Source organism: Diorhabda sublineata, chromosome 1, assembly GCF_026230105.1.
Source record: "Diorhabda sublineata isolate icDioSubl1.1 chromosome 1, icDioSubl1.1, whole genome shotgun sequence".
Lineage (NCBI taxonomy): Eukaryota > Metazoa > Arthropoda > Insecta > Coleoptera > Chrysomelidae > Diorhabda > Diorhabda sublineata.
This window is the reverse complement of record NC_079474.1, coordinates 38,535,835-38,639,379: the sequence shown is the minus strand read 5'-3', so window position 1 is coordinate 38,639,379 and position 103,545 is coordinate 38,535,835. Positions and strand designations below refer to the sequence as shown.

At 31.4% G+C, this 103,545-nt stretch overlaps 2 protein-coding genes across 2 annotated transcripts; one reads left to right on the top strand and one right to left on the bottom strand.

The window, feature by feature from the left end:
• The first annotated feature begins 4,582 nt into the window (after nucleotides 1–4,582).
• LOC130444899 (CD151 antigen) lies at nucleotides 4,583–20,263 on the top strand. The gene is made up of 6 exons (XM_056780261.1): nucleotides 4,583–4,818; nucleotides 11,831–11,915; nucleotides 12,152–12,343; nucleotides 14,605–14,774; nucleotides 15,708–15,930; nucleotides 17,258–20,263. The coding sequence occupies exons 2-6, from the start codon at nucleotides 11,838–11,840 to the stop codon at nucleotides 17,303–17,305; spliced, it is 711 nt and encodes a 236-aa protein (XP_056636239.1). The 5' UTR covers nucleotides 4,583–4,818; nucleotides 11,831–11,837; the 3' UTR covers nucleotides 17,306–20,263.
• Nucleotides 20,264–22,170: 1,907 nt separating this feature from the next.
• Nucleotides 22,171–80,710, bottom strand: LOC130442671 (FMRFamide-related peptides). Its single transcript, XM_056776990.1, has 3 exons — nucleotides 80,608–80,710; nucleotides 36,984–37,343; nucleotides 22,171–26,295 (listed from the first exon to the last, which is right to left on the bottom strand). The coding sequence occupies exons 2-3, from the start codon at nucleotides 37,333–37,335 to the stop codon at nucleotides 26,012–26,014; spliced, it is 636 nt and encodes a 211-aa protein (XP_056632968.1). The 5' UTR covers nucleotides 37,336–37,343; nucleotides 80,608–80,710; the 3' UTR covers nucleotides 22,171–26,011.
• Between the last annotated feature and the right edge of the window lie 22,835 nt (nucleotides 80,711–103,545).

Below are 103,545 nucleotides of genomic sequence, written 5' to 3'. Positions count from 1 at the left end.
TACCGTTATTTTATAATTTCCGTCTTTGCTAACCTCCTTATAGGTGAAGTATGATTCACTATGTCTTGGGAAGCTTGTATCCCAAACTTTATTAGTTCTCTGAACCATTGCTAACATTTTCCATTTCTAAAGAGTGTTGTTAGAACAACTATGTTGTTTATATGTTCGGGCTCTTCAATTTTTTCTTGGTCTTGTAAGAATTTACAGAAGAAGCTTCTAGTTTATCAATGAATTATAAGATATTAGCTGTAGTGAACGTGGCAATTTTCAGCTTTCTGTGCTTTTGGTCTTATCAAGATATGTTTCAACTCTTGTGTACTTTCTTTCCCACGATTCTTTGTATCTGATATTTCACCTGACTATTGCTTATGCTACTTTAAATAGACAGTATATAGATTTCTCCGGGTTATAATATATGTGCTCTATGTTTCTGCAATATTTCGGTAGATTGAAATGCTCTGGTCCAGGTTTGATGGGGAATCCCTTGCCTTCAGCAGATAATAGTCACTACAATATCTTGCGCCAACATTGTACGATATAAATGCAGTATTTTGCATCAATATTACGTAGTCTATCATAGATTTAAAATTCCTTGTATTGTTTAAGTAAATTTGTGGAACAAGAGGTTCCATTCATTCTAGTACGTTTTATATGCATAAGTTAAATATTGAAAAACAAAATGCGTTCATCAAATACTATGGACCTCGACCTAAACGAACTTAACAATTCTTTCGTGACGTTAGTAAGAATATTCGCCCTAAAATATTTCCGTGATGCTCTTTCTCTTCTTGTTCCTTATAAAAGAATAACTGACAGTCTCTTCCTTAGACCTGTAAATAGTTATTTTTTTTAAGTTTCCAGAAGTGATTATTAACGTTTTATGTTGTCCAATCAACAAATTTTCTGAAAAGGAGCTTTTTCCTAGATGATTCCCACTCGCACAAGGGTAGAGAGAAAAATAACACTAGTAACTATCGTCCCATTGCATTATTAGCAATCTTATCAAAGATAATGGGAAGAATAATGAAAAACCATCTGTTGCTTTTTCTTTGTAAACATAAAATTTGGTTTTCTACCTAATATATGCACTAATAACGCTATGTTTTCTGTTCTTAATGAAGTGTATACCTCATTTAATATTCAATTTTAAACGACTTCGGTTTTTTGTGATTTCGCTAAGACCTTCGATTGTGGTCCTCATGAAATTATGATTAACAAACTAGAGTATTATGGTATCCGAGGTGTTCCTTTAAAATGGTTTGTATCTTACCTTGAATGTAGAAAACAACTGGTACAAGTTCATGATGAAGTTTTGAGTAATTTACCAGTTGACAGCGATGTACCTCAGGGTTCAAATTAGGTCCAATAATTTTTTTGATATTCATGAATGATGTCATAGACGAATTATTGGCCAAAAATTTCATTACTAATATGTCCTGGTCTCTGGTCTCTGCTTAAACCCTGAGAAAACTTTAGTTTTATCCTACAAAGAAGTTTTACAGCCACTAAGACCCAACAATAACTCAATACGATCCTCAAATTCGATTAAGTTTCTAGGTCTACATATTGACGGTACCCTTCATTGGTATTTACTTATACCGAGAGACCGAGGCAAAAAAATTATTTTTTGCGTGTTTTGCCATTGAATCTGTATCTAAGCAGCTCGTTTCTCGTACTGCTTTAACTACTTACTACTCGTTAATCGAATCGCATCTTCGCTATTGTTTGCCTTTCTGGGTGCTTTGTAGTTTCCACTTCTTCGAATCTATCTTCAAATTACCAAAAAAAAGCTATTCGTTACATTTATGTTTTAAATACTAGAACGCAATGCGAATTCTATTTTGAAAAATACAAAATTTTAACTCTCCCTGCTCTTTTCATTTTAGAATCATTGATAGCTACCCTACTAGATAAAAACATTTGGACATTTACTTAACAATAACCACTTCTAGTCTGGTAACAAATTACTTCATCTTCGGTGCTAAGAAATTATTTAATCAGCTTCCTTCAGAATTAAAAATGACAAATTTATTTAATAAGTTCCCGAAATTGACAAAGGCGTTTCTGATTGAAAGACATTATTCTTTGGCAGAATTCAACAATCTACCAGAGGTTGGCATGATTCAATTTAGTATGAAGTAAATCATTCATTTTCCTCTTCCTCTCTCCCCCTCTTCCTCTCTCTCTCTCTTTCCATATCTTTCTCTTTCTATCTCTCTCTCTCTCTCTCTCTCTCTCTCTCTCTCTGTCTATTCTGCGTCTGTTGCCATAATTTTTCCAAAACTGGGTTTTGGACCAACTCTGCCATTTAAGTCTCCCCCTCTTATTATTTCACTGGATTTGCCTAATGACTTATTTCTTGGTGAAGGTTTTCATTGATTCGAGAGTCGTCGTTCACCGCACATACCCCAATTTTGGTACTTTTCACTCCGTTTGGTATTAAATTGTCAACAGTTTTCGAATTCTTTGCCATTCTCTTCGGTTTTCGATTCTACTACTAAGTACTTGCATTCACAGTTTTTCCAATATAACATAACTTTTTCTGAATATTTATATCCCAAGTTCCAAATCTTCATTGAAAACATGACTGAAATGTACATTTGTATTAATTCTCAAAGCATGTATACTTCTGAATATTTCATACATGCTGTAGAATTATATTTACTGTTGTACATGGATAGTTATTTCCCATCTCTAACAGAAGCAGGTGAACCGTCTTCCACAAGAGACTAAGTTATGATGGAAGGGAGTGTTCACACTTAACCATGCACTCGCGTTCCACTCATACATTGTTGTCAGCTATTCAAATATTTCTTATACATTGAAAATATGATATTGAAATAATAGTCAACAACCTAAGAAAGGGAAACATTGAAAATCTTTTAATCTTTTTTAATACTGGTTATATTTTATCACAAAGTTAATTACGAGTATTACACATTTACGTTATGATAAGATTGGATTGGTAGTGTAAATATTAGAACACAAAATTGAACGCATCGATGTCTTGAACATTCAGTTATCTTGTCATCTTATGATGAATAGATGTTTTAGAAGATGAAAGAGCAAACATATATTATGGAATATAAAGTGATATTTTCAATCAAAATGGTTATTAAATCATTTTCAATTTGTAGCCGTGTATAAAATTGATAAAAATTTTAAAATATTGAAAAGTGACAAGTTTCATAAATCGAGAGACCTAATTTTAGTCCCTTTTGGTTTGGAGAATGAATAAATTGTAGAGACGCAAAATTTGTAACGATATATAATATCAGATAACATATATATAAATTTAATTAAAGATTAATCTCAATACCTTTCCAATATTCACAAGTTATTCCTGAAGAATATTAGAGGCAGTGGAATGAGTTTGATTGGATAATTCTCTGTCTTTAAAGAGCCTATTAGATGCAAATTAGAACTACGAGAAGAAGATCAAACAAAAAACAGAGAATCAATATACATGTACCTTGGAATTTATATAACCAGTTATGGAGACGTAGAAGATAAGGTAAAAAGTAGCTAGATTGAATAAGGTCGCGGGACGTCTTCAGAACATAGTATGGCCGACCAAACACCTAAGGCAAGAAACAAAGGCACGAAAATATAAAGCGACAACTACCTATATAACAGAAACAACACCAGATATATCAGTAACGGAACAACTCTTGGAGACCACAGAAATGAAAATCCCATGCAGATCTCGGGAAAAACACTAATAGACTGAGAAAGAAGTGAAGACGATTATGTGACATAGATAACATTAACAAATGGGTATCATAGCGTAAAAACACTGGAACCAATATATAAGTGGAATGACAGGCTATAGCTAGGGTCGACCAAGAAAGACATGAAGTGACAATCTAGAGCCAGGATGAGGAAAGATATCGAAGAATGAACAAGCGTTCGACCTATTATGGAAGAAAGAAAGTTTAAAAGTATATAGGTATCGTTTTTATTGAATAAGTATGAAAATAATATTTAGTAACCCTGTTCAAGAAACTTTTCATTGTTACTCCTTAGCCCCCAATCTCTAGTTACTTATCTACATCATAATATTATCGTTCATACTACAAATAAAATTTTTTTGTAGTTGGGTTTTAATAAGGTTTTTCCTTTGACTCTGCCTATGGTCATTGTTCATATTAAATTCGACTTTTGGAGACAAATTTAAGTGGATTTTTTGAGCCAACTGGGATACTACTTTGACAACAATAATCATAATACTAAAAGCCTTCATCTGAGAATCTGATACAAAGTATTTGGCGAAATTCCAGTAGCTACAAGAATTAGTAGCACCACACACACTAGTTACATGATTTCAACTCTAAACCAGAATTATACGATCATTCTGGTAGTATACGCTCGATTTTAGAAAGCGCAATAAATATAATTTAATACCAAAAAAGCAAATACATATTCACTTAATCTATGAACTTATTATTTATAATTGTTTAAATTAAGACATTTATGCCAAAGTTTCCTGTATTGCTTTTATTGTTCTCATCGTTTTCTTGCGAACGATGGTCAGTTGATGATTTATTATAGAAGAAATCCAACTCCAACCATGGGCAACACCGTACTAACTCGTTCCCACGAAATGTATTAAAGAGAAGTAATAATTCGTAGTAGGAGAACACGCAATATTTTCATATCATTTAAGGTTTGTAGATCATTCCCGAAAAGTGCGAACGTGGGTTACCTCATTGGCGAATGCTGTAATAGAAATTTCTTTATATTTGATCGAATAAGTGAATTCCAGTTATACAACTTGTTCTGAAGTAATTGACTCGCGTGGATTGAACATAGACAAAGGTAGTGTAGAGACTTGTTTTGTTTTAAGTAGGTCGAGGTTTTTACGAGAATGAAAGAAAAATTCGATAGTTTTTATTATTGATATGAATAATAAACACTTTTAAGTATACAATTTGAAATATTTTATCACCATAAAATTGGTACTGTTGAAGAATGTTCAGTTTCCCGCCAATATGGAAAAAACAATTCACCTGTTTGATGCTGCTTTGTTATCGTGTATGATACAAACTTTCAGATCGTTGTTGATAAATTACTGTCAGTAGTAAACTGTTACATACAGTATCATTTATTTTTCTTCTAATTTAAAAAGGGAAAATTAAAATTTGATATCACATATTTCCTCGTAGAATCAACTAATGTTATTTTATAACTAATAATAATAAGTTTTGTTGATAATCTAGAGATAATGAAACTAATATTACTTATGATTTATTAGTATTCAATATTTTAACATAACATTTAAGTTCTTCGTCGTTTATATGGTCAGAATATATGTATTTGCATTTATCTTAGGTCTCAAATTACATTCAACATTGGATATTTACTTTACCTATTTTTCTTCTTATTTACATCATTCGGAATAAGCTATTAACTATACAATCTTGAAGTTGCTTCCATTACTTAGCTCTATCTCTTTATTACTTTTTTGTTCTATTCAATATATTCAGTTAAGATTCAAGAACAGCATTGCGATTTATATCCATCCTTCCTACAACTGCAGTTAGTAGCACTAACTCCTGATATAGTTTATATGAGGCTGAGATTGATTAATTTGATAATTATTGTTTGGAGGCATTAGTGACTATTTTCTAGTATCTATTTCCTCATATTCTGAGCCTAGTTTCATATAGTCTAGTGGCATGAGAAAAAAGATCAGATGATGATGTGGCATGGATAGGTTTCTCAGTGTAATTCCCATCGAATAAATGGTCTATGATCAATAATATCTTCTTATTATTTTTGTAACTCATAATACAACTGAAAACTGGATATCTGCTTTAGTTAATTCACATATTTTCATAGCTTTACATCTATTTAAATAATGGAGTATATTAGTATATTCACGAGTGTATCATGGAGGTTATTATTCACGGGGTGAATTTTATAAATCACCGAGTAGCATACTATACTTCATCCACGACTAATAAATATTTTGTTGAAGCCTTTATTATATACTTTTCTTGACTTTCCGACAGTAAATTCGATAAGGCGAATTCAGCAGCTTCTCTGATTTCTAGTGGTACTGAAGAAAAGTCACTCTCATTTTCTATAACCGTTTTTATTTTGATTTTTTATCATAATTTAACACAAAATATCAAAACACTGATAAATCTAAGCATACACTAATGTTTGAGTTCAAATATTGTTACTAAAGGTAACTTATTCATAAATTAATCCAGAAACCACGATACATTGAGAAACACATGCTCATGTTAATGCTACGTGCCTTTAAACTGGAGGGCCCAGATTCGAATCTGGTCTAATAAAATCAACTTTATATATATATATATATATATATATATATATATATATATATATATATATATATATATATATATATATATATAACTAAATTTGAAGTGTTTTTAAATGATCAAATTATAAAAATCGATTTTTTGTAACAAAATCATATAATATAGCTAAAACAAGGAATCATCTGACAGTAGTGATAAACGGAATTCATTAATCACTGCTGTGAATAATGGGTATTATTAAGGTCGAGTAAGCAGATGTATACAACAGTCGTTGTATATGTACCCCCAAGTATCCGACTTAAAACAATTCAAAAAAATCTCAAGACACAGTTTGAGAGATTTAAAAAGAAACACAGTCATAAGGCACGAAAGGGAGACGAAAGGAATCATTAAATTGAGAAGTAAACAGAGAAACGCATGGATTTAGCACATGAACAAGATAGCAGTAGTCTATAGGATTGGTATACCGCAGACATAAATAGGTATGCAAAGGGGTGTAAGGAATCATAGACCGTACATAGCAGTTCAAATATTCCCAATAAGGGAAAGAAAATCAAATTCGCGAAAATCTATTAGTGTAAACAACTCGTACAGAATTTGATTCATCTGTATCTGATAGTTTCTCTAAAGGAGAGCACATCGAAACTTATCTCTTATTGATTAAAACTGCTCTATTCTATTAATAAGATCGATTGATTCATAATTTGTTCTTTTCTTTCAAATGTCTTATCATTTGACCGTGGTTGGAGTTGACAAATTTTCACCGTACTATTTGATTGTTATGATAGTTGCTAGGTAATTTGCAATAACATTATAACGTGGATAGCGATGACCTAATCCACTATTCAAGCATAAGGAATCGATTTTTTTTATAATATATTGCCGGCTATAGCGCACAAAAGAGTTAAAAGAACCCTCAATATATTCATATTTTCAACATTGATATTATCTGAGTAATACAAGTATGGTAGTAAATGTAAAACTTGCTGATTATCAATTCTTTATTGGAATTTAATTTTGTTCCTGTTGTTGTTGAATCTTCATTTCAAATCTTTAACTTGAAAGTTTTCTTGTATGAAACTTCTAATTATTTAAATTTATTTTTGAACGATTGGGATTAGTCTTTCATAAATCTGATATCAGCAAGTTAGTTGCACGGCAGACAAATTGTAACTCATGGTTCTCTCGTTGATTTCATTGGATAATTCTATTTGTGATAACTGCCCAACAAAAACTAATGTTTATATGTTAGCAGGAATTTTGTTATGTTAGTCGTTTTATATGCAAATGATAAATCATTTTGACTGTAGACCCATGCTTAATGCAGTAGGACTCAAAGACATTGCATGAAACTTTCAAATTAATAAATTACTCTCACAATTTTTCTGAAACTATTGAGCAGATATCCCTCTATATGCTATGTAAGTGACATAAAAATATTTTAGTAAGATTACAATGTAATTTCTCTCATTACATTGCGGACTCGATTGAACAATTATGGTCTTGCCATTACCATTTCATTTTGTTTTGTATTTTCGTTGATTTATTATATGAAAGTTTGAGATATAATACAAGAAATATTAAAGTTCAACACGTTTTTGTTTACGAATTGGCAAAATGGAACTATGATAAAAATGCTTCAAGTACAACAACGAACACTGAAAACTTGTGAATTTAGTGTCACAAATATGAAACGACGTTCCAAAAGAGAATGGGAAGTTATAGTTGATGTCAGAGTACCTTTTATTTCCTTGGAAAAGCAGATTTTCTCTGAAACATTACAAACCAAGTGGAATGAAAATCGGCAGCGTGTTTAATAATCTTAAGAGAACTAAAGATTTTGGAATTTTGGAATACATCAACTACAATATCAAAAATTGTTAAGAAATTAATATGGTTAGAAAATATAGGACAACAGAAGGGTTTCGAAATAAAACTGGGATTAATAGTAGAGAAGGCGAAAAACATCCCTGGAAAGACAAAAGCTCCCATTTTTTTAATCATAAACATTTAGAGCAGTAAAAGACAAGCATAAAGTCTCTGCATCTGATTTAGATGCGAAAAACCATTATTCAATTAATAGCAAAAATAGATTACAAAAGCTTTAAATTTCGTGTCTTCAGCTTGGTTGTCTAAAAAATTGTTTATATACATTTTTTTATTTCATACGAAAGCAAATTAGAAGTTCTCATACACACCTCGAAATAAAACTGGGATTAATAGTAGAGGAGACGAAAAACGTTCCCGGCAAGACAAAAGCTCCCATATTGTGGAAATCCAAACAAATTCACATTAAACAATCGAGTAGCTAATAAACACCCTTAACTTACCCAATAACATTTGCGGTAGATTGGAAATATAAATAGAGCAATTCATCCCTCATAAGCATGAAAACCGATCCATCACATGCATCATATTGCATAGACGGCACGATACAGAACCGTTTTGTGATCGCGTTTTGATTAGAGAAGAAAAGAGGGTCCATTATAATAATTCGTAACGGAAAACTTATTTGAATGAATCGTTCCGAAGTACTGGGATTACGAATTCACATTCCAAAAAATTTTTTTTAGTGTTTAGTGCAGAATTGTACTGAAAATTAGACATACTCGTAATGAAGATCTTTATAGTGAATAATTGGATCAAGTAAAACCAACATTAATCGTAAAGTATCGGGAGTTTGTCAAAGAGAGAGGCGTTAATCAGCAATACGACAATTTAAGAAAGCAATGTACAAAACGAACCTTTAAAAAATTATTGAATTGGGGTTGAAGGTACGCATCAACCATCATACTCGCCCTTTTCCTCATTCTCATAGTTTCATTTTTCCTGATTGCTATATCATTTTCTTGCAAAATTTGGGAAACGTCCAACATGTCATCTCGAGATAATAGATTTTTATAGATTTTTCATTGCAAATTAGCACAATATTTGACAAAATAATTTTGATAAGGAAGGTAATTACATTATTAATTAAAAATAAATTTATAAAAAATTCATACGTTTGATTTAGTTTAAGAACGCGGCATTGCTCCCGGTTTTCCTTTGTTAATGTGTGAATTTATTGATAAAAAACTGGGACAGCACAATATAGGAGAAGAAACTCGAGAAAAAGCAGCATATTTAAAGATAGCTCTAAGAACAAACATTTCAGTAGTTGAAATACCTTCCGTGCAAACACGTTCCAACATAGTAGCTAATTAATCTCACTTGTATACAATAGAACATCAGAGACTTACTCCTTATAACTTTTGATAATGTAATGTTATTTTATATTCATTTTGTAAGTTGTGATTAGATTGATACAAAAAATTATTGGAAATTTTTTTTATATTTTCTATTTAGATTCAACGAACCGATTAACTCATTAAATGAAATGTGACATTTCTAGAATTTACGTAAAATTCCATAGGTGTGGCGCATAAAACTGGGTCACAATCATAATATATATAGTTATAATTTTTTTTATCTCAAAGGTGTCCCCATGTTTTGATTTGGTTATTGTAAGAATGAACTTGATCTATAATAAAAGATTATTTCTTGTTTTCAACCCATTATCATCAAGAACATTTGTGTAAATCCGCAATAATAAATTATAGACTTTATTACCAAGGCCCTCTTTTTCATATCTCTGCCTTGACAAGATAAATTATATTAGATTGAATACAAAAAAAAAATTAATTAAAAATATGATATTTCTTATGGATAATACCAATTTTTTTCATAGAAATTTAACAGACTGCAACGATATATCAATACTTTTTCAAAATTCGTGTTCAAAAAAGTAGGAGAATTTAATTGGTAACACAATATTATATAATGCTTCTAATTTTAGAAAACTATTCAACACTGAAACTGAATTTTTTACAAAATTTAAGGGACTAACCGAAAACCAACCAGCTAACCAACCGAAAGTTTTTCATGAACGAATAATTCAAAACTGTTAGCCAGTATTTTATATCGCCGTTTGGGTACTAAAACAAATACATATTAAATTATTGAAAGTAATTGAGGAAGCTGGCTCAATAATTTGTTATGAACTCGAGATTTCTTAAATATCCATTGATGGGATTCAGTTTCGATAAAGTTGACGTCTACTTCAAAAAAAAGCGCTGCTAAGGTCTGTGGAAGATATTGCGAATACAACAGTCTGCCATAATCCGGATATGATTAATTAGAAACAGAATGGACGATCTAGATGGTCAGGCTAAAGCTGTATGTCGGGATGATCTTAACTAAACATATGGTGTGGCATTGTATTAATGAAAAATAAGCTTCTGCATAGTATGAACGTAACGTCGAGCTACTATGTTACCTTTTAAACCAACTTATGGTTATCTACTACTAGATCTAATAGTAAACCATCATCAATACCCATATCGTGGTGACCAAGACGTTTCCTATCAAATTTTAACTTTCTCTACGTCACTTTGCTTTCTCAACCTTCTTCTACCATAATGCATCCCGAGACATAACTGAAATTCGTCACTCAATTACATTGATAGTCCTATTCAACTTACCTCAAACAAAGCAGACTATTACCCAGCTGTAAGTGGTATCTTTCATTATGAACGGTAGACAGGAAGATCAAAACATATTTGATAATATATAGTACGCATAACAATCAACTCTCTTAGTCTTCTTAACGCTGCAATATACTGAGTAAAAATATGTGGCTTAACTTTATGTGACCCAACAACCCGATCACTCTCAAAGTAACTGATGTTAAACACCTGGCAAATTCAAGCTCCTAAATATTTTCCTTGATCCAAAAACAAAATTAAACAACATTCCTCATGCTAATAATCACTAAACCATCTTTGGAGGCACTGCAAAAAAATGTTTGGAAAACATTTAAGGCTGTTTACCTTTTTTTCCAACATATGTAAAACTGAAGATAGCTGGTCTTTGATCTTATTAAACTGTGAAGAGCCACATATAACATCTTCAAATGAGAAGTTGGGCGGTTAATTAATTAACAGTTTGTGCACTACAGCTTTCTCCGCTTCTAAGAGGAGATGACTTCTACAACTAATACATCCATCATTCTTCTGCAGATGTTCTCATTGAGTTTTAAATTTTTTATTTAAAACTTAATTGTGCTCCACCATTGACTGCTATGCTATGCTTGTACAGGGAAATTATAAATTTCCAGGAGCTACTGTATTGAAAAAGATAAAAAAATAGCGTCAACAAATCATTCTGTAAATTTTTGTGAATGAATAAAACAATTTATTTGTGGGAAAACCCATTGCTGTGATAGGATACCCTCAATTCAATTACCATAGTATTACCATACTATTTCATTACATAGATAACTCATTAAATATATAATTATTATTCTACCATTCATATGAATCATCCATTTTATGACGCAAGTACATATTATTTATGATTTACATCAATATAAAAGTTGAGAAATTGGTGCAAATTGAAGCAAATTGTAGAAAAAACAATATATTGTTTTATAGATCACTTTTATGAAAAAAAAATTATTCGTCAATATGAAATTTGATAAGGAAATCGAATTGTTTCAGATACAAAATGGGTTGGGGAACAAAAATGGATGGCTGTGGAAATTTTATAAAGTACAGTTTATTCATTGTAAACTTCATTATATTTGTGAGTATATTCATTTTTCAAGTACCTTTTAGATATTTCATCAAAATGTGGAGGATTTTCATATATGAAAATAATGTTTCTTATAATTTCATATTTCCGTCAGTTTTTCATCCAATTAAAACTACAATTGAAGAATTTTATTCATTGAAATATAGGCAAAGGTCTACGATTTAAAATATTAGTTTCCATCTCTTAATTATTATCCACTATTTTAAACAATACATTAATGTTTGCAGTTGGGAGGGATTGTAGTAGTTTCCATTGGAATTTGGACGATTGTTGATAAATCTTTCGCCAATGAACTTCTTGGAACGAATCTATATGCTGGAGCGGCCTATATATTACTGGCTACTGGAATATTAGTCACATTCATATCATGTCTTGGTTGCGTGGGATCAGTGAAGGAAGTTCGATGTATGCTAGTCATAGTAAGTGATAAAAATTTCATGAATGTAATAAATGATAACAATGCTATTAATATATCTTTTTCCGATATTTCAGAACAGGATACAACAATCATAATATAGTATTTAATTCAGCTATCTATCTTTTTATAATTATTTTGAAACAGGATCACAAAAAGGTGTAAATTTCTATTAAGGCATTAACAAAAAGGGTTTCTGGAAGAAATATATTGTGTCCGAATATATACAAAGAAACATATGCAAACAAAATAATTTCCGTTATAAATCTATTAAACCCATATGTACGCGGATGATACATTGTTCATATAGAATTTCCTTGAACATAAACATTAAGAGCAGTTAGAGACAAGCATAAAGTCTCTTCATCTGATTTAGATGCGAAAAACCATTATTCAATGAATGGCAAAAATAGGTTACAAAAGCTTCAAATCTCGTGTCTTCAGCTTGGTTGTCTAAAAAATTGTTTATGTACATTTATAATTTCATTGGGTAAGCAAAGTAGAAATTCTTATAAACACCCTGGAAAGAAGCGCAGTTTAACAATACGTGGAATGGACTTTACCACTCAGTTTTGCATCTCCAGCTTCAAGCGTCTCGCGTTATGCCCACCGTTTTGAGATGCTTTGCCGTGGTCAGTAATCAACCCGATGATTAGCGTCAACTATCTCTTTCGAAATGGATGGGTATGACTTCCAGTACCTTGGAGGACCACTAAAAAAGAATTAGATTGTTAGATGCTGGTGATTTCCATCCTTCTGTTTAGAAAGGTGTCTCCAGCTCTTTTGTTCATTAAAATTTTAATGAAACTATCAGGCAAAAAAATTAGAGAGATATTACAGTATTTGTACCCATAATATCGTTACGATAGGCATTACGTTAATGAGAATTTCACTGTCCATTAATTTGACGGTTAATGAAGACGTATATAAATCCGAATAAATAAGCAAAAGAAAGTTTGAGTATATATTCATAAAGATTTAAAAAATTATTTAGTACGCAATCTTTTTTCTGAAACTTATAGCAAGTAGGAAGTCAATGAAACTTTTATCAATCATAGAAACCCATAACGATTTCTGCTTACATAAAACGACTGTTTCCCGGAACTTCCAATACGACTTCTTTTTAAAAACGCTATTTCTATTTGAGAAACTACCACAAATTTGAATACAAAAACGAATACTCTTTTAAAACATCATGTCGTGCAACTTCAAATAATAAACGTAGCAAAAGTTTATTTTCCAAAAATAGTCCTCACTCAAAATCGATATTATTCAAAGAAGAAAAATATGCAAAGAGCTTGTTATGAAATGTGTGGTATTAGTAGTAACTAAAAACTGTTTAATTTCAAAACTACTTTTAGAGACTCGCAAATTCAATTATATTTCGTCGGCTTTTGCTGAATTCTGGAATTGAATATTACTCAAAAGGATACAAATTTTCACATATTCCCTGGATTTCGTCTCTATTTATTTTTTCTACGAAGAAAATATTCTCAAAAACAAGAAGTTCTGCCTCAACCTCTTAAGTTCAACAGCTCTAAATATGTACTGTGAAAAACAATTCTGATTATAATTGTTGAAAAATAATTATTTGACACAAATGTGTCTTTTTAAAAGTATATCAACGCTTACTTACGAGCTCTTTAATTCAATTAGGAGAAAGGGCCAAATTTGAGTAAGCTGTTTGCAGAAAAATCAGTGACCCTTCAAGTCGTTCACACCAATTTGAGTAATTGTTTGAGCAATTGATTATAAGTTCACTATTATTAAAGACGTAACTAAAAATGTAAGTTTTCTCTTTCAAATACTCATATTATTATAATATGTTTGAAATCGATATAAATCCTCAATATAATTTGTGGCAAATTCTGAAAGTGTGCCTGGAATTGCATGAAGAATACTTGATAAATGGATGATGTTATTGAATCATTTTGTAATGTAGTTTTTTGATATTATACCCATAATTAAAGACAAGAGGTTCGCCAATCGAAGACCATACTATATTGTTTACATAATTTCCACAGATTTATGTAATTTATTTACGTGAATACTATCAGTATATAAATTATATTTACACCCACAATCACTCCTTTTAAACAATATTTTAACTTCGAGTGTGAGTCATTCATTTGATAAGAAGTCTCATAAAAATATACGCTTATTAGTTTCGTATTAATCTCACGAAGGGATTCCATAAAACATCAACAACAAATATGATCCATTACCTATTAAGATATCTAATTAAATATGCTTCTAAAATTTCAGTACTTCATCATTCTTTTCTTGATTTTCGTCACAATGCTTGTCGGAGGAATATTAGGTTATGTCTTCCGTGGTAAAATAGATAATACAATAAGAATTGGAATGGAGAGCTCACTAAGAGATTATGGAAACAATAAAGCTGTAACAGATGCATGGGATCAAACCCAGATTCAGTAAGTATCTAAATCCAATTTGGATCTATTAGATCTATTTCACACTGATACATTCTTTCACAAAATTACAAATATATCACAGCTATAACAAGCAAATCTCAATATATTCCTCAATTTGTTTTCAAGTATTATAACCTCAAGGTCTCCTTCTGGATGAGATGAACAAGCTACTAGCTTTAGAACGAAAGAAAAATGGAGAATGCTTTTGAAATGAACAAATTTATTAAAAAAAATCTCCGAATACGATAAGAACAATAAAAAAAGTTTCAGTAATAATAGATTTATTGAAAAGCAATTAAATTCGTTTTGATTGAGTAATACATAGCATATAAATGCAAATCAACTTACAAATATACTTCATATAAGAACTGGAACTTATCTGAGTTGATGGTTGCAGCCCAACTGTGGTTAAATTGTGGAGTTGCCGCTGTTTATGATAAAGTGGTGTAACTATTGTTGGCTTGGTTTTGGTACTTTGAAAAATAAAAAAACAGAGATTTGGTTGGAAACTACTAAGGAGGAACAGAGTAGGTAGAAAAGATCGGGATAAGAAGCTTAGGCACTAAAATATGAAAATACGAATTTACACGGGAATGAGTTAACAAAATTTGCTTTAAGTGATGAGATTGGAAAAATTACTGAGGACTATGAAGAAGCAATTTTGTTAGCATTACATTTTGTATGTATGTAACTCCACAATAATTAATTGAAGAAATAGAAAAAATATTTAAGGGCAAACGTAGCAGGCCGATTGGCATTCTAAATAGTTTTTTTATTTGCAAGAGATGGTGTCGAGGAACAGATAAGCATTCAAGCTTTTTGTTTAATTCAAAACCGTGAAATTAGTGAACTTCCAAATTATCTACTTTGAATTTTTTTGTTTCTTATTTTTCATATTCGAAGATACTCATTAATCATTTTCTTTGAGTCTAGATTGAAATGTTGTGGAGTTTATGGTTACCAAGATTGGCAAAATAACATACCCAGATCTTGTTGTAAAATGACAGCTAATGGCATAGCAGTTCCATGTAACAGTGTTGAAGGAAATAATGAATTCACAATTAATCAAGACGGATGCCTAGGGGTTACCAAAAATTTTGTCAAAGCGCACGCTGTTGTCATAGGTACTGCTGGAATTGCAGTTTCATGTCTTATGGTAAGTGCTACACTCGTTTTAACATATGTTTTGATGCAAATTTCTGCTTACAATGTTGAGTTATTTTAATTGGATACCAACTGGTTTGCTTCCATTCTCTCTGTTTCATTATTTTCTCAATGCAGAGATTGGTTTAGGAAGCAAAAACGAGTCGACTAAACAGAGTAAAAGGTCTTATATGAGAATATATTATCTAACTTATGACTGATAGACAATACATAATAGAACTGTTAACTACACCAGTACCCAACAGTCCCGACGGTTATATTCATATATCATATTCTAAACTTAATGAATGTAACGTTTTTGATGTGAAAAAAAGAGAAGAGAATTCTATTCCAATTTGATAATCAAAATTTCCAAGAAGGAGCAAAAAAATAACCATAAAGGTATTTTGTAACAATCACAGAAGCGAGGAATACTACATTTGGAAAAAAAGCTTAGCAATACATTATAATATTACAGTATTCCATTGATGTTTATTTAAAATGTAACTATATACCAACTCAATGTCTCAATTTATACCATCCTCTGTATTTCCGCCTTTAGAAAAGAGTTCCTCCAAATCACATTCTCCCATTTAGACAGTAGCTAAGACATCTAAAACCGATTGTTTATAATGAAGTTTTTGACTACGGGTAGAAAGCTTATGGCAGGCGTTTTTTGAAATGCTTATTCATTTAGAAGTACTAAAAAGAAAGATTTTTGGAAACTTAGTTAAACCACCTTCATTCAATAAGTCGTGTGACTACCTAAGAAAAACACTTTTTTGCCAAAAATCAATTTTATTCATCAATGTAATGTCGTTCAAGAGCAATACAATTATTCCAACACTTCTCTAAATTTTCGATGTCGTGCTTGAAGAAGGATTTGTCTTTTGCCTGAAAAATAGCTTCAGTTTCAGTAACTGCTGATTTGCAGTAGCAAATCTAATTTTTGGAAAATAAAAAAAGTAGCGTTACTTCAACGGTTGTCACTTTTTTCCAACTAATCGAAATGTCATGAAATTTTGCACATAGTCTTTTGAAAGCTGGTACTTCATAAACGTCATATAGATTTGACAATTACAGCGCCATCTGTGTTTCAATCACACGGCTTATTGAGTGATGTTATAAGATATTGCTCAATCCTATTTTCCATTTGGGGATTAATATATTGTTCCTGATCCCACTGGAGAATTTGTCTGATTTATATATTGAAATTGAACCTGAAATATATAGGGTGGTATATAAAAATTGACACCTTCTACTATTAAAGCGTGGTCTACGATGTTTTTCAAGCAAAGTAATATTTTAAAAGGTGATTAATGAGTCTATTGAATTTTCAGATTTTGGGCATGGTGTTCTCGTGTTACCTTTTCAAATCATTGGAATAAACCGCGATTGCCATCGTCAAATAAGTGAAGTTATAAGGAATGAATTATTGAATCCATTTATATGTGATCATTTTGTTCTGTACTTAATTGTGGTAATCAAGAATAATTAATTTCTTCCATTAGAATATTCATCGAGTTATTTGAATCAAATTATGTAGGTAACTGCTTAATGATACACTGTTTTATCAGAAAATTGACAAATGCATATATACTTTGTTAAAAACGATCAGCTCTCGAAGTACTGTATTCAAATATCTTATCTTCAAAAAGTAAAACAATAAAATTATCAAGAAGACAACAACTTATCAAGATTTTTATCAAATTTTCACATAAATTAATGCACGCGATAACTTCAATCCAGGAAAATATTAATACAAAATAGTAGATTGAATAACTGAATAATGTACCTGAGTTGGATCATTCAAATACCTTATATAGAAACATCTCTTTGAAAAACAGACTGCCACTCCCTCTCAGATACAAATATCCTTCGATGAATTGGTGTAAAAATATTCCAAGTTCAGTAAAGGCAAAAAATCTGCCCTGCGTCTACCTAACAAATGTAGTATTTACACTGGAGTAGCATTTGCTACACTCCATGCTCTAAAAATGTGCAGAACAGTGAATGAAAAAAAATCCCTAATCGTCTCTGATTCATCAAGCACACTAAAAGATTTTATAACTTTATACCCATCACACCCGATCCATCAACTCAAAATGGAACTTTATGCCTTATAACATAAAAACATTTTGTTTCTATGGCCATCGTCACACACGGGAGTAAAAGGAAAAGAAGAAGTAGACTCTTGAACACATCAATATCCTCTAACAAAAAAAACGGCGTCTTTATGTTAAACATACCAAACCAGATTCACAGAAGACGCTACAAGCTAAGAAAAAATTTGAAATCAATTCTCTCTTCATCCGGAAACGAAGTGCTATGTTAATTAGAGACACAAATTTGATATCTAAAATCTAATGTCTCATTATTATAAATTATAGTACTATGTTGTGAATGTCTCCCATGCTAATAACTCTTAGTAGTTGATGCGGGGTTATGTATGTTTAAATAAACATATATTTCTACAGCAAAATTCTGTTCTCCTTGTACACGATAAGTTCATAAATTAAATATACTAAATTTCAAGAAATAGTGAACATAATATTCTATTATGCAAAAACATTTAAATTTTTATACGAGAAGATTACGCTCAATTAGTATGTTTATAATAAAACATACACTGTAAATATGTGTATTTTCCTATTCGCATTTATCTGAATACTTAGATTCTACAACTCGGAAAATATAAATTTCTATTTTCAATTGATTCCTATGCCGTTTATGAATGAGAGCGTTAGCACTCTTATCCTTTTCAGAATGTATTTATTTTTTTTTTTGGAAATATAAGAGACACCTATCGTTTATTTGCTATTGAAATGAAACAACTATCGACCCTTGTTCCCAATTAAAGCAGATAATAAGAGTTTAAAAACAGAAACCTACCTAAAATAATATAGAAAACATTTTCAATCCAATTCATTTTAATTATCATAATATTGAAACTTATAGAATTCAGTATTATATTTCAACTAAAAAAAATGGTAATTGTTTCCATTCAATTATAACAGAAATTATTTCCTTCTCTTTAATCAAATTAATTTTAACATTATGAGTACCATCTTGTATAAATAAACAAATATGATTATTAAGATCTAAAAAGGTGTGCTCGTAATAAAAATAATTACAATGATTTATATACTTTAAGATTAACAAATAGTTGGTATTATTAATATTCTAGAGAGCTCAACTTGCAGAGATCCGCAATGCATTTTGAACAACAGGTAACTGTGGAAGCACTGAGACATACCATGAAAATGTCAACTTTGATAATATGGATTACAAAACAATTCATACAATGTTTATTAACCTATATTCATATCCAATTGTTGAAGGATTGAAAGAAATATTAATAGTATCCAACATACATATGTTTACTGAGCAAAAAACTTCGTACACTTCCTATAGAATCAAGTTTCATAAAATTTTGATATTCTTGACTAATCCATTCCTCTGGTAGAATCATTTGAAAATTGCAAATGTATAATACTCGCTAAAGCTAGTAAACAGTATCAATACACAATTCCTAAACATCTAATTACTTACTTGCAGTCACGGAAATCTTGCTTCGGTTTTGATTGATATTCGTCCTGTATAGAAGCTTCATCGCTAGTGCTTCTGCTCAAATTATTCTCCCAAATTCTTGAATAAGATCCACAATATAGTTTTAGAAACTTCGAAGCACCCATACAGCAGCTTCCGATTAAGCTTCGAGCCGTTTCAAATTTAAAATACATATTTTGTATGTTTAGCCAATCGAAGATAATTTTTCATAAGAATTGACTCTCAGTGTGTTCTGTATTGTGTTTGTCGATAAACCAGTGAATAAATTTGTGTTTCAAGCCATGACAATGAAGACTATTTATTTAAAACAAACACCACAATTCTTCATTTGAAATATTGCACCACAAAGTAGTTTAAAATTTAATTCGTACATCAATGGACTTTACAGGGAAAAATATTCGTTAAATTTTAGATGAAATATACGATGCATATTTTTCACTAGTCTTAGACACCACCACTATTCAATGTTTATAGAATATACTAACATGCATTTATAGATACTTGGACTAGCACATATTATAATAAAAAATATTTTTCAGCATATATGAATATTATCAATACTAAAGTACAAAATATATTTATAAGAAGACAATTGTTCATTCTTTTTATTTTTAGACTATTTAGAGTTTCTAATATTTTTAAAGATCAGTATAGATGTTGCTGTTTTCAGATATTTGTAACTGAAGGTGAATTTATGTATGTTCAACGAAATATTGAAGCAGATCTCTTTGTAAAAGTATATATAATAAATGTTTATCACTTGTGCAGAGGCTAGACATTTTTTTTGCTTTCTGACTCCTTAAAACCTTCATCAACAGCAACCTAAAACTCAAAATCCCCATGTCCAAACGATATCCGATATCCTTACAATGCTTCTCTTTGTTTATAAATTCAAAAACGAAGTCCACATTAAATAATTTTATTCTATCCAAACGGTATTTCCAGTTTTTATTTGCTACTCTCTTCGCATACCTCCAGATATCATTAAAAGTGGTTTATCAAATCACAACAATTAGTCACTCTATATCTTTGACTATAATCAAGCTTCTGTGTCCACTATAGTATACTTCGGACTTCGGGTATATTAGCCTATCGCGATTATTCTTTTCAAAAGCAAATTAATTAGTTCAGTTACCTTGTCATCTTCAAAATAACGAACATTTACGTAGTATCTAAACGTGTTCTTGTTATTTCTAATTTTTACTTACACCTCACCAGGCCACCAAACTATGCAGCGCTTGTAGCGTTAAGCAGGACATAAGAATACACAGTTAGAAATTCGTAAGGAATTATTTGCTACGAAAAACCAACACATCGGTCCATTTTACGTAAAACAAAAGGTACTCAAATCATTGCAAATTTCGAAATCCAACTTATACAACTTCTTTTTTTGGTTGTACTAAAATGTGAGACGAGAACATAACTTTCAAAAGTAGTGCTTCTTGACGTGTCCGTGGAACTATAGAAATAATAATGATCATAGAATAAATAGATCCAAGAAACTTGTCAAAAAGTGAACAAAGATGAATTAATATCACATTTTGGACCAAAATAGAGAAACAGTTATGAAGAGTTAATAATTTAGCTGTTGAGAGAATTTATTCATAGGCAAAGCAATGAGTTCCTATGTCACAAACTGAAGCTGGAAAAAGAGTCTCTTTGAACATACATATCTACGTTTCTGTATCATAATAAAGTTTTGGTAGGAGATTTTTTACCGGGCTAGATATCTGCAAAGACATTTTTAGTTCTTTTGAAAATTACAGATCCAAAGAGCATTTATATCTTAGTAAAATTAGGAAGAACCTTTTTACTAGCTTCCTCGCAGGACACTGCAGCTTAAGGAATCACAGGAGATTAGTTCTAAAAGAAATCTATTTCAATAACAAAAGTCAGAGATGATGTGGAAAAAAAAACCTGTTTGAACCCAATTCAGATACTGTACCTCATATGAACTCTGGATTGTTATCTCTAATCTATATCTCTAACTGTTGAGAGGTCAAAATTCAGAGAAGTGTTTCTTATCCTCAAAAAAATTTTGATTGTTATGTCTGGGAAGAAGCTACAACAGAATTTGATTATCCAATGGCGAAACTCGATAGCTTTTTCAATTAATCAACAAATCTATGAAGAATGAAAGCCATACCAAACCAACAATTGGCAAACTTCAAATATTTATAGTTTATATGTTAAAACATGGCTTCTATCAATTTCACGAGAATATATCTCATCAAGTTTCTATCAAATTCCGTTCAAACTATCACTGTCAATATATTTTATCATTATTTAACAAGGAAGTGACAAGATCAGTTAATATCTTGTTTCAAACCATTTCAATTTTAATTATTAGCGTTTTGTCCGTCCGTCCGTCTGTCCTGTATAATTATAGATGTGCCGAAACGAAAGAAATTTTGGGCATTATTAAGAAAAAATTTAATGAAATCAACCAAAATATGATCCCATTTGCCAAAAGACATCAAATGACATGAATTGACATCAATAGACGTCAATTGGCTTCAATGGACGTCAAATTATTGGAAACTTCCTTTTATAAATTAAGATTTTTGTTAGTATTTACTGACGGTAAAAAATGCGCTATAGTCTCGAGCGCCGAGAGTGCGACGACTTTTTACTTGTTTCTATTGTAAGGATAAATGGTTTGGTAATCAAATAACAAAATATATTTGTAAATATAATGCCTTTTTATTTTTCTAAGAGAGGTTGAATATTTACAACGAATAAATTCAAATACAGAAAATATTACATCAATAATAATTTTCACATTATACAATTGTCCAGCCACAATTGAATATGTGTAGTACTCGAGTAAATATTAATAGACCTAAACCAATATAAAATAATATCACATAAATTATTCAACATTGATTTTATAGAGATGTACACAATATACCATACAAGACAAATCTTCGAAAAACGTATAAGTGAAAATGAAATTGGTATGAGTTATCAGTTCATGGAATATGAATTTTTATTTCAGCTTATTTGTAAGGCATAAAAGTAAGGATTCGCGCTTCACATCAAAACGATATTCCTAGTATTATTCGACAAAATGCAGATGGACTACGCATAGTTATGAATACACAAGGAAAGAAAGCATCTAACTATAATATCGATATTTGTTTCCGTCGAAATTAACAATAAAGGTTAGTGTCCAGGAAAAACAGTATGTTAATATGTTTTTTAATTCTAATGTAATTATCGTGTTTTCGTCGTTTTGAAAATACCTGTATTAGATTTTCCCTTGGATTACTACACTCTCAAAAAGATCAGATTCTTCCATTTTGTTGAAATGGATTAAGTAAGATAAATCTTTCCAAAGCAAAATCTTTTTGGAATATATAGGTGTATTGTTCCTTTTTGGAATATTTCCATATTTTTTATCGCTGTTGTAATATGACTCGAATTTTGTTATGAAAAGGGAGAAAACTTGAGGTCATAGGTTCACTCATACTTTTTAGGGCAGATAGAGAATTCGTAAGTCTTAAATTTTCATTGGGTCTAGATGAAATCTTAAAAGAGAGAATACGATACTCCATTTGGGCAACTTTCCGTAGAACAAAAGTTATCTCAAATTATATTGAATTTAGAAATCTAGATTCTGTCAATGGTGATTTTGAAATTTGACAATTGACGAAAGAAACTATAAGAATAATGATGATCCAATGAACTTGTTGAAAACTGGATAAAGATAGAGAAACAGTATAGAGTATCAATGCATTAACTGTTGAGAGAACTTACTCCTTAGTCAGACAACTATCAATCTACTGAGCTCCTATTTCAGCAACTGATCTGGAGATATGAAAGAAAATTTGTAAAATGAAAAAAAAATTAAGAGACACTGATGTATATTTCCGAACATACAATAATCGGGAATATAGAATCAAATTCAATTCCAATATATGATTTGGAAACGCTGGTTTGCAACATTTGGATATTGTGGATACCAAAAATACTTGTCCCATTCGTAAATGACCAAAATAGGATTTGATATTATGTTTAACGATGTTGGAACTTATTTTGGAGTTAACCAGAACAAACGATTTTCCAGACAACGGTCTGGTATTCAGTCTAAAACGAGTTCAATATGTTTATACATGTAATCTCAATTGTTGTTCAAAATTGATTCGTGATGGAGAATCAATTAGTAGTGGAACTTATGGAACTGTATCAAAAGGAATCTGCTCCATAAAACTCCTTATGAAAAGTTCTAACCATCACATATTTTTGTCAGTTAATTTAAAATCAGCCCCAATATTCCGCATACGTCTGTTTTACTAATAAATCCTCGATTGTGAAATTTGTTTGAATTGTTCTTCTGAGGAAGAAATTCACACGTTCTTAGATTCTAATGTGCATCTAGAATTATTTTCACTTAAATTATAGAACTTCCTTAGTCTAATATAGGACTAATGTAAACTCAAGAGAACAATACTTGGAGTTCTTCTTCAGGAAATATATTTCTTTAGCACAATTTGTTCGGGTACCTGGAGTAAATGATTTCTTCTCTCTATTTGTGTATGGTAGTAGACACTAAGTCTGAAGTTGTGAATCATACTTATCGTATTTTTTACCGTATGTAGAAAAGAATATTCGCTGCTTATTATACTATATTTGTGTTCACCGTTGCTAAATGTAAGCAAGCACCGAATATATATTAAATGATAAAAATGTTCGATACTTGAGGTAGTCCCAGTGAGATGTGTCGTGATTAGATTAGGGAATTATTGTGTCTAATGTGTAGAATTAATTTTTTAAATTTTTAATATCAAATCATTTCAATGAATATTTAATGTCATAACTCTTCAAATTCTGTCCTATATATTACGGTCATAATCGTTATGCTACCTATACATTTTTAATGTCTCATTACATTCCAAGGTAGTGAATATCACAATTTAATCTAATAGCATATGAGCAGATCCCTTGAGATTCGTTAATTTTACAAAGCCTCATTATAAAATATTATAGACAAATAGGAACTTCATATCTCATTTGATAATTTTCAATTGCTGCTATTAAGAAAATTAAACTGAGAGACTTTCTATAATTTATGTTCTATAGGGACAAGAAGTAATAAACTCGGTAAACTGAGGACATTTCCCTAACGTACTACAGCAGAATAAAATTATGCCTTAAAAGATTTGCCCTGTATTTGGAAATATTTGTTTCAAATAAAAGACAGTTCCGTATAAATATTCAATTATAGCATCAACCTATATAATAGAAGATGGAACATACAAAAGTTTACCCCAAGATCATTGAAAAACTACAGAGAAGTCTTATTTCGAGAATTTTCATTTGTAAATCAGTTGTACTAAAATAATTGACGACGTTTTGTTTTAGGAGAAAAGTGGTTCAATTATTTATTTTCCAATAACCTTGAGTATTTTGAAAATAAATACATTTATTATGATTTTTACTGATGTTACTTCAATCGATCAATCTTATCTTGATTTCAATGATTTTGTTGAAAAACATTGGAACTAAACAAATATTTATAAAATAAATGGAAATTATTTCAACTTAAGACTCAGGACCATACCTTTCGAGTTATGTACAAGATACAATTAGTATCTAGAGATTTCTATAGGGAAAGGGAGGCTTTAGCTATATTACATACAGTTTACTTTGAAATCAATTGTAATATTCTTGTAGTAATATTATTAGAGTATTTGTAGAAGGTTGCTCTTGTAAGATAGAAACTATTTTACTTCATGGATGAGCTATAGACATAAAAAAGAAAAAAACTCCAATCTTAATGAGTTGAGTCAACAAAAGCTATGTGAAAGATAAGAAGTGACAAGGAATTGATACGAGAAGTAGGTACAAATCACAATTTTTAGAACATTACTGAAAAATTACAACCAATATAGAGAAAAATTGAAATTTAATGGGATAGATGCTAGATAAAAAAAGTACTTGGTGGAAATTGTCAAGAAAAGAAATAACTTTCCCAAAATCACTCTCATTCATTGTTACATCTTCTGGAATCATAAAATCTGGAAAACTACAATAACATTATATGCGTTATGGATCTGTATCTATTGTATAAACGATTGAACTATTTGCTCAATACATTAATAACAGCATCGAAATAAAACTTTCAAGTCGATGGAATTTACTAAATGATATTTATCAATAGTGACGGTTCTTCTGATTTTTATCGAGAATCCCTAAAGATTTGCTAACATTATCTGATCAAGTCAAATGATAAATAAACAATTTCCTACAATTTCCTTAGAATACACTACTCATTACATTATGGCACTGTTATTTCCATAATTTTGAGCTATGGAGTATTTTTTGTTATGAAGTAACTACTGTCTGATCCCAAATCATCAAGATACATTGATTAGAATCAGGAAGATATTGGAGTAAATTCAGTAAATGATCAAATAACAAGTTATATACCTTTTTGATTTTAGATTAGCCAAAACATTTTTATAGAGTATCTATAAGGTTTAGGTCTTTTTTACGAGAAAATATTCAGCCTTGTGATTCCGTTATGCGACATTATCGTAAGGGTTCCTTCCTCCTTCTCTACTGGCTAGAAGTCTGGCCAACAAAACACCGAGTTGTTGGTTTGTGTTAAAAATTGGAGGCAGACTCTCTATAGATTCATACTTCCTTCCGTAGCGCAAGAAAGATGGACTTTTTCCAAATCTGAGGAAGATATCTCTACGCCATTTAGGATTCTCGTTACCAGGTTTTTCAGAATTCTCTTCTTGTCGAGAAGATACGGAACGTTTATAACGAATAGGTTCACCATGATTTTGAAAAGCACGACCTATAAGATATAAAATATTAGTTTTCAAATTTTTTAAAAGAATTTTATAATATGTTCAATCAGAAGAGACCTAAAATCAAGAAAATTTTATAACAAAAATCTATAGATATACATACAATCAAGAGAATATTTATTATTTTGAATTTCGATTTAAAAGGATCTTCAAAATTCATAACCTTCATATTAACACAACTGTATTTTATAATCCCGCATAGTTTATTTCTGAAGATTACCACATAATGACAAAATAATAGAGAAAATACGAGGGTGGTCCAAATATAAACCGGAATTTTTCAATAAACGAAAAATTTAGTGTTATAAAAGTGGCTGCACTGGATGTTCACTTTTTAGTGTACTTACAGCCATCAGCGATAAGAACGTACCAGTATCTGTTGCGCAACGTATCATTATTCGTTTTTTGATCAAAGATAATGTGAAATCCGCGAAAGTTTATCAAAATTTATTTAAGCAATTTGGAGATGAGTTCCTCTTTAAGACTTTGGTTTCCGAAAAAGCCGAGAAGTGCTGGCAAACCTGCCACATAAGCGGCGCCCCAGAACAAGTATTACCGATGACAACGTCCACACTGTAAAAAAAATTCATCAAGATCAAGGCAGTACTGTACGCAATATAGCTGAAGAATTGGGCATCAGCGTAGGTAGTATTTAGCAAATAGCTCATGAACAGTTCGGTTACCGCAAAATTTCAGCCAGACTTCTGAATGTTCAGCAGAAATTCACACGTGGATTTGCACCCGCTATGAATAGGAAAGAGAAAATTAATTGCACCGAATAATCACCATAGACAAGACTGGGAGGAGTAATAACGGTTGAATTTCTCACTGAACAACGACTTGTGAACGCGCAGTATTATAGTACCTAGCCTCATAAAAACACGGTGAAACCTGGCTACAGATCAAAACGACGCGATATTCCAATCGGTAGTGCGATAGTGCGAAAGTCAAGCCAGACCGCATACAGCTTGGTTTACGATGGAAACTTAAAACGAATTGGGCTAGAAAGCACTATAATACCGTCCTTATAGTCCTGATTTGTCGTCATGTAACTATTATTTATTTGTCCAATGAAAGAGGCACTTGGCAGATTGTGATTTGAAAGCAATTCGAAGGTAGAATCCTTCGTGCACAAATGGTTGCATGCCAAGGCATCTGAGAGCTTCCGGTGAGGTGCCAAAAGTGAGTATAGTGTGATGGAGACTATTTAGAGACACTGTAGAAAATTTTCATTTCTCTAGCTCAATAGTAAAACTTTTGATAGCAAAATTCAGGTTAATATTTGAACAACCCTTTTCAGTTTGTCTGCTCCCAACATGAATTGTAACGACTAAATATAATAAAATGGAACAGATAAAGGTTGCTTTGTACTTCTGTACCAGCCATCTGGCCAAAAGGGAAGACTCTATTATTGTTATTCATATGAGTAATGTCGATTAGATAATTTTAACATTATAGTTGATACCTAATTATTGTTTTATGTACCGAAAAAGATTCACCCCAAAGAAGATAAATTATTATGTACACATCAAGAAATGAAACGGGTATTATATTTTCATTTATATATAAGCGTTTTGGTAGTGGGATTGTGGCACAATTAAGCACCAAAGTGTACTAACTTTAATATATTCCCAAATTTCGAATACCTATGTATTCATCGTCACGGATTAAATTAATAAAGAGTTTCGATGTTTAAATTTTGTTGTTTCTTTTGAAAATCATCAAATATCTTCATTCAAATTGACCCTTGATAGAAATAATTCAGCTTAATAATTTTTTTTATTTCTCACAAGAGTCTTCTCATCTATCTGAGGGACATATTGTATATGCAGCAAACACAAAAAAAATAATAGACTTATATAATTCAATTTCAATATTCAGTTTATTCCTTCAAACTCCACTGTTAGTTTTATATATAAACAAAATAGTAAAAAAAATTAGAATTTTTTACAGTATTTTCTCGTGACTATTAAAATTTATTAATCAAGTTCTTTCTCTGTAGTTTTGTGTGTAAATTGTATTTATTATATAACCGTTAATAAATTATAATATTTAACTTATGGGAACGGCCTGTGGCTCGAGCTGCAAACTACATCTGCTACATTTACATTACCGATCATTACTATTAATACTTAATAAATATTTTACTAATATTAGCTTTGTGATTGAGGGTAATACGAATGAAATGTATCCCGAGAGGAAAGAATTTGAGAAAAATCAACACTGCTTCATAATACCCTATACATCGTAAGACAAACAACAGAATCTTTCGCAATCCATTCAAGCGGAAGTATAAATATTTGGTTAAACATCGTTCTCCCAAGCATTCCGTTATATTTTCCAGGACTCACCGTAAATTAGATATATTTCCTTTAAGGTGACATTATATTTTACTGATGATGAGAAGTGTTCTCTGTGTGTATTCTAACATCAATTCTAATTAATTAAAACCCTACTTCAAATGATGTGGAAGTTACTTATTGTATTATCCTAAAGAAAATCTGAAATAATTGCTTACTATTACTATAATATTGTGATTTTCGTATTATTCACTTAAACAATTTGTAATTAAAAAATGGGGTCAATTTATACACACGATATATCTACTATGAATACTTACACACTTATTTGAAATGAAACTCATATCATCGTACCTAATTTTCGATTAGTTTACTACCATTATTGTGAGATCACAGCTCAATTTGTGGAAAACCTATAATACCTAGCAATCTATTTGTTTACAGTTTGATACCACGACATAACAAAAAACGTACTTCGGATATCGAAATATTTCGATGAAATGTTATATCCGACATCGGATATTTTTGTCCATCATTCTTATAAGTCTTTTTTCACTGCTTATGCCGCTCTTTTCGTAGTACATATTCTGTAAATTCTCCAACATTCCATTTGCTTCTTTTATCTATATTTTTTTATCTTTTGTTTTATTTTTGCCTGTTTGTAGTTCAATGAATTGGCCAGACTGAATTATACTTAATTCTTCTATACCCCGTTTTGAAACTAGGAGGACCATTTTAGGAAACCACAATCACACTACTAGAAATCACTGAAAAAGTTACTAGATTGGAAGCTACGACATAAAATACTAGTCATAATAAAATTATACAATCTAAAAATAATGAACCATAAACTAAAAATAATTAACCTCTTAGACACATAGTTATAACCTAATAGACACAGACTTAAAGAGCGATTTCCTATTAATGGAAACGGAAGAAAAATACAACCAATTGTGAAATTAAATCCATAAAAAATTTCAGTGTCGATAACTACATTTGTGAAAATTTAGAGAAGGTTAATAACAAATGTACAAATGCACAGAAGTCTTAGAAAGTTTTGTATATATTGGTAAAACAAATTTCAAAGCAACAATAAGATCTGAGTCCTTTCTGATAAAATATGAATAATTCAGAATGGAGGAACCACAATAGTTGAAAATTGCATTATTTAGAAAGCATAGGATGTTTGTTTTTCGAAAATTGAGCTGTATGAGAAATGAAGATCAATTGAATAAAAAATTGATTGAGAGAAGGAATATAAGACATTGTTTAATTGCAACTACAAGAACTTATTTTATTTAAAAATACAACAAAAATTTGTTTGCTCTAGAAATAAATCATTCATAGATTTGTTATTTGGATTGGTTAAAAGCAAGATTAGGGACATATATAGAACAAAAAAATTCCAAATGGTATGAAAAATGGCTCAGTTTTCAATAGAAAACCTATTATAGTTAATACTCAATTCGGAAGCAGAACTTAGAAATCAGATGTGGCATCTGAATAATTCAATCATTGACCGACATAATTTTTTTATTAAACAATAATAAATAACATTCCAAAGTATATCGGAATTATTGATTATGTTATTTTCTATTATTTGTCAACTTAAGTAACACTAAATAAATTTATATAGTTATAAATAATTATTCATCGAAAATCTGCCTCACAGACATCACTACAGAAAGAAACGATTGTTAGTCCTATCTAACTTGAACATTTCATCTTCTTCTTTTATGACTTGTGCAACACAATTTTGTCACTGGATATTTGTTACATTTTGCAAGGCTTCCATTCTAAGGTCATTCACATCTTTTAGCTTAAAAGTAGTATTTTTCGTTGCCGCTTCATTTTTTACTTAAGCCCAAATCAATGCTATAGGATTCGATTCACAATACGATGGCAGCTTCACTACAATTTTATTATTTTCTTGTATTATTTTATCGGTAACATACGAATTGTCGGTTTTGCAGGTTTTCTGTGATTTCCCCGTAACCTGGTGAGCCGGTTCGACAGCCAAATGGCTGAATAATACAGCCCCAGATGTGCCCGCCCCCCCCCTCCATTCAGATTAAATTTTCCAAAAAAAAATTCTCAAACCGAGAAGGGCCGTTTTTACTTACTAGAGTCCTCTTTTCGATCACTTCTGACCAATAGTCAGAACCCCATACAAACTTCACAACTGCAGAGCTGCAGAGGAACAACTTCTATATCAGGGCCAACTCCAGCAAACATTCCTCCTGTACAAAATTTCCCTTATCTACCAAAAAATGTTTCCAACGAATCTCTTCCTTTCTGGCAATATACGAATTAAACTTTATGCTAATTTAAAATATATATGCTCAAATTGCAATGTATGTATGTAAGATGTTTGACCATCACAATTACACCACATCTGGCATTTTTTTTTAGTTTCCAAACACCAATCCAACCATATCCTATTTATAATCTCCAGTTTATTTTTACTTTCAAACATCAGAAAGGCAACTTCAATTTTAAATCCATACTCAGATCCCGTATGAAGGATTATGGATTTTGCAAACCAGTGCAAACTAAACTTTAAAAAAGCATCTATTCTGTATTATCTGAATCCGTTTTCAAATGTGTCCTGACAAAAACTGTTTTCATATTTTAATAACATTAACAACAACGCAAAGAAGAACAAAATAAACAGTATTCATTTACAATTTATACAATTGTTAAAAGTGGTTTGTGAAACCAGCAGCGATTTGATCAAACAGGAATCTACAGAATTGCCAACTTAAATTCAAATCGATCCTTCTAGTTTAAAAACAAGGTATAGATACAAACGTACGCTTCTTACATATAAATAAAATAACTAATATACTACAGATGGGACCATAAAATGTTGTTTCAGTTGAGAATCCTTCCGAGTTTAGAACTCATATCGCTTTAGCAAATTTCCACCTACTAGGATATTCTATTTAATGTGATAAACATAATCCTCTTAAAAACCCTTTTAATAGTGTATTTAGAAAGGAACAAACATAGGTACAGTGTATTCTTATTATTATAGTTTATTACTCAAACAAATCACTCGATTTATCATCGAGGCTAATTCTTTGACAAAAAAATCTATATATTCAAGTCTGATATGTACATAGTGTCATGTAGGTTTTTACATTTATAACGAAATGTTTGAACAAGCTATATCTGAAGTCGTGGCAGTAAATCGTTAAAAAATATCAGTATCAAAATTGCTAAGGCGTGAATTTTGTACAAAACTTCAGTCTCGATGAAACAAGCAAATCTTCATTGCATGTAAGAATTCAACTGAACTCATGAGAATTGTTTTATTTGTCATGTTCTGTTTGTTTCTGAATGTAACTTGCAGGAGTTTTCACGTTGTAAGAGTGTGCTTGTGATGGCTAGCTAATCGATTTCCGCTACCATCGATATTGACAGTAATTGTTGCGATATGGAATTTTTTTCTATAAGCTACAGAATACCGTGTTTCTGATATAAATTCAAGAAAGTAGTTATGGACATAAGTGTAAATACACTTATCTGTAAGTTTTATTGACGAAGTTAACATAGTGACACGAGATTCACGATTATTTTCGATTAGTGATCTTTCTACAGTTTCAGATATTTTAAAATCTTCTATGGGAAAAATTGTGACCTCCAAAATATAATATTGAAAAGTGAAGCTATAATATGAGTAACTACTGATATAAGAACTAATATTACTGAAGATCAAATTAGAGACCTGTACGACAATCCTGAAATCAAAGAACAGTCTAAGCAATGCCTACACAGGTTGATACAAAACGATATTGGGGACCTACTCGAGCTATCTAACGGTAAAATTCTTCGTAGAGCATGTGAAAGCTGATCTTTTGCTATGATAATTGCATTAATCTTGATAAAGAACAATTTTATTGTGAAAATATTTTGTTAACGAATTTATCTTATTATCTCAATACATCTTCTCATCCATGACATATCATAACTTAAAAAAAGTCATCGTATATTGTGAATTCTCTCATTTCGGTCATTTAAGGGGCAGATACATTAACTTGTTACTATTTCTGTAATTATTTGGCTGGGAACGTATCCACAATCTAATGAATAATGAAGTATAAATTAATTGAGACAAATTCACTGGTTGTGAATCCGTGAGAGAGAAAACATTAAAACTGTTTTATTCATGTGGTATTAAATTAGTTGTTACATGGAAGAATTATTATCTAATGAAATCTTATCATCATTTTCGGATATAAAAATCATTTTGTTAGAACAGGTTTCAAAAATTTACTGGGGCTAACAATTTTAATGAGAAACATATTCACCAGCTTCTCTGAAAAGATACATGCATTAGTCAAGATGCTCTTACATAGCGGATATGCGTCAACTGTTAGGAGCAGACCTCGGGGGAATAATTTATAGACCAGTCAGGTTTTTCCATTTATTCTTTCTCTATATCTAATTCACACTTTATAGTAGAGTATGAGACCCACGGTTGTTGAAAAATTTCGAATGAATGACTCCAGTTTGCATGCATAAAAATTTTTTTATTACAACTAGCTTGGAGCTTGAAATATTTTGAACATTTCACTCAAGGTTCATCAGTATGTAGGAATTAATACTCATAATTTCAAAAATTCGTGCATGATTCCAGTACCAAGTACCTAGCCCAAAGAAGAAAACACAAAACTTTTAGAAAAAAATATATGTGTCCGTTCAACGTAATCCTTTTAGCTTCATACACTTTTTCCAGAGATGTTCAATAAGTTCGATTCCCTTTTTATAATGAGAATCGTCAAGCTACTGAAACTAGCCATTAACTGCCTACAACACCTCTTCATTGTTGGAAAATCTTTGACCACCGAGCCATTTCTCCCAGTCTTTACCTTATTTGGAACCGGTTTTCCCCTTTTCAGTCCGTCCATTGTTTTTAATGTTCTTTTGTTTCGAGTGAGGAGTGATGGACCCACGTTTCATCTATGTTTGTGAAACGGCGCAAATATTCGTCTTTATTTATGTGAAACATTGCCAAACAATTGATGGAAATATCTTCACGACGCTGTTTTTGTCCCATTGTGAACAAACGCGGCACCTATCCTGCACATAGCTTTCCCAAATTCCAGTTAATATGCACACTTTCAGTCGACGATCATCCAGTACCTTTTTGTGGACTTTTTTCCAACATTTCTGGAGTCGTCACTTCATTCGGTCTTCGCCTCGTTTAAACACTGCTACCTAATATTTTACTGTTGATAACGAAGGAGCAGTCTCATCAAGAGTAGATTCTAGTTTAGCTTTTATAATGGTTGCGCTGATGCCTTTCAAATAAAAGTATTGTATCGCATAACGATAACCAGCTTTTTCCATGTTTACAAATTCATTGCAAACGTTCACTATCGATAGCTGCTAATCAAATATTAAATAACTTGGCGTCTTCAAAGCTGAAACATGTGCTGTATAAATGGTGTACTTTCTAATACAATAGTATTTTTCAACTACCGCCATATCAAGGTCAGGCCAGGACCATCCTTGCAGATGCTGAATTTATTTGCTCAAAAACCGAAATAGCCATAGAGCTTAATAAGAGGGTCAATATATTTCTATTGCAAATAAGTGACGTCTTCAAACTTTAAAGGTATGATGTATAGTTTTAATACTTTTCAATACAGGGCTATTTTTCTCCATCGCCATCTCTGAATCAGGCCAGGTACTTCTGGGACCATTCTCGTACAGTCATATCTCTTCCAAAGTATATCTCCGCGAGGAAGAAGTCTTAATCTATAGCTGGATGGACCAACGAAGAATGGAAACATGGAAATCTATTTTACAAAAAGTATGATTGGAAACTTGATGGAATTATTTTCTTCCATCCAACGAAAGATGAAGATATGGATGTCTTCAGAGAATTATTTGTTCTCTACAGGTTATTTGTGTTATTCATCTCTATATCATTATTTTACAATTGTTTCATTACCACTTCTATCATTGTGATGATATATTTTCAAATTTGATTACGTGATCATTTAACTAGACTATTGCATCATTTTTCAACACTATTAAATATTAATAAGTTCTACTACCCACTTTGGCGATGTAGAGTTGCATCTTGAATTAAACTAGAAGAATTTTAACTTTAAAATGAGGCAACGAATGAGAGAACTACCGTCTCAAAATACTAGAAAATTTAAATTTAAATGATAGATCTAGATTCAAATATCATTTTACGGTAGTTCATACCTCTAACAAAGAACAATTAATAAATTTCAAATTTGTAATTTTGGCTGAAAATAGGTATCGAAGCTTCGTGGCCTTATTAACTTAAATGACGAAAAGCAATCAAAAACTGCAATAACTAGTTATATCATCGAAAAAGTTCACCAAATGGTACTGGATGAACGACGAATTGAGGTAAAAGAGGATATTTGCATATGAAAAGAACTTATTTGGTATATTACCTCTGAAACTAAAAAACAGTGAAGACAGTTGCAGAGGGTAAATCTACGTTTGTTTTTCTTTTGGGGAAAGTCTTGGAATTTTGATCATCGACTGTATTCTAAAAGGTGAAGCAAAAACAGAAAACTATTAATTATCATTGTTTGATAAGATGAAGGGAGAAATCATAAAAAAGCGACTGCATTTAAAAAATATGTGATTTTTCATCAGGACAACGCACACTTTGGTGTTCTCCATGGCTCAAAATCACAAATTGCACTATTAATTGGTTAACCCGCCATTTTCACCAGAGCCCCCGGTGACTGTTTTCTTGTTTCCTAACCTTAAACTTGCAGGAGTGAGATTCTCATCGCAGGAAAAAGTGTATAAACTAGAGACTACGTATGTTGAAAAATATATATCCCATTAGGTTGGAAACTTTTCAGCCGCATTTATACTAGTAGATCCGAACAGAACTTCAAGTTGAAAATTAACTTTACCTTGTATTAACTGCATAGAACGTATATGGTATGATACCAAATATAGTATCATACGCGAAAAAGTTTTCAATATTTTTTAAGGATTATGATATTCACCTTTTCTGTAATAAATTCTAGAATTATATTTGCTCAATTTACTCAATCTTTATCGACTTTTGTTTAACCTATTAAAGCTCAAATTATTTTTTTCGAAAAAATTGTTGCTTATACATATATTTATTCCTAATGCCTCCCCAAATACGAAATATTATTGCAAGGTCAGGAGCCGTAAGAGCTGTTCTCATTTGAGGACGCTGAGCTAATGTAATGTGTGTTGTTTTACAAATGACTATTTTTGAAACTTTTATTCATACATTTATTATTTGCAAATTATTATCTTGAATTCAAATAGCTATGATAATTTGTATTATAATACTTTGCAAAACGTGTTATATACAAAGTTATGTTACATTTTCAGCAATTATCTCGTTAGGAAGTGTATGATAGCCTGAGAAAATAATTTCGTCAATTGAAACGCAGTAGTGCCACAAATATCATCGATAAATATATGCTCAAATATGTCAAGCGGACTTGAATCTTTCGAGTCTTCACTTGCTGTAAACAATAATTCGTTGCATGTGCGATTTTCTGAGCAGTAAACTTAAGATTTATTTTTATCCAATTTATACCTATTTTCTGTCATTTTTATTCGGCTTCTCGTACGCTCACTTGGGTATTTAGATATCAAGCGGTGATTTTAGAGTCATCATTTTCCTCTTATCCATCTATATTGTTATCATTTTCAATGGACCATGCAATATCTGACACAATCCGTAAAGATAATTCTTCGTCGTTAAAGTTTTCTCCGTCTGTCAATTCATCTACCTCAGGTAAAGCAATTATATTCGCCTCAATTTCTTCAGAAAACAAATAATCATTAGTTTTCTCTAAGGTTTTGAAAGATCTTGGCCACTTCTTCGACATTTTTGAATACGTAAACATCGAAAAAAAAAATATTAACAATATTCCAATGCCGTTTCAAATGTTTCAAGCCAAATTGATAGTATATCTGACATACATACTTATTTGAGGTCGCTAAGTTCACGTAAGAATTTTGACAATAATATACGAATAATTTTCACCTAAAACCGTTGTTGCCGTAACAGCTTACCTTGTATTTGGATAGCTTTATTAAATGTAATTGCACGTGTCAGAGAAAAACATCAAATCAAAAATGTTTTAATCATAACCTATCACAAAGAAATGGAAACAGACTTTGTTATTTGTAAAATGTAAAGTAAAATCCAAACTGGTAAAAATCTTATTGTCCTCAAACGAGGACGCTGGATGCTAAAGAGTTAATTTAAGTCATAGCAATATTAAGTTCTATAAATTCCCTGTATACGTTTTATCTTATCCGATACTCTAATTGCGTTTCGTGGGCTCAATATTATACAAATTATCATTTTCACTTACCTATTCTCATAAAATGAGCTCTATTTCTCCTGAGTTTGTTCGAATCTCTTCCAAGTCTCATGAAATAACTGCCGTTTGATCTTCCGTATCTTATATGTTCACTTCCTGATCTTTTTATCGGAACATCTAAATCGTTGTAGTCGTCATATAAGAATTCTTTGTTTCTTGAATCGCCTAAATTCCGACCAAATCTCATGAAGTGATTGTCTTTTTTTTCAATATCAGAATCGTCAGGATCTAGAAATTCGTCTGAATAGATGTTGATATTTTCCGAAGTTTCTGGATAACTATCTTCTAGATTCGCGATTGAAGATTGAACTAATATAAAAACGAATAATGAATGAGAAATCATGATGCTACCTGAAAAATAAGAACAAAATAATTAGGTTTTGTTGTTGTGTTATCCAATGTTAACTATTGGATGGATAAGAGAGACGTGATAATGTAGATAATGACACAAACGTCTTCAGCTTCTGGATTATATCCAAGAAGAATTATTTTTTCTAATATTTAAGACGGTTATTATTTTATGGGATTCTTTATAGATTCTATAAAACATGTAATATTATTTGAGTTAGTTCAAGTGATTTATTCAGCGCCTTAATATTGGTTTTGAGAGAAAAACATTTCGAAGATATAACCGCTTGTTGTTATTTCAAAGGTAGATTTACTCAAAAAAGATTGTTTTATACCACGGATTGCTACTTCAACTAACTGTTTAATACTACTACATTTTTTGAAATCAAGAGAATGGTATAAAGTATTGAAAAAACAATATTACTTTTTTTTTCATTTCACACCATTATTTTCACGTCGTCTACTCACTCTCAAATTTTTTGTATCAAGGAACACTTTGTATATTCAAAATTTTCATTAATGTATAAATCGTGGAAATAATTTCGAAATAAACGACGTTCTCTAATAATGTTTTCTTACTTCTGCATTTGTATTGTCCACATGTGTCGGTTGCCCTTCACGCTTTCCATGCGTTTCACTTCTATATTAATTATTGTGACACGATCATCACTTTCACTAACAGAAAGTATTTTCTCAAATTCTCACTTCAATTCGCTTTTTCTTCACTTAAATTTTCATTATACCTCTTCCTGTTATCAATTTTCGAGCTTCATATCTGAAACTAGTAGCTTGTATTCCTATTCCATTAATAAATTGTATGGCATCCACCAGATTGCGTTTGAGAAATTCCTTTTGCTCTACCCAGTAACCTCGTAAGTGATAATCACTGAAATTTTGTGATTGTTTGTATTCAGCAGGTGGTTGGTGGATAGGTATACATTGCCTCTCCTAGCCCATCCAACCCACAGAATCTCTTGAAGTATCTTATCTAAAACCTAATAGTGCAAAAGTGCTCTGGCTAATTCATTCTTCCTAAAACTCTTATAGTGGTTATACTCTCAGTAAAATAACCATAGCAGTTCACCACCATATAATAAATTATTGAGAGAGGTAAGAACCCAACCTTCTCAAACTTAGTTCCAGGAATTTACTCGTATATAAGTCTTGAGCTACAGATTTTATTTTGTTAGATGAAAATAAGAAGCACAATTCTACTAAAACTGAACAAACCATTCTTAGTCCCCCAGAAAATGACAGGAAGGATTCTCAATATTGATCTTTACATTTAGTTAATAGTCTTATTCCACAATATAGAATCAGTTTTCTAAACATGTTCACTTTTAGAACAGTGATTGCCAACGTCCCTAATTCTACTGGTTCATCATATTTTTTACTTTTCACTTTGATTAACTAGAAAAGTATGTCAACTATAATTTATTATGTTGTATGAACAGTTATAATTGAAAACCGTCTGTCGTTTTATTGAAAAACAATAAAAAATACATCAATAATTTACTATAGGCTCATATGTTCTGTACAATTGGAAAGAAACTACGATTTTCAACAACCATCTCCTGGTCCTTGTATAAGACAAATGGCTGATATTCATTTTGTATTCCATAACGAGGAACAATTTATTACAATTACTATAAAAAAACTCCTCGGAATTCACTGATTTAGATCTATATATTTCATAATTTCAAATTTTTTCTGTTAAGAGCTTTGTCTTGTCGAATTGTCTTTATTTTTCCAGACAAAGTTCAGTAATGTGATAAATGGTATGTCCACTAAACAACAAGTTTGATCGTGAAATATTTCGGATTTATTATTGTATCTTCAACTTTTTTAAGTCTCTATCTAAATGAATATGAGACAAATATGTGTTTTTTATAAATAATACAGATTCAATACAAAGTGTTCTGTCATCTTTCTACGACTTATATCACATTTTCTAAATAGTGCAGTTATAAAATTGTATTCTTTAGTCGACTTCATTGATAATATGATTCAGTTGAATTGTTTGCTAGATTTTGGATTTCGTCGGCTCCACGATGATTCTTATTTGTTTTGTCAACTCAAATTAAGTCCCAACTAAGTAATTACCAACTACTCATTTTAACTGATTTTTTATTTATTCAACACGTGAATATTCATATTTTTTCGTTCACTATTCAGTCCTCAAGCCACAAAAAGCAATTTATTATCAACTTTACAATAAAACAATATATAAATTTATGTTCATATATTATCTTGTGATCTGTACATAGTATTTGCTATTCTTAAAGGTTTTAGTGCAAATAAGTTCCTATAAACAATGCATAACTCAAATTATACGCCTGCCAACATCCTTAAAATTCGTTTTTTTCAGATATACTATCCTTCAAATATATTTCCTGTGGCATTCTTATATATACCATGGCTCTTCATCGTAGTCCTACCTACTCCAACTTCGGACGACAATTTTCAGAGTTGACAACCTCAAATATTTTGCAATAATCCAGGAGATGTTCTCTCCAGCAAGTTGTGCAATATAGCGGTCTTGTCTGTAGTGTTTATTTTATGTGCCTAAAGAATAAATTCATTCATTCATTCATTTTCTTTGGCTGATACTATTTGACCTTCGCCTCCAATCTTTCACATGAAGATGACTTGATCTGTTTATACTTCGAGAGCAGTTTTTTTACTGTCACAAACTATGACGTTCCAAATTCACAACATTTACATCAATCTACAAGTGAAATAGAAACCTTTAGACCACGATTGTTTTCTCAAAATGTATTTAACGTTTAAATTCAAGGCAAAATTACAAGGAAATAAATTATTGCTAAATAATTCCACTATTACAAAATGTGAACAGAAGAAAATGGGGTTCTTTTCGTGAAAATTGATAATTTTGAAAATATTCTACAATTCTAGTTAATTCTAGACATGGGTTTAAGTGTTGAAAATTTGTTTTCTAAAATAATTGACTAGTTTTTCATTAATATCAACTTCTAATTCGACAAACATTTCAAAAAATATGAAAATATTCGATTTATTCAGAATTTCTCACTGAACAAGCAAAGTGGATACACAAAATAGCAGATATGTCAAAGATAAGGCCCGTGAGACGCATTCATAACGCCATCTCTTAACAACCAGCGGAAATACCCCATTATTTTTATTGAGAAAAATATAATCTTCCACGTCCCGTGAGTCTAGACTAAAACCTTCCTTATCGATGTCAAACGACTGCGTCGGCACGAAGTGAGTCAATTGAGTCGAGTAAACGAAGCGATATGGTTGGGGTAAGGTTTAATTGTATTGCGAAGTAGTAATTGTGAAGAGCAGTGATTGTGAAGGTATTCTGCATTTGTTCGTGTCGTGAGATATCCATGATTGTTGTGTCATAGAATGGAAAGGTGTTTGATTTGCACTCAATCAGTTGCTGTTTGTAAGGAGTTTAACTTAAGAAAACATCATGATATTAATTATAAATCAAAATCGATTTTTACCCTTAAAAAATAAAATCTAAGATTCAAAGTCAACAATCGATGTTTACTGAAGCTAATACTGTGAATGAACATGCCCTGATCATTGCATTAGAAATAGCGAAGAGATCAAAACCTTTCACTAATGGTGGGTTTATTAAAGACTGTTTGTTGAAAGTTGCCGACTCTTCATTTCCATTTTAAAATTCAATAATTGAAAATATTTCTCTATCTAGAAACACTGTTGCTTCAAGAATAAAATGATTTCCAATAGAATTTGGCTCTCCAACTGAAGTATAAAATTAAGGAACTCATAAACTTTTTACTGGGCTTTGACTGATACTGCTACTAAGAATAAAGCTCAACTTGCTGTTTTTATACGAGGTATTAACAGTAAATGAAATAACTGAAAAACGATTGAAGTGGCTACAAACATTCGGCTGTTATAACTAAGTTGAAACAAAAAACATCAGGGAATATTTCAACTTCTGCAAAATCTGATTACGGAACTCAACAATCGTTTTGGAGACTTCCACAAAATGTATAAAATGGAAATCCTAGTTTTCAACAATACATTCAATTTTTAAGCTACACATTGAATTGTAATTGGAGTTAACAGGTATTCAATTGGAGAGTAGTTTGAAAAAACAAACAAAGAGGTTAACGCTCTTACATTTTATACACAATATTCAAGACTTTGGATAACTACCCGGAATTAAAAAAACCATGCAGCACACATTCTGTGCATATTTGGTATCAGATATTATCCGTCATGAAAATAAATAAGAACAAACATCGCACAAGACGAGTTTGCCAAAAACTTAAGAAGTCAAAATAATTACCCTCTTTCATAACTTTGATATGATTTTTAAAAACCATATATTATATACTATATAATTGAATTAATCAACTGTTATAATAATTCAGAGCATTTTTTATTTGAATCTGACCCGCCTACACATTGTAAAATTAATATATAGGCCCTCGGCAAAACTGAGTTTGGCACCCCTGCTCTAGAGAATCATTAATTTTGCTAAATAAGTATATTACAGAAGCATTCTTAAATAGAGTTGAGATCATACTACATAATAATTTAAATACAACAAAACAATTCCTCAAAGCATAGGACAATTAAGCAGAATTTTCAAAATAAAGATATAGGGAAAAATTTGAGTGTCATATGTCTTTGGAAAATGATTGTCCTCTGACAAAAAATTGCCACAAGAAAGTGTTCTTCTGTGTTTAAATTTGACATGTACATTACGATTATTTCTTCAAAACCATTATGAATATCAATTATGTATTGAATAGAAGAGAAGATCAAAAGTTTTAATGAAAAGTTGATTTTTGAGAATATAATCATTATATTTGTCTTCCTCCTTCTGAAGATTTAATAAAAAATATACTTCATGATTACGATTCATATTGTTATATAATATCATCCATAATTAACAAATAACTCAGATTCTTCTTAGCGTTTATTTTATTTTAATGTATACAATAGTCACAACAATCCAATTAATGTCTAATTCATCCGTCTTAATCTCCTTCCATAACAACTGCATCAAAAAGTTTATATTCACTTTGTTTTCTTTAACTTATATTTTAATTCGTTTTCAAAACATATCACCATTTCTTAATTCCAGTATAACTTTATTTCCTCAAGAATATTATTTATACCTGAAGTATCAACTTCAAATATCCCATTTAACTTTTAAAATAATATTTTCTATCTAAGGAAGTAGTCCATTTTGAATGGAATTTAGTTACTATTATTCATTTGTGTTTATGCTGCTGGCTTGCTATTTATTTAAATAATTCATCATTGAAATAATATTGCTGAACTTGTACTCCTAAATATATACTTATATCGCAAAATTTTAGACGTAATAAAAGAAAAAAATATCATCAGATATAGCAAAATACATTTTTTAACTGTCAAGGTGACGAAAAAATAATACATTTAGAAATTCATCACTTTGAACTATCTAATTAATTCAAAGAAAATAACATCTACATTGCATATATTTGACATATTTTAGTGAAATTTCCTGAAATAATCAGCTTAATTTTCTTTGAAAGAGAAATTGTAATGAAATGATATAATTTCCTCCCAAAATTGAAATATGGAGAAGAATATTGAAAATGTGATAAAATAATTATCCAAATTTGATAGTTTGAGGAGAGAATAAATAATAGATAACTTGTCATTTGTATGAACTTAAATGAAGATACAAAATTTTTAAATTTGATCGATCTTATATAATATGAGTTTCATGTATGGAACAAGAATTTTGATTTAGATATTAGGTATCATGAGTACACCTTGCAATCCTGTAGAGTATGGAATTAAAAGTGAATCATAGCTTCACATCATTAACTATAGATTTGAAAAATTTCCAAAAATTATTATTCATGATTTTTCTGTTGATCATTTTTAAGAAGTCGCTTAGAAAATGAAGGTGGGTCATCACTTACCTTTAGATATTCTACAAAGATTTTTATTTCTAAAATTGTATTACTCCCATATTCATACTCAGCACCCTTGAAAACATAGAGATAAATGTTTTTTATCGACTAGGACGAAATTGGTCGAAATGTAAATAACAATAGGGGAGTTTCACTCCTCGATAATAGTGGAAAAAAATTTGATCCAAATTTAATAGGTTGAAGTAAGAAAATAGATTCATTTTTAAAATAGCTCTAGTATAAATTATGTTTTTGTTTTTTTTTTGTTTTTTATAAATAGCCAACGGTAGTTTCTCCTATTCATGATTGAAACACAGTTCTTTGAATAAAAGTCCACAGTTTTTGGAGAAAGAAATACTGCTATAAGCACAACGAATACAGAATTACTCGTATATTTATCCAAAGATATCAATTCACACAATTACTATATAAGTTTACAGTTAAAAAGGTAAAACATACTAAATAGGATTGGCCTCTCTGACCTCTTTTCTCATTTATAGTTCCTTAATTTTAACGGCCTGGATGGAATATGCTTGGTTCTGAATTATTTTACATTACTAGAGGAAAATGAGAATATAAGATACCATTTGAATGTATAAATCATATAAATGCTGATTATCCATCACATTATATAACAAGGAAGATAGTAGTAAAAGTATTATTTTCACACCAACAATATATTTCGAAACAAAAAATTTTCAAAATCAATTTAGAGCTAGACAGATAGAAGATAAATATAAAACAACAATTAAAAATTATACGATAGTGGCAGCTGTGAAGTTAATCAAATAAGATGAAGTTTCACGTTAAAAATGTCATTTGATACTTGACATTAAGTTTTTGAATGATTATAAAAACGCGTTTTATTTCTTCATAATGTAAACATGAGTCAATACCAGGTTATTTTTTTATATCCTCCAATAAGGAGATGTATGTGAAATATGAAATTCTCGATAAAAATTAATTCCCCTTTCCAACATTCTACTTATGCAGAAAATGCTTTCGCTGATTACAATCCAATAGAAGCACCCTTGACTGATCATTACGGCGTAACTTAAATACGATTCATTTACTTTTCTCTGCAATCTTCTACATATTTGGAAATCTATAATCAGAAAACGAATTGGTATGTCTTCTTTGTCTCTAATCGATATTTTTTAAACAATAAGAATTTTCGTTCATTGTATCGTGAAAACAGTTGAACGGAATAAGTGATATTGCAAGTTATTTACTTTATTATAAATTCCTATAACGTTTTAGTGATAATACGAGGATGGGCTCAGAAGTACTTGGTCCATCAAAAAATTTTGGAAAAAATATATATTATAATAAAGATCGTCAAGTTCCACAGAATAGCAATTAACTACAGACACCACCACTTGATTGTTGAAAATTCTTTTAGCATTGAGCCATTTTTTTTAAGTCTGGGAACAGAAACTGATCTGAGGAGATTAAATTTGGCGAATAGGATGCACAAGGTAACATTTCAAACTTCAATTCATTAATTTTGCCTATTGCAATAACGAATATGTGAGGCTGATACATTGTCTTGACGAAATTCCTTTTGTTTAGCCATATGCTTGATTTCTTCGCTCAAACGTTGTAATAAATTCACAAAATGTTCGACGTTGATAGTTATTCAAAATAATAAAACAGAATTATTCCACGCCGATCCCAAAAAACCGACGCCGTAACCTTGCCTACATCCATGGTTATGAAACGCAAATATTCGGCTTCATTTTTGTGAAACATTGCCAAACACTTGATGGAAACACCTTCACGAAGCCGTTTTTGTTCCATTGTGAACAAACGCGGACCCATCTTGCACACAAATGTCCCAAATTTCAGTAAATATGCACACTTTCAGTCGACAATAATCCAGTACCTGATTGTGGATTTTTTTCCAACATTTCTGGAGTCGTCACCACATTCAGTCTTCGCAGGTCATATGGCCTTGTTTAAACACTGCTACCTAATATTTTACTGTTGATAACGAAGGAACAGTCGTACCCAGAGTAGAATCTAGTTCAGATTTTATATTGGCTAGACTAAGACCTTTTTTTCACTATTGATGGATGCCAAACAAATAATAAACAACATGACTGTATAGATTGTATACTTTCAAATATAGTGGAATTTTTCAAGCAAGTACCTCCATCTCTAGATGACCAGGTACGTCTGGGACCATCCTCACATCTTCCTCTAGTACTGCATATTCTAATGCACTTCCTCAGCCATAAATTCATTGATATATAATTAAGTCAAGCACAATTTTCAACACCTCATATTCAATAAAAAAGGAACTGAAAAACTTTGTTGTATTACTAAACGTTGTTACGGTAGTACGCGCGGTGTAGCGAATATCAAATTTCCTCTTCACGTTCCAAAATCTTTTTCGATAATATTCAAAAGTTCACCCAAATATATGCACTATTCTTGCTTTTTCCATTTTTCACGTGTAGATGAGAATTAACAAAAGCAGACGCCACTGTACCAATTCTCCCCAGGACATAATTTACTACAATGTTGAACTAGTTAAAGGTAGCAATGAAATTCAAAACCACTTACATATTCTAAACGAGATAATTAACAAGAGAAACAGCCGAATCATTTGAGTCCATAAAGACCAAGTATGATATCTCTCCAAACAGCTATTTGTCAAGATTGTATATCCATAAGAAAATCATGCGGCTCGAAATAATATCAACTCGCCTTGCTTTACATCCAACGTATCGTACAATGTTATTAAGCTTCTCTTCACTCATCGTTCACACTCCAAATAATAGAATAAACAGTGATGACGTTCAATACAAAGGAATTTAATACTTTTGACATTAGTGATTGTATCTTAAATTACTGCGTCAATTTATTGTAGCGTGAGTTTGAATACCATCAGATATTCTCTTGGTTGGGAGTAAAAAGTCATAGTCAAAAAGTATTTTCTTTTTTTGTAGTATCTTCCAAATAAGTTTTCTCTGAATTAGTAGAAATGAACTTGAATTAAATCAAAGATTCAAGAAATCTGCTGCTTTCCTAATTATAAAACCGACTAGTCAATAAGTTCTAACGTTCAGTAGGAGATGATACTATTAATAGGGAAAACGAGATTTTGGAAGTAATTTTAGCAAGTATATATATTTTATATTCCTCACTCGTTCAATGGCTTTTCAGGCAACAATCCATGGTTTGCTAAAAACTGCTCTGGAGAATTCAAAAACTTCTGCTCATCGCAAATGACGCTCAAATCCTAGTGCTCAAAATCATATGAACTTTGGTGTTGAGAAATAACTACAAGCAGACCACAGATTCTTACAAGGAGCAGTATAATGACGGATGGAAAACTTTAACTCTTGATTCGCGGGTAAAACTACCTCCCCGTCTGCCTTGAGTTGGTTCATTTATGCCATAAATAGCATTTCGACACCACGATGTGGCTTAGACATCCATAAAGCCACTGGCCCCAATGGAATACCACTAATCGTATTGAACAGATACGCAGTTGTACTAACAAGTCCACTATGTAAACTCTTTTCTTTATCAAATGAAAGAGGCTTTTTCCCTGTAGATTAGATACTTGTTCGTGTTCAACCAATACCAAAAAATGGCATAAAGACGGTTCGCAACAACTACCGTCAATAGTAGCTACAGCCAAGATGATGGAGAAAGTTGGTATCTTGAGATATCTGGAGTCTGCTAACATCATCAGCGACCATTGATATGGTTTTCCTAAACATAAATCCAGAGCAATCGCACTGGGCAAATAGAAGGCTTTTGACAGGGTTTGGCATGACGATCTTGTCCACATTTATTAACTGGCTTAGTAGTTTCAAATACCGATCCATCCAAGTTGCTATCGATGGATACACCTCAGAAAGGTTTGAGGTCAACGCTGGTGTTTCTCAGGTATACATCTTGTCACCTACTCTCTTTCTTCTATACATCAAAGATCTACTTGACAAAATGCAAACCCAATTTATAGCTTCACCGACGATAGCACACTGGTATTATCATTCAAATCAGCCGCCCTCGGCTAAAGCGAAAGTCCGTAAGCAGCAACAAATCATTGCCATCAATAACGATCTTAAAAACATTATGGAGTGGGGTGGAAGTTATTTGATTGAGTTTATTGCAGCAAAGACTGAAGCTGCTGTTTTTACAAACAAGGCTAGCGTTGCAACTCAGGATTTGGTCTAGTTTAGACATAAAATATGACTATCACCCCAAATTCACTTGTTGGTTGTTGCAGCTGGGAGCAATATGTCCTGATATAGTCACATGGCCGAATTACTTAAGGCAGCTTTATAAAAACTTGGAGCCCTCTTTAAGACCAAACAGCTATATACACCGTAACAGCTTCTAATCCTCTACAATAACCGTCCATCTTTGGAATATTATCAGCACATTTTGAGTCCGACTTCCAAGCAAACCCTCAGGAAACTCGCCTTAATATAGAAGAAAGCAATTGTGATATACATAAGTGAATTATTATAAATAGTGTTAGTGTGTAAATAAATTAAAAACGTAAGAGTCAGTGTTTGTTAATTCACCCTGCCAATAAAGAGTGTGAATAAATACGAAAAACATTAGAATACCCACATTTTAAATCGTTTTTGCACTAGCACATTAGCAAGTAGTGAAGCAAGACTTTAGTTTGCTCAAAATTTTTTGACCTTCATAGTTTCATATAATAATTATTCTTTTAGATTGAATTAATTCGAGTATATGCATCTCCTTAAAATTATTATGAGAAAAATTGAATAATTATTTTTTTCCATGACGAGAAAAAACTTTCACATTTTATTTGTGTTGAGAGGTAAAAAATTGTCACTTTTTATGAAGATATTTCTATGTTCTTCCGATTCGTCAACATATCCTTCAGCGACCGTTGATGACTTCCCTCCAAGTTTTTTAGTGTCATCAAGTCTCCCTCAGATTCAACTAAAAGTGTTGCGAACGATCTAGAAATGAATGACCTGTATATGAGTTAGCATTTTCAAGTCGAAGCCCCTGTTTCGGGAACCTCATCAAACTGGTTTTTACCCACAACCTGATTGATCAATTTTCCATTGTTATAAGCATAAAACAGGCAGCGATCTATTGCTGCTGCTGGACGAAGAGCTATGAACATTCGAAAAAATTTAAAATATTTTTCAATAACTAAAAATCTCCTGTGTACATTCTTTGTTTTTCTAAGTTTCATAATAACGTTCCCGAATCTCCAATATCATCTCATGTTACCTGGCTGAATTCACAAATTCGAAAGAATTATCCGATTTCTATTAATATTTCATTAAATCTTCGTTTTTACGGCGGATTTATGAAAAAAATATGGGAAATATTACACCTGGAGATTTCATATATGACTTCAAATGTGATCATAAACGCACTTCTTCGCGTTCATATATTTTTTAGTTAATCTACACAAATAAAGGAACATATTGGAAAAAAGAAATTCAAAAATCTTTGTTTATTCATTTATTATTTTTAATTTTAAAAACACGATAAATCAATATTTTTATAAATTTTCTTTTCAATTTGTTCATTTTCTGTGTAGATTATGAAAAAAAATATAACAACTTTATTTGATTATTTGGAAAAAAGTTATCGACAATTATATGTGAATGAGTGTGTTTTCATGAACATTTAAAGCCCTGCAACCAACATAAGTTTTTTTTATTCCCATAATTTTTTTCGCCGTAAAAACAAAGAATTAAAAAAATTATCAAAATCGGATAATTTTTCGATTTTCTAGAGCCGAATAACAAGGGGACCGCGAAATTATAAAATTATCAAAAATTTACTCTCGTAAAAATCGCAAATTTCTTGGGCTTGTAAACTTTCTCATTTTGTTTCAAAAATGTAAGTTTGGAATATTTTGAAATGTCTATATACTTTCAATCATTACATTATTCAGCTATGGCTTTGTTTTTGTGCCAATTTCGAAAAATAAGTCAATAACACCGTCTCCGAGAAAGAACTGTATATTTTTTTCATATTCCTTTCCACGAATCTTGAATACGCGATTCCATAAATTTTCCTCGATTTAATTTTTGTGATGCTACTTTGGCTACTTCTATTAATTCCGGTGGAGTCAAAGAAAACTTGAAATCAAACATTTTTTACTTTATAATATTGAAAATAACTACTGTTCACAATTTCAAATCAACTCACGAAATTAAATTGACAGATATTTGATTTAAAAGTTTCCTTAGCAATGCAGGTGTAATTATCGCGTTTCTGTTATTTAATAATGTAATTTTTCAGTATTAAATCATGGTTTTTCCTATCACAGAGAAAAAATGTGTATATTTCACGAAAGATAGTAGATTTTAGATCTTCAAACTATAATCTAGTACTTTGTTCCTTTGTATAATAAGTAACTATATTTCTGAAATACACCGTTTTGATCACAACCTATGTGAAACTCAGTAAACACTGAATACCCTCACCGTATAAATTTATGTTTTAACATAATAAGTATCTTTTATTATAGAACATCTTGCAGGTAATCTGCAGTTTACGTGGTAAAGCAAAAACAACATTAAAATCGAGCTATTAATTTCTGAACATATTTTTTAAGCAAATTGTCGCTTGCCTGGATTTTATGATGCACGAATATGAGCAACCAATTTACTTCGATATTATACATACTTTATTGCAGCTGCGAAGATTTTTTTTCGCTCAGAGTGCGTGTAAAAGATATTTTGAGTCATATAAAAAGTGTGAGAAAAGAGAAAAAGTGTATTTAATCAAATTGATATGAGTAGATTAAAAGTTTTAGCTCTAAAGCATGTAGGATCAAACGACAAACCTAAAATAGCAAAGGTCTTTAAGGAAAAAAAAAGAAAAAAGCAGTAAATTAACTAAAGAATATCATACTAGAATTCCAAGGAGCTAAGAGAGATGTAAAATAGGATTAAGCTTTCACATTTACTTGTTTTTCACCATTAAGTCTAAATTACTTTTTTCCATTACTATAAAAAAAAACAAGGGTCCAACAACGATAATTATTAGTTTGAAAGATTTATTTTGATTACATTTACACTCATCCATTAAAATTTTATATAAAACAATCTGTTATTGTATAATCTCCAATACTTTCTGATCCAGAAGAATCGCTGAATTTGTTTTTGATACACATTTTATCTTATCGGTGGAATTCGCAAAGGTCTTATATCTGGTACAATATAAAATTAGCAACTGGATTGTTTTGATCGAGGATTCTTGAATTTCATTTCCATATCCTTCAATTTCGTAATCTCTTACACTTCAAGAGAATGTAGATAGAGATTTCGTCCTCTATGTAGCATTCACCGCTAAATGTAGAGTGTTAATTTAGGCGGCAATGACCCGACAGAATTCCTGTTAGTATTCGTAAAATGAACTAGCTAAGGCTGGTACATTCAATATATCTTCTTTGGTATTCTATTCCAAATGTATCTTTCCCTGCCTCAACCCCTGTAGATTGCTCTGGTAACTGTTTTTTTCCAAATCTACCTTCTTGTCTATTGTACTGTAATCTATTCCACAAAAAGGTTGAGATCTTACCAAGGATTTATCCGCCCCTCACTTGTTTTCCTACTATAATATGATTCTACCCTTCAGTTTGTCCCAAAACTCATTGGAGAGTAACTTCATCAAGCTCATATTACTTATCGAGGCATTTCTGAACCAGCTTAGATTCTATGATATCGAAGCTTACAGCTCTAATAGATGTTTGGCTATCGGACAAGAGGATAATTACCTGTTTGTGATGTCCTGTTTGCCTGGCATCATTTCTTAATTGCATATATTTCTACTTGAAAATATTTGATATATTGCCCAAACATTTATAGTATTTGGATCTAGACCAGTTTCATTTCGGACTGCTATTTTGGAATACAATTTGATGGTATTTCTATTCTTTTTTAGTATGGAATTTTGATCTCATCCACTTCTACAGCCTAGTTTTGAAGTGATTTTTCTCTCAAAACTAAACTTAATATTTATTTCATCCTAAGGTATATCCCAGATTTGACTATTTAGGTTTAGTTTAGGTTTATCCCTGATAATTCCTTCTCCGAACATTATCATGTTTTTTCCGTTACATTTTCTATAATATATGGAAAGTTGGAAGAGTTAAAATCACTTATATTGATGTAATTAAATATGTTCTCAACGTCCCGGTTGTATATGTGCAGGCTAGAAATTATCATGTTGTCTACAGCGTTATTAACTTCAATATTCAATAGCCGCAACTCAAACTTTATTCATCTCTATAAACCTAGAATCAGTTCTCTTATATAAGAACCAAACTAAATTTACAAATAGAAATTCACTTTCCTATGATATTTTATAGCGTGTGATCTTTCTCAAATGGTGAATAATTATTTATAGAACAAAATTATCAATCGAACAACTTCTAACGAATATACTTCATATGATATAATCAGAGCGAATAATTAGATTTTGTATTTTAAACCGAAATAAAAAATGGGTATACAGTACATATGATCCAGTAACAAATATTCAATTGAATTGAATAAAAAAATTCAACAACTAAAAATGTGCAGTGCGCCATTGACGGTAAATACTTGTTTATAGGTATATAAAAACGAATCCCACAAAACCATACTTCTCTTACTTTTATAAGCTAAAAGCTATTGTGCTTTTATCTTTTTGGAACAATTTTTAATTATCCATTTAATACTTAAAGTCACTGATGCCGCAAAAGTATCATAGGTGGGTAATTTTAAAACAATGAGAAAACTAATTCCGAACAAAAAAAAGTGAGTTTATAAAATAATAGCATGAAAGCAGAAAACTACACACTGGTTAGTGTAACTTATGCTGTTGCCTTATAGAAGGTATTATGATGTTTCATTATATCTGCTAGGAGATTAACTTAGGTAATTAAATTTATTAACGTAACTAATTCAGTACTTAATCGGAGAAAGTTTTCATCGACTCTGTCGTCTAAATTCGAAGTACATGAATAGTATATTCAAGTGCAAGTACTGATATAAAATTAAAAAAAAATGTTAGATTCTTTGAACAAAATGAATTATAGTTTGAAATTTCAACAATAATCTGTTCTATTCTTCTCAAAATTTATCTTTTCTAATAAAATACATTTATGTGGAGACGTAAAACTTTCAATTGCCTACCTTTATGACTTTAAGGAATCAGTTTAGATGAAGGAATAATTTTCATAATATTTACAAAACCAAGCAAGCCTTAGATATTAGATATGTGAACGAAAATCACATGTTTTTAAAATAGAAGGCATTACTGTGAACCATTGTTTTTAGAAATAATATGAATGTTGAACTATGATATTTCATATTTAGGATTATCTATTTATTTCATTTAATAATTTCTAGATTTGTCTTCCAATGCAAAATCTAGAGTTTACAAATTAGAGGTATTACATCGTATTCCGAATAAACTCTTTTTTATTTTCGTGAAAATTAGGAAAACAGCACCAAATCAACGTTACAGAATTTTCTATTATGCCCCAAAAGTGGTAATTCAAAGTTTCCCTCTTACTGATGGTGGCTTGAGCTTAGGGGATAGTAATTGTAGCTTTTAAAAATTATTATTCACTGAAAATTTATGATGTTTAAAATAAAATCGAAATTCATTGTTCTCTCAGAGAATTAAAGCAATTTGAAATTTTTAACTTCAATTTTCAATCACTGTTTCCAATGAAAAAAACTTTATTCATTTTGTAAACTAAGCATTGGATTGCATTGGAGTATTGAGAGTTTTTTTTATCATAACATCTGACGTTTCATCAAAATTAAAAATGGATTTTTTATCAATTTTTTCACTCTAGCCAGAGAATGATTCCAAAAACTTCTCGACAAATCTATTTCGGATACTTCCAAGTATTAAAATTCAGGAACTTGAAATAGCATTCTTTTAAACTATAAAAATTGTTTTGATTCGAAAAACTGCGGCGGATTCTTTGAATAGATCATTCATAACGCTGTCAGAAGCTACGTGACTGATTTCTGTTCTCTTTCTAATTCTTCAATACATCTGTAAGTCTACGAGGGCTGCTACTTAAGTTTTGAGACAGAACAAATAAAAACGAATATTTAAAATTGGATATGGCTTTATTGTTCTTTAAAACATTCTCAGTTAAGATACACCAATACACATTTACATGCGCTTGAACCCATTGTCTAAGCATTTGTTCCATTCCGATTGAGATACCTCCAAAGCATTGATTTGAACACATGAGCCGCTTGCTTAGGTGTAGGAAAACGTTTACCTCGCAATTTATTTTTGATCTGCGGAAATAAGACGGAATCATTGGGTGCCAAACAAGGACTGGACGACGGATGACACATCAATTCGATGTTTTAATTGTTCAGAAAGGGTTTTGTTTGCACTGATTCATGAGAGCTTGCACTTTCATGGTGAAGAATGATTCGTCTTCTACGATTTGTTGGTCTGATTTTTCGAATACTTTTGGTGAATAAATGTTGGTGTACCATTCAGGATTTATCGTTGGCGACGTTTTCAGTTATTCGGACCGAAAGCGACCATTTTCTTCGATGTGCTTCGTGCGCAAACAGCTTTTGTTAGATTTGGCTTATCTTGAAAGATCCATACATTCAGCTATTGTTTACTTTCGGGTTCATATGCATAGATCCATGATTCCCTACCAGTTATGATCTCATAGATTTCTTTTGAAGCATTTCTTTGCACCAATCGGCACGATTTTTTTTGAGCGAACAAATCTGACAGACATGAAATATTACATGTTTGTGAGTGGAACGAATGCCTAAGTATGTCTCAATCTGATGTTATGTCACATGAAGATCTTACTATACAGCATCGATGTTGTCTGGCACATCAGCCAATTTTTGATGACCTCAAAATTCATCCTGTAGCGAAGTGCGACCACGATTGAATTCGGAAGACCAGCGAAGCAAGGTGGCTCAAGATGGAGCTTCATCTCCAAAAGTTGAAGCGAGTTGATCGACATATTAATATTGGTTCAATCTACGTCAAAAGTCATAGGTAATCATCGCAGGATTCAATTCCATTTTTTGACTAAGATGAATATTCCAAGTATCTGTAAACAACTTCAATAGCACTCGTACGACAACACGTATTGAGTACGTTCGCCATTAAAAAATTTATGAGTGTTGCCATATCTCTTGATAGCAATCTTCGTATAGTATCCTTTTTAATGTATATTCTTATATCTCCTAAACAACATCAACACAATCTTTCAACAACATTGTTTCAGTATCAGATAAACAGAAGCAGGGATATATCCGTTTCCGTAAGTGAATAATATAACAACTTGACTACATAACGTGAAATGAAACGCCCTTGATAAATCTCCAAAGGGAGAGATAGAAAACCAATAACACGCCAACTGAGAATTGTTAATCATTTCATTAGCTCGTAATAATTCAAATGACAGTCGATGTCGATACGACAGAATGTTGTTTGCCAACACACTCCTGTGGATACATAAACGTAGTTTGAATAATTTCACATAAATCTATTAAAAATATTTCAAATATCCTATTTATATTTTATCCAATGAAACACAGAGTGTATGAGCTTTACAGCTATAAAAAACGTAGTGCACAGTAGATGTACATTCTCTTTTTGACACGAATATTCTGTTTCTGTTCAGTTTTCAATGATTGTAGTATCCTCCATTTTTTTGCTTAAATTTTATCGCAGTGTAGTAACTAGAGAACGAGTAAAAGTCAAAATAACATGATTGCCGGCATTTGAAAATTTATATTTGGGCAATCTACAGCAGTCTTACAGACTTTTCTCAGGATTTCATTTGAATACAAAGAGGGACATAATGGCTAAACAAATAGAGAAAGATGTGACTTTTCACTGGTTGAAAACCTAATTCCTACTATTTGAGAGTTATTATTATCACATTACTGATCTATCAAAATTTCACATTAATGTGACTGACAATGAAAAAACAAGAATTTCTAATGTAGATTAAACGATTAAAGAAACCGAATAAAAGTTTAATGATGTTATCTCGAAAGTGCTTTGTCCAATAGAATAAGTACACGTGGTTCTTTGCTTTTAAAAACCAAACCGAACAGCTGAACGGTATACAATATTAATTAATACATTAAAAGTTCTAGCAAATGCTTAGATATATGTCACATGAAACATGGATAGCCCGTTGAATACCAGAAATAATGGACTTAATCCGAGGAATGTACTTCCAAGAAGTCAAAAACCGTTTTTTTTAACCAACCACAGTATTTTTGGATTCCAAATTTTCATCGAAATGTGTTACATTCGTCATAATCACCTATTTTGGCTTCTCTCGATCACTTTCTGTACTTCTTTAAAAAAAAAGGTTGATTTAAAGCAATTTCATACTTAAACATAATTAGCGAAACATCGGAAAAATCATTCTTTGGAGAGTTAAAATGTTAGTATAAAATCGTTGTGCAGTTGCACTATGTATCAATTCCTTGTCAAACATGAGAAGACGCATGTTCCATACTGTTTTTTCTACAGTTGAATTTAAAAATCAAAACTTCATACTATGCCAATCGCGACTAAGAGAAATTTCTTTCAAACAAGATTTTCCCAGCTTTTCAAATTGTTCCAAATTGAGCTCAATGCAACATCAAAAATCAGTCAACGCACTTTTATTTCGAATTGTTCATATCCTCTAGTAAGAGCTAAATGTCTAAACGTATTGAGTAACTACTAACCCTGCTGTTGTCATATACTAGATTCTTACTTGATATGCATCATTAGACGGCGCGAGAATTCGTTTGCATTTATCCCTTTTTGTAGATACTCTACGCCTTTGTTGGTACACGATAATATCTCTAATATAAACGTGTATCCGTAGAAATTTGCCTACGAACAACGCATAATTGATCATTTGCGCGAAAGCCATTTGTCTTGATGGTATGAATTGATTATGATGAAATGAAAATCCGGGTCATGTCTTCCTAAGATCCCATTTAAAAACTAATTTTGTGGGTAAATAAGCAAGTCTGTAAATGAGTTTGAGATGCTATAATGTAATCAATGTCAAATATTACTTCCAAATTATCTTACTGAGAAATACATACCATATAATTTTAGTGAAATATAATTAAGATTGTCTCATTATTTTGTATTTGTACAAAAGCTGGTAGCAGTTGTACACTTGAGGCGATAGTGATATTTGAGTTAATTATATGATTAAATTCGTCAAATGTCAGGAGATATTTTTAGTTGAAGAACCTTTAAAGTTATCGAAAATTACATAACATGAACAATTTCTATAATAAGAAAATCCAAAGTTTCCAGCTAAAGATCTGGAAATGCCCACAACATAATTGCTCAGTATACTTACAAATTACTTATGATAACCAAAATCTATTGAGAACGTGACATAAATCAACAGAATATTCTTAACCAAAAATAAAAAAATTAATCTCACCCTGTAGACATTATTGCTTTTCGAAAAAAAAACTGCTTGAGGTTTCTTCAACACATTACTGAATATTATTCATTAAACTAACCGGTCAAATTTCTGTGAAATGAGATGTACAGCAGATGTGTAGCACCCAATATTTATCCAGGTTGAAATATGTACGATAGCTCTTCCTAACTAAAAGTGTTATAGACTTCTTTGGTGTATATCCACCGTAAATATAACAAAATTTATCCAGAGAATTAATACATTCCCGTGACATTTTGAACGATTCGGCGTCAACTAACTTAAAAGGATGACTTCACGAGAATAATTGACGATAACTCTGAGTTACTTACAGAATTTAACGGCAAAAACTGATATTTTTCTTTTAACTTTTAAACAGATTTGGTTCGAGTAACTTTGAGTTTTGCTTAGTGATATAGTTTTTAGTGATGTGAACAATATAATTTCAAACTAAAAACGATTAGAGATGCATATCATCAAACTATTTCACATAAATATGAGGTGAGGTCAGTACATAAAACTTGGTCCCAGATTATAGCATACATATTTTAAGCGTATTTCGTATGCCACAATTTTCTATCTATCCACTCGTTTTTCTGGATATTTCTGTCTTTCATAGTCTGTTCAATTCTTTGCTTCAAGGTCCTTGAGGGTCTTCCTTCTTTTCTTTTATTCTGCGGTTGATACATCAATGCTTTCTTCGGCCACCTGTTCTGCTTCAACCTCATCTCATGTCCGTACAAGAGTGATTGCTTAGTCTGTATTCTCTCTGAAGTCGAGTATACTCGACCTGTTCTTCGTCATATATCTTTATTTCGTATATGCTTAGTTTTTTACGTTTTATGTTCATTCTGCTATTTCATCGAGACAACCTACTGTCTTGACACTTGACTTGTCGTTTGTTGTTGTTTCGACAAGGCAAGGCACCAGCAGAGCTGATGCTACATCATCTGTTCACCCTTACACTCTTTGCAATATGTGTCCGTTGTCACTCCCCATTTCTGACTCCCAGTGATCACTTCAATAGAGTTCTCGATTGAAAATTTCACAAACGTAATTATCTGTTTTGTTATCTCTTTAACGATCCTTGACCAAATTGTTCTCTATTATGCCAGGTAACAAACTATATATTATTGTGGTTGGGATCATTATTTTCTAATTATTTCGTCATTGTAATTGTTTAAGAATTTGCAAAAATTTTCAGTGACGTATAAAATATAATTTCGAACTAAAAATAATTAAACATGCAATTGATTGGGTGACAATTATTGAAATCGTTAACCATCTGGTAAAATTCTCAGTACAGGAATTGAATATCATACTGTTCCAAATAATTGAACAAAATTCCATTACCCGATTCAATCATTTGATACAATCATACCCACTTAAATTATAAATTCGTTGAACTATAAATTAACTAATCAACAGTAATATAATAGTAGGGTTGTAGTTATATTGTTTATTTCGACGTAAATTTTTCCATCTAGTCAAATTTATTATTTCAAGAGGCGAAGTTCTATATATTATGCAATTATTGTATATCAACCGTACTTATTTATTTACAGAAAAGATCCTAACCATCATTGTTTAACACAAATTAAGTTAAACTGATTCTCTTTTAAACTAAAATAGTCGTTCAATGTTGTCATTCATTCATGATACACAAAATTGCTAACTTCCTACCTCAAGAGTTTATCATAATAAACTCAAGAGCTACAAGAAAGTTAAACAAAGTTCCAGGCTTTCCACAATCTACGGTTCGTAAGGTTTGATTTCTATAAATGCCATACTTCCAAGATACATTTGGTAGAGCGAATGAATTGATTCTACTATGGCTTTGAGAAATTATGACTGAGAAAATTACTGGATTATATTATTGGGTCATGTTTTCAATCTTAAAATTTCAACAGAAAAACATGAAAAATACTCAGATTTTCTTACACTTAGGAAAAAGTTGTACTTCGTTGGAGTAAATCATCGACATAGTTTCGAACATAATTGTTAGGTGATTGATTAGCAACATTGCTAAAATTTTATTCATTGTCGATTCAAATAAACTAACATGTACCTAAATAATACACAGTATCATGAAAAACAAACGAAAATGAAATATGTTTAAGTTTACAAAATTAATAGATTTTTGTAACGTAATTCAATAAACTTATGGTGAAATATAGTTAATGAGTGATATCATATTCTTTTGTAAAAATGGACAAATACGCAATTAAAATCAACCAGAGGCTCTTGACACGAGTCTTAGCAAGCAAGGTGGCAGAAGTGCCAGTCATCGACACTATAGATTTATTCAATATTCACGTCCTCGCATCCTTAGACTCGCGCCCACAAAAATCAACAAGTAACGGAGCAAAAGGAAAGCCAGACGAAGGCAACGTCTACACTCTCGTTCGCTCGTGTAGCTTTGTAGAGAGTGTGGATCAGACTTTAGATGTCGATACATAATTACGATCTTATCGAACGGCACATCATTTCACTTTTGCGGGTAATTGGACAATAAAACAATAAATCGATATTCCCTCGACTATTTGTTACCATTAGTACCATTTTTTTAGCAATAATTCAATCTATTCAGTTCTATTTTCAGAGAAAGAAATGTTAATTGCTAACAAAGTTTGAAAGCGCTAATATCAGTACTAGTTGCTATGCTATGCTATGCTAGTTTTTCAATTTTTTATTACCAAATATTTTAACGGAAACCACGTTGCCAGCTTACTCAGTACTCGATCTATACCATAAGTGGATTCGTACTTAACTAGGTTTTATCTTCGGAGATCCTTTGATAAAACAATCAATCATCTGGATATTTGTAATATCTTCACACTATATTAAGAACCGTTAATATAAATTATCAGTCGTCATCATTATTTTATTGATTTTATCTCCATGGGAACCTCAAAGTCTCATTGTAATACTTGGTGTTGTTAATTTTAGATACGTAGCGCATCCCACCGTCGAGAGCGATTCCAAGTCTATTAAGAAAATGAGAACAGAAAGGAATTATCCTAAAGGAAGTCCAATTCATTGTATAATTTTTTATAATCAATCTAACTGAACTATCACTGGAATGGGTATCAGACTTAGATCTATTGTTTATAAAGTTAGTTTAAGTATGTCATACAAAGCAAGCTACGCTTTTATTAATGCTTTTTTATAAATATGATGTACCTACTATCGAATAAATGAAGTCTGCTTCAATACTTCTACAATACATTACAGATGTAACTTCTTTATTTTAAATTAACAAATTGATGAAGTGAACAGGAGATTGAGCAAGAATGACAGTTGTACTAATGATGAAATTTTGACCCGTAAAAATCGCCTGGTTTCAGCAAGTCCAATGAAGATCAACAAATATGAGTGTGGGCTGTTTTCTATATAATATGAGACTGGAAATGTTTCTATCCGATTTCAATAAGAAATTCAACCAGTCTACCAATGTATTGTAACGTATACTACAGTAATTTACATTCACTCTCTTGAGAACAACAGCAAATTGAATTATTTTCGCATCGATAGCAAACCGAATTTCAATTTTTCTCATGGATGGTGATACGTTTACATAAACTTGGAGACCTGATACAAGATAAAAATGAAAATTTCATAAGAAATTGATTATACACGCTTCTCATGTAAATCTTTTAAAAAATTTTGACAAATAAACAATATCCACGAACAAATTTTTTATATACACACAGGAAGTTTGGAATTTGAAATTCGATAGTTCCAACTCTCTAATTTATTTTCCGTGAAATGCTCGAATCTTTCCATTTTTTACGTGGGTTGCCAATTTATTTTTGATATGCAGAAATAAGAAAAAAATCAAACACGGCGAAAAATCCATCAAATCGATATTTTGACTGTTTGAACTAATGTGTATAGTCGTGGTGGAAAATAATTTGTCTTCTGCGATTGGTTTCCCTGATTTTTACGAACACTTCTGGAAAACAAATGCTGGTGTACCATTCAGAGTTGACCGTTCTGCGCTGCTCTAATGGAGGAGGGGGTTATTTCGAAAAAACAGGCGACCATCTACTTTGAAATGATTCATGCGCGAACAACTTTTATTTGGATTTGACTTTTCTTACAGAACCCATAAAGTCGATTGTTGTTTAGTTTGGGTTTCTTATAGATAAATCCATGAATCGTCGCATGTCACGTCTTTTGAAGTAACACGATGAATTTCGTTGCATCAATCTACGTAAACTTTTTTGAGAGATTATCAGATTATGCGGTATCCGACACGAACAAATTTTTTTACAGCCAAATGCTCATGTAATATTGAATATATGCAAGTGGAACTAAAGCCCAAATATGCCTCAGTCTCATGGTCCCGTGTTGATCTTGCAATATTAGTTTCTGTTTTCGGAAAACCAGCGAAACACGGGTGGCTCGAAATGGTAATTCATCACCAAATGTCGAAGCGAGTTGAATGGTACACTGCTGTTGGTTTAATCCACGTCGAATGTTATGGGAAATCATCGCACGAAAATGTTAACGATTTAATTCCATTTTTTGACCAAGACGAATATTTCAAAAGTACGTTGACTATTGAAATGTCAAACTTTATCTCGTATAATAATTATGTAAACAGAGTATTCTAATTTAGCTATAACAGCTTTTGATGAATTTTTATAGGGTTAGCACATAACTGCCAAGCATAAATTTTCTATTCATTATCACTATTATTATTATTAGTATTATTAGTAAATTATAAAGAATGAGAAAATAAAGAAATTGGATGAATAAATTTGGTTATTTCATTCAAGAAAATACTCATAATGTCGTTCATAGTCTGTTTGACTCTACCTAGCCTAGATAGAAATTTGATTTTATCATTTCAATCGACTTGCGGCGAAATTGATCACCATTCATACCTTATTCCTGATTTTAGCTGCACTTCATTTGTCGGTTTAGTTTTTACTTCTAATACCCCTATGAAGGATTGAGATATTGGTAAACATTCTACCCATCAATCTACTTCAAAATCGGAATGCCTGCAATCATGTTGATACAAGTCGTTTTTATTGGAAAATCTTTATCCTATAATTTCATTTCTTATAATCTTTTTGTGGTAATTAGATGTTCACCATCGTTATAGAAAATTTAGATTGAATTAAGTTTTTCGCCAATAAATTTTTCTGAGAAAATCCATCAACATTATCTGTATTTAAACCTTTACTTCGAGTTAGAAAAGCCGCCTCTGCTGCCACCGGCATTTTTTATTTGGACTTAAATCGTTTTTAGTAAAGTTTTGTAGATACGGGTTACTCTATATTAAAATCACGAACATGACAAATTTTTTAGCAAACAAAACATTATTCTAATTTTAAAATTTGATCCTTAAGTATATTTCCTATTTCTGCACTTAGAACTTATGCCGGCACTCATTGAATAGCTTAAACATATGAAACCTTTTAAACATTGGTTTTGGAATAATATATACTTCATATTTCTCATTTAAAGCATTTTCCTGTCCTAAAATTTTCTGTTTTTTATATATTTATATTAATTTCGGAGTACCGGTCATATTTAAATTTTTTCTGGCGCCTCCAGTAGGAAAATCCTAAATTTACAGAAAAATTGCCGGAGGTGAAGTTAATGAAAGAGAAAGAAAGAAAACAGTGTATAGTTGATCCTTAACTGCAGTCTTCTATCAAGATCATCTTGCAGTTTGTAAAAATGAAATTTGCATAACAACTTTATTAGATATCTTCTTGATGGATATATTTCTTCAAACAAATAGTAATACACTCGATTTAAAACCTTTACTAGTGACATTTTATCAATATGTACTCATTTTTGTCTAAAATTTCTTCCTATTTTATAGACAGTACCTTGAATTATCACCATTTGCATATCCAAATATCAATTTTAAAATTTCAATCTTAGGTATATCAGTTGATAAACCATACTTAAAAATCAGTCCAAAAGAACTAATTGTATTATAGATCAATATGTTTTACTCTAAAGCATTTGTTGACTATTAAAAATCATAACAATACCATATTTTTCAAATACCTAAATCGCTTATTAATCATAAAATTATAATATATACAGTTCGAGGTATTTATTCCAAATTTTAGTCTCATATTGTATGATAAAATTTAAATTCCATTTATGGCCTAGTTTACGATATATATATATATATAGATAGAGAGAGAGAGAGAAATGCTTTATTGTCAAAAAATTTGTTACAATTTGTAAACAAAAGCTTGTAAAAACTAATAAACAAACACAAAAATAACTAAATAAAGATACAAATCAAATTTCAATATACAGAAGAAAACCACCACGAGTAACAATATTATAGGTTATAGTTAGTATATAAGTTCACAGCAAAAAGTAAACCAGTATGTAGCATGCCCGGAATTAAATATTATTATTAGCATGGAAGTTGTTACAGAGTAGAATTCACTTTCCAGTAAATATGCCTTCAGTGAAATACGAGATAAGATTATATCGATTTGATTTCAATTGACAAGTGATTGTGCATTTTTTGCATTGTAAAATATTGAGCCCTTAACTAATTCTGAAGTGGAGTGGGTAGGTGAAGGTCGTACTCCGGGTTCCTAAGCGGATAGCCATGCAACGGTCTTTATAAAATTGGAGAGTTGTGCTCACGAGTTAGGCAAAGATGAACATTCGGTCAAATTGGGTCGCATCACACGTACCCCAGAAGGGAAGGGCATATCGGAGATACGATTCAATAAGGGCATAATAGACTGTTGAGGAGGTGTATAAGTTCAGTTCTTTGGAAACTGATCTTGGCACGAAGCAGGGGAAACTTAATTTTTTAGATAAGGCGGCAATAAGTAAATCCCATTTCAAGGAATTGTCCACAAACAGCGCAATTTTGCAAATTCAATTACGTCAATGGTGGTGTTAATCAATAAAAAAGGCTGCAATGTATTTTTATATGATAAAACTTTGGTTGAAGACAGAGAACATTAGAACCGCACCATAATTTAATGGTGATTATGTGGTGAGTTATGGTCTTATGAAGTGCCGTTAGATCAGAATTTCTCCAAGAGAAACTAGTGTCGTCTGCAAATAGAGTTATTTCACCTCTGATGTCTAGATATGTGATGTCGTTTATAAACAGAACGAAACAAAATAAGGCCTCGTACTGAGCCTTGGGGCACTTCACTTTCCATCGGCTTGCAAGAAGACATCGTTGTATCAACCTTACAAACTGACTTCTGTTGGTTAGGTACGACTCAAACCATGCGAGTTGTTCCCCTGAAACCGAGGTAGCGCAATTTTCTGATTAAAATATTATGATAAACACAATCGAAAGCATTAGAAAAATCACAAAAAGTTGTTGCAATGGAGTGATGGCTGTTTGGGCTAGAGTACACATTATAAAGGAGAGAGAATATAGTGTCATTTGTGCATTTGTTACTTAAAAATCCAAATTTATGGGTACGTTGGCTAGGTTAGTGATTCAAATTGTTGAATTAATTCATCCTCTATCTTAATTTAAAAGTTAAACTCTACAATTTCAGAATAGTTATTCCTTTTTGCGTTTACACAAGGTTTTGTTACTCATAAAAATATTCTACGATGCACTCAATCAGTAAACAAGAGTGCAGAACACACAACAAAAAAATAAATGAGAACCAGCATATTTTTGTTTGCTTTAAAATCTGTGTTGTAAAAGAATATCAGCTTTGTGCATTGAAAATGAACCGAAAATCAACATCGCTACGAAATTATGTAATAACTAATAAAGTAAACTGAACTGAAAATAAACATAATTTATCGTGAGTTTGTGTCTTCCACAACCAAAGAACATTCAGAATATGACTTTACGATGATTCGGTTTCCATTATTTTCAAAACATTGTTTCACAAAAACAAAAAACATCTTTTTGTTGCGAAAAATAAATATTATGCTATTAGTCGATACTTTTGTATTGTCTCATGATATCAAGTGGTTTACTTTGTATTTACTAAGTAAATAAAATTCTATACATTGCTCTGGAGCAATTTTATAGTTTTTTGTTGAATAAATTCAAAAATAATATTAATGAAGGCTACCACGTTCTATTTTTCCAATCGCTGAATGCTGGTATGGAGTAAGTTCTTCGAAATGTCATGTCAAATGTTACTGTTGGCTCGAGAAATTCGATGTGTTCTCATTTTATAAATAATTTCTACTACGAATATTTTGCAATCCCAATTAATCGTTGCAGCTGTTTAGTGAGTGGTGGAATATTATTGGAAGGATAAAGCTCTTCTTAGCTACAAACCATTGCTTTCAAAGCATCTTGGTGCATTTGGATCAATATTTTATTCAATTCTGTGAGCTATAGGTCAAGACCAATAACGTCAAATTGTGACTATAGAGAAGTTAACTCTATATCGTCACAGTCATAGCATAACCTCCATATTCGAGGTATGATGAGAATAGAAAGTTTTTCATTAATTTAGAGGATTATGAAGATGAGCTATGTTCAAATATCTGGATTAGTCTAGTGAACCTAACGCGTTTTAAACCATTTGAACTGCCATTATAAAAATTTCCCTCCTAATACTTGATCATGTTTTTTTCTTTTGAGATATTGTAGTAGCGATTTATTATTGTAATTGTTTTCAATTTCCAGAGGATTAGAGTTTTATTTCTGTAGCATCAATTTTGTCATATCTATTAGCCTGTTGCATCCAAGACTTCAACATCAAAAGCAGCACTAAGCACTAAAACCTATATTTTAATTTAATGTAATTAACAGAAAATGTGTACCTGGAAGAGAGCTGCAATTTGCTCAAATCAAAGATTATCTTGACCGGGATTTGAATTGATGAACATATTTTCCACTCTCTTTAGTTGCTTATTTCTTCATTAACAAACTAATTTTGATAAAATCTCTATATAATCGCGCATATAACTGCAAATGTAAGTTCTCATCATGTTCATTGCCAAATGTATATTTGAACACAAATAGAAAGTTTTATCCTGTTTCTGACACCTTCATTGTTATATGTGCTTATATCAAATAATTTTCTTGTCTCTTATTCGGAGACATGAATTCATTTCATACTCACGATTGTAGTCAATCCATTTCTTTGGGATAATGAAATCGAAATCAGACGTATAATATTGTTTATATCAATCTCATTAGAACCAGCATCCTCCTGACCATGCTTCAATTTAAATATGGACTACGCTGACATGGGATATATTATCATAATTTCCTATTTTGACTATGATTAACTGAAGACTTAATATAAGATTATTAGAGAGATTGCAAGCTCAACGATGTTGAACTGGAAATTCAAGGTTGGGGGTTCAACATAAAATGCTATGTACAATATGTAAATTTAAGAACAACATATAAAAGGGTCTACGAAATAAAACTATTATCCTTTGGGAAGTCGAATGAAAACAATTACAGTATAATCACTAATAAAACATCTCAAAGAAAAGAAGTATTATAAAAAATTAATAATCGTTAAGTGTGAAATCTTTTTGATGGCAGTTCAAATTATTGAAAACTTGTTAGGTTCACTTGACCTCAATGCAGAGATCCTCGAAATCAGTGGAAAACTTATTCTCGTAACTCCTTGGATATGAACTAGTTTATCAAAAATTTTTTGGTTTGGGGATGCAGTAAATCAAACACCAAAGTGTTCACTTTTCAATATTGATTGCGAGTACAATGTAAAAATATGTATTGAAGTTGACAATAGTAAAAATTAGTTACATATATGGAGAGTTTGGGAGCTATGAAAAACCATTATATTCAGTCGATTCAAAAATATATATTCAAATTAAAAAGTAACATGAATATGGAGTTTTGTTGCTTCCTGCTCAATTTAAGAGGTCAATCACAATCGTATAACCTCTCACAAAAGTGACATCCTATTATATCCTGACATATGCTCGATTACCTCCCACTTTTTCAATGAAGGTTATTCTAAAAATTATGACTCTGGCAAAATATTGATCACTGAAAACAACTACAAAATGCTTGCTTTTAGAAAAATTCTAAAATGATGTATTACTTAAAAACTAATTTGAACAGCAAACTATGAGAAATCATCGGTAATCAACTAAATTTACATAACCTATAAAATTCAGCTTCATTCATAACGACCTAACCTAAACTAACCTTAAAAATTTTATATCACAATCTAACTTATAAGACAACTTCTTGTCTTTGATTATCCAACTAGTGATAATTCACTGTCATTCATAGCGACCATTTAAAGAGCAACAGGAAGCAACAAAGCTTTATATTTACGTCAGGTGTCAATTTGAGTATTGATTTTTGGATCGAATAAATTCAATGTTTATTAAAAAAGAAGATTTGGAAACACCACAATTCTCGATTCTTCAATTTGTTTTCATTGATCAAAACTTTGGCAGATTCATATATCAAAGAATGACTTTCATAGAAAACGTGTGAGGCAAGCGAGCATCTGTCAGGGTAAAATTTGTTATCACTTTTATAAGAGGTTAGACTGACTGACCTCGCAGACTGTTTAAAAGTTAATGTTCCGTGATATAATCCTTAATGCTACATTAGCGCTTTTCGATTATTAAGAACCTGAGTCGATTATATTTATTCGATTTTATACTAGATCCTGAATATTAAATAATTTTGATTTAGTAGTTATCAACGATTTACGAATTGCTGATCACATTCATCCATTAATTTACTAGGGTAGAAAGAATTCTAACATATAGTAATGATTACTTTTATCAGCTTTTCGATTATTCAGATCATGGTCGGATTAACTCAATCATAGTTTTAGCAAAGCCCTAGTATATATTATGAAAAATTTACAATTTTTATGGAAGTCAATTTATTTTTTAAGTTTCAATAATTAATTATTGAACCTCAAACCTACTCTAAACATTCGTCAATTCATTTTAATTAATAGTAATCAATCCCCATAATATGTGTAATGTTTAATTTCGGGCGCCCGCAATCGTTCATATTCTGGTGGATGCAACAGGTCGCCCCGCCAATATCTCAAAACAATACGGCTAGTCATTGTACCAGCAAATTAGTCAATCGATTCTGTCTGCAAATGAGATTTAAACCTCAATATGCTCAATATGCTTATTAATATTTGTAGTTGGAACTTGTTTTTGGTTGATAGGTTTGATGATTGTACCTTATCGTCTCGATGCGTTGCTAGAGAATCTCTACAAAGTGCGAAATTTTATGGCAACTATGCTTCGATCATAACTTTGTTATAATAATACTGTTTCAAAGATGTTCAAGAATAACAACAATTTTATAAGCACTTCACCATTTTCTTCGGTTTGATAATAGGGAATTACTCCAAAGATATTTGCTTTTCACCTTTTTATTACACACTCTACGAAGAAAAAACCGATTTGATATTTGAAATAGCCGTAGTGATACTCAATGAATTCCAAATTTCCGAATACTGAATTCTCCAATAAAGCAATAGCCATGGATTTTTGATATAATCATATATTAGTGAGGAAGCAGTTTTATTTTGAGGAAACATTGATACAAACTATTTTTATCAAAGGAATATATATATCCGTATAATAAGTATCGTCTATCAGACTTTTCTGAAATACCTTCCTTTTCGTGAGTTCTTTGGAGGCATTTCCATTTTAAAGAAAGAAATATCAAAACATTCCTCTTCTTTATCCTATCCTGTCATTCCGATAAATATGATAAAACTCGTCTTTTAAAAAGAAAATAAACCTAATCAATTATCAGAATTTAGTATAATAGAGTATCGAAAAACATATGTATATATGTATATCTTCAATATTCAACAACTCCCTAGCTATTCCCTTATATTTACTTTTATGATATTCTAGAACTTGTTAGAAGAAGCTTTCGGAGTGTTTAGCAATATTTTTCCGGAAACATCTCGAACGTAGCTCAATGGTCAACCATTGGATGAACCATCACCATCATTTGTAGTTGCTCCTGCATTAAGTTATAACCGGCGCCGTGATATGGCGTGCATCTCTGTCCCCGTCAAAATAGTGTGTTTTTCTTGTCTGACCAGAAGATTTACTGAAAAGTAGTATGTATACAAGACTGAAAGGTGAATTTGTGGACAATTGAATTTGAGGCATGCGCCATTAAAATAGTCCCGAAAATTTCAAAACTTAAATAAAGAATATTCGCAAGATCGCAAACACGTAAATTTATAAGCTGCTGAATTTACACAAAAAATTTAAAGAATTTCCAGAAAACCACAGAGTCGGATATGCGAAATAGCAAGTTAACTACATGAAAGGAGCATTCGAAAAGTTGAGCGTTAAAGACTAATTCTATATGCAATGCTCTTTGTCTATTTTCAATCAGCAGATATGAGACAAGAAAGAATTAGCTAAAGAGATCGAAGAGAATATTAGTTGCAAGATATCATCTTTTACCAGAAAAAATTCCTCATAGACTATCTAAGAAAACTATACAAAAGCTGGCATACTTTATAAATGCAGCTATAAGACCTACCAAAAAACAAATGGACGACAAATAGACCTATCTCTATATTGCCCATTATTTTATACAATCCAAGATACCACTTCCAATTTGAAGAGAAACAATTAAGGTAGATATTGAAGGGTTATTTGATGACTAAACGAACCGTATTTTGGAATATAGCCCAAGCATTTGACAAAATCTGGCCTGCTGGGCCAATCTATAATTATTGTAAAGCTTTTTCTAATTTATTCAAACTGCTTCTCAACAGTGGTGGAATTTATTTGTCTTCTAGCTGATAAAGAAGCTAGTATTTATATAAAAAGAATTTCTCGGATACTTCTGGAAAGTGAACAAACAAATAAATAAAAAGGTCTTCTTAGAATTCGATTCTAAAATACAATCTAAACAAATTTCTGCTGCTTATTTGAAAACACAACCACAGAATCCGCACCCGGCATGTCCACCAAATATTCGATTCAAGTGGAATAATCAAACAGGACCGACTTCATAGTCAATGTTGTGGTCGAGTTCGTAATTTTATCTCAATTATCTGGAAGTCTGTTCCATATAAAACGGGAAGATGAATATAAGAGAATTAGTGGTATTACTTTCAACAACCCAAAAGTACTTTACAGATGATACTGCTGTTATTGCGGTGGGATAAAATATTGAATTTATTCCAAGAAAACTTCAATTATTAATACATGCGTAATAGAAATAGATAATTCAATGTGAAGAGACTTTTAACAGAAACTTCACTAGCAAAAATGGACCAAAATCCAATTTAAGATGAATAAAAAAATATTCTGAAAATTCAAGTGATTAGGTCAAGGAAAAGAACAGAAAGCAACGCCAGATATCAAATACAAAAAGATGTTATCTGTACACAATTATTTATTGTTATACAAATATGGAATTCCTTATAGATCCATGACCTTCACTTATAGGGGTGCACAAAAAACATATTACCACAATTCTAAAATTTCAAAAAGTTGTTCGAAAGATCGTAAATGCACCATTGTAAATTCGGAGTAATGACAGAGCTATTAGAGACCTTACTATAACAGAAGAAATCAAAAGAGTAGCAAGAAGGCATGAGGGAAAGCTGCCAGCCCCAAGACGTCAATAAAGTGCAGTATAATGCATTTGTACTACGTTCTAAATGTAATTAATGTCAAAGTACTATTAAGAAAACCCATTGAGAGATGTCAGTAATTCATTGTTTTTAGGTTTATAAGATTAAAAAAAATGTGAGTTGACCTGACAATCGAGTTTTAGTGTAAATTTAAAATATGAAAAATCTTGATACGATTAGTGATGATTAGGGATGTTCCAACGGGACATAAACAAGCTTGAGGAATGATTTGAGAGCAGATATAACTTGCTAGGCATTTCTAGTTGGTTTAAAATCGAGATATATTGCTGTTCAAAAGAAAAAGTTAATATTTAGAGGTATCATGGATTGTGGTCTATATTGTCAACTTCTTTACATTGTATTTGATTCTTTCAAGGTTTATTATAATCTAGCACATTCTCACGGAAGAAGAAGGAGACGTATTGAAAAGAAAATACGTAAGTATTCTTACCAAGAGATAAAATAATCATTTGAAATGTGTTACTTTATTATGATATACAGCTACAAACTGAGATAATCGAATTGTCGTTTAGCACTAAAAACATTTTTATTCCGAATTCCAAGTCTATTTTCTTCCCCATGGAGAAATAGTTTTCATCTCATTATCAGTATCTGAGCTGATATCTTCAATTTGGAAACCAATACCCACAGTAACATATTTCAAAGCAAGTTATCATATCGAGGCTTCGACATCTGGAGCGAAAGAATGAAAAAAGAGTAGGAAAGAAGATCTATAGAGGAAGGGTGGAAGGAAAAAAAGAAATTGGATGCCCCAAAAAAGGCCCTTAGATGGGGTAGAGCAGCACTGAAGAGAGTAGAAGATGAAATTTGGAAAAACAAGGCCAAGGACTGAACTAAATGGAGTTGTGTGTAAAAGGAGACCAATATCATCCATGGGCTGTCAAGCCGTGGAGTGAGTGAATACATATTCTATTCAAAGCAATCTCATTTTAAGCTTATGAGATATAATGAGCAAATAATCACTGAAATTTCATTAAAAATGTTTGACAATAGTAAACCGTCACAAAAACTTTGAAAAACAGAAATGAATATATGGTAGATATGGATTTTGATTATAGTGTTATGAATATGAGATAGCGAGAGTTATAAAATAATGAACATAATTTGTACAGTTTGCCAATAATTAGCTTCGATAAGAACGTAGATGGTTAGTACAACCGATGTTTATGAATTCACTGAGTTCATAGGTTGGAAAAAGTTTTCTTTTATACGAGCAATTAGTTTATCTTAAGTGTGTTATTTTATTTAGCAAACGCTATAACAAGAACATATTCTTTACTAGACATTCCAGGAACTGTGGATAAAGCTTTAGGATTTTTGTATCTCTTTTGTTTATATCCTGTTATCTCCATTTCGATAATTCTTATTAATAACCTTCCAATAACTTTAAGGTATGGAAGATTCCCACTACGTGGAATTATTTTTGACAAACTTCATAGTAAGTATTTGAGAGGAATATAAAACTAGATGACTGTTATTTTGCTTTATTTTAAATCAACCACATCGTAACACCGAAAAACGCGGAAAAAACTTGATCAGGTTGATCCCTCGACACGAACAATTCAAACTAAGAAAAATCCAATCAGAAAAAGTTAAATCCCGTTGGAAAATACGTCTTTTAAAAATGCTTCAAATTGAATCTTGTATAAATGTAAAGAATAGATGAAGATAGAGACGTATAATGTGTATCTCGTATTATGTAATTTTTTATTATCTGAAATATTCACAAGAACCGTATAGTACTTTGTACAAGAATACAATTGGAACGATTCTTGTACGATATCATTTTGTTGACAAAGACTAATTTCTAATTTAGGCTTTGAAAAAAAAGTGTGAATCGAAAATTTTCCAAAAAACCTATTTTTCGGGAGAGTAAAGTTTCTTTTATGTGAAAAATATGAAAAGGGGAGTTTAGAATAAACGTCTAAGTCTATATATCAAATTTCGAAATCATTTCTCAACTGTAATTTCCAATTTGAATTATATTAAAAAAAAGAAGTGAAAATTGATTAAAAGTAAGTTGATACAGACATTTCTCAATCCGTACTTAGAGCGGACTATCTTGGCGCCATCGTGACAAGAGCTAATATGAATTATCATAGTATTTAAATTTCCTATATGCTAGATTTTGAAATTAGCCTTCAATAAGAATAAAATTCAATTCTCGAAATTCTCAAGCTGTAGAGACTTTTATTTGTAAGAGTGTCATTTTTCGATTACATTGCAGGGTATTGCTCTCTGTGAGTAGAATTCAAAACCATATATGTACGCTTTCCAGTAGTCACATGATAATAAAATTGAATATTCAATTTCAATAGACAACTACCTTAGAGTTTCGTATTTCTGTTCTAATCTCATCATGTACTAAGATGGTAAGATCACAAATCGAGTTCTTTGCTATGGTTAGTTAATGTGACGTTGAGTTAGGTAAGGGATTGAGTGTTGTAGATATAAGCAAAATTCCGTTAAAATAAGATTAGATGCGGATATTTAACTGGTAATTAACTTGTATAATCTGTAGTTTCAAATGACACTTATCACCTCTTTTACCCTTGTTTTTTGTTAATATTTTATCCACAACCAACAAAAATACATACTCAAAATGTCTCTGGTTCTATTCATTTTTTCTTAATAAACGCTATCGGCTCTTGGTTAGTCTTTGTTCTCTAAAATGTTTCATTCCGCAATGTTATGAAAAAACTATTAATTTACGTGGTCAACTATAAATAATCTGCTAGGTAGTGGTCTTTCCGAAAGTGGTGACATAAAATAATGGAGTCAATGTTTGATTATATACAAATAATATAAGATTTATTATGATTTGAGCAAGCGACCAATACGCAAATTTTGGGCCTCAATATTTGAGTTTCGACCCGTATATATATCCATACAGGTTATTTGTCAATTTATACTTGGAGTAATTTATAGATTTTAAATTTATTTTTATAATTTCTACTAAGTCTTTGGGCACGTTTTGTTGACACACAGCTCCTTCAGCGTCAATTTGACAGATCTGTACATCACAGGGAAAATATGTTCCAAAGTAGTTGAAATAGAACAAATAAATACATATTTTGAAATGGATATTATGAAATATTCCACATTTTTAGTCACGCTCAAAATGAAGACTTTCTAGCTCAGAGTTATTATTACAACTCAAGTGAACCATGAATTGTTACGTGTCATATTGACACGAAATAAGAGGATTCGAAAATACAGGTGTAGATATTGTTTGAAAAGCATCCGATGTAATAATTTGCTACCAAGCACATCAAGATAAAATATTAGATCGTTCCTTTTACTAAAAAATTCTCTGTTAGCTTAATTTGATTAGTTATCAAGAAAACATCAGCATTATGGTTATAGTAGTCGATGCTGACGAGTATAGAGCGCATTTTGGAAAAGTGAATCAAAAAAATTATGTTTCAAAATAGTCAAAATACTAAACACACGGAGAAATTTCGAATGGTATTGTGGGTTGAGGACTCAAAATGAAACTTTCAATGAGGTTTTTAGAATCCCAACGTTTCGATCTTCTTTTGATCTTTATCAAGGCTAAAAATATATGTTTAATTATAATTTAAACTAATTTCACAATTTTTTTGTTTACTTGTTTATATTCATCAACATTTGAGTTATAATGTACCATATATTTTTAGCCTTGATAAAAATCAAATAAAAGATCGAAACGTTGGCATTTTAAAAGACTTTTGGACAGTTTTATTTTGAGTCGTCAACGCGCAACACCATTCAAAATTACATACTAGAAAGGACAATAATATCAAGAATGACGAAGACTGAAGAAATTCAACAATTTCTAAAAGATGAGTCTGTCGAAAAGTACAAGTATATGCTTACAGAGTTATGTTCGAAAAAATCTCATAGAAAATTGAATTTAATTTCAGCTCCAGCTATTGACCTTACAGTACTAGTCAATTTTTCACAGAAATAACCATGAATCATGGATGAAACTTCGCACCCAAAACAAAAGAACAATCAAAACAGTGGAGTGGAAAGGGAGGACCAGCTCCAAAGAAAGCAAAGACCATTCCATCTGCAGGCAAAATCAAGGCGGCGATTTTTTGGAATAATTTTCATTGACTGTCTTGAAAAAGGAAAAACTATCAGCCAAGAGTATTATGCGAACTTATTGCAACGTTTGAGCGAAGGAATCTAGAAAAAACCGCCTCATTTGGCTAAGAAGAACATGTTGTTTCATCAAGAAAATGCACCAGCTCACACGTCCGTTATTGCAATGGCCAAAATGAATGAATTAGTTTGAATTGCTACCACATGCACCCTATTCGCCAGATTTTTCTCTTTTCAGACATGGAAAATTTGCTCGGTGGTCAAAGATTTTCCTGCATTGAAGAGGCAGTTAGTGGCTACCTTGAGGGCTTGACGATTCTTATTATAAAAAGGGTATTGAACTTATTGAACATCGCTGGGAAAAGTGCTAGTTTGATGCACTTTTCACAGCAATTTTCATGGTGGTTATATTGAAATATTAATTTTTCTTAAAAATTTTGAGTGTTTTTTTTGTTGGGCCAGGTACTTCTAGGATCATCCTCGTAAAAACAATTCTGGAAAGTGTTATTTATGATTCCATGCAATTTTCATCTCTCTTTCATACAAAGTGGAAAGTTGAAATAGTGAAAGATATGATAGAAATATTTAGTCTAAAACTAGATGAAACTCATGTTTGGTGATGACATCGAAGCCTACACGTTATTTATACGATTTCACAATTACGAGTTATAATGATTTTATTGATGACCCAAGTGCCAAAAAAGTGCGTGATATAAATGCTATGAATAGTGATTGAGTGTAATAGAAGAAGTCAACCATTACAATAGTTGCTTGCTAGCCATTAATATGACCTTGTTGGCAAATATATAAAATACTTCACGTATTGAATGTTGTGAAGAAAACGGCATAATAATGAATACAAACGAAATACTACTACATCTTTGTAACTTAATAAATTTCAGAGAAACCTACTAAATCTTAAAATAAACACATGTAGATTGAAAAATATTTATCCTGAATAATTTCATTAATTAATTCCTTCAAAACTATAGTAGTTTGATAGTGAATTTTTTTGAAAGTTAGAAAGTGATTTTTGAAGTAAATTTTCTAGATTGGAACATAATCTCCATAGAGTAATTCTTTAAAATAAGCTTCCTATAACAACATAAATTTCGCGTCACTTTACACCTTAATGAATTTCAAGTAACAAAGTTACCTAGAATCATAAATGGGATTTCGCATCAACATTCACACAAATGATCTTGCTCAGTTTCAAATCTAGTAAATAGGATAAAAGCATCTTGGAATTTTAATTAATAGTAGCATGTTGATTTGCATTCACAAAAATACAGAGCCACGTTGATATGCAATTCTTAAATAATTCAAGGAATCTCTTTCTAGTTATTATGATGAATTATTATGTTGTTTATTTAGAGAAACTACTAATTCTTCAAAAGCTATTGAATAATTGATACATAAATTAATAGGAGTGCATAAAATCATAAAACTACTGTGCAACAATAAGGAACTGAGATTATTGTTTGCGAGGTTTGGTTCGTATAAAAGTTATTTTCGTATATTCATACAAATACTTCAGATTTAGGAGCTAGGATACGAAAAACTGACCAGCAAGAAAAACTTATTTTTATCACGCAAAGCACTAAATCTCAATACATCATCAGGCTTGGAATGGAACTACTACACCTAACATTACAAAGCATACCTCATCACACCGGCTTAGTGAAAAAACACTCGTAGTGGGCGGTTGAAGCAGGATCTTTCGAAATCCGATAGGGATAAAAGCTTCCGGTCAGCAGCATTTGTAAGAACAGAAAGTTTACTATGAAAAGTAATTGTCTGGTGCTTACACGCAACCGAAACAATTGAAATATTTCTCAAAAGTGAATTCTTTAGACTATGAATGCAAAAACTTGTACTTTGATTAGAATATGAAAAAGTAACCTAATTATTTTCAAAGGGATATCTCCATTGATCATAAACAGCACATATGTTAAGAAAATAACCCAATTAGAAATACGAGAAAATATACCAAATTTCTAGAACATAGTGAGCATTTTTGTAATATACACCCTTTATTAATAACTGAACAACAAAAGTTTGTTTTAGAAGTGAATTCTTAGAAGTTGAAGAACAATTAAAGAAATTAAAAAAGTTGTTAATAAATTCACAAAAAAGCATCCTTAACAATTAGGGCGTCGATGTAGAAAATTTACAAAAAAGTATGTCAGTGAATTAACTCCATACACAGAACAAAATGCCGTTATGGAATTCCCCCATGAAAATCTTCAATGAACGTTTGACTTTAGTCAAAGCTAGTAAAAGGAAGTGAAGAAAAATGAAAATCATACCACATGTATTACCGCTCAGTTATTCACATCGAACACATCGTAATACATAGACGAATCATTCATAATCCCTTCAGATTGAAAATATTTTCACAGTGAATTTCTCCTCTTCCATTCATCTTTCCTATACTTTGATGGATAGAGTGGATAAAGTAACATTTTATAATCAAAAAAATGAAAGAAATCGAAGCATCTGGGGCAAGATTCTATTAATCAAATTCCAAAACTATACAAATGAATACAATTTATCAAATGAATTGTTATAATTCAGTTAAAATGACTCAGTTATTCATCAGATAATAATTCATTAGTATTTCAAAAATTACGTTGTAAAATTCATGCAAAACAATTACAAACATGCAAAACAAACAAGCTGTAGAAGTTGACACTACTTTTCCTAATCTTTTTCCTAATTGTTGCTTTTTGGTATCATTAATAACATTCGTAAAATTGATTTAGTTTAATAATTGAGGAGAGTTTCTCTATTCATTAATTCAATATTCTACGTCTCTGCTTTTACACTGGTGTGTCTTCTTTGCCTTAAATTGCCTCATCTATCTTATTGTTTTCTTTTCTATATTGTTATCGATTCTGCGTGTGATATTTTCATCTGTTTTACTATTTCTTTTGCGTTTTCACTTAATTGGTTTTACTTTTCTTGTTGTTCAATCAATGCAATGATATTTTGGATTTCGTTATAGTAGTTTCCAATTTTCTTTATATTTTTGATTTATTCCCAATTCCATTTACCCTTTTTACTCAGCTATTCATTATTATTATCTACTCATTATCTAACCCTAAACCTATTTTTGAACTTGTTCTTATTTGTTCAGTGCCATATTCAATTGTATGCTAAAAAATTTAGATACAGTTGAAAAATAAAATAAAACAATCTAGTCAATAATTAAAGTCGTTTTATGTGATTTTAAATGAATATATAAAACGAAGAACTAGTCGAATATATATAAAGAATTGAATATAAAAAGAATGAATAAGTCTAAAGATAGTGAGGACATATAGTTGCAGAATAATTTAAAAATTTATAACATATTCCAAAGGAAGATAATTGAAGAGCAAAAAAGAACATTATTGATAGTTTAAGGAAAGCTTGTCCAGAATTTCTGAATGTGTCAATGATAAATTCTTGTTATTATTTATTAGTAAACTATCGGCAAATAGAAAAAACCTCGACTTCAAAGAATATTACTTTACGTTTTGATAAACTTATTGATCAACATATCATTCCAGTATGGATATGGATACAAAAACATCCGTACAGACAGTTTGTTTTAATTCAATTATTTAATCTATTATTACTACACTATAATTACAAATATACAATACAGTAGACTCGCTTTCTTATTTTAGTGTTGCAATTAATTATGAAATACTAAAACTGGTGTTTACCAAAGTTTGATCAAAATTCTCTTTTTTAATTCTTCATGTAAAGCTACTTCCCAACTTTCAGAATAAACGTTTCGTTTCAAATTTCGTCAAAAACTTTCAATTCGCCTCAGTTGAGGTACATTTCTACTTTTCAATAAATGGAATATTCAACTCTGAGAAAGCTTGCGTACCTCCCTTTGCAATATCTGACAAAAAACTGCATTAATCTGGAGCTCACAATCTTTTTCATATGTTTTGGCGATTATATTCACCATTTCACCCCTGTCAAAAGTTAAGTATGATTCTTTGTCTATCATGATTTCCAAACCTTTAGAGTGCGAAAACTCGTTGTCACTAAGACATAAGTTTTGGTTTATGTTCCATTTGAGGCTTCTCAGAATTTTTGGGTTCCGATTTTCTCAATTTTCAAACTATATTCTGTTCCTTTATGATGTTGATTACATATTTTTTATCGATTTTGGATTTTCTGCCAAATTTTCGTAAATTGACCCCCAAGTTTCCATGGGCCGATTCTCACTTCTTTTTTGGCGTTTTTTTTTTCGCTTTTCTTCCCGATCCTAACTTCCTGTCAATCGAAATACCTCAACACGTCGACAGGTATTGTAAAGTATTTGTCTGGCTATTTACATTCTTACAAAATGTTTATATTTAGAAAATTTGACAATTGCCAAATTACAAGAATCAAATAATACCATTCTTAATCAACGCCTACTTTATTTGCTAAGCTGTCATAAAATGCAAGGATTTTTCCTGCCCACACCCTAGTGTACCAATAGTATTAAAATAAAAGTACTACCTTCAACATCTAATTATTGTACCGTATATTTTAGGTCATGTAAATTTCTTGATTCCAAATTCCATCCAATTCAAGAGTAAATATTATACGTTGAATAAGTATTTATCCAGAATATTTTTTTTTCCTAGAAATTCTGAAAATGTAGGGGTAGTACTCCAAAGTAATTCCAAAAAATATAATACTAAAATTAGAAATGATCATTTTCTATACCAAAGACAATAATAGCGACTCTCTGTGTTCTTCAAGTATCTAATTTGCTATTATTACGATTTTTGTTAGATTTATAAAAAATGTTGAATATAGGAGTTTTCAAATAATTCAGGTATGAGTCGATTGTAGGTTTTAACGTTTCCAAAGGTTTCCAAAGTAGCATTTAACCATATTTTTTAAATAGTACACTTTGTATCTATTTTTTGTTTTATATTATCCATCAAATTATCAATATTAATGTCCCGAGTGCATGTCAAATTGTCGATAATTTAATTTTCTCGAGTGCGCGAATGCAGACAATGAGACAATGAGACAATTTGACATGCACGAGAGGGCATTTTGGCAGACTATTTCCTGAGAAAAATTTAATTTAAAATAAACAATAATTGTTCCTTTTCTTAAAATATAAAATTAAAACCAAATGATGTTTATTAATCCTAGACGAAAATTTGGCACTAGTGCAAATTATCGATAATTTGCACTAGTGCAGTATTATCGCTGAAATTTGATCGTTGCTAGGTAAACATAAAATATTACAGCTTTTTGGTTGGCTTAAATTTTTCGAAGGAAATAGTCAATACAATTTATCTAGTACATTCGTTTCTTAATGCGGCAACTAATTAATTTCGTAACAAATTTATATACATTAGATTCTTCAAATTGCCTCCTAAGAATAGTGAACACATTCAATGAAATTTGAGTTCTATATATCCAAATTCACAACGATTAGTATCACGTTCATATTTACAACTTTTGAGGCAAATTATATCATTTGACATAAACGTGGCATGATTGGCAAAGACAAATTTACCTGTAAAACATCCTTTTGCATGATAATTTCACAAAATTGTATTCTTTGGTCATAGCCATGTTCCGGTAGTTCTTGTACTTGCGTTACTATAGGTATAAAACTTGTTCTTTTTTATATTGCACTACATCATGCTGTAATTTAATTTTTCTAATGTATGTACGAGGTTTTCCATAACTCTAAGGATTTGTCATAATCAGTTAAGGTTTTTATCCATTTTATCCAACTTTGGAATAATTGGAACTAGTAAGTAATGATGTGATTCTGATAGATGTATTTGTGATAATAATTCAATAAAATTTCAATAAAAGACGTAAATCTAATATAATATTAGCGAGTAACTTCATAAACTTACTGTATAACCGCTGCTTTTTTCTTTGGAACTTGAATTTAAGACATTTTCGGATAGTGCTGAATATGTTCTATGGGTATTTTATGAATTTTATAAATAGAAAGTTTATTAAAATCTCTATATTTGATAGAAGATCCTTCAAAGTTTACTTGACAGATTTTCATGCTTTTTCAGTAATTTTATAAAAAAATCAAATAAGAAACATCTGAACTATCAAAACTATCTGTAAAAACCATATATATCAAATTTCATAACTTCGTGAGGAGATTTTCCGCAACAAAAAGCCATTCGCTGTAATGTTAAAAATAAAGAATTATATCCACTCACCAGAAAAGTAAGAAGTTATAACACGGGCACAAAACACAACGAACTGCTCGAAGATTCAACAGGCTGTAGTTGTCGCAGGACGAAGGATAACGTGTTGATAGTCGAGGATAACGGACGATTTATCCCTCTAAAGCGCCTACATGTGCGAGATGGAGAAGGGCACTAACGCACACAATTGGTTCCCCACTATTGCGATTCTCGTAAATCATGATTTTTTTGTTTTTTCTTTGTTGTCTTTTAGTCATGATTTAAGAGATCACATTTCAAAATTTGTAGGTTTCAAAAAAAATTACATGCTAGAAAATCTCGAAATGCGATATTTTCAGATAGTTTTTTGTCTAACAAGCTCACACTTCTTACTTTTTGTCTGCTACAGTACATACAGTGTGATAAATTTATGATACGTCAAAAATATTAAATATAATAATTTTTTTGGATTTACTGAAATAATAACAGAGTAACACTTTCAATTATATGAATTATCAACAATTTCAAATATATATTACTCTCATTTTCTTTTGTCAACCTATAATTTATCCTGATGAGTGAGATAAATTTGAGCACATGGTTTATTTTTATCACTAATTCATTTACAAACATCACTATAGTCAAGTAATGATTATTTTAATTTCACTATCAACTAATCACTAACTTCAGCTTCACTGATCGCAATTCGAGCTCTCGTCTATCTCTCTAGTTAAAAAACTGGCTCTTTAGTGTTTTTGTATTTATATGTGTATATTTTATTCTTGAATCGAACTGATATTAGATCTTATTTCTATAGGTTTCAACACTGTATTTTATAAAGAAAGGGTAACTTAATATGTTAATTTACACATTTGTGATCCAAAAGTTCAAAAGCCATTTAATTGGTCGAAAAAACTTACATAAAATTTAACAATAGATAAGTTGAATAAAACAAATAAAATTACAAAAGGAAACTTCTCTTGAATTGAAAGACTAATAGACTCACCAATTGTCAGAGCTTCAAACACCAAATTGAGAAATCTATCAGCTTCACAATCCCACCAATGAATGAAGATCAGCTCGAAAGGTTAATGAAATCATTTGTTAATGAAAAGCAACAAGCTGCAAGGGATAATACATCTAATTATATTCCCAAACAAAGGTAATAATTATCAAAAAAAAATTAGATTAATTATTTCCGAAAAAAGAAAATACGAAGAATTTACCATCAGAGATGCCTAGAAGATGAAAAGAAGCTGAACTTTATGCTACACAGAAACTCAAAAGAGAAATAGAAAAAAAAACGATATCAGCGACTAAATAATCAAAAGACATGAAATCTGATTATTTACCGTAGAAAACGACGAAAAGACTTAAATGAACAATTTCTCACAACCCATCTACTGAAAATGCAGATGGTACATAGGCATTAGACAATGTGCAAAAGGCTAATAAATTTGAAGAAAACCTTGAAACAACTTTCCAACCGCATGAAGATTATCTCGTTGGGACAAATATTATACAATGGGAATGCGACATTAGACTCACTACCCAAAGGAAATATGAATAGAAATTGCAGAAAATATCAATCTTGAGAAAAGAATAAGCAATTGCGAAAGTCACTTTTCTCATCTTTTCGATCGAATTTGTTCCAAAGATACAGCAAATACCAGATGTTATTATGGTTCCAAAACCAAAAAAAAAACGATAAATTTAGTTTCTTCATATACACTGGACTATACCTGTAATTTCTAAATTTTTCAAGAAATTCTTACTTAAAATAATAGAACCAATTACTGAAGATAAGAACTCAATTTCAAATTATCAGTTTTGGCTTTAGAAAGAGCCTCTCAACTATTGGCCAGATCGATAGGATTACAAATAAAATAAGAAATCGTTAAAAGCAAGTAGCTTGAGGGACTACTCTACTTGTTTGAACAAACAGTTTTTAAAACTATTGGAATCCTACGTTTTAACTTGGGTTTCTAGTTCTAAATGTAATAGTACCGCAGGGCAGTTTATTGACACCAATCCTTTACCTTTTATTATACATTTGGTGATGATACTACATAATCACAGTATACAAAAACTAAGAGAAAGCGGCATAATCTGTAAACTTCAGTTAATGAAAGTGCCTCGGAAAGGGACAATGTTTGCCAGACTACAGGGAAAATTCGCCAAGAGCCACATAAATGTCAAGTCAATCTAGCTTATCGACTGTTAATCTGGCCAGAAGACTCTGGAGAGCTAAATCTGAGTTGGTTGAACATTGCAATACTATAAAAACAGAGTGGGTACAGTACTTGAAAAAGTTCTTGAATTCAAAAGAATACAGAGGTCCTATTTTCTTGAATTAACGTTTTCGGCCCCTTGTATCGATGCGGATGCAACGCTAGAAACAAACTAGTACCTATCTAAACATATACGCCTAATGTATGAAATCTCAGACCAATACTCTAATATGAATAATGAAAAATTTCGCCGCCGTCGTTGGCGTTCTAGTCTGCCATTTAGCGTATGATGTTCATAGAGCATACAGTCGAGAGTAACTCATTGTAATAGTGACACTTGGCGCCTCACGCGGAAACTGGTAGTACTAATGATATGTCACTATTAAATTTTGGGAACTTCATTTCAAAAAATACATTGGACGGAAAATGTCAATTTTAAATTATTTTAGGACACTATTGAAATAGGAGTGCGATATATGATAAAGCCTTTTTTCTAAATTCTCGTTCGCCAAAATTTGAACATTCTACAGTGTTCGGAGAAATGAAGAGAAATTTTTGTAATACAGATTATCAGTTGAATTATTATGAGATAAATGAGCAACACCTGGTTTTTATCTCAACAAAAAGAATCATTAGATTGGTCGTAAACGTCTGTTGTTTTCCTCGGACAATGGATCGTTTTTTATATCGGATTCTCTTATGGTAAATATATGTACATACCCTTTTAGTCTTGTGCTATTAAGCTGCAAACTCTTAAGAAAAGTTGAACGTTCTCCAGTTGTAGAATATATTTATGTCATAATTTGTCCCAATAAACATCAATCATTCAGTATATAATCACTTCGTATTGCTTCTATTCTTATGTTTAAGGAAACTGAGTAAAATTTAGGTATATTGCTATTCAAATATATCTATTTAACCTAACATTAATGAAATGTTCAAAGATGATATTATTATGAAAATATATTGGACTCATTCTTCAATAAATGCGAGTATATAAACTCTGTTAATATCAAATTAAGCATGTGTTTGGATTAATTCATCCTAAATGAACTTCGGAGATGCAATTTCAGTTCAGCCTTAAGGGAAAGTGTAACCTGAGATGACTGCAAGCAGGTGTTAAGATACTTTAATCAAGGAATAGTTTGGTCAAGAATTTTCTCCATCTTATTTAGAAAATCTATACTTTATTTTAATTGAATTTGGTAAATAATTAGAAATAAATTTGAGGTATATAAGAAGGAATTTGAATAGTCAAAGAAATATACGAGGTTAATCTCCTAACTAATTCTAATTAGGTCCTAACTAATCTCCACCCTCCCAGCTTTTTCACAGGTATGATGTAACCATCGAGGCTCACAGAAAATGTTGCCGATGATCGACAAAAATTTCAAGATCTTTCAGTTTTAAAGACATATCAATCCATTTGCCTTTAGTAGATTCGTTATAAATTTGAGAATGTGGATTTTGATGTGGCATTAGATGGTCACATATTCTACAAATTTCGTAGACTTCAACTGACACTGTGAACGATCTAGATGATTTTGTTTTGGTAACTCGTATATCGACTATAAGACAATCGTTGTAATCTTCTATATATAAATTTCCATGGAATGTAACTAGCTCGTGCGATTGGCTCCTTTAAACTTATAATGAATGCAACTTGTCTAAAATAGTAATGAAATATTTCAAATTCTCGTTTTGGAATTATTACTTCGATTAGGAGAAATGGTGCTTCTTTGAAAAAGTTGATCAGTTCCCGAAATGAAAGTCTTGTTTTTGGTCGATGGACTCTCATCTGAAGTACTCGTATTCATTCTTGACGCACTACAAACAGAACTCTATGTTTGTAAAAACAAATGACATCACTGTAGCAGAATGTGTTACCTACTTGCGTCAAAATAAGGCATTGTCAATATTTTGCTATCAATCCATATATTAAGTGATAGCTGTAGATAAATTTTTTGCTCTAAGAATCCCAATTAAAATATAATTCCGCACTTATATCATACTCATCTCAAATTCAAAAGACTAGAATCCTCTTCTAATTATTTTCCATCTTTATCCCTGGAAACTTAATTAATCCTAAAGGGCCAATATTATTTTCTAAATGTGCACTTACATTGTTCATCACTTCTGTTCTCCAAACAGACACTAACCTTGAAAATTCGAGTGTCATAAATCTTACACATTTTCATACATTCACTGTTAATAATTTACTACTTTTGGGTTCATAGGATCTCATTTTTTGTAATGTTTTCCTCTTATTATTCACCATATTCTTTCAAACATTTACACAGTGTGTATGTATGATTTATTTGGAAACTTTTCCTAGAACACGCATTATTGTTATTAGGTTTGAGTACAGCATTGTATATGTACATAAAAACGGTAAATATAATTTGGGAGATTTCTGTTTATTTTTCATGTATGCTCAACCTTAGCTCTGAGAGTTATGAAAAGTGCACGATTCACAATAGAGGCGTTGTAATCAGTGGTAGATTCATCAGTAGGCTGAAACCTAGGGCGGCGCATGTTAAGGAGCAGCAAATCTTTTATTTCATTGTTTACAAGAAAAAGAAACGTTTCGGAATTTTTACAGAAATAAAAGTGGTGTGATAAAAATTGGAATGCACTACGCTAAAACTTTTCTTGCTTGAAAAACGTGAGGAACTGTTTATTATATATATTAAGTCAAGCTAAACGCACCAGCTCTTCTATGCGTAGACAGACTTGTCTTTACCAGCTATATTATGAGCGATTTTTCATTAGGAACATGGCAAGGAAACACCAAAGTGGACTAACTTCAATATATTTTCCGAGCTCCCGAATTCCTATGTATTCATCGTCTGGGAAATAAGATTTCCGGTGATTTTTGATATTATTAAAGCTTGTAAAAGTCATAGAATTCAAATTCAATATTCAAAATGACGTTGATAAAAAAATTTTGTCCTGCATCCAGTCACGTACTCCAAGATTTTGCATATTTTTTTGTCTACAATGCAATCTTTTTTCACTCGGTCTCCATTATATGATTACCCTTGTATCCTGTCGTTTTTCCATTCTTTTAATGTCTCCATACCTTTGAATTCTTTTTACTCTAATTGTATTTACTATATCCTCATTTTATAATATATTCCTAATTTCATAGTTTATAAATCCTCTATACCCATTATTTCCGACTTTCACTGGTCCACGATTTTTCTCCTCTTATATACCCTTAGTTGTTCTTTGTCTATATATGTTCTTTGTATATAACTATTGGTTTTATCGCTTGTAGACTCTTAATTTGGTTGCTGTTCTAATTCTTTCTTGTGAATATATATCTTCATTGTATTTTTTTCAAGTAGGATATACGTGAATGATTAACCGTGTTAGTTCGCTGCGTCCTTAAAGATCCCTGGTCATCTATCGAAATATTTACAACTCTGATTTTTTTAGAAAGAAACCACTTTCAGTTACCGAACTACTAGAGGATGATTCTCATATTCGTCCAGAAGACATATACATAACCAAACCATGAACATAATGGAGAAAGGACTCTGCTTGAATGAATTCATCAAGGACGAACAACGCAATGAAGACTATAGAAAATTAAGGCCTTGAGGAATGTGTTTTACTAAAATTTACTAATATTTTCGACAAATTATATTCTGTTTTACGTTCTCCATTGTATTTTAATAACTTTACATTGGCGAAGTTGATAAATTTCGGAGCAACAGGAAGAGCAGAACTGTGCAATGTAAACTAGTTGGTTCAAAAATAATGAAATTAGCTTTAAGGAGCAGACAATTTCCATTTCAGATTTCACAGTATCTCCTAAAAAAATATGGAAGTAAATTCATGAACCTAAAAAAGGCTTCTGTGTACTGTACCAATTCGAAGAGTCCCACTGGATAATTTATCGATAGACATGAATAAAACCACTAAATCGTTGTTGCTTAATTCCACTACACGTTAAATGTTTGGAATTTCATGAATTGTGCTTAAATTACATAGAGTTAAATATAAATAACATTATGTTACCTTCGTTTACACAATGGCCAAGGGGTCGTTAACCATCCACGAAAAATGTCTTAAGCTACAAAGATTTTCTTGAAGTCATACCTCATTTTAAAACATTTTCATAGTTCTGAATATTAATTGGTTAATAAGTAATATCAACAGAAAATCTAAAAAAATATTTATTTTTCAGTGTAATAAGAAATATGTTGCTTATACAACGTTACTCGTTGTATAAGCTTCATTCATATAAGTGTTGAATAGTTTCAAAACATATCTTTCTTACTTTAAAAGTGATACATTATTAATTTTTTTGCGCCAAATAATATCTTTTTAACTATTCCATACGTGAAAATAATCGAGGATCTTATACGGACCTTAGTTCTCAAATTATAATGTTTTATTGATGAGAACTGTAATTTATATGGTTGTTAGCTAATTTCAGAGGTCAGTAGAGGCGACAAAAGATGAATAGCCTACAGACGACAAAAGATTAATAGTCCACAGGCGGCAAGTTTGTAAATCCGCCACTGGTTGTAATACATTTTTTCATAGAATGTTGAAGACTTTTTAATAAAAATTACCGAATAATATAGTCAAGGAGAGGAACTACTCCTTGTATTTTTTGCTATTGTCTGAATCATCTTGTTTATTCACTCATAATCATCGAATCTCATTATTTTTAATGTAATAACTAGACAATTAAAGAACTATAGTTGTTTTACATTAGCTGACTCATTCTTTACATAATGATTGACAAATCTCTCATCCGTAGTATTGAAATAAATTATGCAATTGACTTACACTTTAACTGATAATAATAACGTTGTTTAGATATTCAATTACTTTTTGTTACCAATACTCATACTGTTGTATACAAATTCCATAAATATACAAGAATACCAAGCCCCCAATTTCTGGTACTTTTTCGTATGAAATTTTGCTTCTAAGTTCAAAGACTTTTTTGGAATATGTACATCCAATCGAGATTGTAGAAAACCTTTCTTCCCAGACGTTTGATAGAAAGGAGATTGAGTTGCTGCATAAGGGTTTGAAAGTTGAATATTGAAAGTTCCATTCAGTATCTTCCTCAAGACACTAGGAACTTCGTCCAGCAAGCATGCAGAAGTCAAATCTTGAAAAATATATCTAATAAGAATAAAAATCTATCAGTCAGTAAAAGAGATCTGAATACTGTCAGGAGTTTGAAGAGGTAAGATTGTTTTTACTTGAAAGTAGATAAAGGAAACAAGGTTGTAGTAATGGACAAGAAAGACTATTTCGAAAGAGTGGACAACTTAATCGAAACAGGACCATACACCAAAATCTCAAAGAATCCGCTGAATAAAATGATCACAAATGTGAGAGAAACACTTAAAAATTGTAAGAACCTTGTCACTGGTACACTCAAGCATAAGTTATCCGTAAGTAATCCAGCATTATCAAAGCTCTATTGCCTTCCCAAAATTCACAAACTTGGAAAGGCAATGAGACCTATTGTTTCAACAATTTGTACACCTAGTTATAATATTTCCAGGTGGTTAGCGAAGGAGTTTGAAAACCTACCCATCAAACCTGAGAGTTTTTCAGTGAAAAATTCGTTTATAGTTTATCAACAAAGTGAAGACTACAAAGATTGAAGATGGGGAAATTTTAATCTCCTTTGATGTAAATTCATTATTTCCCAGCTTGCCGATCCCGCAGATCTTCGTGTACCTTGAGGACTTACTGAGATCTAATAATTTGGGAGCTGATTTGATAGAAGAATATTTACAGTTAACAAAAATATGTATGGAACAAAACTATTACTAGTACAACAACGAATTCTACAAGCAAGATGAAGGAACAGCTATGGTAAACTGCCTATCTCCGTTCATGACTGAACTGTTCATAAGTCATTTTGAAAAGCAAATGAGTCAAGAGTTTCAGTATTTTCCCAGGATATGGTACATGTATGTGGATGATATTTTCGCCATATACAATACAAAGAAGGCAAACGTAGACGAATTCATTTTGGAACTCAACCTAAGACGGCCAGTATCCACTTTCTGGTACATCGGTTGATTCACTTTCCACTCACCATTGAGAGATACAATAAGGAAAAGTCCTTCATTGAGGATGTAGCTGTACTCAAAGGTTATGAAAAATGAATTGAAAATAGGTTAATCAATCGTCATAGGTTTAAGAAATCTCTATGTGAAACCACTTTTTTCCCAACCCAAAGTAAAATACAAGAAAAATTTGCTTTGATACCTTTCAATCCTCTTCACACGAGAGAATTGGAAGGAATATTTGACAGAGTAGAATTAAAATTGGTTTATAAATCCAACAACACATTAAAACAATTGTTGGGAAACCCTAAGGATAAAATACCAAATTTGGAAAAGAGTGATACATATGAAATAAGTTGTGGTGATTGTGACCGAAAGTATATTGGGCAGACTAAGAGATCCATTTTATTATCTGGTTTAAAGAACCCATAGCTCATTTGAAATATGGACGCACCGGAAAATCAGGAATTGGCGATCAGTAACAATTATTGCATAAATATTAATAATGTAAAATTGTTAAAAAATGTATCCAATAATAAATTAATTTGAGAGCATTGAAATTGCTAGATGTAAGAGTAGCTTAAATAGGGACAAAGGGTCAATTCCTTACAGCCCACTCTTTAGTTTAGTAGTCAAAGAATAAACTTGAATATTCCCGCCTAGGAGCTTTTTCCCGCTGGAATTAATTTTTCGCGGGAGGTGGCTTTTTTGTGGGATAGAATACCAACTATAGTGAGGATGAAAATGTTTGGATCATCCCCCCCATCATATTTTAAGTGGTATTTTCTTTGATAGTTGTACTTGTAATATAGTTAACACTTTGTACAGTACAGTTAAGCTAGTCAGAAAGCTTCATTACTTGTAAATCGTGATTAACATCTATCCTGTTGTACAGAAATTCTATAAATATACACGAATACCAAGTCTCCAATTTCTATGTAGTACTTTTTCGTATACGCAATAAAAAACTTTTTTAATTTATAGTCCATGGAAGATTCTTTATTTAAACTTCACTTCTAAGTTTTAAAATTTATTTTGAATGATAATCCAAATTGGCAGACAAAGTAGAAGAACATTTTTGGTGTAAAATTGTTTTTAGATCCCAAAAAACCAGCTAAGTATGTAAATACATCATCATTGCTGTTATTTTTCATAGCAATTTCGATAATAGTCGGAATTCAGAAGCCTGTGGTGGAAATAGTTTTTTGCCTCTTTCTTTCTACTTTAACCATCAGATTTAAAACCGGATATTTTCTGACATATATTATCATCCCGATAGCAATATTGATATAAATCAAGTCATGAAAATAAGGAATACAATCCATTCAAAAAACTCTCGTAATGTATATTATTGCATCTATTTCAGTATACATAATTATATCTGAAGAAATAACAGAATACATTCAATTGGTTATGTAAAAGTTTTACGTAAGACATATGATATCTCATAGTTTTATTTATGGATAAATTTTCCAGTGAATATGTGAGGAAATGATAAACGATTTATACAATGTGGGATTTCTTTCAATGATGGGGCTAATATTGTTCATTTTCTGTATTTTTTCAATGAAAAACTGTGGTTCAGCTTATGAAACTTGTTTCAACAAGTTAAGGAACTGATATCGTCCAGGTGACGGTCGCTAGAATTCGTTTTATAGCATTTTCCAATACTCTTGCTAGGCTCTCGCATTCTTGTCGAATATTCTCCCTAAAGGCGTCAAGACTCTAGAGCTTGTTGACGATTGTCGAAAGTCCTGTATTGGTTAAATCTGGTGATGTGGGTGACCATTGCAAATCACCAAAGCAAAAGATTAAGCACTTGGAAAAGACAAATATCGGTTGGAACTCGAACAGTGTACGCATTGAAACCAAATGCTCTTCAGTCCCAAATTATCAAAAAAAAAAAAAATTTGGTACTCATAGTAAGCGCCGTCTACACTCGTCGTTTGGACCACAATTTTCTCAAAGTAAATTGCCCGATGAATTCACCAGTAACTTTGCGCGGGTGTAAGGGTTCTTCGTGAGTGACAGACATTTTCAGTGCCCCAAATCGGTTATTCACGTAAGCGTTAAAATATGAATGAGCCTCAACGCTCATAATAAGATTCAGGATGGCTTAAACGTGGGTTATACAGTGGGTTATACAGCTGATGCACTCTCGTACTTCGTAAGGGAACATCTTTAGATCTCAACCAAAATGATGCGTGGGGACCGCCGGTTGATGTCCTATTGCGTAATACGTCATCTGGTTGATATTCTGGGTTCCTCTTTGATATCTTGAGCTTTAGTCAGCATATAAAGGTTTTTCCGAGGCCTACCAGCCTTGGGAAGATGTCGTCTTGTTCTGGTCCGAGGCGTAGGGTCATACACTGCATTGTTCGTCCAATTGGTTAGGTTGTACTAGTTTACTTGTAAGTGCAGGACATAGTAAATGAAACTCAGCTGTTCCGAGCAAAAAATGTAATCTTGTAATTATAGTCCAGAATTCTGTTTCTGATCTTAAAAGCCATTAATAAATGTTTAGCTTGTTAGACTTTGATAAATAAATTCGTAAAAATAGATATAATCGAACGTGAAATTTTACATTTTAAAAACCTATTTGACGAATAATAATATTCAAAAACTATAATAGAAGAAGCTATCCAAATGATCTATTCTCAAAACACCTGTGAATTTTTATTGTCACTTTTCAATGTTTCATAAAATAATATGGCTTTGGTTATTACATATTCAGTCCCTTTACGTTCACTGAACTGTCTGTGAATATTTGAACAGTAACTATACCTTCCAACAGAATAGCATAAAAAATTAAACTATATCTCTTACCTTTGTTTGAGAAAAGTAAAGAAAATTTTGTTAACGTATATTAAAATGGATAGGTCCTTTTCTTTTACAATATATACAATGTCGTACCAAAAATTAGGAAACTCAACTACAAACTGTTATTGTATGTCACTTCTTGCAATAGAAAAAATTCAAATATTCTACGACGTTTCTTTTTAAAAATCTGGTTTTTCGCATGTGAAATGCAAACATAGGTGATACTTAGTTGTGCCATCGATTCAAAAAATTTGATAAATCTGCCAGAAAATATGCAGAGTGCGAAATTTTTGTTGTTTTAACAATGTAGCATCGTCGTTCTAGAAACTTAGGTTACTTGATTTATTCCAAACCAAATCAGAATACGGGTCTGGAATAAAGCTGCTATTCAGGTGCCATTCGGTTTGTTTAAGTATTGTAGCATAGTAGTCACTTCTCATTTATTTATTCTAACATTCGAGTTTTTGAAGAAATCAATTTGTTGTCGACCTCTCTCTCCATTCGAGAAATTCAATAAAACCTCGAAATCATCCTCTACCTATCTATACACAAGTGTTCAAATCAAAGTAAATTGGGGCTGGTGTTGTTGCTGGTGATGCACCGGTTAAATCCTTTAGGTGTGATTGAAACTTCTAGCCTAGCAAAAAAATAAAATGAGGAAGAAAACAGTAATATAGATGGAAATTACTGAAGAAGGGATGAGTAAGTTGAACTGATTTCTTCGTAGAATAATTGCACAAACGTCTATAGACTGTGATGAAAATTAATCAGACCCCTAGATTTAAATCAAGCGACCGAGGTCTCTACGCTATATGTGAAGTGCATTGTCTTCCTAGAATAGAACTTTTGGATGAGTCAATAAAGTGGTTTGTGAAATATGATCGGCTCCCATACATAATAGCCACGATTTCTCCTACAGTCCCGTGCACATGCCTTTCAAGTTCATAATTGATCACTGAAAGGACATTACATCATTCTTTTTTCCAGTTCTACTATTGTGGACTAATTGTGGAAGGTTTAAAAAGATATCTAAGACTCGAATGTAGTAAATCATTGGTAATCAATATTCTTTGTATTTTTCCACTTTATGCTGACAACATTTACATATGTCTTTGAACTATGATATTTTTTTCGCATACTTCAAGTAGATGAATTCACAAAAACTGAAAATATCTGTACCATTCGGCTTTCCTCAACAGGTTTCTCCAAATAAAATTACAACAAGTGATCTCGATTATTGTTGGAGATATTATTTGCTCTAAATATAGTCATGAAGTTGCTAAAAAAAATTGAAGTCATGAAATTATTCCTTCTCGATTTAACACTTCTAATGTTACTAACACATAAACTATGAATGTAATCAAGTTTCGTTTATACTTTATAAAATATCCAATTGTTATTGGGAAACAAGAAGAAAACTTCCCATGGTTATGCCCGTTGTAACTATGAATTTATTGTTCCATTGAAATGTTGTGGTGAAAACTGCTCTAAAATATAAGAGGATTAAACAACTACCTCCATTAGGATTTGATACTGAAGTCCGTCTATCATTTTTCACGTCTAAAAAATTATAATAACAACAGAGATTTCTTTCGCCGCTAAGACATGATAAACTGAACACAATGGAAGTGTCTTTACCACTTAATCTTAATTTATTATTAGGTTATGTGCGACGAATATGAAGCTTTATTGTTTGCAACAACAGTCACCGATGATATATCCATTCCTTGTACGTGACCAAATTGTGATGTGTGCTACTTTTTACAAACATCACTTTATTCTGTTTTTCCTCGTTTGGAATTTCGACAGTCAGCAGAGGTTTTATGATACTTCCATCACCAGTTTACAACAAGAGGGAGCTTAAATAACATTATTCATTTTCTTTTATATACCTGTTAAGAATATAGCGAATAAATGATATATCATTTCCAAAATCTCATCCAGATCCAGAAAATAAAAATGAATTTTACTGATTTTTGAATATACGCTGTATTCAATTGAATAGAATTCATGCCTAACATTGTAAATTAATTGACACTTTTGGAGTAGATGTCGAATTATCTTATGTCTACAAGGTTTATGCAGAAGTCTCCTTCATACTAAACATAATCAGTCGTGTCAATTTCGTATAATTAGTCATCATATTCCACTCCGACCAGTACCTTGTATCCAGTACCAGTATCGTGGTGCCAGTGTGGTCCGAAATGGAAGCTCCTATCCCTTCTCCTGTCGCCTACGAAGTCCACTTGGTAATAAATTTATTGAATACAAAAAGCGTTGCCTGAAACACTGAGAATTTTCGCAAGGTATCATTCCAAACGAGAGGCCTGGAATTTTTACTGTAGTTGCTGTGCTCTTTAATGACAATGCTCGTTCACATAGCTCCTGTCGCACAGCAATTGTGTGGACTGAATTTTTCTTGGAGTTGTTCGATAATCTACCCTACAGCCCTGATCTTGCTGTCTGTCAATTTCATGATACAAGTGTCTCAAGTATGGTAATAGCTATGTTTACAAATAGCTCGAACAACAAATTGAAAAGCTACTTGAAACTTACTTTTTGGATATGTCTGGTATGTTAATGAGAACATCAATTCAAATGTTTCTCTTCTTCTTCATATGTTAAGACTAGTATTCCGTCTCATCACGTTTCTTAGAAACAAATGGGATGGTGGAGTACAGTTTTCATATCATCTCATTAAGGTGCTCTTTAATTTAATTTAATTTAATTTTCACTAACCTGTCTTTCAAAATTCTATCTAAGTGATCACTCCACTCTCTCCTCCCGATTTTCGTTCATTCTACTCCAGTATTTCACATATTTCTCTTATTAATTCACTTCTTGTTCTGATAAAAAACTTATATAATGTAATTGATGTGTTATTAGAAGCCGTTTTATTATTTCGCTTTCCACATTCTATCGGGTACGTCATGAAATGAATTCCATGTTTCTAACCCTCATATATTTGTTCCCTACAATTATATCCTTCAATTGTCCTTCTTTGTTTAAACTTCCATTTCCAACTTTGGTTTCGTAATACTTGTTATATTTCTCCTAGATATTTAAGCGACATTTCTTGCTTCACACTTCCATCGTTATTAACGAGTGTGATTCTTCTAGGTTCTTTATATAGTGTAATGACATTCGGTGATATTTGTTTGCTAAGCCGTTTTGCCATTCGACATAACCCATATTATTAGCATAGCAATCGATACCTACTCCCAACGTGCTTCACCTTATTTATCATATCTTCCATTATGATTTTAAAAAGGATTCCGCTTGTCACAGGCTTTATACTCAATTTATTTGCTGCTTGTAGATATGCGTCGTTCTTGTTATTCACCTCTTCGATTTTATTGTTCTTATGTTCGAGTAAATTTTACTTCTTTGCAGTAGAAGTATAATATTCATTGATGGCTTTATATCGAATACTTAGGTGATTGACCCTCTCATCAAGCTCTAGTGCTATTTGGGTTATTAAGCATCTACTAGGATTGTCCTGGCCTGACCCAGAAACGGCGGTAGTTGAAAAATACCACTGTATTAGAAAATACACAATCTATACAGCATATGTTTCAAGTTTTAGTCACTCTGTTTAGTATTTGTTTGGCAGCCATCAATAGTGAATTTGTAAACATGAAAAAATAACAGCTTACATAGATTCTACTTTGGGTGAGACTGCTACTTGGTTATGAACAGTGAAATATTGGGTAGGAGAGTTTAAACGAGGCCACACGACCTGTGAAACCAATATCGCAGTGGTTGACCAAATGAGATAATGACTAAAAGAATGTTAAAGAGAATCCACAGAAAAAAGCCGAATTTTTGAGCCGTTTCATAACAATAAATGAAACTTGCGTCCATCCCATCACACCCGGGATAAAAGACAATCAAAATAATGGACTGAAAAGGGAGAACCGGCTCCAAAAAGGTAGAGATCGTTCAATCTGCAAGCAACGTCATGGCGTCGGTTTTTTAGAATGCGCGTAAGATAATCGTCATTGAATATCTTAAAAAAAGAAAAACTATCAACGGCGAGTCTTATGTGAACATATTGCAACGTTTGAGCCTAGTAATCAAGCAATTTGGCTGAGAATTGACACATGCAATGGCTAAAATTAATGAATTAAAGTTTGAATTGCATCCTCATGCACCATATTTGCCAGATTTAACCCCTTGGATTATTTTCTGTACTCAGACTTGAAAAAGTTGCTCATTGTTCAAATATTTTCCAACAATGAAGATGTGATGTCGGCAATTTTGAGGATTTGACGCTTTTTGGTATAAAAAGGGTATTCGAACTTATTGAACATCGCAGGGAAAAGTGTATGGAGCTAAAGGGAGATTATGTTGAAAAATAAATATATTTTTTCCCAAATTTCCCATATCTTTTATTTATAACCTCGGTAGTTTCGTGGGTCTGCATCTCCTCCATTTCTGAAAATTGGTATCAAGAACTTACTTTCTATTGGGATAATATTTTGTTGAAGAGAATTTCTATTTCAGTTAATTATGTATAACAGCACTTTTGAACATTTATTTATTTATTTCATCAATGCTTGAAGCTTTTTTAAAATTTGGCTGCTCTTATCTGTATTTTCTCATTCATTATTTTTTATTTCTTTTTATCCATATCTTCTTCTGTTTATCGTATATATCGTATTCCATGTAGTTCATAAAATTTTCTCCAATCGTCAAGATTTCTCTTCTCTATTTCTCAACAATATATATATATATATATATATATATATATATATATATATATATATATATATATATATATATTACATGTGTATTCTCTCTAGCTAATATATTAACTCTTATTTTGTACCAAAGCTTATATTTGGATTTTCATCATGATCTATATACAAAACCATCATCCACTGCTTAGTTTTTGATGTATTTCAGAAAATAAAATGGTATATTTGTAATTATCCAGAGCAGAATGAATTATAAATACCTTCTTTAGAAAAAAGAAACTAAAATTATATAGCTCAGTTCCCTGTTTATTCCATTGTTTGATTTCAAACGCTCTGTTCGTTCAGTTACTGAAATGCAATTTCTCATCATTTCAAATAATTTGTTTGATTTCGGTTATCCCTATCCAACGTTTCTATTTCCACATAAATACAATCAACCTTTATAGTCAAAAGAATGATAAGTGTCTTATTTCCTTTATATCTTGTGTTTTCCTCTAGATATATACACAATTGAGCTTGATAAAACATAATCCGCGCGTCATATTTAACGTGAATAAGTGAAAAAATCTATTTGTGCAAAAAACATTCATAATTTCAATATAATTTCATGTAATTTGATTGAAATTATTTGTTATTTGAGCTACTAAAAATTTATCAGTTTTTTGAGCATAGTGTTCTTAGAAATTTTCTTATAGACTTTGATGTCTCATGTCCCAAAACCGAGAAAAATATTTTTAAAATTCTATCTCATCCATTTTTTTACAATATAAATTTTTATTTTGTGTATATTTCTTATTCTGTTCAAATTTTTTATTTTATGTTTCAAGCTCCAAATTCAATTAAAATTAAGATTTTTTACTCTAATTTTAATAGTATACATTGAGTTAGTTGAGTTACATTGAACAGTACGATTGAACATGTTTTAACGTGTTGCCGTTGGATTATTTATCATGCTCCAATAGGCTGAGTTATCTAGCCGACCCTGTCTTGACACACTCAGTTGACATCCAGCATTCTAACGCTACTCTGATCTTGTTTTTGTGTTATGGTTTATAGAGGATGTGTAATTTCTCTGGTCAATTTCTGTTATTTTGTGGTGAATATACAGTAAAAAGTCAACAGAGAAATTATAAGAAATTTTGTGGAAAAGGTTTATTTTGCTTACTCCAAATTAATAGTGATCAAGACAAAGGTGTGTAGAAGATGTGAGGAAGATCTACGCTTGTGGTTTAAGGGTAAGAAAACTGCATTTCGTTTTAGGATATGGCAGATCGACTGCTATTTCTATTCGGTGGACATGAAAGGATTTAATACGAAAAATGAGAAGAAAATATCTCATCCCAAACTTGATTCAGCTATTCTTCCAGTTCTCATAGCTCTAAAATACCAGCTCCACACGCGCGTCCTAATTTTGATGACATATAGATGACATCTCCCCCCCAGAACGACTCCAGCTCAGTTGACGAAGAGCCTCAACTTTTTTCTCGTATTGTGCTTAATGATCTAGTCAGACTTTTCAAAAGATGCAACAGAATCTCAAGGTTCAAGGCTATAATAAACCTTTTATCATCTGGTACCCCTAGTACAGACATTGAGACAGAATTTACTCATTATTTCATCAAAGAGGGGAATGTTCGTGAGCTCACGAAATGCCTTGAAATTGAATATGATTCATCAGAATGGCGCTCATTCATTGATTCATCCAAAACTAGCCTCAAAGCAGTCTAGCCGCATAATGGAAATGTATTTGCATCTCTTTTAATGGGACACTCAGTTCATATACTACTATACTAACAATGTGTGAAATAAACTGTCAGGTTATACAAAATTCCCTTGATTTCTGTGTTTGCGGGATAGTAGAGTTAGAGAGTTACACTGGACAACAGCTGATTGGCCACCACGATACGGTTTAAATCCTGGCGAGAAAAACTTTATCTATACCTCTTTGGTTCCGTCAGAAAAGGTTTTATTGTCACCACTTAATATTAAATTGAGGCTTATTAAGCAGTTTGTAAAATGATTGCATTAGATGGGGATTATGTTAATTATACATGTTCTAAGCTGGGAAATATTCTGAGCAAATTTTAAAGAATGAGTTTTCGTTGGCATCGGCATAATAAAACTTTTGTCTGATCCCCTCTTTCCTGAATCAATGGGATAAATCGGAAAAGAAGCAGGGAATTTCTTCAAAAATCTACTACAGAAGCTTTTGGGCAATACCAATGATCTCGAATATAAACTATGGTACAGCGCATGCTAATAGCTTAAGGGTGCAAGATGAGCTTAAAAGTTCACTTTCCATATAAAAAATTTCACCAGGATGTAAGTGATATCGGGCGACGTTACCAATGAAGATGGGATGTCAGTAAGTTAGCGGACTACTGTTGGATACTTAAGCGAGAAACCAAAGAAGAAAAATTTTATGGGTTTTAATGATTATGCTGTGTACTGAACACTGTTCACACTACCACTACACCAGCACTCACAATTACACGATTTCGATTTCGATTTGTGAGTTTTGGTATAGTGTAAGTAGTGTGTTCAGTATGAACATCACCACAATTCCAAAAATTCCAACTTAGATCATGCTGTGTGTTTGTGTTAATAAATAGTTGATTTTCCTCATCATTAGGTTTTTATTTTGACAAAAACTTATACGTAATAGAGATTATAAGTTATGTTTGAAATCAGCGAACTTTCAAACATATAATTTAGCAAAAATATCTTATACAGCTGAAAAAACTATTTTTTCGCCGACCTGTGATAATGGTCATTATTTAAACACAATTGACTTGAATTGTTCTTTTTGATCACGATTAAACTATAATACGTCTCGATACATTGTGAATTTTATGCTCTAATCATTCTCTTTATACATAGTCCCGACGAGCCACAACTGAATGTGAAATAAATTTAATCATTGGATTTCATTATTTTCTCCTCTATATAAGAGGTGTAATTAAATACATACAACAAATATGAATATGCATGCTCACAGGTAGGTATCGTCAACTGTGTGGAAAGGAAGAGAGGTTAATTCGGTTTCATTGGAGAGTCTCGCTCATAAAACTGCTGGTTTAAGATAAGACAAGTAGAGCGTAGGTTACGTTAATATAAATTTAATTAATAATGATAAATAGCAAGTACCTCATAATTGCGAATCATAAACATCCACTTGGTCTTTTAGGAACCAAACAAAAGTTATATGAGAAGCACCAATATTCTCTATATAAAATAATCAAGCAGATAAATGTGGTAAATAAGTGTCACTAATATAAATAAATGTTAGATAAAGTCGGATAGATATTAAGTTCGCGAATAATAAATTGAGAAAAATGTCCTCCGATGAAGAAAGGATAGATTGTACCCCTCCAGAAATACGACAGGCTGCAGTAAGCATCGCTACCTAAAAGCTATTGAATTATATAGGAAGTGGTGCGAAGAAAAAAGGTGAAGAATACCAGTTCCGAAAGTGTACTCTTAGCTAATTTGGGAGAACAAACCAGACAAAAGACGCCCTCCACGTTGTGTAATGTAAAGTATGATTCGCACGATGCTATAAATTGGAGAAAAAACTGATATTTCGAAACATTATAATATTTATCAATTTGTTTGAATGTGAAATAGATAGGAAAATTTTAACGATCATAATATTTTAGAGGGCGAAAAGTGAGGGCGGTAAATGAGGGCGGGAAGTAGAGATGTGTAATATGACACTTTCTAACCTTCATTGACGTTAGTAATGACTGAAACTCGTTAAAAACTAAGTCGGATTAAAACACATGGTGAAGTGTATCACTACATCACACAATTCTTTTCTCATGGGGATCCGAGAAGTTCCTAATTGTATGGACTGCCCAAGTGCTCAGAACTCCGTCATGTACACCTTTTTTTAGTACCAACGTTGGTTCGAAATACGACTGCGGTGGACAAGATCGTCGCATAAATATTTGTGAAGGAAATATTAGTAACAAAGCAAAGAACGAACATGGAGGTTAACTGCTCGGGAAAGTCATATAACCTGGATATAATCCTCTAGCGTATTGGAGACAAAAGAGCGAAGGTTTTTAGTGGATAAGAATCCCACACTACTAGATAATCTGTAGTTGCTCGCCGTCTTTTTGGAGGTCTTTTCCTCCCCTCACACAAAAACAGTCAGCTTAAAACAACTTAGTGATATGGTGATTTGTTCAGTTAATTTCTATTATTAATTAATAAAATTTCATTCTATGAGGTTATTTGATTTGAAAATGGAAAATTTTTAGTGAAAATAAGCAAAATTTATATAGTTTTCTATATTATATTCCACATTTTTTGTCTACTGCTTCATAATTTTGCTCATGGTTTTATTTTTAATCACAAACACAAATATTACGTATTATACTAATTTCAACCTCCACTTCATGGAAACCTTCTATGGCAGAACAAACACGTTTACACCCTGCCAAGTTTCAAATTTACTAACCCAAAGATGTTTGTAGAGATACGGTAACAAATAAAAAGCATTCTTCTATAAATTATGTGTCGAATAATATTAGCAGCAAGTAATAGTCCAGTCTTATAGACGAAAAATTAGTATTGACCTCGAATTGAAAAGTCGTAAGCTATAACCCTCTACAAACCTCAATGTTGACATTCTAAAATTTATCTCAAAATTTTTATAATAGCTCGGGTCCACGCCTAAAGATATTGAATATTAAAAGTCATAAAAATCATTTTTTTTACAAACATCTTGTTTCTTCTCGCTTTATTGCTATGCATATTTTTTATAAAAATGTTTTGTAGATAATGATATTCTTTAGAGCTTGATATCGAAAATGTTTTACTCCAACAAACTGTAGAAGTCATGCCAAACTCTCATGATAGAGGGGGATTGATTAGTGTGGTAAAGTTCAGTGCCTCATTTTTCCTTTAAGATATCAATTTGAAAATTTGTTATATATATAGCAATACTGTGTCAGATCGAAGTTACGTTTTTCAAACACCCTATATTTTATCGCCTTTTTGTGTTCTACGGGTTATTTTAAAATTTATAAGAAATTTTCCATAAAAATCGTAACTATTTCAATACCTTGTAGAATGTAAGAGAAATTCAAATATCTAGTAAAAATGATTCATTTCGTTAGTTCTTATTAAAGCTGATACAGAGTGAATTAAAATACTAATTCATCACTGTCTCGTTTCTTTTTCTAATAATCTAGTATTTTATGTGAGTATAGAAAAGTACTACCAACATACTTTTTTTTATCAAGCATTACCTATATGATTTGTACTCAGAACATATCGATTTTTCTGTGCAAAAAATAATTATGTGCCTATATCTAATCATTTGACAATTAATTGTGAGTTGGCTATAGCTTATTTATCAAAAACTTTTCGTCAGTTACGATTATGATTTTAGTTACGATTTTCCGGCGAGCTGCTCATATTTAAATTTACGAAATATGGTCCATAAATATAATGACTATTAGTATTAAGCCTATTATTGAAAGTTTATATTAGTGTATAATCAAAAGATGAACCAATATATTCAAATTCATATATCAGTAAATAAAATTAAAATTAATTTGTACTTAATTTGACTGTAATATTATTGTAATATTTCTTTCTAGGCAGCGTCCATCACCGACGTAATGGTACAACACACGAAGTTTAGAAATTCTTTTCGTGTATGACTTTCACTAATCGCTGGCTTTGAAAAATGACATTTCCGGAGGCAACTAGATCTTTGGTGGAAGCTTCCGTAGTCTGAAACGTGCGTTAAAAGCTGTATCATCCGTCTTTTTATAATGATCTTGTTTTCCTTTTGTAGCAAAAAAGTGAAATAAGTAATAAGAAGATGAAACAACGAATGAAATGCCAATAAATAGTTTCAGTGGCAAAAATATTAAGGACCTCTCAATATAGTCCAGGATACGGTAACTCTGAAAGTCCTGTCATAGCGGAATCAAAAAATTTTTATTTAAATAAATAGAACATAAGTATAGGAATAAATTAAACTCAGTATGCGTGGATTCCTATTGCAGAAACAATGTAAAAAAAATTATTAGAAAAATGAAAAAATGTTTTTTCAATTTTTAAAAATTACATGAAAATAAATAAAATGAAAAAAAGTTTCCGATTGATGGAGAAATTTTAGCCCTCATCACACACTTCAAATAGATATGCCAGACCCTTCCGACAAAAAAAGTGGTTTGCGTGTTTTTTTGTCTAGAAGCCAATAAAATGTGCTGTCAGAAACATTAAAAAGTGTCAATATCCGCGATGACTGTGAGACATTTTTTATTTTTTTAATAATTTTTTCACATTGGTTTGTAATCAACGCATACCGAGCTCAATTTACTCCTATACTTATGTTCTATTTATTTAAATGAATATTTTTGATTCTGCTTCAGAGTAATACTTTGTGCAATTGCATGTACATCTTCTAAGTCCTAACAAATAAACAAACAGAAATTTTTCATCCAACCAAATGAAATCACAAGAAAAGATTTAATATTGAGTAAGAAAAAGATTACTACTTCCACACTTTTGTTAAAAAAATATAGTTGCTTAGTCTCTTGCGAGCGCAACTTGAGAATAATATCATACTACTTAACACATTTATCGCAAAGAATGGAGCTGAAGATTACTTATTATTGAAAGGATTATAATTTTATACCTGAATTTTTTACGCATTAATTTTAAAATGTCCTATAGTGAAAATTAAATGCCCATCCCTCCCTAATAATGTTACATCACCAATAATGGTAAATTTGAATTTGTGGCAAGAGAAATGTCACCTATTGAAGAAGTTACTTAGTCATAATAATCTTGTTTCGGTATACCCTGGGCTTCGATTGAGAAAATAAATACATACATACATCTGGATCCAAGGTAAGAAACATATATTCATCAAAAGAAAACAGCTTGGGTTCAATTTACCACATTTTCAACAAATGTACTGGATAACTGGCAGATAAACACATTCAAAACCATATTAAAACCTATATGGAGCTATGGCATCCAGCTATGGAGCTCAGCTAGTAGCTCGAGCCTAGAGATCCTACAGCGCTTTCAAAAAAAAGTGTCAAGATCCTTAATAGACTTGAAAGGGGTCCATAATAGACTTTAGATTTTTTCTAATAATATTGGAAACTTTCAAGACTATTATGGTTCTTAGTATTA

Excerpts from the sequence above, each read along its gene's own strand:
- LOC130442671 (XM_056776990.1), bottom strand. The coding sequence starts at position 37,335 with ATGATTTCTCATTCATTATTCGTTTTTATATTAGTTCAATCTTCAATC. Across the intron at positions 26,296-36,983 it reads AGCTCATTTTATGAGAATAG|GTCGTGCTTTTCAAAATCAT; the intron begins GTAAGTGAAAAT and ends TATATCTTATAG.
- LOC130444899 (XM_056780261.1), top strand. The coding sequence starts at position 11,838 with ATGGGTTGGGGAACAAAAATGGATGGCTGTGGAAATTTTATAAAGTAC. Across the intron at positions 11,916-12,151 it reads TTGTAAACTTCATTATATTT|TTGGGAGGGATTGTAGTAGT; the intron begins GTGAGTATATTC and ends TAATGTTTGCAG. Across the intron at positions 15,931-17,257 it reads TTGCAGTTTCATGTCTTATG|ATTTTGGGCATGGTGTTCTC; the intron begins GTAAGTGCTACA and ends TTGAATTTTCAG.